This window comes from Falco cherrug, chromosome 1 (assembly GCF_023634085.1).
Source record: "Falco cherrug isolate bFalChe1 chromosome 1, bFalChe1.pri, whole genome shotgun sequence".
NCBI lineage: Eukaryota > Metazoa > Chordata > Aves > Falconiformes > Falconidae > Falco > Falco cherrug.
Genome location: NC_073697.1, coordinates 123,736,489 through 123,843,363, shown reverse-complemented (window position 1 = coordinate 123,843,363; position 106,875 = coordinate 123,736,489). Strand labels below are relative to the sequence as shown.

The following is a 106,875-nucleotide window of genomic DNA, read 5'->3' as shown; positions in this document are numbered from 1 at the left end:
TGAGTACTAAAAAGGCATGCATCAGAGCGTGTATGAGTCGTTCTTTCCTAACCCTGGCCATTTACAAATTTTTACAGAGCTTTGACTACTTATTTTAAATTGTAAAATCTCATTCTTTTAGTTCATAATGTTGGTATAATTGTACAGTCAATGGATAAGGAGTCATGGCTTTCAGGGAAGTTAAAAGGCACATACTAATCTAATCAAACATACTCCTGTACACAGTAATTTTGGTTCAGACAGTGAGTGAAAGAGGGAAAAAAAATTAATGCATACTGCAACTGTTACCTTCCTTTACCTGCATGGGTATGCTGGGAGACAAGGAGGCTGCTTTTGCTGCCAATGTAGACTTCCTGAATGGCTCATAAAAAACTAAATTCTTATTCAAAAGCCCTTAGTAATGCTTGAAGAAACAACTTGACTTTTACCGTCTCTTATTATGAAGCGACATTTTGCTGACACAAGTCCATCTGGAGTTAATGTTCAGCATGATTTAACATATGGGTTTTTCCCCCCCAGGTCAGAAATGGAAGATGAGTGAAAAGTATTTTTACAACTGATGGTAGAGAGCGTGTTGCAGAGGTAAGAGTAATAGTTTCTGACAATTCACAGACAACAAAGAACCAAAATTGTGGCAGACGTGCTTGGCAGAAACTTCCTGGCTAGCTGGAACTGGAAGTTTTCTCTCTCGGTGTGGCCCCTAGAAAGCATTTGCTGAGCATGCTTTGTAGAGAGTTCCGGGAACACTAGTCACAGTGGGGAACTGTAAAGGATGCTGTTAGGGTCACTGTTTTTTTTCCCCACATTTGTGTGCGGACAGCACAAGACTGAGCTGTGCCTCTGGCAAAAGTATGGGGTGACTGAAGAATGTTTTGCTGTAGGTATGGGAAGTAATTTTGGCTTCCATTTTAAGTAGTTTCTGGGTTTGACACACTACTTTCTGCAGATCTGGATGCTTTGTTGTTTTAAATGGATCTTTAAGGTTTGGTTTATGTTGAAAGCATATAATAGGTTATAAACTAGTTTAGGTCTTTCTCCTGGTTTTATTGTAGTCAATGTCTTTGCCTATAAATGGGTAGCATCAAGGCCCTATGCAAAGAAGTTCAAATTTTTTACACTGCTTTTCAGCAGAAATCCAGAGGTATGGTTCCCGATGAATGAAACCACTAGCAAATCACTTAAAACAGAAGTAGATGTTTTAGATCTGAATTTGGATTACCTCTCATCTATAGGTAATACCACAGGCATCTCCTTGTTTTGGCTGTTTTGCATAGAAGTTTCAGGAGCATACTACTACTGACGTTATGGATTACAGCTACAGTTTCGGTAGTTACAAATGGCTGTTGTCAGATTTGAGATAGAAGTATCATTAACCACGTTCTTCATACCTCCGTTGAAAATCCAGACTGCTAACAGAGCTCCCAGATTTTCTATTTCTTTGTGTAGGTGTTTGTACTTGACTGGAAAGGCAGGGTGTGTGAAATATTGTGCCATTATGGCAACGGAATGGAAAAGTGATGTCGTTAGCTCCAGGAGATGGCACTGTGTCCTCTCCGGGCTAAGAATTATATACATAGCTTTGAAATGTACATTCAGAACCAAGAAGTTCTGAGGGTTTTGTGCTCTTTCTTCTTATGAAACACACATTTCATTGTAGACCTGAATCTTTAGGTGTCCCAAATATGGTATTTCATCACTTTTATTTTTGCAAATAATTTATACTTAAATGCAGATGTGTATTTTACCATTATCTGTAGTGCCTTGCAGTTTCATATTACTGTCACAGTGCTTCTGTGTGATGCATGCTTTACAGCCATTTCAAGACAGGAGAAACAGCAATATGAACATTTTACGATTTACCTAGGGTTGTGTAACAGTTCGGGGTTCTCGGCTAGTTTCGGAACTGGGTTCCTGTGCACATCAAGTTGTGACTTAACGGGGTAATTTCTCTGAAAAACACAAACCCCAGGCATATTAAAAACCGATTTAACAAACAAATTGCCAGCTAAGGGGAGGATCCCTCCTGAAACGGTTCTGGCTTTATTGTCCAGCAAGGAAGGAGGGCCCTTTTCCACTGAACTTTCTGCGTGGCATTTGAAAGTAAATAGCCGACACGAAAAAAGAGTTTTATCTGCGTTGCAAAATCTGCTGGCAGATAACGAAGGGCTGACCAGAAGGGAAATGGGTGAGGCCTCCACATCCTGCGCTGCCTGCACCCAGCCGGCTGCCCTGCTCGCGGCGGCGGGGGGACCTGGGCCGGGCAACCTTACGCCGCCTCGTAAACGTGTTTCAAGGTGCGTTGTCACACGTAGGGCAATAAACTTCCCCCCACATCGAGAAGCCTCCGCGGCGGAGTCCGCTGCAATGGCGATGTCTCCCGGCCGGCGGCCCCTTCCCCAGGGGTCGGCGGGCCGCCCACGCCGTTGTTTAAACCCGCCCGAGCGGCGGCCGCCCCCCCCCCCCGCCCCGCTGATGTCAGCCGCGCCCCCGCCGGGGCCGCCGCTGCAGCCGCTCCGCGCCCGCGGCTAGAGCTGCGCCGGGAGCCCGCGGCCGCCGGAGCGCGCTGCCCCCCCGCCCCCCGCCGAGCGGCAGCCCCGCGGCCGCGCTGCCGTGCCGGGAGGCGGGAGCCGCGCTCGGCAGCCGGGGAGGGAAGCGCGGTGCGAAGCCTTTGTCTCGGCAGCCAGCGGCTCGTCCTTGTGCCGCCCGACGGGCTGCCGGCCCCGGCTGCGGCTCGATTGTGCTTTTCGCCGCCCCGGGCATGTCTTGACATAGCTGCGCTGTCGTGCACTTCCGACGGATGTCTCTGGCCGCCGCGACAGCGTTCGGGGTCTGAGCCTCGGCAGCGGCTGGCGGCGGAGCGAGTGTGACATTCCCCCGCTCGCCGTCTGAGGGAGGGAGAAGGGGAAGAAAGGAGCAGTCGCTCCCGCAAGGTTTTCCTTCTTGCTGGGTCAGCCTTCCTGGATGGTTGCATTACTCCCTCGTGGACACGTTGCCAAGCGCCTACAGAGAAAGAGGCTGGAATATTTTTCCCCTGATTGGTTTTCGTCGTGCTCGTCGTGCCGAAATCCCCACTTTTCTCCCAGTTTGCTGGTCCGCACCGAGGCAGCAGGAATATGCTCATGAAGGAGTACCGGATCTGTATGCCTTTGACAGTTGAGGAGGTAAGCTCTGCCGCGGCTCCTGGCTAGGCTGTGCCCTACTCAGGGTTTGCTCTTTCAAGGCGAGTTGAGGCTCTGTTTGTTTTACTGAATATTTGTTCTCCGTGGGATGAACCGAAGTCGGAGATGATGGGCTAGAGAGGAATGTTTTTATTGGAAAATAAGGCAATCCTGCAGGAACGAAGGGAACTTAAGTCTCTCGAAAGCATTGTGTCGACAAAGTGTTGGTTATAAAGATTTATCAACCAGACTTTTTAAGAAGAATCTCAGGGATATTTGCAAGGGAATGCTTTGTGCTGAAATCCTGTCTGATAAAGCGTTTGTCCAAAACCCAGATTCTAAATATATCCTCACCTTTGCTTAAAATACCCTTGCAGCTGAACATGGCCTGAAACTCTAGCACAGGTACGGTAGGTAGGTGATCATCTATTAGTAAAACTTCTTTGTCATTTCAAGAAAGGATTGAAAGTCAGACTGCTCTTTGTCGATGCTCTAAACTCGGTGTTAGGAACATGATGTTTGTATTTATCTGCAAACGGCCTACCTGCTTGTTGGTTTAAGTAAGACAGTAATACCTGCGTGCAATACTCGTGCTATATAGTTACTTGTGCGCGTGAACAGTGCTCGTTTATAGGTGCGATGGGTACCTAAAGGCCTGATGGCAGATGTAAATGAGACGGTGCTTTCTGCTTTATAGTGCCTCATGTATCTATAAAAAAAGCTCGCCGTTGTTTTGTTGAGCCACTTACGCCCTAGAAGCGGGTACTGCAGCGGGGGAACAAGCCTGCTCCTGCACGCACCCACCACGCCAGCCGGCCCCGCCGGGGCGGCCGCACCTGCGCATCCTTGCGCCGAGCTGGGCGCAAAGTTTTCCGTCGTCGGCGGGCGATGCCGCGGCCGCCAGGGGGCGCCGTGCCGGCGGCCAGCAGCGGCGTGCAGCGGCCGTGCCCCCCGCAGCGCGGTTCCCTGCCCTGGCCCCGCGGGGCACAGCAAAGCGCGCTCACCGCGCCGATTAATTTACGCGGTTTTCTTGCTATAAATGTATCCAGGTGAGTGTTTTGCGGCACTGCTTGATTATTTTTTGCAGTATCTGTGGAGCAGTGCTCGCGAGTGTGACAAGAGTTGGCGTTTCAGTGGTCTTTTTTGGCTACATCTTCAGATTTGGCAAATTAACAGTATTCTAAAACGGAGAATTTAAACTGCCAAATATTTCCTTCGGGCTGCTGGGGAAATTCATTCTGGGAGCAGGACCTAAACCCATCACATACATGTAGGTAAATAGATAGAGGTTTAATTCTCGCATTTATCCAACCAACTTACATAATATGCAGTGTTATTGGATAGGATTATTCTTTTGATACATAGTTTTATTTGTTTATTGTATTATCCTAATATAGACAACATTTTATCCAAGCCAGTTCCTGATGTCCTCAGACTACCATGCTTCATTAATAGCAGTTCATTATGTCATCAGAAGGGAGCAGGTCTAATTTATTTTGAAAAATTGTTGTTAAACAAAATTTCCAGGTACAGAAGAGTTCAAAAATCTCCCAAAACAGGAACGATTGATGCATGATGAGGCAGAAGACAATGCTGGAAGTCTGTTGTTCTGAAGAATGTTAACAGTATTACTAAAGATACTCATGCATCTTGTAGTTTCTCTTATGATGAATCATCCATTACTTAATCATTGAGATGCCTTAATGAGGAACCTAGAACATGTCTGATATTTAACTTGAGTTTCATTATTAATTGTAACATGAACTAGGACAAAATTATGAAATTAGCTAGTAGCTTATTTTTGTTACGCTATCTGCATACTGTAAAAGTCCCAGACTGTATTTCTCATAGCGGTTCATCTTCATGGTGTTTCCTACAGTCTATGAAGGTGTTACTGTCTTATTTTTGCCCTTAGTTGCACATTAACTACCAATAACACATGATATTTTTGGCATCTGCCTAGAGTAAGGTGGTGCATTACACAGTCATTAGAACATCATGAGGCAACTCCACCCTTCAAAAAACAAAAGCATTTTGGATCTAAGAGGCCCAGACTGCCTTCTGCAAGATGCTAAGTCACTCTGAAATTTAGTGGGCTTTGATGGAAACACAATTTCCAAAGGATGTGCCAATTTCTTGCAGAACTGGGATGTTTGGCCCTTATCTACAGTGGCACTGACATTACCTGGAGTAAGCACCTAAGTCTTTTTGAGGTTGTAGGTTTCAACAGGTATGTGAAAATGCAGTTCTTTCTTATGCAGCTGCATAGCTTCTCTTTTTTGTGCTGTTTTTCTTAGGCTTTACAGCTCTGTTTTTTCTGCTGTTTGGAAGTTCTGGCTTTCAGCCTGTGCACTTTATACATACATTCAAAAGCATTTCCTTGAGCAGTTTTCTTTTTTAGCACTGACAGTTATCCATACATAGAAGTCTCACAACATGAATGAGAAAGAATTCCATCTTTAGTCTGTGTTGTGTCGTCACCAAAACCAGAGTGGCTTCCCATGTCATTCCTGTGAAAATAATCAGGCACAGGAGGCAAAGCCGAGTGCTATGTCAGCCAGGCACCTGTACCTAATCTTCTGTAGTCAGATTTTGTGTGTAATGTGAAAAAGTTTGCATTAAAATGCTACATAATGTCCAGTCGAGTAACTAGAAGTCATTACTTTGCATGTAAATAAATATGCACTCAGCAGTACAGCAATTAGCACTACACTGGCTGACCTAAATACATCTTTAGAGAAGAGTAAAAAAACTGGTAGATGTCACTAAAACAGCAACACTCTTGCCAGGTTTGAAGACTTTGTGGCATCTTTGTGTGTAGAAGGTTTTGCATAGCGGGTCTTTGTTACCTACTGCGGATCGGGTTCTTGAGGCACTATTATGTGGATTCCCTGATTTGATAAGATACAAAAATATTTATGGGGATTTTGTTTGTATACCTGTCAGCTTGGAAGCCAAATGGTTTCCTGTAAATAAAATGTTTCCAAAGAAATGCAGATTGCTACGGACTTAACTGTTCTTGTGTATGTTGCGCTGAGTTGCATCTTTGTTCCCTTGTCCTTAAGCACCAGGAAAGACAGGTTGCTCCAAGAGTGCTGGCTGAGATGCTGTGGCACCACACTGTAATTCTCGTTCAAGGTTGAGGCTGACTCATTGAACTGCATCGTTATTGACAGTTATTTAGGACTGTTACTTACATATTGGTGCAAGCTGCCTAATCAGCTTTAAAATAATTTGAGAAAGGAAATACCATGCTAATTTCTAAGCAAAATAGTAACTGCTGTAAGAACTTTGCAAATTAGGGCAGAACATAGCTGTTGATTGACTAAGCCAATATGATTGCCAATTATAAATTGTTCTTTACCTCGTTTGTGGTACCTTTGGGTGGCATGAATGCAAACTCAGTCCTTTTGTTAACTTGAGACCTTGTAAGTTAGAAAAAGCCATTTATTTTCATTACTACATAAAGGAAGTAAAATCTGTTGCAGTAATTGCTTAGGATGTGTTACCAGTCTTCATCCCAGCTGCAATTAATAAGCGAGCCTGCCTCTTGGTTATTTTTCCCCTTGCATTTTCATGTGTTAGTTCATTCTTAGAAATAGTTTGTTACATCATATGACAGAATGTTACAATAGGCTGCATTGTGGTTTTTTAAAATATTATCAGTTAAAAAAACCCACATTCCTAAGCAAGTGAAAAGAATGCCAAGCAATTGAAAAGAGCGGAGATGCTAAAAAATTCTCAGACTTGGGTCTTATTGCATTGCAAGTCATAATTCCACAGTTCTTCACAGGAAGGATCACATGGTTTCGTGCTTTTGAGATGCCTTTCTCTGAAATGGTAAACCACATCGGATAGGTTAACTTGTTACTGAACTTCTGTTTTGGAAGGGGCAAAGTACGGTGAAGTTTGATCTGTGTGGAAAGTGATTATTCTTTAAGGGAATAGGTGGAAAGGCATTGTTGCTGAATCCTGTTGAAATTGTTATTGCTGTAAAATGCTAACAAAGATGTGAAGCTAGGTTGTATATATTTAAAAGCTGAACATTAAATAAAATACAGTAGTCATAAGTTTTTTTTCCTTGGAAACAAGAATGACCATTAACATCTCTGTTAGTTTTGAACCATGTCTGTATGGTGAGTACCTAAAGTCCTAACAGATTTTTCTTTATTTATTTCAACCAAGATTATCTCTGCTGAAGTTGGTGGAATTGCCCCCATTCTGTGCTTTAAATAAAAGCTAAGTTGGATCTGTGGGGAGTGCTGCCTGCATGAGGTGTATAGGAACAGCTGTATTGTCATGAATACAAACAAGCAGAGACCTGCAAAATGTCTGTAAATGTAGATAATTTTTCAACAAAAAAATCTTTTCAACGTGAACAAATTCTGGGTTTAGAGGTGTTTTGCTTACTCCTTTATAAAAACAACCATTGTCTAGCTCTTTTTCAAACATTATGAATTCTCCCAGTGTCGATTATTTACATAAAATTATTTCAACAACATATGTGTAAACAGTATTTGTATTCTCTGGATCTTGTGTACATTTCTTCTTTAAAAGATTTCATAGTCTACTGTCTTGTGTACAAAGGGTACTTGTTATAACATGTTTTATTCAGACAGATTTAAAGCTCAATGAAGGCATCTAAGAAAGTGGGTTTATGCCCTGAGAGTTAGCAGGTGTTATGATATTTAGACATAACCATATGTATGTAGAACAGAAAAAGCCTTTCATAGGGTATAAAGTCTGAAATACATATTTTTCTACACTGCGGTTGTCTACTGCAGGATAAACTACATACACTCATCCTGCAGTTAATACAGATAGATTAAATAATGATCAGTGAGGTAAGCTTTTTTTCATTTCCCAGCTATAGCCACAGAACATATTTTCAGGAATATGTAAAAGTATGGAAGATTTGAAAAAGCAGTATTTTGGTTGTAAGCAAGAGGGCTATAAGCAAACATAATGTGAAGTCAGCTTTTCAAATTTAATTCAATTTAATTACTTGTAAATAAAATAATAGTCAGACCATGCCATGACCATGACCTCTGCAAAGAGTTTATCTGGCAGTTTTGAGCTGAATTTGTCCAGCAAAAATGGAGGCTTATTGTGCAACTTTAGTATCTTCTAAAGGAATCAGGGTAAGACTACAGATGCATTATAGCTGTTGACAGTTTAATTTAAAGTGCTGTTTTACTGAAGAATTTTTACTCTAGTTAATCATTCTTTCTGGGTATGTCTTACAAGAACATCACCAGCCTTACCTTATTTTTGCAATTAATACTGTGAAGGCACTGATATATTTGTCTGAGGAGTATTCAGAGTTAATTATTGATCTAGAAAAGCTCTTTACACCACTATGAACATCTTTTTACCCTTCAAAATAAATGATTGTGTAAGACTGTTGTTAGCGAACTGATCTGATCTGGTTTTTCTGTGGCCAGTCATGTCTACTCGCATCACAAGGCCTTTGCCACATACAGTGTGACCTTAAATTGACCTTAAAGCTTATGGACTGGGAAGAATCATTATAATGATGTAACAGAGAAAATAGGTGAGAGAAAGCACCAGGAGTTAACTTTTAGTACCAATTAAAAAGCTATTTAATTTTCTTCTGATGCACGGTCTAGTAAGAATGAACAGATGAAAGGGAGCGCTGTGTTTTACCATGGGAAAAAACGGAATACCTTGCTTTAGCTTGACCTTCCTGTTGGAGTTGTGGTCACCTAGAGAGCTATAAAAGCAAAGGAATGCAGAGCACATGTCAAATCTTTGTTGAACTCTAGTGCAAATAGTAGACCAAATATATCCAATTTTCTTCTTTTACTCTTGTTTGCACATTTCAGTACAGCTCTGAAAGAAACAAGACAATCTTTGTTCCTAAAGTTTCAGTGTAAATCATTAAAAAAATCTTTCAGTGGAAAGGATTAGATATTACCAAAGGAACTCCAGAGTCTGACGTACATCTCTCTAGCTCTGCCTCTCCCTGTCAACACTTGTTTTCTCCAAGGTATATATATAGCAAATAATACTATACATGTGATTTGAGGGCTTCGTTGGCAAAATACAGGGCCCGGTTTTGCATTTCCCATAAAACAAAATTCAGCTTGTCAGTGTTTTAGGACATTTTCTAGCTAAAACACTCTACAGAGCTTTGATGCTATCGAGATCTGTGCAAAGTGTGTTTGTCTTTGAAGTTTAATGTAGGTTTGGAAACAAAAGAGCAGGGAGAGAAAGATGCAGAATGTCAATACTGGCTTTTTAAACTTGGTGCTTTCTGGTTTTGTATTTTTTGGGAAGAACTTTGAGTTGCTGAGAGCATGAAGTTCTTGTAAGAGTTGGTATGAATGGTAAATGATCAGCACTTTTGAAATTGCAGCCACTTTTGTTTATGTACCTAATAATGTAGATGCCTATATTAGCACCTTGAAGTTTGGTAACTGATATGTCAAATACATTTTCTCGTAGTCTAGCCTGTTTAATTTCCTCATCTGTCTATTGTAAGGTTAGAAATAACGTAATTATTCCAATTTTCATGTGCTTTTTGCCTGACCGCACATATTAAGAAAATGGTAGGTGATTTATAGCCCTTGAAGTATATAAAGCTCTTTAGATGATAGGAACAGAAAGATCTCTGTAATAACTAGGAAAGGTTAAAAAAATTGTATTTTCCTTCATGAGTATTCAGTTTAGTGTGATAGACATTTGTATTGTTAAAATCTGTTAGAGATCATGTTCTTTTGTACAAAAGACTGCCTAGCCAGGTAATGGAAAACCCATAGTATGGAACAATGATTCATTCACGATACTCTTCTTTGTGACTAGTGAGCTGACAAATGTGTACCCCAGGCTGTCCTTACAGAACCCAGTCAGTTGTGGATGCTGAAATACATGCAGGCTTTCCATCTTGAACATCTAACCTAACACACAAGCAACCATTAGGTACTGTAAGGATGGAGACAGACAATACACGCATGCAAACCGTTGCAATATACTCAGCAACTGTGGGTGAGGAGTAATTCTTCGTATTCTTGCTCATTGAAAACTTATTTGCAATTTAAAAAAAAAAATTATAGCTTGTTACATTTTATTCTTATCTTTGGTTTATAGAGCATCTATCATGACCAACAGTATATTTTCTAAGTGAATAGTGACATTTCATGCGAATTTGCCATGGTAGTTCTCCAGTGCAGCCTGAGGAACTTTGTGTAGGCATATTGTGCACCTGTTCAAGTGAAATTACTGATGTCTGCATGTGTCTAGAAAGCAAGGAGAGAGGTGCTCCCCAGGATTACTGACTAGGTTTAAAAAGGAGCAAAGAAAAAGTAATTTAGATTTCAAGTTGGGTTAACAGATGGTTTACAGTCTGTAGGTGGAGGAAACTAGACTTGAACTTAACCTGTGTTTATATATAATGCTTTTAGTCTAGCCTTAGTCGTCTTTATCTCCTTCTCAGTTCATCATTTCTTCCCAGTTTTGGTTATAAGTGATTTAAAATCCTTGGATATGTATTAAAATACTGTTTTTGTTTTTATAAAGTATAATGCAGGGTGCTAAATTGTAGGAATGACATTTTGATGGCTTTTCTTGGAAAAAAACATGTATCTTCCATCTTTTTCCTGTTTGTGGTTAGAAAATGCTGAAGCAGTTTTGGATTCTAATAGTTTTGTACTTTTATGATTCTAAAGCTGGTTTTACAGTGCACACTCCTAACTTTTGCATATACTTAACTTGTGCACGTACTTAATTTAAAGCACATGTCATGAGTCACATGCATAAATGTTTATAGGCTGGGTTTAGTAAAAGACTTGTTCATATGCTCTCCAGAAAAATCATGGTCTCTGTTTAAGAGTTTTTAGATGTCTGTTCTAAGATTAATCTTGCCTAAGTGATCTAGGAATACTTGGGCTCTGTGGGAATTGTTTTCTGTGAGCATGCTGAGTGTGCTTTATTTTCTATTTCATCACACTAAATGTCATATTAGGTTTAATGTGTTGCCCAATTAATGACTATGTTTAATGTTTTTCAGTAAAAATATTATTATAATACATGACAAAATAATTATGTGATAATGACACTCCAGTATAACACACTGTTGCTCCATTGCTTGATTAACAATCAGTCACTGATGACAGTCAGAAACACAACTAATTGTTGAATATATTTCCAGCTTTTTGCTCTCAATTTATATAAAAAATAAGAAAAAATATAGAAATAACCTTTTGTGCTAGCATCACCATGTTACTTGAAAGGTTACCGAAATACTGGAGTCCACCATGAACCAAAACATTGTGCCTGTGAGAGAGATAAAGACAAATTATTATTCTATTGATAAGCATGAAGTTCTTAGACGTGCCAAGCTTGTATTTCTCCTGGTCATACATAGATGGTTTTTTAAGTAGTCTCACTTGTTAGGTCCATTGAATGTGCTGGTCCTAGTATGTGTGTAATTCTTACCTTCTAAAAGGTGCTTGACAAATTTATCCAGCTATTTATCTGATTTTTTCAGGGGTTTTGAAAGTGCATATTAGCTGAACGTTAAGTAATATTTCATTTAACAAATTATTTATACAGTGACTTGGAATAAGCCAGATGAGACATATGAAATGTACATCTGATTGCGGTCTTAAGTAAACTGCTTGCTTCTGTTATCACACAAACTTGATATGAAATTTATTTGGACCTTACTTCAGTGGATCAGCTTTTGTTTTGCTTCACTCTGTGTAAAAGGAAAAATCATTCAATGGAATTTAGACCATAGTAATACCAATGAGTTCTGTCACTGATGTCAGAGGCCAAGATTTCACCAAATATGTATGACAAAACACAGCATATCTTTGGAATACAAATGTTGGGAATTTAAATTCCATTTTAGTTGCATGGTGCAAATCTAAAGTAATGCCGTTGACCTCAGTAGATCCATTCCAGGTTTTTATCAGTTTGATCAAAAGTAGGCTTTATCAATGGCTGTAAACCAAAAGAAAATGTAGATTTCGCAAATCTTTTGTTCTTACCGAGAAAGAAACCAGTCTGACGTCTCTAAATCTTTAGCATTCTTGCCTAACCTAAAAGACATTTTCACATGGTTAGATTCAGGCCCCAGATTTGTGTCCAACCTATGATAATGTCTTTGGGCCGACATACAATCAAATAATTGCTGTCCTTGCTCCTCGCACCACCGAACTTGGCAGTAACCTCTTTGCTCTCAGTTTTCAATCCTAACTTTGTAGGAGCTCTGATTCTCTTGTTTTTCTCCCATTTTGGAGGTTTTGGTCCCAGTCCCAAGCAAGGAAGCCCAGCCAAGCACAGCAGGCGGCTGGCCAGCTGGCAGAAACCTGCTGCTCCCAACAAGAGCCTGCTGCCCTGGCCCGCTCAGCCTCGCTGGGGATAAGGAGCTACACAGCCCGCTAGAACAATCCGGAATTCAGCTTCCCTCCGAGGGCTGGGCCGAGGCTTGCGTCTCGGTATTCCCTCAGTTACCATGGATCTTTGCACCGAGACTGAAGCTGAAAAGAGTACTGAGCACAAAATCTTTTAGAGGGTTGCTAAGTTTGTTTGCATTTCCAAACTGTTTGGTGCTTAGTTAAGCCCAGTGTTTTTTGGTTGGTTTTGCTTTTTTCTTTTATTTTTGTTTTTTCCTCAGGGATGGTTCAGTATAAAAACATGTTTCTATATATTAAAGGGATTCTTTTATACATTTGGGATAGGTTGTTTTGGGGGGGTTTCCCATTAACTTCAATGGAAACAGAATAAAGCCTACTATGGGGATTTTTTTTTAATTTGTTTTCCGCTGTTTTGCTATAGCTTATTTTCTCCGCAGTCTCTGCTTTTTTCATGTCTGAACATGAACTCGCTCAGAGTCAAGTGATGCCGAACTTCTAAATCTATTTTGAGTGGGTTTGAGATGAGGCAAACAACATTTTAGTGGAAATGTTATGTCATAGTAACAAATGCCTATGGATTAGTTAGTTTATTTCCAGGACCTCATGGCCTATACATTGCTATTTATAATTTAACTTTCTCAAGCAGCCACGACTGTGTTTATGTTACCATGGTGTTACTTGCCATACTTGAGGGTGGATAGTAAATGCTATAATTGAAAATAGATACTCCCACTGAAATAAGTGTAACAGGTGGTTATGTTTTTATTTAATCATGCTGCCAGCATAATACAAGTTAAATGTGGATATCTCCAACCCTGCCTTTTAGCTAGGACGTTTTCAGACATGCCAATTTGTGTTTAGTGGCCAGAACTGTAGTAAGCAACATGAGTGGCTTGTCTTGTGACAGTCCAAGGAAGGTCAGTGGTAATCAGTGAGTATCCTCCAGGTCAGACTTCAGAAAGAAAATGTTACGCGGGAGAAAGGGAGATGCTTTGGTGCAAGGCGGGGAGGTCTGTATCTCATCCTTCTTCTGTGGACCATCATCTGGACAAAGCTCTAATTCTGTAGGAGTATTTGATGAACAGAGTTTGCTGTTTCCTTGTGATTTCCTCATATTAGCCCTCTTATCTCATCACTTAATTTCCTTCAGGTGTCCACCGTAAGGAAATGCACATCTGTTTTGAGGTCTGCCCCGTATTAATACAGCGTGGCTTGGATTGACGTTAGCTTGTACCCACCTTCTTGGTGCTGGCAACACATCTCCTAGCGGCAAAACTGTCCAAGACACTTCCTTCTCACAAGGATAAGAATAGCTTTTGATTAGATTTCATCAACTTCTATAAAATTAGTTAAAGGTTTTATATATGTGTGTGTATATATAAAATACATAAATGACATAACATATAAATACATATTTTATATGTGAATACCTATATATTTTTCCATTCTTCAAAGTAAAAGGACAGAAAGATACAGATATTGGCATAAATTCTCCTAAATATTTAGGCAGGGAAAAAAGGATTCTAGATTTTTCTCTCAGAAATATTCTAAAATGTGAAAACTGAATAATTTGAAGTAGCAGTATTGTTTCACACTCTACTTACTGCACAAAGTCATATGCTCAAGAGTATTGAGCAACCAAGTACAAACGCTTCAGTCAGGATAGTATGGGTGTTATCAATGGCATTTGTAAAATACATTTGAGTAGATACAGAAGATGCCCAGTTGGTATGACGGTATGAACAGTAAAGTGCAGAGCAGAGATTGTCACATGAGTTCCGCACAGCAGTTGCCTGTTGAGGATTTTTGTACCTTTTTTAGAAGTAGCTGTCAGACTTCTGTCTGTATTAAGCTTTGTAACAACCCAAGGTTAATTGGGTCCTCCAAATTTTCATATAGCTGTGGGATATAAAATGAGTTTGCAGCAGCAGCAGATGTTGTGAGCATACATAGATTTTTCTCTTGAGCTCAGTTCAAGGTTGTGCCTCAGTTTTCCATTTTGCCCAATGAATAAAGCAAAGCCAAAAAACCAACCCCTCACTCATGGTTCAGAAGGTGGTATGATTTGTCATAGTTTGGTTTTAAGCTGGTTTATATTTTATATTATATAAAAAACATTAACATTAATAAACCAGTATCACCTCCTATGTGCACAAGACAGAGTTTGCCTCTTAAACTTTGCAAGGAGGTCCTTAAGGCCTTTTGCAAACTTCTAGCAATTACATTCCTTTCCATAGGTTGTTATACTTAACATCTTTACTTGAAGCCTTTTCCACATGTGGCACTTCTGGAGGTTAGACTTGCAAATTAAGTGAGCTACTTCAGCTTTCTGGGCTTACCTTACAGGTAGCAGTTGATTGACTTCATTGTTACAGAAAAGCTGAGGACTTTCCCTAGGGCCACTAACAAATTTCGGACTAACCGTTATGTATGCAGTAAAGCATTAGTCTTTGAAGCGTTCATGCATATTTAATGGTAAGGAAAGAAGAAGAAACTCAGCATTGTAGCCAATCCAAACCTTTGACAAGTACAATGAGTTAAGAGAAAAACCACTGAGTTTGCAAGAGCTTTTTGATCAAATGAAATAAAAAATGGATGACTGAAGACGATTAATGTGGATTAGTAGATCGTGTCTATTACGAATTGTGTCATAGGTCCGCACATCCATATGGACGTTCACTATCAAGCTTGGGTTTTGCTGAGTTACCCCTGTTCAGCTGGCCCTTTGCCTGGGCTTTTTGTAGATGTAGGACCTCTGCTTTCCTTTGGTGCTGGTACCGCGTCTGGAAGTCACAGAACCCTTGCTTAAACCTGTGGTGCCCTGGAGCTGCCTAAATCTCATCTAGAATAGAATATTCACCTGGGAGATAACTAAACTAGCATTTCTAACCAGTGTAGCCCATGTGGGTACAGGAATAAGAGTCTTGATTCAGGCTGCTGTTTTAGCAAAGTCTTCATCAGTTACAGACCAGAATTTTGTATTTATGTTTATGAAATATTAGCCATTGCACTGTACCAGCCTTTATTTTGAGTTTATATCTGGTTATTCCATGCTTTTCTTAAACATTTACCTATTGGTATTCATTCTTAACAGTTGTAATTCTCTGTGTGAAATTGTAGTGTAAATTTTTATATTGCTGTTGATAGCTGGTTCCTGATATTGCCCCCTTTCCACCCTGAGTGTCTTGCTTCTTAATGCCATGTTAGACAGTGCAATGTAAATGCTCCCTGAGTTTGGGTCTAAACCGAGATTTTAACCCATTTTGTCAGCTAAAAGAAAATAAGTGAAAAGGGAACAAGGATATATACAGAAGGCATTTTTCAGAGAAATGAATTTAATAAATAATAAGGTTGTATAGCAATAAGCAGAATTCACTTGCTTCATCAGCTGCATAGTTAAAAGCATTTTCCTTTTTTTTTTTTTTTTGAGCTGGAAATAAAAGAAAGCTATGTAGGAAAAGGAGTAGGCTTACTGATTAATGAAAGCTTTGCCATCCTTCAAAAATTTTGTCATGTAATCACTGGCAAAAATAATTATAGAGCTGTTTGGGTACATTTTTGTCTGTCTTATTTTGAAAACCCTTATTTTTCTTTTGTACTTCTGACACCTTCTGGTCAAGAGTTTCAAAGAAAAAGGACTTACACTCCATTTTGTCTACGTAACAGTTCATCACTCTGCTGATTTCATGTGTGCAAGTTATTTGCATATGTCAGATTTAAACATATGTGGTTTTGGAGGCACAGTGAGTTTTGCAAGTTGATATACAAAGTTATTGTCAGTAAGTCAGCAGATCTGGTCCCTGTGTCCTTTCTGTAATGAATTGTTGTGCTGTATCGGCTTGTGATACTCTAGAAAACAGAAAGAAAAAACTGATACTATCAATCTGTAAAAGATGTGGAGCAGCTTTAGACTTCTTTTTACCATTTCCCATACCTGTGTATTGATACTAGTTTCTTTTTCTTAGGCTTCAAATATCAAATATTTCTTCATATTTTGCATTTATACTGATGAGATGAAAGGTTCAAACTGATGAAGAGTTACTGGGTTTGTTCCTGTTAAATCTTCAGCATTTTTTTATAAACTCCAAAAATATATAAACTCTTCTGTGAATCATTTCTTGATTGAAAACCAGTGTTTCAGTTTATCTAATGAAGTTGCTGAGGAGGCTCATTTAGGGAGTTGCTGACATGAAAATGCGAAGGCTTGTGGGTGACACAAAGCCATTCTAATATTCCAAGTAGGAGATGCTTTTCAAGCAGGTTCTACACAACTTTACAAATTAGTCATTACCTTAAGTTAGGATGGCACTGTGGCATGTATTGCATTCTCATAAGAATGAGAAATAACTCAAGCCCGAGATTGAAGGCTTGTGTACTATATCCCTAAGCACTGGTAACAGGGGAGGTCTTGTTTCCTCCTGGTCGGCTTTTTGAGATGTTTCTCTGTAGTTTCACACTGTTAGGTCTTGTGTCCCTAGTAGTGTATTTATATGTTTTCATAAGTAGAAGCAGTAACAGCAGCTGCATGATAAGGACTGATTAGTGGTAAATGGGGCAGTTTGGTTCTTCTGCCTGTAAAAGACCATGGTGAGGCCTACATTTCCATCCCTGAATTCTTCCATCTGTCATGCCTTGAGGTGACCCTGTGGTGGATTTGCACTAAAGAATTTTAAGCTGTTGTTCCAGGTGTTTGTTGCCACTGGGGTCAAGGAGATGAAGTTACTCAGCTTTTAATCTAATCAAGAGTTGCATTCTGAGCGTTGCAGGCTGCAAGTGATCACTGTAACTCTGCACCCTCTCTGCTCTGTTCTCCCCTTGTTTCTCTTTGTACTATTTGTAACATGCCTCCTACTCTCTCTTATAAATCTTTTTTGTAGGAGGTTAATTACAAAAATGTAGCTTTCCATCTTTGTTGGGTTCAAGTTATCGTTTTGTTCTTTTTATATATTGTTCATTGGGGATTTTTTTAATAAGTTGTGGATGAGCGTGCTACCATCGTTAATGAGTATGTTGAACACTTCAAGACCTAGCACAAATTCCTCTGTGACTTCACTAGTGTCCTCTCTCCAGTGATAAAAATTACTTGTCTATTTATTTTACCTTAAAGCTGTATCTTTAAAACTGTGTCTTTTAAACAATGATTTATCCATGGAAGGAACTTTCTTCTTGTCTTACAGAACATCTGGCAAGTGACCTTGGCAAAATAGGCTTTTGCTATTGGCTTGGCCTGTATCAGCTTGGTCTCCTGTCTGTGTACCTGTTGACCCCTTCAGAGACAGATTAAGACATGACCTCGCTTCACTAAAACTGTGTTAACTTTTCGCTCTATATTTATGCATTCAAGCTGTGCTAGTCACACCTTTTTTTTTTTTTTTTCTTTTCCCTTGAGTAATAGAAATTGCTCTCATATGCTCTTTTCTCAGCTTTCTGTTCAATATATTGAATTGATGATAGCAAATGAAAAGTATATGAGAAGCAAATACAACTCCTGCCCTGCTTGGTGAAAGTGTAAAATTTTCATTTAATGCTAATACAATATGTTGAATTACTTGTAAGTTCAAAGAGAGAATTCCAATTAGAGTACCACCTGATATGGTTTTTTTAGCATGGTTATCTGCTTTACTGCATTTAAGTACAAAACTTTGGTAGAGGAGTTTTGATTACTTTTTAAAAATACTCATTAAAATCATTGACTGTTTGGGGACTGCTTCTTAAAGAGAATCGGAGAGGTAGCAATAATGCTAACAATTAGGATTTCAGGGGTTTAATAGTATTTTTGGCAAACAATATTTGTTAGTGGTGTGCAACAGTATTTCCATATTATAAGGTGTTTTGCCAAGTGGTTGTTGGCAGTATGTCATGTTCCTTAGGTTCCATTTGGAGCTGAGCACTTTTCTGATAGTTTTATCTCTGAAAGGGAATAACATTTACTTTATTTTAGATACCAGATCTTGTAGGGTGCATATCATTTAAACTAACAGTTACGAGGCATGATTCTTTTGTTTTTCTAGGCTTTGGCATTGCCGGTAGCAAACACTGTTCTGCTGTCATTTCATCGCCACGGTCTTAGTTCATGCCTAATGCACACAGAATTGGCAGACTTGAAAACAAAGATAAATTTCCATGTCCATGTTTAACTTTGATTTGTTCTTACACTTCTATTATAACCTCCTCCACGGGCTGTAAATCAGTAAGGGAAAAGCACACCATGTACACTGTCTGCAGCCAAGCATTTGATATGGTTGTAATTAATTGACAGCACTTCCATAGTATGCTGATAAGTGAGATTAGTGCCCTTCTCAGGTCTGCTTCTGCTCACAGTGAAGTCAGTGGGAGTTGCCCTTCTTTTACACTAAGAATGCAAAAACGTGATCCTAAGAGAATTCATTGAATGAGGAGCTGTGTATGAAACACAAGACAAATTCTGTACTGAACAGCACTCTGTAGAACTCCATTGGCTTTAGGTAAAGTGGAAGAAAATCTAGTAATTAATGTATCCGTGCGAAATAAGGGTCTGCAGGCTTGTGAATTTTGAATTAAAGATTTACCTCAGTTGTGGTGTCTTTGGATTGTAATAATACATTGAATCAGTGTGTAGTAAAATCTATGGACCAAGTTAATACCACCTTTGTTAAAAATTATAATTAAGACAGGTAGTTTTGTAGTAAGAAGGTACTTACTTGAAAATATTTTTTCTAAGGTAGAGATCTAAAAATGCTTAAAAAATGAAGTATTATTTCTGTGGACTACCAGCTACTGTCACATCAAAATCTCATGGCCTTTGAAAACCACATACACCACTGCAAAACTTTCTCTGATATGTTTCTGTCTTTCACACTTATATAGGAGATATATGGGTTAGGTGTAATGGTCAGAAGGAAGCAAGGTCAGGAAAAACGAGTGTGTGATCCAGTGCTAATGGCAACTTAATAGCTGACCAGCGTTTGAACAGAAGGTAAGGTTTGCATTAAGAAGATACACTTTTAGGTTGCCCATACTCACATTTTGTTCCTGGAATGCTGAACAACTTTTTGTTTGTATATATTTGTATAACATGATACCTGAAAAAAATCACACCTGGTTTCATGATTCAAGCAAGTGCTCTTTGTGTTACTCTTCCACAAAGTACTACAAGTCATTTTTGCGTATGACATTCATATCAGTGTGTTCTTTAACTCTGTTCTATCAGACGACCAAATTATGTTAAAAGATTCAAACTGCTTCCTAGGGACTTTTAATAAAACTGTGGAACAGGTTATTTGATAAATGATGTATATTATGGACAAAATGGCACAAGATGAAGCAAATTTTTGTCTGGTCAGTAGATTTCTAGGAGAGATGAGCCTGGCTTTGTAAGTGCTGATACATTTTTCTTTTCTGGCCCTTGTTACTTTACTGCCTCATCTTCTTTAGCAAGTGATTTAATAGTAAAAAAAAAAAAAAAAAAAAATCTTCATGTGGACCTGAGTTCTGGAACTTAGGCAATTTCATTGTCTTCTGTGATATGAAGTCTTAAAGCCTGTCCTCTTCAGGAGAAACCCCATTTTCCTCATTGGAAAATTAAAGCATCCTATGACCACAAATGCAGGAATCCTGGCAGTCTCAGTTACGCTCCATGTTCAAATAGGAATGACATCAATAGACGTTGGGACCTTTTTGTTTTGCTGGTCATGCTCTCTTGTGGCTGTAGGCCTGAAACTGATGGCCCATGGAAGCCTTCACTCTTAGTAATGGAAAATGTGTGAATATAATAACCTTCTGAATCATCTTTTATAAGGCATTACTGTAGTCTGAGACAGAATTACAAGCCACCAAAACATGCAAATCACGTTTGTGTGAGTGACAGAGTGAGGGTGTCCCTGTGTTTAAATAGGGCATTACTCAAAATAGTACTATTCCAGCTTTCCATGGGAAAGTACTTTCTGTTCAGTGAGATGTTTTCTTTCTCTACCTAGTCATCAAAACCACCATCAATCCCATTTCCAGTGAGCCAAGCTTCTGTGGAATGTGGCGTTTGTTATTTCCCTTACCTGATAAGAACTGTATACCTAGATTTGTACAGAATGTAACACATTTTTTTTTCTGTTTGAAATTTTTTACGCTTGAAAAGGGGCTTGTTCAGGAGAACTTGGCCCCAAAAAATTGTTTTTCTGGCTAGATGCAGGAAATGTGAATTCACTCTTTCTATTGTTTTCAAGCACCTTAATGCAAAGAAGGAAATAAGAGTGAGTTTTCTTGGTGGTGTGAACGAGCATATAGCTGGAAATAATTCAAAGGTAATCCCCTGCTAGTATTGCTGCATCTGTTAAAAGAATGGATGTTATTATAGCACACAACTCTCAGATGAAATATCAGAATTTATGTGTTATAGAAATAGAATATACTATGCATATCACAATCATGTTACTGATTTATTTAATGTTTTTTATGAGATTAGCAACATGAAATTGAAATCTATGTAGGCTATAAGCATATTATTCAACTAGCTACCCTCCTGGATCTTCAGGCTTGATCTTCTTTTCTCTGCATGCATGGAATTTGTACAGGCATCAAGAATGTTGTAGTAATATGTAGAACTGACTGTCAAACAAGATAGTGAACAGGGTGATAAAATTCCCCCCCGCCCGCCAAAAAAATAAAAAGTGTAGTTGCATCACAGGTATATCTTTGCATGTTTGGATATAAGAAGAAGCTTTAAAACAAATCACAGGAACTAATGTGTCAGTTTTTATGTGGTTTTACAAGACTTCAGTTGGTCCTGTAAAATAAAATGTTATTATTCTTACTGTTTATTTTTTTGCAGTTTCTATGAGCTCAAACATTTAGGAAGATCCACCACTTCAGTCTGAAGTACTAAAGGGACTGTATTCATTGCAAGTATTAGTACCAGTGTTTGTCCTTCTGAACATCAAATTAATAGTTTGAGTCTTGGAGGTTAAAAGGAATTTTAAGTGCTGCTTTAATGAGGACAGACACATCTTTTGATACCTTGTATCGAATTTAAGTAGTATGCCTATCTGATATACTATTATAGTGGTGCCCGCTAGTGCTTCCATAATTATGGGCCTGTCAGCATTTCCATTACAAACCCCTATATTACAGCTGAAAATACCACTCTAGGATGAAGTTTTGTATAAAGGCTTTCAGCCTTGAACGAAGAAGCTTTCAGAATTAATTTTGCTGCTTCTTCAATTTAAAAACTGAAGTTTTGTTTACTCTATCCTGTATTAACATCTTGTTTTCAGGAAAAAGACCCACGAGGTAAAAATACTGATGTTTGTTTCCTGTAGCATGAATATTACACATCCAAAAGATAAGAATTGAAAGCTGAACGCTTTTATTTAACCTCAAAAAGGAAACAAAACAAAAAATCGTTGCAAGCAGGAAAAAGTACATCTGCAAGCTGCCACTCTTGAGTTCTTACCAACTTCATTTGCAACCTGTCTACAAAGATTTCAGTAGCCTAGATCCTTTTTCATAGACTCCAAAACATCAATGAAATTATGATTTCATTTTTTTTATAACATGGTCTGGTTTAAAAATCATTATTTAAGGGTTCAAGGACAAGTACTTGGAATTAGGAGGTGCCAAAATTAACATTGCCTATACAGTTTTGGTTTGCCTGCTTTTTGAATATATTTTCCATAAAACTGGTTTGTGGAGAGGCTGGGTGATGCTCAACACCAGTTTTTCATTATACAATTTTTTGTCATCTTTTCCAGTAACTTATTGCTCATCTCTGAAGTTGGAACTGCTGTCTACAATGGTTTTGAGTCATGCTTATCATTAAAGTGTCTGAATGTTTTAATAAACATGAATAAGTTTATTTTCATTACACTTTTGTAAAATGAGCAAATTTTGTAATTTTACCAGTGATGAACATCTGTATTGAGGTATGATAGTTCGCTTATGTTGAATATTTAACACTTGGAACCTTATTTTTCAGAGTGGAATTATATACCCCGTTTATAACACAGTTCTGATTGACTTTAGCTATCTGGTAAATATTTAGCATTTCTTTGATTCAGATCTTTTGTGTCAGGTGGGGTACCTAAATGATGGTTAACGAGGAGACAGCAATCGCTAGCGAAGAATTTGAGGGTTTTTTAGTAAATTTAGCAAATTTGATGATTTGCCTTGTGTTATCTAGATTTCTTAATTTCTGTAATTTCTCATCCTTATACATCACAACTGGGTACTGTTGTGATGCCCAGAGGATACGTGCTGATGTGGATTCTTCAATGCGTTTGACCTTGTGCTGGCACAGTTTTCGTTTCCCAGTGTTTTTCAGCTGTTCAGCAAATGGAGCAGAAGCCCTCTGTAAAATCATCTGCATTAGTATGCAGCTACTTTGAATAGGGAGAAAAAGTGGTACATGATTATTTATTTGTGCCATAGTGTTTATGTACACAAGTGCATTAATACCCAATAAGCCATCCATCACTTTTCCGTAACTCTTGAGTTGCCTGGCTTTGCAAGCTGGATAAGATTTCCTTAAGCCTAATTTTTGTTTGTAATTATTTTGGGGACATTTAAAATGTTCTGAGGAAAACCAGCTTGACTGTATGGCCTCATGTGAGCCACTGTCTGTATTACCATCTGTGTTGGAACCTTGAGATGCACTGCACAGGCTCCTGCGCTTGAGATAATGGAGGGTAATAGATAAAATAATAATTTAAAATGTACACGATGACATATGATAGAAGAGAATAAGCAAAAGAAAAAAGTGTGATAACGAGGAAAACATATCCTATATATACTAGGATCAGTGAGAGGCTCGAGAGTATACAGTAAGAACATAATATTTTGGTAATTCTTCTGGAAAGCTCTAAAAAGTTTCTGTTTTGAATGGAACACCATTTGCAAAGGCTTAAATTTAAAGGTTTAGACTTAGCCAAGGGGCTAAACATGAATAGATTTTCATGTGAACGGCATAAGACAAGTATTTATGCAAAGACTACATGTCTGTTGAATTTCAAGTCCCTTTTCTAGCCTACTCTAGGCATAAGAGCTTTCTAAAAGGAAAAAAACCCACATTTATTCCCAATACAATGAATCTTTTATTTAACAATTAGTGTTATTCTTACCAGCAACTGAAACATTCCTGAGCCATTTTGATTGCATCTTTTTGAGTCTAAAGGAGACACAGTAAAACATTCATGCAACTGAAATTCAGCAGAGTTGTTACCAACAGAACAGTCTCTGCTAGTGGGAGTTGTCAGCAAGCTGAATGATAGGTGATCTGTTACTTTCTCTGCTTATAGTTTAGATACATATCTCTTCAATGTACGTGCTTCATTTTCATATTACTGTAACTGATGGGGTAAATTTTAAATACAGTCCTGTTAACAGAAGAATACTACTACTTATTTACACGATATACTGCCTATGTCAATGTTAAAATAAATGGTTAATGGTAATGTAAGTCTGTGTTTTACTTAACTGGCAATGACCTGCTACAATATCAACATCATTGCTGGTAATATAAACAGTACAGCTAGTAAATACGCAAGACATTCACTAAACTGGCTTCATTGGAATTGTTGTCAGAGCAGTATTTTCTTAAGTGAAACTGCGAGCTATGGTGTGTTAGACCAGGTTTGGCATGACAGTGGCCATCTTCAAGTCGAATTCAAATCAGTAGGAGATGAGAATGTTATTTGGCTTCACTCAGAAGCTCCTTTATCATTTGTTCCAAAAAATAACAATAAAACATAAGTCAAAGTTAGCAAAATATAAGTAAGAGCTAGGAGTATAGGTACACTTCTGAGTGCAATATTGCAGTCAGTTATCTACACCTGGATTATCTGCAAATGTTACCCTGGGTGGGTGTTGGAAACAATCTAGCCACGGCAGCCCAGAGCAATACAGCCAAAGGAATTAGTCCATGCTGAGCTTGCACTGTAGTGTCAGTATTTTTTATTATTTTCATGTTGTTTCATGCATGAATTATTTGCTAGCCTTTAAATCTCATCATCTTTTAGCATCCTGTTCATATAACCTCTTAAAAACACATCTAATCTTTCATTTCAAGAAAATTTAAGGTTGTTCCAGTTCTTTGAGCTTCTTGCTTAATAGCTGTTCATACAGATCTTTAAGCTGATGGTGTTCTCTGATAGGCCAAGATGAATTTCTTCTATGTTTTAGTGTATTTCTGAAAGGATAAAATACCACATTTTTGTTCATGGTTTCGTATTGTTGCAGGGGCAATTGCAGTTTCAGGAATTTCCACGAGGTTGTTGTGACATCTAGAAAATTTTTTGAAGCCAATATCTGCTGGTAACCTGAGAATTCATTTAATGTCACTTTTTCTTTCTGATGTCGTTGGAAGGAGAAATGTCAGTTGCATGGCTTTAATGAAACATTTGATCTACAGATGAGTGGAGAGGCAAGTGTGTTTGTGCAAGTTTCCCTTTGGGATTGCTTGCCTTTCTAGATTGGAGAGAGCACATACTGTGCTCTGTTGTTGCCCTGAATGTATGTCTTCACAAAGATGAAATAGTTATACTGCAGTGACATCTTCCAGTTAATCACGTGGCAAACGTACTATACGGTAGAAAACTGTTTCACATCATCCTGACTTCACAAACACCTTAGCTGCAAAGATAAAAGCATCCATTTTGTAAAGGTTGATAGTTTTGTGATATAAATATCACCAATAGATGGAAAGAAAATAATCTAAAAATGGAATGGCAAAGAATGGCATAGTATTTCAGCCCTGCACGATTACCTTTAATAGTAAGTGGAAAACCAATGCTAGTTTTATCTTCCTGATGTAATGAAATTACTGAATTATCCTTTCATTTCCACAGGCAAAAAAAAAAAAAAAAAAAAAAAAGGAATTTGATCCTTCATAGGCATTTATTCATATGAATGAATCTTTAATTACTCTGGCTGCCTTTGTGGCAGGGAAGTCATTTGTTGAATAGTTGGAGTTGTCAGGGCTTTGTGGCAGAGTAAAGGACTAGAATAACATAAATAGCAAGCCTCAAATTCAAACCTTCTGGCTACAGAAGAGTATGTTGTGTCCCTGTAGCATACGTTACGGCTTATAGGAAAAACATACAGTCTTCTTTAAGAAAACACCCTTACTAAATGAAGGCAGTGTACAGAAAGCTTGGTTCTCTGATTTGTGCGAGCTGTGGCACAGAAAATGAGGTGACCTTCAAGGGAGTCAGCTGCAGCTGGCGGGTTCTGAGCCCTGTCCTGTTCATGTGGCTCAAGAAGTTTCCTATATTTTGTTTAGGAGGCCACCAAGAGGCCATCAGATCTATAGTGCTGTGTGTAGTCGTCCTTTTTCTCTCTACCATGTTTTGTACGTAAAAAAGAAGCTGAGAAAGGTGGAAGACTGACATGAGAGCTGGTTATGCTGGATTTGTACCAGTTGGAGAGAACTGTGACATATTTGCTATGTGTGGGATTGTCTGGTGTTTAAGAGAGTTCAGCTGGGAATACAGGAAAAGCCAGCAAAGATGAATCCAAGGCTGCAACTCTGACTTCATTTCCTCTCCTCCTCACATTATAATATGTGCTATAATAAAAATCTTCTATTTGTTCTCAGTAACTCAGAAAGAACTAGGCAATGGGAATCCTCAGAGTTGTAAAAAAGAGCTCTGACCCTTCACTAAATTCAATTGAATTAAACACACTGTTTGCCCTTTTGGAAGGCTTATTTGGTTGTCAGGTCTGAGCTTTTGTATTCCATGTTGATGGTCATTATGTGTTTTTGTGTTAGAAATTATTGGAAGAATAAGAACATAAAGCAGCAATCAGTCATGCTTCCCAGACTCTGTAGTTTTAACATCACTAAGTGCCATGGGAAAATGACATGAAAACAGCGTGTTATCATCCAGCAGCCCTGAATGCAGTCTTGCATCTTCTCTTTCCCTAAATGAACTTTGTTTTGCAAACACTAAGTCCTCTCTTATGTTTAGGCCTCACTTCAAACATCTTAAATATTTTTTAATAGTATTTACTTATTTTGCAATCTAAATTTAAAGTAGTAAGTTGCAATCAAAAAGTTTGGTTTGATTTTTAAAAAAAATATAATTCCCTTGTTGGCATTAAATATTATTTTTGTGACCACTGCACTTTCTGTTCTATTTCATTGTCATACCTGGGGTGCTTTTTCTTTAGAAAGTGACTGAATGTATGTATCTTAGTTGTTTATTTATAAAGTAACTTCATTTATCTATCTTAGTTGTTTATTTGGTGTAATTGTTTGGACATCCAGGTTATATCAGGTAGCTATTGAGCTATTCAGAATCATGATAAGAGAATCTGGCACATGACAGGTTTAGTCAACTAGAGTATGCACTCTCAGTGTATGAACCCATAGCTGCTGATACACATGCAAGCATCCCACTGGAAATGCCAGATTTCTTCCCATACACTGCACTGCTTGTCAGCATTTGTGTTCACAGCAAGACGACCATTTGGCTCCCACTGAAGTAACACTGCAAGCTTCCCACAGAGCCAACCTGATAGCTGGCTCTCAATGACAGTTGTGACCACTTAAGACAGCAAATTTGTCATTGCCATCCTTTCAATCAAAGAGTAGAATTTTATACATTAATTTAGTTGGTTTTAATTGTATGCAGCGTAGCTAGAAGAAAAGATTCAAGAAGTAGTTTAGTCTGGTTGTGTGCGATGGCAGGGACTGGCTTTGATAATCCAAGATTGAGAAGCAGGTATATCAGATGCTGGTGATCAAGGAAGATGCAGCTGAAGAACATGCTTACTCTGCTGTGACACTGTGTAGCTTTAATTTGTCAGTCTGAGGTGCTGGATAGCAGTTCAGCCATGGCAGTGAGGAATTCGGAGTGCACTGCCTGCCCAGATGGTTATCTGCTTCTCAGGAGAATTGTGCAGTCCACACTGGGCGCAAGGCAAAACAACAACAACAAAAAAGACAAACAGAGAATTTAGGTTTTGAACTTGGATAATTAACCATTAACATTCCTATTGTATTCATGCTGTGCAGTGAATGTGCGAGAGGGAAGAATGGGATGTTATAAAGTTTAACAAGTGGCTGGGAAGTGACCTCGTGGATCCTGCACTAACAGTGTGCCATGAGCTCCCATTGAACCTGCACCTAGCTAAAATATTCCTAGACAAGCTCCAGCCCCCAGGCGCTGCTTAAAGTACCACATTCTGGAGTTTTCCCTGTTTTGGGAACACCTAGTAGGTAGTGTGACATCCCCTCCCTCCCTTCCCACCCCAAAAGTTTTCAAACGGGAGGAGGATTTACGTTAAAATAAATCTGAGAAACGATGCGCTAGAGCACTCCGAGTTTGTTGGATGGAAAAATTAAGTGTGTATTTGCCTGGCCTTTGAGCTGTAGAATAAAGCGCTGAGTATTCATACTCAAATTTAGCGTTATCTGGTTAACAAAACTGATAGTTCATAGTTTTTAGAATAAAAAATCCTTTCATAAAAATGTTTGTCACCTATAGAAATAGTAGAAACCATCTAAAACGTTTTAAAAGCTATGTTTGAGCTCAAAAGTAATACTGTTACGTACTGTTATGAATGTTTGACTGAATCACATGTATTTTACAAGTATGTTAGACTAAAATTTGATTACTGACCAACCTGTGAGGCCAGTTTGGGCACGGATATTTTTAGTGAGATTCATTCATGTTTTAATCTTTTGTCTTCTTTCTTGGTTACACCTTTTTATGTTTTCTGAGGAATAATTTACAGCCACAAAGCATATGCGAAAGAAATCTATAAGCTTGTCTGAATTCCTTATTTTTATGAAAAGTAGTAAGTTTATCAAATAAGCAGGTTATGAACTAGAGGAGAGTCAAGCTATGTCGGCATGCAACAAGTTTGTGTCCTTGCTGTCTGCTCATTCTGCATGCTATAAAAAATAAAAACTGTATTGCACAGAGCTTTCCTTGGGTTGCCACTGCTACAGCAACCACTTCCTCGCTGAGTCCGATCCAATGACTCATTGAGAGTTTTGTTGTTTGGGTAGTGGAAGGTCTTGGGGTAGTGAGAAAGGAAGCAATGCTATCTCTAACTGTATTTCTAGACAACGTGTGTGTGTGTATTTAGCTTTTGTGTGTGTAGTTTTGGGGGCTTTTTTAAATTACTGAGGTCTACAGCAGAACGCTCCAGATGAATTCTCAGACTTTTGTACAAAAACCAGCTTTTTCTAAGGTGCATGCATTTAAAGTTTTTGAGCTATATGTTTTCTTTTTAAGATGTGTATCTTTGATAGCAGATTACAGCCCAGAGTACTTGCATAAACTGTAATCTCGTGATTATCTCAGAGCACTATGCTGTGGTCTGAAGGACTAGAGGAAGAAAACCAGGTTCTCAATAAAGATGTCTATTTATACACTTTGTTGTTACGTCTTTCATCTTTATTCCCTGGTGCTACTGTACACCATGAACTCTTATACCCAGAGGATCCGTTCCAGATGACGCAGCTGGCTCTAACTAATGAGGAAGTGGTTAACTTTGGACTAGAAAGTACAGAAAAGCTGTTTGTTCACTTACAAAGCTCTCCGGAGTCAACAGGAGAGTCTTTCCATTGAACTTGACGGGATCAATTCCAGCTGAAGTGGCCTCTTGGAAACCTCTCTGTAGCAGAAATTTTGAACACCAAAGAGAATTCTTTGTGGTGGAAAGGAAGATACTCCCACTTTAGGAGTATTGAGAAATTGTTTTATCTGTCACTTGTGGTATAGAGTATGCACAGTCCGGCACAGAAGCAGGAGCTACTCACTCTTCTGCTGGCACTGGTGATCAGTACTGCTGTTGCTGGTGTCCAGCAGAGCCAGGGCAGCAGTATCTGTCCTAGAAGAGTTGTTTGGTTCTCTGGTGTATTGTCACGGCTCCGTTTGTAACATTGGATTCTCTTACATGCTATATATCTTCATTGATAAATTGCCAGCTATGACTTACAGCTCCCGTATAACAAGACTGTAGGTATCTCTGCAGAATATAGAGATAATTATTTGCTGTATAAGCTTGAGAAATGATATCCCATTTAACCCAAGCATTATCACTTTAACTCTGTTAGTATGGATAAGGTCCTTAGAGAAAGGTAATTACCTTTCTGTGTGTACGCTTAAAATGATATATTGTGACCATGTGAAGTTTTGAGGGATTATGTTTGGCCCCTTACAAATGTTTGAGTTTTTAATGAAACTGTTGTAAGTTGGTTTGCAGTCCTTCAATTTACTGGATTCATCAGAATAATTACATTGTATCATTTCTAATACATTATGTCAGACTTTTTTTTTATTTTGGTATGGCAGATGTTATTTTGATATCAGCTTTAAAATTTATTCTGGCATTTTTAAAATATGATAATTAAAAGTGCATGTGGAAGAATATTGCATTGAGATTTCTGTAGCAAGATTTTTAAAATCCATGCACTCTAAAGTTACAGCATATTTTAAAAGGTTTGATTTCTTTAATCTTCCTAAGTATGATGAGCTTGTGTAATTCTTCTGTATTGGTTAAAATCTACAGTTTTGTTGTAGTTTTCCCTCTGTACTGTTTCCAAGTTCTGTTCCAGAGGAGGTGCTGGTTGTGTTTGTTGTGATGTTCTGGACTTTCCTTACAGGATTTGTGTGGGATCTGACACTGGTCAGTCAAAACAGATAAGCACTGGTAGAATGCCTAATGCTGTGACACCATCTGTCAAAAACATCTGGAGACCTTATAGCTTCACATATCTGGATTATGATAAAATTGAATTAAGCCTATAGAGTCCCTTGGTGGTAATTCTTTGCCTTCATCCTCCTTTTATTCTGCATATGGTATTGAAAGAATGTCTGATCTGGAAGCTTTGGAGTCTGTCAGTTAGTCAGGAATGCGGTCCTTCCTGGAAATTTTACTTCTACTTACGTAAGAGCTTTCGTTCTCTGTTGTGCTGGAAAGCAGCAATTCTGTTCATCTGTATATTGTCAAAGTACTGGCACTTTTAAGGTGGAAAAGTTAGAAGTGAAAGGTTCTGTATTCTGTGATTAATGTAGACAAAGGTATTAGATGACAGACACACGTTGTCCCAAGCATCATCACTTCGCCAGCATGTGCACTCCACGGACGTCACAGCTGCACTGCATTCTGCAGCAAACTTCAGGTTTCTTGCCCGAGAGTTTTATTTGGCAGCAGTTGTGATTTTCCATAAGTCAATAGCAAACAGATTTCTACCCTAAATCTACTTACTACTTTTATTAGAGACTTCATGCATGTAAAAAAGGCATCAGTGCAAAAGTATTACGTTGCTACAGTAGTGACTTATTTTAACATGGGGTGTGTGTGTGTGTGTGTGTGTGTCACTTGCAGATTTGTGCTAATGAACCACAATGGGAAAACTATCTTCTTTTGGTATTAGCTTTCAGATTTCAGTGTATCTTAAAATCTGGGAATGAGGAGGAAAGTGTGTCTTCATTTCCTTATATAATTCAAGTCTTGCTGTCATGTACTTCCTTTCATCAGAGGACTTTAGATAACCTTAATATCTTCATCACCCTAATCTCTAGGTTAGATGCAGAGATGCAGGAGTGACCTCAACTATTTGCAGACACAGAATTGTATCTAACATTATTTTATATTCAGGTTGTAGGCATAAAACAAGAGCATTTTAAAAATCCAATTGAAGTCAGTTTCATTTTAGAAGATCAGAATGTAGGATGAAGTATTTGTGATAATCAAAATATTCTGGACTGTGAATATATTTTTGTTTCATTGGAAGTAGCAAATAAAATTTTACTTTCTTCTGAATAAGATATCAGAATGCAGGTTGGATTTGTCTTGTTCAGCTTGCAAATAGTAGATACTAAATCCTGATGATCAGGATTTTGTCATTTTAGGTTGTGTATCCTAAGGAAGTTCTCCTTTTTTCACATTTATAAGCAGAATTCTATGATGCAGAATTATTCCCCTCTGTGATTCTGGCAAAGGTCATGGAGTCCTTTGTAGTCTCTTTGGTGCTTCTAAACCCAGAGTTTACAGGCAAAATTTTTTCCTGAAAGCATCAAAATCTTTGTACTTGAAAGTTGATGGGTTTGGTGTAAGAGATTTTTGTAAGTCACAAAAATGAGTAATTACTGAAGAAGAGTAATTAGAGAAAAGAAGCCTGAGGGGAAGTTCTACTTAAACATTGAGCAAATACCGTTAGCTCTGCAAAAAGAGAAAAATAATTTCTAGAAGTGTGAATAGATGTACCAAACGCGTGTGTTTGTAGTTAAACCTAACTCCCGAGTCCATTTCTGTGCTCCAGTGAATTTTGAAAGCGTCAAAGGATGTAAGCAACTCAGAATACTCCCAGCTTAAACTAAGCTGAATTAATATAAGTAAAATTTTAAAAATCCTGTGCTTCAGAGAAGTTAACCTTTATGTTCAAACTCAGCTTTTTTGCTCATGCCCTTTGATGTATTGCATTGTCTGGCTGCCCTCATCACTCTTTTTCTAGCCAACAAAAATTATATGCACAGTACGCAAGCTCAGTTTCTCTTTTTTTCCTGCTCAATCTTATTTTTTAGTGGAAAACCATGTAAGAAATTTTGCTGTCTGGTTTGATAAAGCAAGCTTCTTGATCGCCATCACTAATCCATGGGAAATGTTACTTTTCACTGTGAGCAAAATAGACTTAGGTGTCACCCCATGTGCAGGGCTGGTGCACGCTGCTGAAAAAGAGATCAGTGACGGTGATCAAGACAGAAGCCTACACATTTCCATTTTGAGTTTTCTTGGAATATCTGAACTGGAAATAGTATTTTCCTGGAATATCAGGAAAAGAGTTTGGATTGCTAAAAAAAACTTAAGTAACCTCTGCAAAAACTATGTTGAAATTTTACTTCATTTTCCTGCATTCTTGGTTAAAATTCTAAGAGATTAACTGAACAGCTTCTTGAGCTTCAGCCTTCAAATTAACTACCATCTCATGAATGAGTTGTGGTTATAAAAATATGCTTTTGTATTGACTTAGAAAAAGCATCAATAATATTTGATGGTTATCAGACAGTTTTGCACTGTAAGACAAGAATTGTGCCTGGAAAGCACATTTGTAATTAAGGTGTGGCATATTTGTGGCTTATTCCGAGGCAGGTACTCATAAATAGGGAACAGCAGATGTGAAGGGTGTTTCAGTGTGCCTTCCTGACAGTCTGGTTACAAGTCGTCAAGTGACACAGTAAGTCCCTTTTAGCTGTTCTTTCTGGTTTTGTGAACAGAGGACATTTTAGACAGCCTCCTGGAAATGCATGTGTATCCTTTGTAGAAAATACATGTGTCTTCATAAATCTAAATAATAGAATATTGTTAGTATTTATGTAAAAAGCACATAGTTTAAACGGTTGAAAAATGTAACCAGCTGACTCACTGTAAAATACCGTTCATAAAACCTTAACTCATGAAACCTTAATTGTTAATAAATTCTTAAAAATTGCATGAGCTTGTACACTCAGGATAAACAGCTGGCTTTTTTCAATAGCACAGCTGGTGTAGAAGCATAAAATTGCTACCATTTGAACAGGACGTGAGCTATATTTGGCAAAACATTTGCATGAAAGCTGAAAATTTGCAACCTAATTTTCACGTATTTTGATTTTCTTTGTACACCTATTAACCACAGATCTGAACCTGTTCCTATTGATTTCACTATCACTTGTTTAGGTTGTAAGCCATTATGTGCCAGGATACTGTATATTTAGAGTAAGCCATTTTTCTTTAGCTGTGTAAATACTAGCGGAGGATACGGTCTCTCTGAACATCCAAAATGTTGTTGCTGAACTGTCATTCACAGGAATTTAAACAGATAAAGTAACTTAAGGATGTAATTTCTTCCTTGAAAAGGCAAAGCAAACATGAAAGCAGTAAGAATTATGCTTCACAGCATGCAAAAGTCAACTGTTCCTGCTGCAACTGTTCATTTGTGAGGCTACAAAAGCATGTTCCCATGAATTTGGGCAATACTAAAGAAGACTGCTGATGCAAGTCTGCAGATGTGTAGTGCACTGTGAATCACGGATGCATGCAGGGATTAACTGAAAGAAAAATTTCAAGCTCAACTCTAAACTTTAACCAATCAGATTCTTTATATATTACTAGGGAAAGTGACATTTATACCACTAGATTACTTGTACGGGTTTTTTGGGCTCTCAGATCACACCAGTGCATCATACTTACGTTCAAATTTGAGGACCCAGATGTTTACAGTTGTTGTTATAGCCTTCCTGCTAAAGCTTTCTATAGACCTTGTTCATCTGGCTGTTGTTTTAAATGAAATTACATGAAACCATTCATTGTATGCTAGTTTAGAAAGTACTGTCACCTCCGTGACAGCTCATTCTGTCTTTTCCTCGTTTAGCTTTAATTTAGTCTAAGGACTACTAGACAGGGAAATGACTGCACAGGCAAGGTCTGTTCCCTCATTTGCACTGTGATGAAGCAGAAGACATCGCTCTGCCAGAAAATTTATCTTTACTATTCAATTGGTGTAGGAAGTCTTACACAGATTAATGTCCTGAGCACTAATGGCATTAATCACATAAAATCATCTGTAAACAAAATAAGCCTCTGAAATATTTAACATTAATTCCCTTGCATCTTATTTCTGCCACTGTTAGTGAATACTGTCTTGATTTCTCCTATGGCTTCTCTTTCTCCTGTGCACATTTTTCTCATTGCTGGTGTTTTTCTGTGTTGCTCTGTTATTCAATTCATTTGCTTCCTACAACTGATTTTTGAGGCAATTTACACCTCTAATATGTTTAAACCCAAAGGTAAAATGACACTTGGAACTATGGCACTCACTTAACTGTGGCATCTCGCTAGTAATCTATAACTGGATAAGGTCTGTTGTGTAGATTTTTGGTGTTAGTCCTTCTTGTAACAAGTCCATCCTGCTGTTGTTTCAGAAGGTTGATTGATCTTTTGTTTAGGTAAAACCAGATTTGCTTTTGAAGGCAATAATTTTAGAAAGCTACCTTTGATTCTGGAGTTTCTTCCTTGTATTTGTGCCTCAGGAACAGCTGTTTTAAAATTACAGTTCATAAAGCCTCTTTGCACTTAGGGTATTTCTACATGGCAAATAGAATGCAGTACAAAGGTGCCCGGTTTGCTCTGAACAGCTTTGATACTAGAAGTCAAATAATTTGTTGGTGCAGATTCCACACTGCTGTTCAGCCAGGCCAAAGGAGACTTAATACCAGTTCCGTGGTGGTCTGGGTATCTCTGCAAGGCACCACACCAGGCAATCGGAACACACCCCTTCAGCGTTCTCTGTTCACTATTTGTGCTTTCCTTGCAGATTTTCCCAGCAGTCTTTCCCAGCAGTCCTCTTTTTGCATGGCTCTAGCCCACAATGTAGTTACTTTACCAGGAAAAAATCACTATTTTAGAAATATAAACTGCTGCCTTCACACTGGTAAGTTATGCTACGTAAGAGACACCTCCAAGTTCCAATTTACAGCGAGTTTATTTTCTTCCCGAACATGGCTATCTAGGCAAAGGGAATTATTAATCCAGTGGCAAAAAGTTTTCTAGCTATGCAATGATTACAAGTCTGACTAATTTCCCTCCATAGCATTGTCCTGCAGTAAAACCTTGAGGTCGTGGCTAATGAGAAATACTCACTTCTATTGCTTGCAGGGTAGTAGCCCTGAGATCCAGAAGTCCAACTGAAACAAAATCAAAACAAACAAAAACCTAATTCAAAAAGCAGGCCAAGTAGAGGCCAATAGAAATCCACCAGTACATGAAACATCAAATACCAGTACATCATACGTTCCTCTATGCTAGTTAAAACCAATGTAGGAATGTTAATAACAAGGAAGACAAATCACCTTGTCAGAACCTGGAGCTTGTCTCATGGAAAAGATTTTCTTAAATTATTCTTAATAGGTATGAGTCATCATCTACACGAGGATGGGGATCAGAAAGCACAATCTTGGTGCTCCATCAGCCAGTGTTGGAATTGCCCACAGGTGAGGGCTCTGCTTTAACCTCCAGATGAGCATGAAGATGCATTAGGCTTCGCCCATTTTAGAAGGCAGACGGAATGATGCCTAATAACAATAATAACATGAGGGATTTATAGTCAGCGAGTAAGATACGAGAAACCACTTCTGTTTAAGTAATTACTGTTTAGAATTTTTTTAAATTATATCTACGTCTTGTGGTAAAAGCTCTGAGCTGGAAATCACTAGATTGAGGCTAAATTCCCTGTTCTATCACAGACAACTTTTTTAAAGTTGAGGTATTAATTTCTGTTTCAATTAATCAAATATAAAATAAGGATAATACTTTCTTTGCCTGTCTTCAATATCCAGCTGTAAGCTTTTCATATTTATGGCAGTGTGGGGCTTAGGTTTTAATCAGGACCTGGAAGCAATGCTTTCTAACATCAAAACAAAACACACAATAGGAAACTATCCTCCTAAACAAAGATACTTACTCAAGCAAGTACATTTTCATGGAAGTTATTCTAGAGATAAAATATCTCTGTAAAAATGCTGTTAAGAGATTGCTTAGAGTGACAGGCAGTGCATGTTTAAACAAGTAACTTAGCTGGGGATCACCATGCTTGTCACATGGTGGTACGTAGAGGAAAAATTAGAATTTGTTTTAAATCATTCTAAACATGGAAATTATTACACAAGTGCTGAAAAATATTCCTATTATTCTTTTTAGTTAAAAAATGGCCTGAAATGAAGTCTTGGAAGACATTCACCAAAGAGCACACCAACAGTCTTCCAAAGACTGTGACTTGAAAATAAATCAGAGACTTATCAGTCCATTTTAAAATAGTTTTCTATTAATGAGACAGCATTCTGTTAATCAGAATTCCTTAATCAAATTGCTGCTGTTTTGCCATAATCAATGTCCTTGGATTCAGTGTAGCCAGATACAACTGGTGATGAAGTTGATCCATTATATTTTCTTGCTAGAAGTAAATCTTTACTAAATTGAGGTCAATGACAACACACCTACTGCCATCAGTGGAGGCAAAATTGTGCCCTTTATAGCTGCCTCTGCAAAGCAGCACGTTTGCACATAAGTTCAGATTTGTTTCAGTTTAGCTGTAGCAGGTTCTCTTCTTTTTTTTTCTTTTTTTTTTTTTTTTTTTTCTGTTTTACCTTTGCGGTTTTCTGAGGACAGGATTAGAAGCCACCGGCATGTTTTAGCATGAATCACTGGGTGAGAAATACTTCCCATTGTCAAAATGCAGTGTGCGGAACAATTGTTACCTTTAACAGGTATAAAAGACATGCAGCATCTTCTGGACTCTGGCTTCTAACTGCAGGGAGGGATCTCACTACTGACTGAAAATAATAAATTGCAGAAATTGAAATGGCAGCAGCATCCCTGATGTTTTAGTTTAGTTATAGAAGAGTAAACAGGTGAAAGGGTTCAACAATTCTTTTGAATATGAGAATTGCTATATAAGATGAAACCAATGATAAATCTGTTACGTTTTCTGTGAGAATTTAGGTAAGAACTTCAAGGAATGGTAAAGAAAATTAATATTATGGATACCTTTGGCACAATTTCTCCTTTGAGGGTATGTTACTTTTTACATTCCATGTGAAGTTTGGAAAATTGTACTCTAAGACTAGTATTAAGTCCAAAAGTGAGCAACAGTCAGGCTGAAAAAATGCAGGTGTGTTTGTACAATGATTTCTTTTGCAGCTCCTGCTGAAGACAATGGGAGTTCTCCAATTGAAAGATGTGTAGGGTGGACACCCTTCTGTGTTTTTTTTGTGGGTTTTTTTTCCCCCTCCTGTCTCAAGAATGCAAAAAAAATTATTCTGATCTCACTTGTAATTTTAAGCAAATTGAGATTGACCATCGTTATGCTGTTGCTAACATAAACCTTGTTTTTTGTATGACTGAACTCCCAATACGCAAACACCATCTGCCTGTTGAAGGAAAAGGGAATTCACCACTGAGACAATGTGGAACTCATTAGGAGTTGAGAAACATCAAGCCTACTGCAAAAGCTATGTAGCAGTATCCTTAGAAATCTCTAACTCTGCATTCAGTGCCTGCGTTTGTTGAAGTTCTTCCTGTGATACTGAAGAAATTTTCCACTGTTAAACTGAAGAGTTTCCAAACAAAAGCTTTCCTCCAGAGCCAATTTCAGATCAGGTGCCACTGTGTGAAATTTTATTGACTTCCTTGAAACATTATATAGCCTTGGAAAATTATGTTACAGCTAAGAACACGGAAATTCAGATTGTGATGGAGCAACGTAAATAATAGTGGCACGTCACTTTACCCTTGCAGGAATAATGAGTATTTCTTACTCCTGTAAAATGTTTCTTGAGTGATAATTCTCCGCGATATCAACAGGAACTTAGAAAAAGCTGTGCCTTTATTTTCAGGCATTTAAATTTAGCAAGTTCTAAAAGATACACCTTTGCTTTGGATTTCGTTCATGTAAATATAAACATACACTTTTTTAAAAGTTGATTTATCTGAAATAAGTTGTGTGCTCTCTGGTTTAGCAAAGTACTCTATTTTTGGAAGTTAACTTTCTTATCATCAAGCTCTAAAATGATATTAAAATTGTATAAGCCAGATAAAAAGAAATTAATAGGACGCAAAAGAGCTAAGTTAACTACCTTGAAGTACATGTAAGAGTATGTTCCTTTTGCAGAATACAGCTGCTTTCTAGCAGGACTGCAGAGTCATTTGAGTAGTTAGGAAAGGTGGGTACTTCCACCTGCCCGGGGTCAGGTCTGTAGGTATGGAAGGTCATCGCCTGGGGAGAGGTGAGTAGCAGTCTGGTTCCTACAGCAGAGCTGTCCAGTACCAGTTATGGTGCCTTCTGGTTTCTTCAGCATCTTCCAAGTGAAAAGTGCCGTGCTGAGCTGCCTTGGATACCCTCTGTGAGATGTTGAGTATAATTGGGAGTGTGTGTGATTTTGAGTCTCTTCAGAGAAGTAGAACCTTTCGCTAAGTACTGACTATGCAACATCTGTAAAGCAATTTCTGCTTGACAGCACTGATCATCAGCTGCAGAGTGCAGCCTAGTCACTCTTAGCCGTGCGCTGGGATTGATTTACTGTCTCTGTGATTTGAACTTCTGCTAGTGTTTTATGGGAGTGTGGGTCCACGAAGGAGTAACAGTCTGTTAGGAAAGCACGTGATGTTATAGGTAGATAGCTGATTCATGATGCTGGAGCAAGCGAGTGCTTTAGTACAACCCCATTGTTAGTTGTCGGTGTGAACCTACATTCATCCTGAGGTTTCTGAGCTAATATTTCCAGCAGAAATGGAGATGTCTGGATTTGACCATGAAAACTAAGAGCAAAATGGCAAAAGACTACATGCAAGTAGGAAATCAAAGCATGCAGGGATATGTGCAATTATGAAACGATTTCCAGAGATGACCATGGCAACTAAAAGTCATAATTTTATGGCATGGCAAAAACCTCAATAGAGATCTCAGTAGAAATATTGGCTTTGTGGCAAATCGTAATTCCTCTCGCCTCACCTAACCTTTTCATATTCCACGGGCTATAAATTACTGATCTCTTTCTTTCCATTAGAAGATAAGCACCTTATCACCTCTCCTCTTTTCTAACATCCTTATCGCTCCACAGGCAGTAAGTATCTTTACTCTCAGGTGGTCTGATTGATATGTATCTAATTAAAGGCAAAACATTTTTTCTCAAATTGCCTTCAGCTTTGAAGTATGTTGCTTTGATTTCAGACCTGAAGAACAGCTTCATGTGCCTGGAAGTTATCTTTTTTCAAAGTGTACTAGTTGATCAAATACAATATACTACCTCTGTCCACAAACTTTGCCTTACCTGTATACCAATGCATTCATTTATTTTTAATGAAAAAGAGAAAAGACAGCTTTTCATGGAACTACTTGAAGGGTAGGTGTGAGGACTGCGGCTCTTCAGAGCCTTGAAGATTAGGACAAAATGTTCAAATATGATGAGAAAGAGAAGAAAAGGATTCAGTAGAGACTAAGGTAGATAACTGGATTAGCAAGAAAAATAATTTTAGGACTTATCTCTTAAATGGGGACATTTTGTGTGAAAGAAGTACCAGAGATGAGAAAGCTGAATATATAGGCAGGAGGTAGTACCAGCATCAAATTGTTTTAAATAGCATTATTCTACTTATCATTTTAATGAATGTCTTAGGAACATTTGTAGGTGGTGAGAGGGTAGATTCTCCAAAGTTATATAGGATATTTTTAAAAAGCCATTAATTCTCTCTAATTATGAGTAGAAAGGAGAGGAAGAAACATCATGTGCGTAACACTGAAATTTCCAGGCAGTTCCAATTTGCATAGCCAGCACTTACACAGAGATTTACTGATTTTTTTTATTTTTTTTTTTTCAGATGTTACAAGGGTCACACAATTAATTGACCTGACCCATAGGGCATTTGCTAGTTTTATGACAACAGTATCTTTTGGGGTTTTTTTCCTCCCAGTCCTCTTCTTTACTAGTTCCAACAAGTTTTAAGAGTGGGTTATATTCTTCACTGCGAGGAGGTGTTTCAAAATAAGTAATGGAAAAAAAATCCACTGAAACTACCTAATTAGATTAGAGGAAAAGAGAATAGATCCAAGTTACTTTATCCTTCCCCTAGAGCACCTTTTTGCCCTTAAAGAACCTTTTTGTAAACTTGAGGCATTTTTAGTACTTTGGAACGATCTTCTGAAAGGCGCATTTTGATGCAAATCATTCACTTGCTGTTGCAGTGTGTGGCTGGCCAGGAAGGAGTTGGTGTCCATTCAGTGCTAGAACAGAAATCCCTGTTCCCTGAACAAATGATCCCGCAAGGTGCAAGTTCCAAATTGCTTACCTTCTTGTGGCCTGCCTGTTGCAGGGGAATGAAATAGCGTTATGTGGAATTTAAGAATTTCTGTAGGGAGCCCTCCATGGTCCTATTCCTTACGTTTTGTTTAGTAAGGCTGCCTTGCTGTTGTTAATAAGGTCTGTCTTGGTTTGGTTTTCCCCCTCTGCTAATTGCTTTTTTGATTTGGGCTTTTTAAAGTATGTGATAGGATTGCCGTTCATAATACGTAATAACCACAAGAATCTCTGAGGTCAGACTGTCACTGTGCTTTTGTTTGTTTATGCTTAGCTGGTACTTGGCAGCTTGTGCCATTCTCTAAATTAACAGGTTGTTCTTTGTATTTGAAGTGATTGATGTGATTGAAGTGATTAGCATGTATATGCCTAAATGAATAATTCTGGGGGAGGGAGGGATCCAAATGGAGAAAACTTGATAGGTCCAAAGAGAGTTTGTTGTAAGAACCATGTTATGTTCAGGAATACGGAACGGACGTAAGTGAGGATAAAATCTCAGACCAAAAAATGTATGGGAAAGTACAGTTTTACTCTAAAATCTTTGCTAATGAAGGTTAAGGGATGTACTTTTTGTTTCATTTCTCTAGAGGCAAAAGCCCTGGTGTAGGTGCAGACATACTGAGAAAAAATTCAATTGCTGGTACAACGATTTGTTTTTCCGTGATAGCAACATCGGGTCAAACCTCCTGGGTTTTGGCTTCCAAAGTAACTCAAGAGCCTATAGAAAAAGGACCATTTAAGTGCTTAAATTAATTTTAATAATATTGCCAAATCACTTGTCTCAAACTTCTTTTTTGAAGAACTTGGAGTCTACATGTTTCTTTTTCTTAAGAGCTGGTGCTCTTGTTTCTGTGAATGAGCAATAGTTGTCCTGAATTTTTTGCAGGGCTTCAGTATTTGGCATTGTGTTGGTGTGAGGGGGGATTCCTGTGTCCCACAGAACTTCAAGAGTTCACCTGCTGGTTAAAAAGCCCTTGCATGTCAGCATGTGGAAGCAGTAGATCATTTATTTATTCCTAACATACATAGTTAGAGTCTAAAATTAAAGGGCAGATCTGATTCTCTACATCTGTATACACATGAGTTTTGTTATTTTTTCCACAAGTGATGCCCTAGACTCAATAAGGTAATGGGATAATGGGAGGTCCCCAACTGATAGGTCTAAATGAAGCTGCGAAATCCTGGGTTTTGCCCTTGAACTACCTTTTATTTGCGCATACTGCCGTATCATTGTGTGCCATTGGCTTTTGAATACATGTGTATTACATAAAGTTAATATGTTGTTCTTGATTTTGCTTTGCAGTACAGAATTGGACAGCTGTACATGATAAGCAAGCATAGCCATGAGCAGAGTGACAGAGGTGAAGGTGTGGAAGTGGTGCAGAATGAACCCTATGAAGATCCAAACCACGGCAATGGTCAGCTAACAGAGAAACGGGTTTATCTCAACAGGCAAGTGCAGTAGAACTGTTTCCCTCAGTGTGGGCTGTAATAAAAATTTGCAAGACAATAGCCTTTCTGTTTCAAGTAGAACATGTTCCTGTGAACACGTGCTGCTTCCTGGCAGCCGCAGGAAGAAGGAAGGTGAAATAGTTCAGAGGCTTGAAAGAAGACAGCGATTAGTTGTCATTTCTTCTAGAGCATCTTTTCCAAGAGAAAGAACTCTAACTTGATGTTAAGGATGTACTGAAAATCAGAGCTTTTGTTTTCTTTTATACTTCACTGTCATTTTGCTTTCCAAAATTGAAGGGGGAAGCTGAAAAAATGAAAAACAAACCAAACAAACAGTCCACCCCAAACAAAAATGAAAACCAAACCATTAAAATGGTTTAAGGGTTTCTTACTTCATGATAATGACACAAAGCCAGTATCCCGTGTCTGGTGAGAAGAGATTTGCCTCAGCAAAGTTAATTGACATTGTGAATGGGCTTGTACAATGATGACCTTCTGTACCAAAATAATAGGATTGGAACATGATGGGAAAATTGTTTTTGTTTCCCTGAAGTTCCATCATTTCTTAAAGTGAAATATGTGTCTCTTTTTTATGGTGAAATAATACTGCTGAGGATCAATGCCTCCACACTCACAGGCCAGAGATGTGTTTATATTTTTAATTTTTTTCTTTTTTTTTTTTATGGGGTCCTGTGAAATATACTGCTCAGTCTGTTCCCATTTTTACTGTGGCTGATCTAATTGAATATCACTGCTTTTCTGAAGTGCTTCTGTTCCCCTGGGCCTGTTTCATTTTATTAAACTTACGCTCTGCAGCATTTCATACTGGGCATAGAAACACTATAGCTATTGCTTCTACATTGCTCCTCCACTGCAAACCTGACATATCTAACCTTAACTTAGGCTAAATTCAATCACCAGTAATGTTGCGCGCGCGCGCACACACACAAGTCCAATAATATGTATTTTGACACCATCTAATATTATTGTGATTGTAACTCTGCTCTCTCACAGGCTAGACACAGGACTTGAGAAAAATCAATAAATGTGTTCCTGTTGTAGAGCTCTCAGAAGTTGTGGGGTTTTTTTTTAATGTTTCTGGATATTTCTTTCCTTCATGTTAAAAAGAAGTAAGGCTTTAAGCGCTAACGAGTGTATTCAGAATGACCATTTCAGGGTAATTCAGAATTACCCAAAGGACTGTGTGCTACAAGGCGCATATGGGACATCCGTAGTATTAGGAAGCACGTAGTTTCTGGTAGTGCAGGCAATAGAACAAAGGATCTCTTGCCCAAAGCTGCGTACAAACACTGACAAAGAAAATCTCTGTGCCTACAACAACTTGGGAAGTTTACCTAAAGCTATGGTGGATGGTTAAGTCAGTTCACTGAGTTTAATGATAATTGTAAATATTCCTTGATAATCATGACCCGACTAGCTATTTAAATCTGGTTTTGGTGTCACCATACCACCAGATAATGCAGTACTGTCAAAGCTTTGTGGAAAGGCTTAGCAGGTTTTCAGGCCACTATGGATTTGGCTGGGAGGCCAGGATCTCTCTGGAAGACTTCTCTTAAGGAGACATGCTGCCATACAAGATGTGCTGAAAACTTCTTCTCTGCCTGCCTCCCTTGAGGAACAGGACTCCTTACACAGGTTTTGCTCTCATCTTGTCTTCTTCCAGGGTCCACCACCCTAATAAACTTGCTAGCTTCACTTTATTTTGCTCTGGGCTGATCTCCTGAAGAACTTTGAGCTTATATATTTCAGTGGTGGTTTCTTGGAAAGATTTTTGCATTATTTTCATTTATTTTTTCTTGCCTGCTAATACTTCAAGTCTTGCAGAGAGGGTCTTCTTGCTGACCAATGGTTTCAGGTTTTTTATTTCTTCCTCCCCATGTGCTGAAAGACTGAAATTCATCCAGGGAAGGAAGAAATAAAAAATAGAATTAAAAAAAAACCATAAAATTGATCCACAGATTCCTGTGATCTGCTAAAACAGAAATACTATATTTTCTTTCTCTGAGTGGACCCTTGGAACAATTCATGTTTGTCTATGACTGTCATTTGATGGCAGCTCTGAGAATAACGTGTGTTTTGCTCATAAAATTATTTGGTTTGGAGATGCGTCATAACAGTGAAGACAGGTAGACAGGCAAATATGCTAAAAACAACAATAACCAAAAAAAGTGCAAAACAAGCAGCTGTATGTGAACAAAGATATTACTAGTAAAAATTTCTAGTGTCACTGTAAGCCAGTTATACTGAGAATTGATTGCTATGTCTTCTCTCCTGCTGGAGCATTGTTTTCAGAAGCTGAAAGTCTGCATCCTCTGGTATTTATTATTTAGGTATCAGAGTAAAGTTTAGTGGGGATAAGAGAGGGAGCAGACATGCAGTCATAAAAAGACACTGACAGAGGCTGAGAAAATAAACAAAAGGTCCAATACAGTGAAGTCTATTATACAGTATGTAAAATGCTGCTTAAAAGATTACACAAGAAAGGTTTATGTAAAGAAAAGAATCTCGTGAGCAATGTCATCGCAGAGCAAAAGTCAATGCACTTGATGTTAATCATCAGTGAACTCGATGTCTGTTGCCTCTGGACAAATGAAATATTTATGTGTAGCTAGGTCTTGGTTAAATAAGCCTCAATGATCCAAACTCTGTATTTGCTTCAGAAATTTGCTAATATGGAAAGTTAATTTACATTCTGCACACAGTTATCTAAACAGAACTGTTTCAGACATTTACACTTGGAAAACTGAGGTTTGACAGCATCTACTTTAGTTCAGTAAAGGTTCAGTTTAAGGCTTGGTCATCAGCTTGACACAGCACCAGACTCACAGCAGTTTTAACTGAGTCCCACGTGCAGTGCTGTTTCTGGTCTCCAAAGGTCTGCCTGCCTTGGGGTGACTGGTGCTGCATCTTTGTTCCTGGCAGCTTCTGTCATTATAATTGATGTCATTAAGAAAAGGTTGAAAGATGAATTATCATGAACTTCCCTTTTTAAAATGTATGTTTGTTCATCACTTCTTTGGTACCTCATGTGACCAGAGTTCTGGAAATGAGAGAGCCAGGATCTATGATCCAAGATCCATGGTAAAGAAAATGTTCCCACTCTTCCATAGTATTATACAATTAACCTCTAATGAACTTTCCATGTGCTGTGTCCATGTATTTCATTTCTTACTTTACTGCTGTTGTACTGCTGCATTGGTAAGTTCTCTTGGCAGATTGAGCTCTGAGCTGTGCCATCAATTCCATTATTTCTCCTCACTTCTGTGATTTACTTTTCCCATCAGCAAAATGGGACTAATACGGAGGTGGTTTGAGTGATTTGTTAATTTTAATATGAAAGCTTCCTACTCGGGAGCTGGTGTTGGTAGCGTGGGAAAACCTGCGTGCCAGGTGAGTCAAACATAAGGGTTTGTGTGCTGGCAAAGAATATGGAGGAAGAAGAAATAGTCTCTAAGAAGAAATAATGGAAGGGTTTGAAGTGGACTGGAATCACGTCCTTCAGAGCTCTTGTTAGAGAGTGCCTCCCTGTGGCTACGGGCGCTGTCAGACAGTTATGCCTTGTATGGTCCAACCTGCTCCCTGCATCCAAGACCAAACGTTTGAGGCCATAAATTCTTGAAATCTGCAACTTCAGTTTAATAATATATACAAGGCTCGGAGGTTGTTGCGCTGGCAGCACATCGCTGGCTTTGAGGGGGGGCAGGCAGGCTTGGTTTCAGACGTGCTTGCGGAGAAAGCTGAGACAATGCGTAGTCATGAGATGAAAACCCTGCTGTGAAGTCTAGGAGTCCAGGTACTGCTGTCTCCTGAGAGACACCTGTCAAAGTAGGAGCACGTTTGGAAGTATCTTCTCTTCTAAAATACTCCTAAGCCGTAACATATTCTAATCTTCTATTTTCTTTTTATTTTCAGCAAACTGCCTAGCTGGGCTAGGGCAGTTGTTCCCAAAATCTTTTATGTTACAGAGAAGGCTTGGAATTACTATCCTTATACCATCACAGGTAAGGAATAAAGCAGAAACAATGACTGATTTGTACTTTTGGGATAGTTTAGCTTATCTTCAGAAGCTCCAAGTTAAATACTGAGCCATAGATACGAAGTTCCTTTAACCACTCCTGTTGAACTGCACATACTATTGCATCTTATATTGACCAGTAACAGGAAGTAAAGATTATAAGCCACGGACAAGTAAAAACTATAGAATGTTGTATCTATGCAATTTCTTTCTTGCAAAGAAAACATCAGGTGCTTAGATTTTTGTGCTGACTTGTACCCCTTTATTGTCCCATAGGCTTCAGTGAAATATAAATCAGCAGACTATCTGACACAAGTTTTTTGATTATTAATGTATGTTTAGTGTAAGGATCTTGCATCATTGTTTTATTTCACATTTCTTTTTTTTTTTTCTTTTCCCTCATCATTCTGTTTTTTTACAAATGGACAATTGGAAATCAGAATACACAGTAAGTTTTTCTTCCTCTTTTTATTCTAAAAATAATTGTGAAATATAGTGGTCAAATCCAAACTGATTCATTCTTTATATAACTAACGCATAATGCATTCAATAGTGGAACTTTATTTTAGCAATTTTTTTAAGAAATTTAAGGTTAAATTTGAAGTGTTTCTGTGGGGATCCTATAAATTATTTACCTTATTTTTTTATCACTTCAAAATAATTTGATGTATTTTTAGTCACTGACTGTAACAGAGATGCTTCTATAAAACAGGGCAAGGCTTTTAAGATTCCAGTTATTACGTGGAGACATGAGAACAGATTTTATTTTATTTATTGTTTTATTAACTTATAAAATGCTCATCTCTGGTATAGTATCTGGGAAACTGTACAATCTGTAGACAAAATTAAACATAATCTGGGCACAGTGCCCAGAAAAATCAGCCATTCCCTCTAGCAGAGCTAAGGCAAAATATAGCACATAAATCATGAGAAAAATTGTTGTAAATGTGCTGGCCTCAATAATATACAGTAAGTTTTCAGCAACCTTTGGAAGATGAGGAGGAGATGGTGAGAAAGTTCCAGGTGAAGGGACCTTTCAGAAACTCCTGCCTTGATTTAGTTGGAACTTCTGACTGCAGATAAAACATAATCCACTTGTTTTTCTTCCCGAAGTACTCTAAGTGTTTGTGCAGATTTTTTTTTAAAACCAGTAAAGCATATGGAGAAGAAAAAGATTTTAATGTGATAAATGGGAAAGAAAAAAATTCAAGGGATTTAAAGGTTTAGATCTGAAAGCTGGAGACTTAGGAATTGAAACTGTGATCACCTGTGTTGAAAATCTAAAGTACCAAACTGTGCTTTTCAGTATGTACTGTAATACTTACAACATACTCTGTTTTGTTTCATATTTAAAATTCATTTGATTGTCATAATCAAATAATATCCCATAATGGACAGTAGCAATGAGGGGACAGATTCTCAGCTACTTTTGTTAGAAGATATCTTTAGTGGAGCCTATCACAGTTTATATTACTTAAGGGTTTACCCTTTGATAGCAGGTTTAAACTTGGTCTGGGAAGATGACACGTGCTATGTTGTATTGACGTCTCTTACTTACACTCTGTGGTATATTTTTTCTTTAGTGAAAGTAAATTTGAAAATTTTAATGTGATTTTTTTTTTCTTTAACTGAAAGAGACAAGTAGAAAATTATTAAAGGGGTGATAGCAGACAGAAATATAGGTCTGAATTTGAAATACAGTACACTATCAAAACCAAACAGCAATGCTGTACTCGTAGAACTTGAATCAGCAGGTGATCTTTATCTGATCTGATGGGACAACACCTGGAACACATTTTGGTGAAGGTATACAGCTATGGAGATGTTCAAGAGCATCAGCAAAAATGATTGCAGGGTTGAATAGACTTGTAAAGAAAAATTAAATCGGTCTACAAATGTTGAAGGTAGGCAAAACAGTCACTAAGTGACAGTATAACTGCCTATGGGAGTTGGGGACTAATTACTCACCATGGTGCAAAGAAACAGAACTAGAAATATTGGGATGAGATTAAGGAAACTGTACTTCAGACAAACATCTAACATCTATTTTAATGGAGCTGATAGACTATGAAATTATCTTGAAGGGAAATAAAGAAAGCGTCTTTGCCTCAAACTGCTGAATCTGGAACAGAAATGTTAAATATACCACTGGGAATAATTCCTATCCTTGTCTGAAATATTCCTCTAAATTTTGATCTTCTATATTCATTAGAGAATTCTGAAAGAAAGAATAAACCCACAGACACTGCCCAAAATATGTAAGATAGCTTGGAAACCCTTTTCTAAATGATAGCAAATTCCCTCCCAAGGTCGGTGGGGCATCCTAAGAATTAAATTGGGCCTCACTTCAAGGCAAATTGATTCTAAAGGCAGGCCCATAATTGGGTAAATAAAACATAGTCTTACCAAGTCAAGTACATACTGCTATGTAGTATGTTCACACCTCAACCTTCTAAGTTCCATGCTAAATAAAGAGCAAGGACCTTAAAGGCTCAGTAGTGTTACTTATTTCGGTGTCTGTTAGTGATATGGAAGAGGATGTGAACAACAGATTGAATCTTGCTGATAGTCCTAAGATTTTTCAGTTGTAAAATATGAAGGCTGTTGGGAAATTGCATTCAGGAACATACACTAGCATTCAGAGATTCAATGCAGAATAATTTCAGCAATCTGATTTTCCTGTGGAAGTAATATGGATTTCATAAATATGTCCTAATTTCAGGTGCTTAAGAAGGTCATCTTCAAAGAAAAAAAAGCTCAGCAGGCATGATAGTATTCTCTGCAGTGGTAGTATAAAAAGCCAAGAGTGAGTGGATGCATGAAAACAGGAATGGAAATTAGATCGTCATGGTGTTAGTACATCTGGGTCCAGTTATGATGGCACCTGCTTTAAGGGATGGTATTCTCTACACAGCAAGCCCCTGAATTTGACAGCAAACAACAGGGCTACTACCAAGCCTCTCCAACCATATAAATAATATGTAAAGCAAATGACACACTTCAAAAAAGGAGTTTAGCAGAATGATTGCACAATTGATGCTTTTGTGTTGTGTGATATGCGAAGTATTGTCATGTCAGGAGAGCGTTTTAGAACCTACCCTGTGCTGTTTGTGGAGCCTCATTAAAGCTGCAATACAAAAGATTTCCGATCAGGAAGATGAGACGTGGGTGATGTCCCGAGAAATGCTGTATCAAAGCTTGTGCTAATCCTCGCAAGCTTCCTGCTGATGTTGAGAGGGAGGAGGAAGTAGAAAAAATACTTTCGAAGCTGAAGCCAAAGGACGTCATCCAGATCTGGGGGCACTATTTAGAGAGCCAGACACGAGATCCTCCTATAAAGGTCAAACCCTTGTTTCAGTGTCCAGGGCATTACTGAAGAACTGTACGTGAGAAAGTGTCTGAAACTCAGGAGTTGCTTTGGTTTTGATCTAGTGATCAGAAACCTGACAAGATATCTTGCTAAAATAAATGTTTGATTTGTAAGTTCACTTAATATTGTGATTAGGTTGATGTTAAGCTCGTACATTTGGGATGAAGCTGAAAGGGAGCCCTGTAGAAGTCACTCCTAGGGGCTCTGCTCTGTGAGCAGGTATAGGACCTGGGTGCTGGTGCCTCCTGTCAGGCTACACATGCTGGTGGGGAATGGTTGTTGCTAGCTGCTAGCTTTTGGAAAGAATTCCTTTGCTAGTCACAGCCTGGAGTCTTTTTCACTTGGAGGATGGAGGAAAGACCTTGCAGCTCTTGACAAACCCATATGTGCCAGCTTATCACAGCATTTGCAAATACGTATCTTCAGTGTAAAATATTTATGCTATTCTTAGATAATGTGGACAAGAATGACTGAACTTCCAGGGAGCTTTCTTATTTTTCTTTCTGAGGTTGTCCAGCTAGATTAGAAATTATTAACTAGATAGCAAACCTGTCTCTGTAGCAAACCAAACAAAAAAGGATTGCATAGAACTAAGTTTCTTTACCTGCATCAGGATACTGGTAGACAATAAGCAGCACAAAGCAAATATCCATTTGACCTGTTCCAGTGACAGTTGAGATTGTGGACAAAAAGAGAGGAGCCTCAAGCAAACAAATAATCACATCACGAACGTATGGTGACATGGTAGAAAACTATGGCACAAAAAATTCATGGGATCAAAGTACACTGAAAAAATGAGCCTAACAAAGTTTAGCTGTCAAGTTGGAGTGCAGGGACGTTAGGAAAAATACAATTTAAGCAAACTCTTCTGAGTTTGGAGGTGTAGTTCAAGTGTTTACCAGGGATAATTTCAAATAGTTTTTGCTGATAATCTGAACACTTCAGTGTTGTTAGCACTATTTCAATTCCAGGGCTGAAATTTAAAAACAGCTGGACAATTTTTTTTGTGCATAATTTATGGCTAGCTGTTAGTTTCACAATTATAAGTATATAAAGCAAAATAAACACTAAAAATGGCATTTACTACTCTGCAAGGAGGAAGAACATTCTTTCAACCTGCCAGTGTCTCAAATCAACTTAGGAACAGCATATAAATTCAGAATATTTATGAAAAACAGTTACGGGAAGGAAAGCAGGAGACAACGATTCCTTTGATGTATCACAATGACACTAATTCTTCTACAGTAAATGACTGAGGCAAATAAAATTATTTAGTCTGGTATGTGTCAAGGCCCCAGAGTGATAGTAGCTAAATGTTCCATTATTGACCTGCTGGCTTCTGATTACTTTTCAAAACAGGCATGTTTTGTGCTTCACTTAGCAGCTGCCAGTTTATCTATGAAGTAAATTATCTGGAAGGAATGTTTTTGTTACTTCCATAATGAGATGACTTGAGAAGGAAAAAAAAAAAAAGTTGTTTAAGACAAACATTGCAAGGAAGCTGTAGAGTGGGTTTTTTCCCTGTGTTCTTTTTACCTGATTACCAGTACTTGAAATTTGGATGTAACCCATCCGTATTCAGTGCACAAATGTTTCTCCAGCTTGAGTATACGAGGGCTGCATCAAAAGAGCAACACAATCTGTATTGCAGGATGAGAGCCCAATACAAAGTCACTACCAAAATTCCTCCCCTCTCACCCCCCAACTAAGAAGACAGGCTAACTGGTGACAGCGCTCTAGTAAAACACGTATTTCATTCCTTTAGAGATTCTAGCAAAAGGAAGGACCTCTGTAGTATATAAAAGAAACAAATAATATATTTTTAGAAAGCTGCAAACCTGTATTCTCATTTAATAGCTTAATCCCATTGAATCAGAGTAAATCAAACTGCTTGGGAGAATTCCCTTTTTTCCACCACTGGCTTGTTATAAAGGAGTCCAAACCCCTCTCTGATTCATAGGACTGTCATTTTCTGGCTTCCGTTTTTCCTCAATAAACAGGTTACTGTTTTTGTGTGTTGAAGAAGGAAATCCTAAGGGAAGGCAAACCCAGAGATAAGTGCTGAGTTTCATAGTGATCAGAGGCAACTTGTTAGTCGACTGCTTCATCTTCATGTTATTATATGTAATACAAACAAATGGTAGCTTTCTTTCTGAGCTTGTTTACGAGAGTTTAACTCCTTTGCTTATTTTCAAGCCCCCATTTTTTTTGCATTGTTCTTACTCTTTCCACTCAACACCACTTTTTCTACTCTTTGCTGCCTTCCTGTACTTATCTCGCTTTCAAATTCTCCTCCCTCTCATTGAGTCACATTTTCCCAATTCTGCCATCATCCTGCCCAGCCCTTTCCGTCTATTCTCTTCTGACTTTGTCATCCTGATTGATGCTACTAGCCTGTGTAGCAAGTAACCTGTATCACATAGCAGCTCTGCGTGCTCAGGTGCAGTGCTGCCCAGAGTATTCTGAAGGTAGTCAGTAACGTGGTGGCCATCTTCCATAAAACTCTGAATATTCAATTAAAGAAACTATCTTTATTCTTTCTGTAGAAAGCTGAAGGAAATACTGTTATTTGAAATCTGCTGGAGAGACATCACTATATTATCTTCACGTACCTTCTTGCATTTAAACTGTGGAGACAACATCTTGTTTATCCATATCAGTGTGTGATTTTGATTTTTCTCCCGTATCGAGGTCTCTTTGTTCTTCCTCTCTATTGCCCAGAGGCACTGGCAGTCTCCCGTGTTACCTTGCTCCTCTCATTCCACCCATCCTTCTGGTTTATAAATGCCCCCCCGTTGCTCCAGGGCTGGTGGGGTGGGGGTGCCTGCCCCTTTCCCCCCTGCCCCTTGCTGTGCTGGGCATTCCCTCCTGCCCCATTGAGTCCAAGGACCTTCCACTACCCCACAGGCCCCATTTCCCTGTGCCTGTTACAGAGAAGTAGGGACTGCGTTTGTCTTTTCAAGGTTTTTGATCTTCAGTAAAGAAATGATTTTGCTACCCACTGATTCCCAAAACAGTGCCCAAAATTTTTGAATTCCAAGGATGTGGTATCTAGAAGTTATCTTATTAAAAAAAAAACTAATTTTGCTTGGGCAGTCTCACCTCACTGTAGCAGTTACTGTGTTCCTTACCTCGAGGCTCAGTGGAGATTGCTCTGTAAAGGATCCAGTTCCACCTGTATTGCCAAAATAATGTATATGTGGCTGTAGTAAAAAAAAAAAAAAAAAAAAAAAAAAAAAAACAAAACAAAACATCAGTCTGAAAAGTGGTGGGAGATCAGAGAAAAAATTTACATGAAATGACTGCTTCTCCAGGCTTTTGTGTTAAGATTTAGGGGGATATGCTTCTGATGCTGAAAAAAACCAAACCCAGGTGGGATTAATGTTTACTGTACAAAAATAACTCCCAAGGACTGTGGATTAACATCACAAGGAGCAGGAGAAGTGAAGTACCATAATGGGGTCCCTAGCGGTTCTTTGAACATTCTGCAGAAAGAAACCAAATGGAAAATGAAACTCCCTAAAACTATTGATGGAATAGCACTCACTTGTACAAAGCAGGTAACCCAGGGGAGAGAAACCCTTCTGTTACCCTCCGTCCACCGTATTTACTGACAACTCCAGTGATGCCTGCAGCCACCTCGGGTGTAGTTACTACGCAAAGGTTATTTTTACAGTCATTTCCATAAAACGATTGTAAAACACCATATGTGTTTGACTCTCTCTTTAAGGCTTTGGCAAGTGTTTTGGCATACTTTGGTTCTACCCTGTTCTTGTAAGTGTTGCTTATTGCTATGGCAACACTAATCAATCATCGTGCTAAAAATAGGCCTTTCATTTTTCAAGAGGTTATCTGGAGTGAATTGAAAATGCAACTGCGGTCTGTGTTTTCTGTGTGCTGCTTTCATTTCACTTTGTTTTAATCTGGAAATACCCATGCTTATGTGCGGTAATTACTGTTACAGACTCTGGTTATACCTGGTTGTTTCCTTGAGCCTTAAACCTCTCCTAGTTCTTCCAAAAGGGGTGCCAAGTGTATGAATTTTAAGAAAACAAACAAAAAGCCCAGAATATTCTCCTTATTTGTCACAGGTGTACTGGATTATAACAAATTTTTAAGGGGGTTTATAACATCTAAAAAATCTGGAAGTGACAATAAAAGACACCTCCTTTGAGAGCTTTACACAAAGAAACCTTATCATTGAAGACACTGGGACTCTGAAGATTTTGTCCTATTATGTAGAATTTAAGCCTAATTTCAAGTTAAAGAATCAATTTACCTTTTTTTTTTTTTTTTTTCCCCAAAGAGAAACCTTGTAAGCTGTAGAGATAGTGAAATGGAAAACTGGAAAGGCTGCCCAGCGCATTCCTGTGCTCAGTGTGTGGATTGGCAGCCAGGTTTGTGCTGGAAGAACACACGCCCCGGGGGAGGCAGAGCAGAAAGGGAGTGGTGCTTTGAGCGGAAAAAAAAAAAAAATCTAGTAAAAGGTTCATTACTTACCATTCACTCCCAAGTTTGATTCCTACTGTTGCATAACACTTTTAATCCCTGGCTAAGTAAATACACAGCCCCTTAAGGAGGGGTGGGGGGGGAAAAGCAACTTTGTGCATGATGAATAATAAAGTCTTTTGAATGATGCATAAACAGTTTTCTGGTTCTGCCAGAGCCCTCTGCCAATTAGTCAGAGTGCAGCTGATGAATCATGAGACACATTCTGTGAAATGTTCAAAAATTTGGACCCTGCTAAGTGTTCCTGAAAGCCAGTGAGACCCCCCACAGCTGCTTAAAACAGTGGTTGCCAGTCAGTTGAGTTTCTGAGAAATATATTTGAATCGGAGTACTTTTTGGTGGATTTTTGTTTTTATTTTGGGTAAATTCATGTTACCATTTGTAATCTCAAATTAGATTGTTAGAGCCCTTGCCCTTACACTAAATACCCAGGGAGGCTGACTTTTAATGCCTTTATGCAGAAAATGACTTTGTGCTGTCCAATGAGGTGGCTTGAGGTATATGGAATTTACAATTCCTATTCTGTAATACTCTGAAGATCCTTACTTTTTTTTACTTTTTTTTTTTTTTAAACGCAGGGTTAGATCTCTTCTGTTTTTGTTACAGTTTAGATTCTGGGTCACAGGAAACAACAACTAGAATCAAGCAGTGGCTTGCTGAACTGCTACAGGCAGCCTAATGAATCCTTGAGTTCAATAAATTAAATGGCTCCATTTCAAAGTTTTGTGATCTGACTCATTGCTGGTAAACTCTAGACAGTGGCTGAAAATAATAGATAGTTTTGAATAGCAAGGTAAAAGGGGAAATCTGGCATTTTGCTTTATTCAGTTTCCTCTGAAACTGTAGCCATGCATCAAATCAACAGCACAAAGGTTTTTCGTATTTTGCATTTTGATCCTCCACTGTGCCTGAAAGTGTGACATAAACCCAACTGTTTTGATAAAGAAAAATGGTTTTAGTATTGAAAAATACGCTCCATCCAAGTCCTATATTTCTATAGTTAGATCATAGGTAAAGATACTTCAATCACAACAGGACCTGCTTTGGTGAGGATGTCGGTTTGTATTCGCTGTCTATGTGGAAGATGCTATATTGAAGTTCCTTCTGTCAGTGAGTTTTCAAACGTGACAAAGGGACCATGAGAGCAGCACCAAGCCCTGTGGTGGACTCTGTGGATACTTAAAAGAGCTGAGAGAGCTGCACTGCCCAGAGCTGCTAAGGTCAGCAGTCGGTTTCCATAGCCACTGAGGCTTCTGACAAACCTCTAGACTCGGGATGCGTAACTGAAAAGTGTGCACAAACTCACAAAGCTCTGACCTACATACTCAGGCTGCTCAAACATTATGTTCCTGATGACCCTTCCACTAGTGACAGATCACTGATGTCATTCTGCTTCCTGTTTTTATCAATTACCAGATTTTATTTAGGGGGTGTTGATTGTATTTAATTACATAGCAAAGAAAATTAAATTTTGGTCCTCAGCTCAAGAGCACAGTTGCTAAACACAAGCTAACATGTAAGTAAAACATAGCCTAGAGCAGTAACCTGGAAATATGCAGATGTGATGCTAGTAAAATGTTCTAAACAACTGGTGTATCATAAATAGTACGGCATGCATCTCTACTATTTCCAGTGAAAATGTTTCTAAAAGCTGTTATTCAGACCTAAACATTGACTCCTCGGTAGCGCAGTACGGGTTACTGCATTCAGTAAGCAGCACTAGTAAGTGCTAATAAAACGAAGTCCTCGCTGACAATCTCCTGTTTCCTCGCAGATGTTCCCACAGGATGCCCATACGCAGAGGTCTAGGTTGCTGTCAGCAGGAGCTCTGTACACCTGGACTGTCATCCCTGTAGATAAACAACTTCGTAAAATACAAGGCTGCCATATACTAAAGTTTTGAGATCAATAACCCATGGTTTTACCACCCTAGCGCCAATGGAGTTGTTTTCCAAATGTGTTAAAAACTGTGCAGTAGATGATGTCTGTTGTTAGGTTATGCATTTTCTTAAAATCTGCTTTTCATAATCCACCTCCAGTAGTAATTTACTTTTCAATCCTCCATCTTCTTCTGTGAATATGGAAAACAACTAGAATGTTGGTTTATGCTGTTTGAATACGAATCCTCTCAATGGCATCAGTTTTAGGACATGCTGGCATCCCTGTGTCTCCTCGGTCATTCCCTGCTTTTTGGTAACACCACATTTACAACTTTTCTTACTCTAGAAACATTTGCTTACAGAATTCTTTTAATCAACCCCTTTTATTCATCTTTTCTTCCAGCTAACCATATAGTTCAAGGACGTTCTTTCCACCTTTTGGTTAATTTTGGAGGTACAAACAGAACCTTATGACAAACATTGGCTCGCCTTTGGGGTTTTTTTCCCCCAACTTCTTTCCCTGTAGTGCCTGCTGTTTGCCAAGGCTTTTGCTTGCAGATGCCTTTGGATGTCTGCCAGAATAGGAGCAACATACTGAGATACATGGTGAAACCTCAATTGGGAGAATATTTGGATTTTTGTGTGTGTTAATTCCTGTTACAAGATCCCCAGTTCTGACAGACTGCTTATAAATATTGTATATTTTCAGCTGGCACTTCTTGAGATGTATACATAGGAAATGTTTAATTGCCCACAAAATATGGGTAATAGGAGCTAGCAGATCTGTCACTGAACTTGCCCCATCCTGCACTCCACATACTGCTGATTTCATAGTTTTGTGGGGGTGGTTTTCCCCCCTCCCACGTATTCACTCAATGAACAAGTTGCAGAGCTGAGAGCCTGTCACAGCTCAGGTTGAACTGAAATTCAGAAATGTGCTCCTCCACAGAAACCTTGAATAAAAGGCAAAACACGTAAGACGTGAAGAGCAGCCTGTGCGGTGTGGGCAGCTGCAGCACCAGCAAGATCCATGGGAGTGTTTCATTATGATACTGGGAAGACAGTTTGACCAGAAGCCTTCCATGGCATCAGAACCTTATTCTGGCAAAACTTCACTGAGGATTGATTCGAGATCTGCTTGTGAATACCGGATGCCCTGTGATCAGAAGAAGTTTGAACAATGACTTGTTGGCTGCTGTCTGTGGCATCAGGAATATATTCTCTGCAGTCTCAAAGGAGCTGGCTTGTCATTTCAGTTTTGCTGCACTACAGCTGCTCTTCTAAATCACCTCTTTTCTTAGTCATCAGCCCCTCCCTTAAAAGAACTCTCCAAATTTTATCAAGTCCAAACTTGGACCAACAGCAATGCGAGCACTGAGGCATCATAATGTCCTCATTGTATAATCTGTGTGTACAGCACATTAAATAGTCATGGTCTTTACAAAGCCACTTTGCCACAGGGTATTAGCGATGCATCATGCAGGGAACTGGCACTTCGGTTTCACTGGCAGTTAGTGCAAGAAAAGACTTGATGACTTAACATTAAAGATGCTGAACCGGTATCCTTCAGAGCTCGTTAGACAGTTACTCTATCTGCCTATCTGAAACGTTGTTTTGAAAGAATAACTGTGAAAGGCTAAAGAAAAGATACTTGAAATATTTTTTCCAGTGGAACTGTGTTGCCTAGTATTATAAATTCTAGCTGTGATAAGCCAACTAAATTAAGTAATGCATAGAAAAATAAATTTATTTGGGCGTAAAATACAGAAATTGTCTTTAATAGAAAATAAAATATTGTCTTTAATAGAAGAAACATTTGCGTATTCTTAATTTTTTGCATTATTATGTAAAGATTGATTTGGGCTTAGTATAAAGGAATTTCCACAGCGGCTCATAATCCATCTTAATATCATTAATAGGAAATTATGCTGAAGTTAATTTCTCACTGGAAAACTAGAAGCCCTCACATATCAAAGCATTGTTGTCTGTTTGGTTAGCGCCTGCAGCTAGTGAAGTGTCCTTGGATTGTTTTGTATGGAGAATAGACTAACCTTTGATAACAAATACCTAGTTGCTGCCGAGATCCTAGTGAACTGAACTTTTAACAAGATTTTCAGGATATTTGTACTCTTGCGCATCGTGGGCATTAAAACTACTGTCTCTAGTTATTCCAGAGTACTTACACTAATTTATTTATACCTTTGTTATAGATAGAATCTCTACATCCTTCCAGAATCATAAAAACCTTCACTCTTATCTTCTATGTACGTTTACTCTTCCTTGAAGTAATCTGAAAAAATTAAGAAAGCTGATACCAGACAGGATGTGCTGCATATGTCAGCTGATGAAGCAAGGCATATTTTTGTCAAACATATTTTTCTTTTGTTGCAGTGTTCATTTTTGCCTAAATTCTCCATTCACATAGAGACAAAATACGAGGACAACAAAGGAAGCAATGACAGCGTAAGTACGATGGCTTTTACAAAATTTCATTTAATCCTTTTAGTTAATCGTGGTCCATAACTGGAGGTTTGTAGGTCTTTCAGTCAGGGAAAAAGGTGTAATCAAGCTTGTATCTTTGCACCTACCTGGGTGTCCTGTTCATTAGCAGCTTGCCAGCTTGCAGAGTAGCTAGCTCTAAAGCACCCTAAAATGAAAGGTTTCTGTACAGAACTTCCTTTCTGAATCTCATTTTCTACTTGTTGCTTTTCTAAACACAACATAACTTAATATGTTAATTTAGTCCTGATGAATATTCATGGAGAGTAAAGAAAAGATTATTCTTTCTATTTATTTTTTGTGTGTGTGTGTGTTAATTGTATTCCACTTTATCTGCTTCATGTTATTTTCCTCTGAGTTAAGGGGGTTGAATTCCAAGGAGCTGTTAGGAAGAGCAAACAGGAAACTAAACAATGGTCAGAGATGAGACATCCCAGTAAACGACTTCAAGGGAACAATGGCTGGGCTGTTGAGGTGATGCTTTTGGCAACCACCTCCCAAAAGTTAAAAAGTTATCAACAGTTAGAGCTGAAAAGGATAATTAACTATGCAAAATCCTCTCCAGAGGAAGGGTGGCAGTGAGTAGCCAGCAGCTGCTGATCGGGAGATGCTCGGGATAGAAGGCAGGAGGTCCGTCGGATTTTGTTGCCCTGACAGGGAGAACAGCAGTCTGTACAGCACAGCTTGCAAGAAAACAATAACAATAAAGCCAGGCATGTAAAGATTCAGCCCTTGGATTAATACACAAATATGTTTCTCTCTGTTTCATGTTGGTACACTTTAAACAGTCATTTGTTGCAGACTTACGGGAGGAAGTTTCCTATAGGTGTGATACACAGGTTAAAATGTCTGGAAAATGGATCTGTAACACAGAGACCTAATGAAGGAGCGTTTAAACTCATCCTTGAGGAGGAAGGTGGCGGTAAAGCAGATTTTAAGGGGTGTGAGACAGAGCCCTTCAGCTTCCCGGGGCGTCCCTCTAGCAGCCCAGTTAAGGTTAAAGCGTTCTGCTCTCCAGATGGGAGGTACATTTCCCTAACTGCCTTGGGCCTGCGTGTTAATAAGCCCGACAGCTGTTGCACTGCTTATGGCAGAATAATCACATGTAAAAGAACAAGGTTTAATTCTGAATAATGCTTTTGGCATGCAGACGCTTTCCCAATGGGAACATGACAGCGATCATGCATTAGCCACCAGATACCAACAACTTTCTGTCACTGCGAGTCTAAGCCAGATCAGTGAGAGAGGACAACAGCGTATTACATGACCAACAATATGAGCATTATGTCATTTACACACTCTTTAATGGTCACTTCTGATTTTTGGCAGCACTTTAATTCTGAGCAAGCCCACACCTTTGCTTTCCGGAGGGTACAGGCTCGTTTTCTGGTAATGATAATGTCAGCAATGAGAAGACACATTCCGTACTGATGCCTAACAGAGAAAGAACCAAAGCTATTTAATCAGTAAATTTTCAACTTTTTTCTGTCTGTCAGCTTTGTGGCTAAAATACTATGAATCAAGTCCCAAGTAGTACCCCGCCAGTGAATTTAAGATGAAAGGAACACGGAGGTAGGGTACACAAATGATGTAAATCAAAGAAGAATGGAGGTGGGGTAATACATTTCCTTTATATTGTGGTACCTGAGTCACAGACTAGGCAAGTATTTACCAAGATTAACAAATGTAATTGACTCTTAAGATGAATTAGAGGCCTGCACTCCAGCCCTAATTTACATGATTTTGTAATTCTGAGAGCTATGCTACTCACTTGTGTGAACACGATAAACCAATGGAAGATGTACGTTTTTGCTGTTGACCCAGTGACATTGGTCTGGTGGCACAGATGCAGCTGGTACAGCACTGAAATGCTGGAAGGTTAGTAAAGATGGAGTGACATGATTGAGCCTCTGGAGAGACTTCTGTTAAACCAAACACGTTGGAGCTAGGACTAGGAGTTGATCTTGTTTGTATTACTCAATGAGTAGGCTTAAACCCCACTTAAGAAAATGTGAAGTGTATTTCTCCTTCGTGTTAGACAAGTTTAGTTTAAATTTCACTCTGTTTGCCTGGTCAGAAAACAAAGGAAACATAGAATCCATTTCTGTAGATTTCCATAGATACACTGTATTTTTCTTCATTGTAACTATCAACCTCAGCTGATGAAGAATTAATCCAAAATATACTTACTTAAATTTTGCAGTTGTAATGCAGAATATACTGAATGAGTATTAATAGGACAGTAATGAGGATAACTCAACTCAACTATTTCTAGCTATATTTTTCGAGATCATACAGGTTTTTTGAAGTCTTTGAACTCTGATCTATTCTTCATTTCCATGCTAACAAAGTAGATATTGATTGTGAAAAACAATGATTAGATATAAGGATACTAAAACTAATTCCATTGATTAGTGGAAGAAATCTAAATATAGAAGAAATATAAATGCTCTCGGGTTCCTGTTGTCATTTAGCAGGCTAGTATGCTATTCAAATTATTTTATTTAACATGCTGTATTGTCTGGTAAAATTCTACCTAATCACTGCAATGTATCTTGATGCAGAAGTCTTCCTGATTTTTCTTCTAAATTGTGATGATAGAAGAAACTAGTGAAGGATAATAGTATCTGCTTTGGAACTTGATTTTTCTATCAAGTCATCACTTCAACCTGTTTTAAATATACTTAAAGCATCGTTGTCCCAGCCTCTTAAAAAGTTTGCACTTGATTTGCACAAATATAAATGTTGTCAGAAAGAACAATGGACAATAAACCCTTTATTTCAATAAAACGTTGGCGAGGTGATAGTAGCGCAGTACCATAAATCCATCCAGTTGCGATTTCTAGTGCTACAGTGCAGCTGATTTGGCTGTGTCCTGTCTCGATGTTCGCATGGCAACTCCCTCCTTAGCAAAACAGAATCAGTGTAGGATTAAAATGTGAGTACATCAAATATTGTTGTTGCTACCTTGCAGCTTTACAGCTTCATTAATAGTGTTAGAAACTAGACCAGTGAGTCAAGCCATTCAGTGTTTCCTCTTACAAGTCTTTTGAAAAGTAAACTTAAAGAGAAATTTTATTTTTATTTTACTTTTCTTTTTAAGTTACAAAATGGAATTTCTAAAAATTAGAATATTTTCTGAAATGTAAATGACACTGTAGGTGGTATCTGTGAAAATACGGCTTCCTTATTGCGTCTTTAGCTGCTTACGCAAGTCAAGGTTGCAGCAGATACCGCTGGGAAGAGGGAAGTGCAGGTGCCCGCAACAGACGGCATCACTGAGCACAGACAAGCTATAAAAGTGCATATTAATCACCCAGTGCACTTTTTTCCCATAAGAACAATTGGCAATTAGGGAAATTGAATATGGATACGCAAAGTCAATATTTGGATATTAAAACCGTTAATACAAGAGTTTATATTAATACAAGTTAAATACAAGAGAATTCTTAAGGTTATCTAATTAATGAAGCAGTCAGAAATCACAGGCAGGAGTGGTATGAGTTACTGCTTGTTTGCGAATAAATGATTAGTCTGGTTTTCATCAGCAGACTTCGTTAAACCTCTTTTTTTACCTGGGCAGATGTTACTTTCTTTTAAAAATCCATTGATTGCTCAGTATTTATGTCACATAAGTCTGATTTCATTCTATATGGTGTATTGCTCTCCCCTTTCTCCCATCTCTATTCTTCCTGTCTGACTGTACACTACAAACAGTTAGGGTTTTTTTAATTTTAGTGGGGAATACACCAACTCAGGCTTTCTGTCGATGAGAAAGGACCTACCACATGGCTCCGGTAGATACCGTAATTAGTGCACAGTAATCTCACGCACTGCAGCTCCGTGTCTGCTTCCATGCCACGGTCTAGTCGTGGTGAAAATTTCTGACAAGCAGTTTGTAGCTGAAGGTAGAGGAAAGCTGAAGTGAAGGTGGACACTGTGCAAGCAAACCACTGAATCACAGAGACTTTTCAGTTTTCCTATTTGTTGCAGGAGGATCATTACGTTTGACTGGGTTTTGTTGTTTTGTTTTGTTTTTTAGTCACAGAATTAATTTCTGGTGATATTTGGGCAGTGAATTTTTGCCATCTGATAGCATCTGGGGAGAGTAAAAAAGTACAGCTTGTAAAAATAATCCAATAGTTTTCAATAATGAAAATTCACTATATGTAAAACTTCCAGTGCCTTGCTCTTTGTAGCACAACACTTTGCTCTGGAAAACTCAACGGCTGGATCTTGATTATTAAAGAATAACACGCAAGATCTTAAAACAGTGCGATCTTTGTTAAAGGGCTGTGATATTGATTAATAAGAATAACGTTCTTAAGGGTAATGAAGGTGTGGAGTAAAGATTTTGAGGCAGAGTTACAGTTCAAAATGACAAAGTATGGGCATCACTGGACAAGTTTTTCTAAGTGTATGTCTCAGTAATGCCAATAAAGTCATCAGAGCTACAGCATTAATTCTTCGTCAGTCAAGAGAAAAATATATTATCAGCGTGTTTCTTGCCTTTCAAAGATAATATAGTGTTGAAAGTGCATCTCAGAATGATGACAAAAGCTAGTTCTGTATTCCATATAGTTATAAATTAACACCAGCATCATTTGACACATTAATATCTTGAGCACGCTAAACCCAGCCAGTTAATAGCAGATATTATTTGATAGGCAACCTAAGTAAATTGCAGTGCCATCATGTAAAGTCAGAAAATCCTTTCCTGACAGCGAGATCTAATTCTGCAGCCCTACAAGTGACCAGGTGTACAGTATTGGATCACTTATCATGCTTCATCCTTAGTGTGTATTTCTGAAGTGTTGGTTGTGGAACAGTTGACTAAAGTAAAATATATTTTAGGTATGGCCAGCTAAGAAGAAAAGCAGTTTCTAGTTTTGCTAGTTTTAGGGTGTTGTTTTCCTCTATTTTTGTCTCCTATCTTAGTAACTTGGAACTAGGTTGTAACAAACTTCAATATAGCACATGTAAATTAAATGTAAATTCACTATTTAAGGAAACTGCATGAAACACTGATTTCAGCTGAAACGGATTCAGCTGTGCCCTGGCTTAGCCTTGCTGCACTACAGCATATCGTTCTGTAAATTGTATAAAGGATTGCTAAGCATCACTGCAAAATATGTCAAAAGGGTCACTTTGAGGGACGATTTCATTTGCACCGGGACTTTTTCTGTAGGGTGGTATGGAGTGTCTGTTTATCTCCTGTATAATTTGCAATGAAAAATCTTGATTTTGTGAAGCTTTCCCCCTCTAACAAGTCTCAAAAAACCCAGGCAAACGAATGGAGAGGTTAGCCTAAAATGTCTTCTGTGTGGAGAGCTTTCTTTGTGTTGAACGTAACTGCAAACAGTATGTCCCAAGCACAGATGGCTATCACTGAGCATAACATAAGGCCCATACTGACAGAGAGTGTGAACAAGTAACATGGTTGTGGCTCAACTTCTTGATTTTTCTTAACTACTGAAATTAATTAGTAAATCTGGCACTTGCAATAGATGTGCCTTGAAAAAAAACCTAATCCCAGTAAATATTATTGGTAGTCTATTATGGTCTTGGAAGCATAGCTACTGTGGCATCATTACATAAGAATACATTTCTTTGTTCAGAAAGTACAAATCTCAATGAGATATTTTCTAAGAGATGGAATAGTAGAAGAGTCGTGACATGGAGATAAAAAGGAGCAGGGAGGGAGGCTGCTGATAAATATGTAACTGCCTCTTCCACTCTGTGGCAGACAGCAATATTCCCATGCTGTTCAGTGAGCCAAATTTACTTCTCACCAGGAGAGCTTCAATCTTTTTCCATAGAAGAATTGCTCCCAATTATGTGTGTCCACATAAATAGTTGTAGCCAGTGAACAGGTTTGAAATTGGTCAATTCTTGAAATCTTTGCCCAAGTAAATCTCAAAAGCAAATTAATGGACTTTGGGGGTACCGGAGGTTGGAACGTGACTTACTGAAAAGCTATACACTGAATAAAGCTCCATAGATCAAGTTCTGAGTAGGTGTTCTTTTCTTTTAGACCAAATTTTCCTTGAGAAAAATGGGAATTAAAGTGGACACAACCTGCTGAAGGATGCTGTAGTAATGAATTGGAGACTAGCCAGTAGTTCTGACAATGGCAATCTAAGGAGATTAGAATTTCAAGGTGGAGAGTAGGTTTTATGCCAGGTTTTAACCTTCTTTTGATAGGAAGAAAAAAAAAATTACTGCAGTTCTAACTGCAATTAAACCTCTAACTTTCACGTACTATGAAATCAGATTTAAACCATCCTACAAATGGTAGATACATAGGTATTCTGCTCATAGAAAGTGCTCGTCATCATGCAGGTTGCTCAATACCTGCAGCTGCAATACTGGACTGCATTTCAGGGATAGGAGAAAATACAGAGAAACGCCAAAAGCTTCAGTGAAGTATCAATATTTGAATTAAAAAAAGAAGAATTTATGTTGCATATATGCATTCAAGCTTGGGGGCTCTTCTAGATGTGTACTGTGTTTTTTCCTGTTTTGTTGAAGCTTGATGACAATGAATGAATCGATATAATGGTGAGAAAGGCAGATATAAATTTAATTTGATTTCAAATTCTAATGTTTAAAGATATACTTGTCGTGCCATTCATGTCATAGCCTGCCTATCCCATTAAGATGCCATCTTGTGATGTCCAGCTCTGCAAAGTCAAGATTGAAGTTTGTCGGGATGCCTGTTGGCTTTGTTGGCAGGGCAGGGAAAATGGGGAGGCAGAAAGAGAAAAGCTGCATTTTCAGGTGTAGATATTAACTCAAGGATTCAATAGAAGAGGAAATTTGATTTAAAGTAGAATTTTTCATCTCAAGAAATTGAATTTACACATTGCACATTGAACAATGTAGTCATTTTGGCTTAAGTTTGTAGATAGGCACAGGTGTCTGATTACTTAGCACATGGGATAATACCCATTACCTGCCTGTAATTAATTTAGGGGTGCTCTGCTTTTTTGGAAAAAAAGCCTTTAGCTCTTACCTGTTTCATTTCTCTGCCTTAGCTGCATTTCTCAGCAATGGCTGACTGTCTGGATCGAACAGAACAAGTAAGAAAAACATAGAGATCTTTTCTTGCCCAAAGCGTCACAAGGGATGAAAAAAATAGCTTCCAGAAAAAAACATATCCATTTTCAAACTTGTTTGTTTATAGTACTGATTTTTTTTGTATAGGCTGCCTTATCACTTTCTAACAACTTGTCTTTATTGCTAAGTTGACCTGTTATTTAACTGTTTCCACAGGGAGTTTTGTGTCCTGTATGTACTGTTCAAAATGTGAATTAGCTGCCTTATTACAGTCTTCTGACCACAAACTCCTGGTATCTAGGCTGGCGGAAAAACCATTTTGTAGTAAAGACCAAGATGAACAGCTTTCCAGCTGGTAATCCCTTGAATACCTTCTTTACTCTCACTGAGGGGGAAAAAAAAAAAAAAAAGAATCACGAGAGGGAAGCCTATGTTATGAAACAAAAGCCTAGCCAAACAAGCGCAGGTTTGACCATCAGTCCTGGTGGTGTAGACGAGTGAGGAGTTTGCCAGTGTGAATATGATCCATGGATTCAGCTCAGCCTGGCTTTAGACTGTTTATATCCAGACCAGCTTAGCTGTAGTGATTGGCCATAAAAGTTAAATTTTGCATTAGCTACATCTGAGTGAGGTTGAAGCCAGCAACTGAGCCTGAAGGTAGAAGAAAAAGAAGAAAAATGGGAAGGGAGCTTGTAGGAAAAAAGATATTAAATTTGTTGTTGACTTACTGTTGTCTCATAACCTGACTTTCTGTTCTGGCTTTGGCTACAAGGAAGAAAGAAGTTACTAGCAAAGTATGCGCTAGGACATGTCATTGTAGGTCCTGAGGAAAATGAAGAAAAGTAAGTTAAATACACCAGCACTTGTATTTCTGCAGTATCCTGTGTCATCTTTCTTTCCTGAAAGAATCCTCAATCATCTGCCAGGAGATTTTTTATTTTATTTTATTTTCTTCAAAAATAACTATTGACAATTGTAAAGATGACCCAGTTGAAACTTTTCTTGCACTTTTTGTCACGATGTGGGTGAATCGGTCTCAATAATGAGTTCTCATTCCTCTTCGAAAGTGGAAGTGGACAAATGCTAGTCTGTTGTAAAAAAGCTGTCGCAGCCCCCCCAGAAAGACCCCAAAACCTACAGCAAAAAGGACATTTCAGTCTGAATGTTATTCTTTGTTTTGCATTTGATTGTGTATTTCAATCTCAATTAATTACTTGGCTTCCAAATGTAAAGCCTGTCCAGTTCTTTCCAATGTAATATTTAATATTCTGCTTTTCTACATCATCTTCTTAAGGGTACAGATTGTTCTCACCATTCATTTTCTGCACATTTGCAAATACAGTTGCACAGATTGGGAGCCTTATGCTTCTTTTCGTGGCCTTTAATCTCTTCCTTTAAAACTTTTAAATTTCTTTAGTCGCTTTGATCACAAACGCAATAAACCCATTCCTCCCTACAGGTTTTAAGACAATCCCAGATTATGTGGCTAGGAGAGGCAATAAGAGAATTAGAGCTAAGAAAGAAAATCAGTCTTGTTCTCTAACGACCTGTTATTTTCTACTGCTGATAGAATGAGAAAATTAAATCTCTATCTGCAAATCTTGTGAGAACAATCTAAGAAGGGGAGAAGCATAAATGATTAGACAAGAGCTTCTGCCAGCAAAGGGAGGCGAGAATGACATTCAGCAAACTTTTGGAATGGAAGAAATGGTCAGAGATAGCCTGAGCAGCAAATAAGGCATAGTTGAAATGGTTGAAAAATTCCTCTTGGTTTTGACAGACTGGCAAAGGCATCTGTCATCCCTGCTTCTATCAAAGCATTTTAAAGAGAGAAAAATAATTTTAAACTGTATTACTTCGATGTGCATTATGTGGATCAAGCCTGTGACAGAGCAGGGCACAGTTCTTCAGATGAGATACTGGGTAATGGTCCACATTTAGATCTCTGCAGATGTGCAGAAATCTGCATGTGCTTGAATTTATTAGGCTTGTACTTCAGCCATAGACTGATGCAGAGCCTCGGCTGACCTGGTAACGTCCATTTGAGAGAAATCTCCATTATTTTATTTAAAGCTCAGAGATTACGGTGAAATGTATCTTGTTCCAGAAATAGTTCAACTGATTTCATCAAGGAACATCTGAATTTGTTTAGGAAAAAAACAAGTGAGGAAGCTTATAAAAAGTGACCTACATTATATATATAAAAAACATAACAGTTATTTTAAAAAATGTACCCTGATTCTAAGAAAGAGCACTACAGAGGAAGGACCTCTCAGCTCAAATTTGTTCAAATAATCAATGTAATCTTTTGCAAAACAAGGTTTGGAGAAGGAAAATAAGTACACAAATAAAACCAGACTGGAGTTTCCCTTTGTTCAGTTGTGCAGTTTCAGAGACGTCCACATTTTATATGCAGCTCAGTAAGCACTCAGTGTTGCCTGTTTTATTCCAGTACTGTTAACTACCAAGACAAGTTAAAATTGTAGGGTCAAACTTTGGCTTTTCGAATATTTGAATTATGATTTCCTGAGCAACGTTCTTCTTACCAGCTGCGGTACTTGTTCACTGTAGCCTATTGCTCACTTTGAATGCTTTAAATGGGCAGCCGCATTTCTTTCAGAAATAATGAAGTAGCATTCTTGTTACTGAATAATTGCTGGCATTTTATATTTTTAACTGTTCCTCTAGGATGAAATGTAATGAAATGAACAGAGCGTACGGTACATTTATTTTTCTTAAAAAAAGGAAAACAAAAATATTTATGCTTCCTGGAAATGTTAGCTATAGAACATTGTGCCTCAAAGGAAAAAAACACATCGTTAGCTTGTTACCCATCTTGACACTGTATGCACGGCTTCCCTGAATTTTATGATAGCCTTTTAACTAGTCACTATTTCCAAGTCCCAGAATCATGAGTAGAAATTTATTGCAGACAAAGCGTAAGTTGCATGGGTCACTGAGATGCCTAAATAATTAAATTACGGAAACAGGCACAGAAGCCTACTACGGTGCAGATGCAAATGGCCTGCATTTGCAAAATATACCCGTCATTTGCCTTGCATAAAACAAGAGACTTGGTGTTCAAAACCAGTTCCTAAAGGATTAAAATTAAAATAAGCTGTATGTGTGCACAAATGAATAGTGGAAGTTTCCAGCTTCCACTGAGGTCTGTTCAACCAAAATTTTGATTCTCAGTATAACAGCAACTTCGCCTGACCCGTTCACGCAAAACAGCTGCAACTCATTAGTGTCCCTAGAGTGAAAACGTTAGAAACACCCAGAGTCCAGAAAGTCAGGTTTTTACACAGTGATGGAATCTAGTTCAGAGGTTAGTTAGAGGATTCGAGTTCTAGTTAAAGGATGCAATGAAACCAAGCCTAGTTGTTGACTTTACTATTTGTGACGGAAGTCTCCATGTACAAAAGGCAAGAGCAGCGGTGTGAGCAGTAGGTGCTGAACGCAGTGTGTTCTAATGTACAGTCCACTGTCCCCTGACCTGACATAGTGAATTGTTCCCAAAACAGCCTGTGGCCTCATTCAGACTGTTGTTAACCTTGCTCAGGAACACCTTGCTCGTATATGATCTTTTCTTCCCTTTGACATTTGCAGTGGGCTACAGAATGTGACCGTGACCCTGCAAAAGCTTTCGATTCTTGCATCAGAGGCAGTTCAGGTGCAAGCCCAACATACGTCATGTTGCACAAATCATTGAAATCACTCATAACCATTATTCCAGGTGGATTTTGCATGGGTGGTGTTTTGTTACAGTGTTGAATTTCTTTACATCTCGCAGATTTTTGACAAAGAAGCTAAAGATCTGGAGCGAGAAGTCTGCTTTATTGATATTGCGAGCGATGAAATCCCCGAGCGCTATTACAAGGAATCGGAGGTAAGAGACAACTTGGTTGTGAAATGGTGAAGAAGGGGATGTAAAAGCAGGAAAGCTTTGATAGGAATCAAAACAATTTTATTTTTGTATGAAACCTTGCTGGTCAGCAGTATTTGAAAAGCTTTCAGTCAGAGGGGAAGCAGATAGCAACCCTCTGTCTGGGTTGCCTGACACTTTCTTTTGCAGATTCCTCCGACCTTTTGAAATGCTTTCATACCCTTATCAGAACATACCCTGTACTACACCTTTGATTTTCAGCTGACTTCGTTTGAAGCTGAAAGGGCCTTTTCTTTGAATTGTGGAGCTCAGTGAAGTGTCTGCAGGTCCGAGAAGTTTTAAACGTGCCTGTTGTCCTTATTTGCATCCTGCCCCAACTACTAAGTCATGCGAAGTGTCGCAGCCTGGGCAAAGAAAAGGTGCTGCAGTGAGAACAGGGCTGATGCTTGGGGGCCACCATGCCACAAAAGCAAGGAGGACTGAAGCATACTGCATACCCTGGTAAATCTGCCAAAAGGCATCGATGGCAGCAGACACATTCAGTCTCTTAAAATTCCCTGGAAAACTGCTCCCATGCATATTTGATAGCGCGTGGCTCTGAAGAACGTGTTTCTTTTAGGTCAGTGCAGTTTGCTGGTTTGAAATCAGCAGCCACCATGCGAATGAAGGTGAGGTCTCAATGTTATAACCTCAGACTTGAAAAATCACGGTTCAGGAAGCAGCAGGAGAGGAATGATCAGATCTATGCTTGCATTTAATTTTGGAGATAGGATTTGCCTCTGGAGCCAAGTATATATTCATAGCTGGCAATGAGTATGGCAGCTGTTGGACTATACAAAACGAGACTACATAATCATTTTTAGGATAGAAAATGAAGACCTGCCAATGAATGTATTTCTATACCATAGGAGACATGATTTTCAGACTAAAAAAAAGTCAGGGACTTGTTATCTTCCATTTATAGACCCTATTTCAAGTTTTATGTATGGGTCATAAACCAAAAATGGGTCTACGGTAGAATGAAAAGTAATTTCATTAGTTTCCTTCGATAATGAAACCCATCTGTTTAGTACCAAGAATTATATAACACCTCATGAAACAGCTGATCGATCCCATCATCTTATCTGAACTCCACGGTCTTCTGGTTCCATTTAGGAATGACTGCTGCTATTGAACGGGTCAGCATTTGACTGTGTTTTAAAGAAATCATGTAAGATTTTTAATCTCAGTGTCTGCACTTTCGGAAATTGTAAACACGAAGGTAACAACTAGCTTTTCAGCTTTCCCTCCTATTTTTAATAGCCAACTATTAAGGAAAATTTCAATGGGATTACTCCTATGATATATAAAACCAGCCTCATGACAAGTAAGAAAAGGATTTCAGAGTCTTTGTGTTGTTATTTCAAAGACAAATCTAGATCCCAAGCAAAATGGAATTTTATATGGGTTTAAACAACAAAAATAGCCCAGCATCTGCTGTTTTTTCTGTACTGATGGATGATTTGTATGTTGGTTACCAAATTCTGTTTCAGAATTCATACAAAATATTATGAACACCTTAGCACTTAACTGTGTACACATCCTGTAATTGATACTGAATTAATAATAGTTGAATTCAGTATCTTCCAAAGTTTACAAACTATGCAGTTTTAATGCTAGTATATGATGAAGATGAAGCCAAATTCCCATTTCTGATGAGGCCTCTCGCATAATTTAGGGACTATAAAAAGAATTTTATTGTTTGTGAATGTAATTTCCATCTGTTTTCAATCAGAACAGCATAAAAAAGTAACTCTTATGTAAATGAGAAATGATCTGTTTTCCAAATAACAGTTTCAGAGATAACTAAAAACCATTTACTGTAAGCTTTTGAAAGGTATTTTAGTTATACAGATAACAACAGTTTGGCTGCTTTTAGACCATCTAATCTGAATCGATGCTAAGTTTAAAGATTAAAAGTGAAGTACGATCCTCAGGATTTAAGAATTAGATCCCACAGGGTAAGTTCTGACTCCTGTCCGGAAAGATCAGTGAGAATGATTTTAACTTCAGGCATGTTAGTAATCTTAGTAATGGATCTTTCACATGCTTAAAATTAAGCCAGTTCCAGGATCAGCATACTTCGTGGCTTCTAGAAATGAGCTTTTAAAATTCTTTTATATCCTAACAAAAGTGCACCCCTCTTCAATGAAAAATATCCTTCAGTTTTTAGTAGCAAATTGCATTATTGGGTTGTATTACTGTATATTAGAGAGGTAGCTTAAATAATTGAAACCTTTCACTCCTGATTTCAACTGCTTGCACCTATGATCTAAAAAATTATCTTTTCAGTTGTCCTGATTTGAATGTTATAAACAGATCTATATTCTTTCTTCGAGTGTAACTTCCATAATAATGATTCACACATAAAAATACAAAATGTATAAAACAGCTTCATATGTATACTATTCCATTTGAATTGCACAGCTCATTTTGACTTGTGCTGGTACTGCTGAGAGAGGAGAAGTGTTCCATGAAAATGCTGTGATGGCTGAAGGGAAGATGATTGAATTCAACTTTGTGCACATCTGCTTTGTCTCTCCTTCTAAATATTAACTAAAATTGAAGAAAAAAAAATACAGTTAGCTGGAGGCTTAAGGAGAGCTGCTTTTTTATTGAGGGATGCTTTAAAGGAACCTCTGCCCACATAATACCGAGTGATCTCTTGACCAGAATCATCCAAGTGATGTGAATTCCCTTAAGAATGGAGGGCTTATCTGTCGGTATATGCATGAGAGGACTTAAATCACCAAGTAAACAGTGAATAAGAAGACAGTTTTGTTAGCTGTTACAAACACACACAGTCCAATTGTGTCTCCCGTGGAGGTACACTGATTTCTGCTGGCAGAAGAGTTGCCCTTGTGGAAGGCTGGAGGAGCTATGACTGACTGCAGCCCTTCTGGCTGTCTCAGAACAGGTGACTTAATTTGAGCTTAATGACCATCTACAAACTTCATTGTGAAGTACCCACCAGAATACTTAGCAGTGCTGCCATATATTAAAGAAAGCTTTTTTTTACAGGCATGGACCTAAAACCCCTTAAACTTGTAAGAAGTTTATATGCCAGGTTCCAAATTGAGAAAGTTTGAATCTAGATCCAAGCTAACAAGTTTGCCTGTCTTTCCTAAGGAGTCACATACGTTTCCAGATCTGAACGTACCTATTACATTGAATACTGAATTTTATATTTGTGTATGAAGAATGTACAAGCCTACAGGTAAGGGTAGTTGTGCATTTTGTGAAGTCATTTCCTTGCAACTTTACCATCAATGAATATGTATCACCAGCCATTGTGTATTCCCTAAATAGACATACGTATTTATCTGAATTATAGAAAAGAATAAAACGGAGCTATGCTGAAGAGCGAGGGCCTCAAGTGAATCATTCGCTGAAATGAAACATTTACTATGGATGTGAGCTACTGAGCAAAATGTTCTTTGTAAACATACTCAAGTTCTCAAAATTAACAGTGTCTCATTTCCTGTTTGTAACAAAGCAGTTGAGAGTCGGACAAATGGAATAAACTTTTTAAGTTACCTCCGAACAGAAAGACTTTGTGCAGCTGCTGCAGTTTTCTTCTTCAGTTGCCGGCTTTTTTTACTTTAACACAGCTGCACTGTAATAGGTCCAGCTTAGTACTGTCCAGGTGCTTTCAGAATAACAAAACCTCTATCCCATTACAGAGCCAGAAAATTATGGTAGTTGAAATAATACAGCTGCCTCAGCCCCCACACTGAACGTGTGCGACACTGCAGCACAGCAGTCCGGGACAGCGCACAGCAAAACCAGATGAAAATTGTCCTTTTCCCTACTAACTTGGGTTGTGAGCTCACGTAAAGGCTGGCAGGATTATCATATTTTAACATCTCAGTTATTAACACCCCAATATTTACACTCCTTAAAGTATTTAGCTCTTCCAGAAAATACATTTTAATGGAAATTCAAAAAGAAGTAAAAAAAAAATCCTTTAAAAAAATTCCTCCACATAAATGTCTATAGTAACATCTTTACATCAGCAAATCTTTCCAGAGCCCTAGCTATATAAGCTTAAATCCAAAACCTAGTAACTGCAGCTGATGGGGAAATGCCAGATCACATGTATTAAACCCGTGAAGGATTAATTCTGAAATTCAAGATCAAACAAAATGGTCTTCACCTTAAAGGAGGAAAAAAGCCTGACTGCACTTCAAAAGCATGGTGGTGGAATCTATTGCAATAGGACTCTGAAAAAAATGAATCCGTGCACCAAAAGGAAGGAAGGAGGAATCCATTTCTGGAAGATCTGAGCACCTTCCAGTAGGAGAATAGGATGCATGGCATAAGCACAAAGCTCTTTCACCTCTGGAGAGCGCATTCAGCTTGGGGATCTTTTTCCATGTGAAAATGGCTGAACAAGCAAGTAATTTTCAAGACAGACCGGTGACAAGGCTAACAAGATATTCCACGCAGGCTTCCAGTGTACAAACAAAGGGGGTGCTGCCAGCTGCGGAATAGTACGGCATCTTCAAAGCACGCCTGATACCATGGCAAAGCTAAGGGAAAGTGTGCCCGTTCGGATTCGGAAGTTTTCTCCAAGCAATGAACTTTTTTCAGTAAAATATTTCAGTAAAATTATTTCAGTAAAAATAACGTTTCGGAATGAAATCTGAAAAGGCATTGTGACAACCCAGCGCTATATCGTCAGCGTGTTGGTGTTTGCCTCCTGGTGGGGGGTGCAGTCCCGCATCTGATGCCCATGACATCTGCAGTCCAGGAGGAAGGTTAAGTAAATAAATGCTAAATGCCAAATAATGGAATCTCCCATAATAAGCATGTTGAGACAGGAACCACCAGCCACAGCCGAAGTAAGAAACATGGGGAGAGTGCTGTGTTTGAAACCATACCCATCACACTGTGGCTTTTATTTTACTTTCTTGTAATTTTACATTTTATTCTCAAATAAGCCCAGCTTATGGGTCATGATGTTTCTGCTACGTTAGCAGAAGTGCTATTTTTAAATCACTCTGCACCTGGCAATAATGTATTGCAAACACAGAGTAGGTTTTGCTCCTCTGTAGCAAAAGGATTTGCCAGATGGGCTTTCCTAATAAATTGTGCCTGATAAAAGGACGAGAAGGTTATTTAAACAAAAAGATTTTAGCTATGCCATTACATTTAAAACAGATTGAGGATTTTGCCGGTAGATAAATTAAGGGGAAAATAGTGAATAGAGTCAGTATCCTTTGGATGACGGCTTCTCTAGAGAGGAAGGCGTGGTGTGGCTAAAAGCAAAAAATAAGGCACATGCACAAAATTAATGATCTAAATAATAACATAAAACCAGGGTCAGACCAAAGATCAGCTCACCCAGTTTCTGGTCACTGACAGAAGCGTTTCAGAGGCGTGTGCCACAATTCCTGCCCGCAGAGCACGCTGCCTCGCCCCAGCCTGCTGTGCTTTGCAAATCGCCATGCCTTTCACAGGGGAGCAGCACGAGGACGGCCGTGCTCCGGCAGAGGCAGGTGCTCCACGCTTCCTCCTGGGAGCTGCAGGGATGGCAGCGTGGCCCTGAGTCTAGTCTGTTCTGACGAACTTAATCAGTGAGCTACGGCATGAAAGTCAGGAGGAGAAGCAGTGTTGTGTCCCAGCGTAATTTCTGCTTGCATTTAATAGAAAATTATCATCCCTAGTTCCTGGGGTTTGGGGTGGGTTTTTTTTTTGAGAAGGACCTTGTATGTCTGGATTGCAGAAAGGATTCCAGGCTGTGACTCAATCTGGCCATGTGAAGCATGAGTTAGGCACATAAAATCGTTCTGGGTTGTGGCTTTCACGTCAAAGTTCTCATTGGTTTCAGTGGGCTTTGGGGCAGATATTGAAAAGTGAAAAGCAAAAAATGAGCAGTTCTGGTCACACCAAAGGTGCCTCTGGCGTGGTGTGCTCCCCATGGCTGTGGCCAACAGCAGAGGCCTAGGAAAAGCATAAATATATGCAAAATATAGAGTTAATATAGAGATTCTTCCCCTAAATACTTCCTTGTGTGAACCATAGCACAAGCAATTGCTGAGCCAGAATGTGTGTCTGTCTAAACCAACGACTTTTTTAAAAACACTGGGGTTTTAGATCCAGGTAAAAAGCCCAGTGATGTTCGTTTTACTTAGGGTAAGGACTCCCCCTGTAAAACATCGATGCCCTTTGAAGTGATGGGCCAGAGATTAACCTCTCAAGTTCACTTTGCTTCACGTTGCCTCGTGTCTTGCAGCCCACGACGCAGCTCGTGCGCAGGCTGAGTTTGAGCTCGCCTGAGCAAGCACTCAGTAAAATCTGTAATGCCTTCATCTTGCATACGGCCAGCTGGAAATCTATTCCTCTGAATTCTTGCTGTTCCCTGGCTTCCCTTCATCGCTCAACAGTTTTAGAGTATCAGTATGTGAGTGTTTTCAGAAAAGCAGGAATTTCCATGACAGCTACGAGACGTGTTGCCCAGCATTGCAAATCGTCGTGTCCTTCAAGGAAAATGGACACGATTAAGGGAAGCGAATGTGCCGTCTCTGGGTGCTGTTAAAGGAATTTGCAGCCAGGAGTGATGCCGTGGATTCACTGTATTGCAGTAGGTGGATTAATTGTGGGGCACCAGTTTCAGAACGATTTCCAGTATGAAACCCCTTGTCTGCTGGGTTAACTTCACAAAAATAAAACAGGCGAACACGGCTTTCACAGCATCCCGTGGGCTCGCGCCGTCTGAACGAGGCGCAAGTTTTTATGCATAACTGAGCAGGCAGGCAGGGTGGCTGTTCTTTATTTAATTTTCATTTATAAATTCTGAATACTTGATGCCGACTCAAATTCATTACGTTAAATCCCTTTGGACTAACGTGAAGTTAGTCCATTACAGAGCTGGTTATCGCTGAAGGGATGTGAAATGTAACACTCAGGATTATTAAAGTGCGTATCTGCAATGCTTAATCAAGACAACGGCTCCATCACACTAGCACCATAGGTGTATGTAAGAAACAGCAGACCCTTCCTTACAGGAAACTACTTTTCTTTGATTTTCCTTTTTAGAAATAATAACTTTACAGGGGAATATTTTTGCAGGAATGTTTGAAATCCTATTTTCTGTAATTATTTCTTCATTCATGGAACCATCTATTAGAATTTTACGTCTTTCTGAATATTGTATCTTAGTCCTTCCCTTTTTACTTTTTTTTATATATATATATATACCATTATTATGCTAATTGCTTCAGGCAGTGATCAGTTATAAAACAGCTCTTCCAGCCAGAAAATATCTAGATACATCTGAGGTCAAGCTTTATTGAGTGAGAAGATTGGCAGCATCATGTGGCTGTGCGTTGTGATATACAGTGGTACATAGCTCTGAGTGATGATGACGCTGAATTGTTTTTATGGTGATTTAACATTGAAACCTTATTATACTGAGAGCTTAAAGTTTCTATTTAGGAAAGAATGTGTCAGCAATAAAAGCAATGACTTTCACCGAGAAAGAAGACTGTCACCTCACTAGAGCTTTGTAGAGATGCTTTAATGACAGAGCTTCCGTTTATGGATAAAATCAGATGCCAAGTCAGGAGATACCTAAACAGTAGAAAAAAGGGATGCAGAATGGTATATAAGCTCTCACTTATGAAAGAAAATTAAGGTCAGATCAATTTTTTGGGTTTTTTTTTCTCCTGATTTGTCTTCCATTTAGTGCATAATTTAAGTACGTACTTAATACATATTTAACTGCTTTCGTAACAAAAAGATGGATTTAAAAGATCTTCCCAGATCTCAGCTGTGGGGAAGGCAACACAGATGAACACTGGTGGTTATTCTTGAAGACAGATTTTACAAGCTCCGCTGTGAATTTACTGAAACATTATTTTCAAGTTTAGAAAATCAGTTCTTAACTGCAAATTATTTCTATTTACAAGATGTAATTAGCAGTATTGGACATAAGGAGAAATGGAATTATACCAGTATGGAAAATAACACTTTGATAGATAAAACTGTATTTTGTACAGATAAAAGTAAATTTTAAAGATGAACTAACGTCCTTATTGTTTATTTGGTCTTGCTGTTGTAATTTCAAAACCAATTTATTTTATTTTCCTGTTCGTAAAACAGAGACAGGGATGAAATTAGTGTTTTGACAATAACTCAGTTGTAACCAGAGCTGGCTACGTTGGAGGAGTTTCAGACTTAGCTGGTCACCTGCATATACAAGTTCACTTAAAATTGAAAATGGCATTATCAGGGTCACGTCAGTGTCCGTGTGTCAAAGCTCAAGCTGGACATGAGTTCAGGAAGACAGGCATGGGTAGAAAGTACGAGTAAGTCACGCTGAGGGAGTAGTGGAAAAGCAAGCTCTGAAGAAGTAATGTTGTTTTTTCCAAAGGCCATAAATAACACTTGGAGTGCGCTGTATTGTAATGACTTGCAATAACATATTTTCCTATAGCTGAAAATGCCCTCGATGCTCTGATTGTCAAAGCATATCCAAGAATATGCTGCTGTCGACTCACTGGCCATTGGATAAAAGACAGGATTGGATTTTGGTATATCCTCGTCCTTATTTAAGTCAATTTCGTATTACTTTTTCATGATCTTTATTAGCATGTTTTCATGTTTTATGTCTTATCAAAGCATTTACTTTAGCAAACTGGCAAACGGGACTTTCTCTCCTGCACTTCCCAGTATGTTTTCTTTGTTTTGCAGGATCCTAAATATTTCAAGTCACAGAAGACTGGGAGGGGCCAGTTAAAAGAAGGCTGGAGAGAGACCCATCAGCCGATTATGTGTTCCTACAAACTTGTGACTGTGAAATTTGAAGTCTGGGGACTTCAAACCAGAGTAGAGCAATTTGTACACAAGGTCAGTGAAACAGGAGCCATTTCTTATCCTTCACATAAACAGAACTTGAGCACTACCCTGCGGAGGAATGTAACCGTGGCTGTGCAGAAGCTAGGATGCTCAGCTGAATCAGCTCTCAGACCTCTCTCAAGGTCTGAAGGATCTGGAGCAGAGCCAAAGAGTTCATCTCTGGGTACAGACTTGACAAAGCCTGGAGCTGCTCATGTCTAAGGTTGAGAAACACTATCAATAACTTTATGGTAGAATCACAGAATGGTTTTGGGTTGGAGGGGACCATACAGATGACCTGGTTCCACCCCCTGCCCTGGGCAGGGACCCCTCCCACCAGCCCAGGTTGCCCCCAGCCCCGTCCAGCCTGGCCTGGGACACTGCCAGGGATGGGGCACCCACAGCTGTTCTGGGCACCCTGTGCCGGTGTCCTGCCACCCTCACAGGGGAGGATTTCTTCCTAATATCTCGCCTAAATCTCCCCTCAATACTCTGATAAATATAGGAGCTAAAGTATGAGTACACGAGTACCGTACGTGTAGCAATGATGTGCAGAACTTCTTACAAACAGGTAGTGTGGAAGTTTTCCAGTCCATCTACCAAAATTAATTAATGAACAGTGTAACAGCCAAATCGTAGTATTTTTCAGAGTATTGACTTTCCACACGTGTGAAAAACGTAACAAGGAAAAAGAAGAGTTCCAGAACAGGTAATTGCCCAAAGATTAATGGGTTCTGTACACATTCCCAAATGGCTTCCCGTGCTTATCAAAGCCACGCTAATGTGATCCAGTGTTGGCGACAGATCCTCTTCAGGTGGGAGGCTGGACTGCAAGACCTCCGGAGACAGCGTGTCTGGCTCTCTAGGGCGTGTCTTTTTAGACACAAAACTGTCAGAATATTTTTCACTTTAAATCATGTAGAAAGACAGCTGTGACTTTTCGAAAATGTTTTGTTGCTGCAGATGTATTTAACCTTTTCCTTGTTTTGCAGGTGGTCAGAGATATACTATTGATTGGTCACCGGCAGGCTTTTGCCTGGGTTGATGAGTGGTATGGTGAGTATTCTCCAAATCCAGCCCATTTAAAAGGGCTGGTGCAAAGCTTATGGCAGTTAACAACAGGTTTGCATTGATTTCATGGATCGTCAGGCCCTAGTGTAAGTTGTTCATGAAAGGGATGGAACAATGTTCAGTTTCTCTGGAACGCACGGAGCCCATTTACAGCAGGTTCTTCGTAACAAGAGTGGGCTGTGCTTTAGGCAGCCAGCAGGCAGCATACAGGGACACCTTTACATCCTGCACATCTTGGTGTATATGCATCAGTCCCGTCACCCTGCATTGTAGGCAGATAAAAGCTGCCCCTGCCGAGAGCCATCTATATGGAGAACTGCATGCAGGTCTGAATAAAGCTTCTTATTAAGACTGCATTGACGTGCAGTCACTTCCATACCACAAACTCTGATCCAGCACAGTTTCAGCTTTTTAGGAAAGTTTTAAGCTCTTAATATGGATTGCAGTAAAGAAAAGATGAAGCTCTTAATGTCCTTTCTGAAAAACAGATATAAATGTAAAGCCTACTGGGTCTGATTCAACAGCAGCTGCGTGCAAAAACTGTTCTGAATCCACGAACCAGCTGTAGGAATGGGCACTTTCAATAGTACAGAGTAATCTGAATATCAAAACAGCCGATTACAGTTTGTAAAATAAGCTCATGGGGTTTGTGCTTTTTACGTGTATTTTCAGAAAGATGTATCCATAATCATAGATACTTGTAGAGCAGATTCTAAGACGTTCCTGTAACATATAATAGGAATTTGGGAATATATTTAGAATGTTTATTTAGACCCTCCTTAAGCTTCAGGAAACACTGTTTTGGGCATTTCGTGGATAAGAATGACACCTTCTTTCATCAAAACTCAGAAACATGCTGCATTGCTTAGAAATAGTCAGTTAGCCCAGCTGGTGCGCACACATCTCCAGTGACTTCATAAACATGCATAATTTTACACTAGAATCTACACCAAAGTCATTGTGCTGTTTTTTTGAAAATACAGAAAAATTTGCTGTTGAAAACATAAAGTTCTAATACATGTAATACTGCATGAAAACCTTGTGCTGTAATGATCATCAAAATACTGAAATCTCCTAAAAATATCTTCTATTTCGGGATAGCCATGAACTAGTAAGCAAGTTTTGTATCCAGGTAGAAAGATTTCTTAAGCAATACTGGTGGGGGGAGTATTTTAGATATTTTTTTTTTCTACCTGAAATATAACCACCTGTCATTTTTCCTGTACAAAGTCAGGGAAACTGATAACTTTACACAAAGCAGCCTGACTTCATGTAATAAATAAGCCCATGAATTTGCCCCAAATCTACGCAAAATATTTGTAAAAGTGAGGCATAAAGACATGTTCCTGGGAAGCAAAGAGTCATCTGCACTTCAGCAGAGTTATTGAAGTCATTAACAAGTGAGGAGTCGTAAAGTTAAACATATGGAATAGGTTTAGCCCAAAAACATTTAACTACAGATTTTCTCAACTTAACTCTGAATCCACAGTCTAAAATATTCTTTCCACAAATACTGTGATACACAATTATCTTGTGAATTTTTACTGTCACAGTGAGTCTTTTTAGTAAATAATGTAGTGTACTTTTAGAACTTAATTGTCAGGCGAAGCACAAAACCTAAAAAATCTGGGCTTACTAAAATTGATATGAGTAAAGGCTAAATATATATCAAGATTTATAAAAAAAGAAAGTACGGAAAGGTAGTTTGGGTGACTCTGTGCTGTCTGCAGCCCTTATGCCGCTGCGTTGTTCTGAAGTACAACAGTTGGTAAGACTTGCTGGCTAGAAACCAAGTATGTCATTATCCAAAACGAGTGAGATCTAATTTGTATTTATCCATTTCAGTTTAATACCTATGATCCGTAAAACTCTCGTGGTACTGCTCTTGACATGCTTATTATGTGTGTAGGGAGGGTTTTTCAAAAGTATAATTTTTAAAGCATCTGTGTGCCTTCACTGTGTCTCTTACCATCTTTTAAAATAAAATTTTAACAAAGACTTGGAGATGATGTTAGTCAGCTAAACTGGATCAAATAATCAGTGTGATAAAACTGAGTATCAATCAGTTACGTTATGGATCTTACTGACTGATTACTGTTACTGATACTGTAAGTATGAATGTGTCTTGTCATTAAATTTACTAAACTGTATTTAGCTTTATTATAAGAAAATCTATTTTCACCGTGTTATTTACTAATAAAGAGCATGTTCTCTGCTTGGCACAGTGCATCCTTAGCATGTGATTGACATGGCTTATGAGCTTATTTTTCATTTCAGATAACACTAAAAGCAAAAGACTAAGAGAGTATGAGTTAGTGGTGTTCCATGTTTCCTTTTGATCAGAATTTTAGACTGCATTTCATTTTCACTGATGTAGTGCTACATTGTACTACGAATCATGGAATCATTGAGGTTGGAAAAGACCTGTAAGATCATCAAGTCCAACCATTAACCCAGCACTGCCAAGGCCACCGCTGACCCATGTCCCTAAGTGCCACATCTACAGGGCTTTTAAATCCCTCCAGGGGTCGTGAGTCCACCACCTCCCTGGGCAGCCTTTTCCAGTGCTGGACAACCCTTTTGGCAAAGGAATTTTTCCCAATATATCTTTTTCTTAAAAGCTGTCTCGTAAAATGCAGCAATAGCCTCGTATCAAATAACGAGGAGTGGTGTGATACAAGAATTTGCAAATCCAAGTGGCACATAATAAACTGGAGAAAAACGGTAGCCTCAAGAACAAAAGCACAGTGTACGTTACCAAAAGGGGTAATACATCTGCAAGTATACTGTGCTAATAAAACGCTACTTAAGTTTTACGAGTAAAAAGTTGATGGCTGCTGTCATGAAGCTCTGAAGTTACCAAACCATTGTAAAGAACAGACCAAAATTCTGACAGATTTATGTTCCCTTACACCTTGCTCTCCGGTAGATTTATTGAAAGCATGGGAATACTCAGAAGAGTAAGATCACAAGTCAGTTAATTGGATGCTTTATGTTTTTACTGGAAGTGTGGTTTATGACAAATCTTTCTAAAATCTGTAATAAACGCTTGGAGTTAACTAGCAGGCACCTACCGGATTACGCAGTTGTTTGACAACGTCAGGCATGTCTAGACAGTGACAAATGATCCCGCTGGTAGAATCAGCCTGATTTATAGACTATTTCTAATTCTTATAATTCATTAATTTGCTTGAGGCTACAAAACTGTTAACATAGTCACGATTAATTCACTTACCAGTATAATTAAGTGTTAGTTTCTGGAATCTAAGCTGATGTGTGCTCTAACAGTAAAAATGTTTGCTGGTTATGAGATGTACTATGCAAAGATAACGTAAAATCTTTTTGAAAGTGCCTGGAAAGGTAAGTAAATATTTATATTTCTATATCTATCTTTTATTCCAAGGGATCTTCTAAAATCTTTTTAGAAGATCGTGGCCTTTGCCAAGTCCTGCACTTCAGTACTTTTTGCCTACCTTATGTCACACAGATACTCCTAAACAATTTCCACTCCTTCCTGTTCTCTGACTCCCTTTGACTTAACCTTCTTACACCTTCCTTGGCTGACACAACTACCTTTATGAGTCAGTTTTCATAAAGCTAGTTGCTCTGTGCTTTTTTTTAAATCCTTTTTTGGCTTCTGCTGAAAGACTATGTGTTCCTAGAATCTTCTCCTTAAAAAGAAAAAAAAAAAAATGAAGTTTGCACTGAATCAATGGAAAATGCCAACAATTTTGAACTTTTTACAGATATGACTATGGATGATGTTCGAGAATACGAGAAAAATATGCATGAAAAAACCAACATTAAAGTTTGCAACCAACATTCATCTACTGTGGATGAAATAGAGAGCCATGCCAAAGCAAGAGTATGTCAATTTTTAACACATATTGCCATCCTCAGCTAATAGACCTGCACAGATCAGCGAAGAGCAACTGACTGATCTTGCTGGCCAGTCAGTGGAAGTTTTTGGAGGTTTTGGTTCCGTAGGAACAGAATCTTTCTCCGTGAAGTGTGATCCTGCCTTTCATTTGCACTGTAAACTGCCACTGATGTAAGAAAGGGTGGGGATGAGCTCACGTACAACTCCTCGTCTTCCAGGAAAACACAATTCTCAAATTTCAGTTGGATGCATAAAGAGGAAGTTAAAGAGGAGTTTTACTTTCTATTATTTCAGTAGTTTAAAAATGCAGGAGTTCAGAGTGCTTCAGTCAAAAAGCCAGGAACGTGGGGAGTGGAAAATTTCTATGGGACTGGTAAAATTGTTTGCTTCACCAGGAAAAAAAAAAAAAGCTCACTAATGAGTCTCTCTTTTCAAACTAATTCTAATGTTGTCATTGATTAGTTACCAGCAAGGTGAGAAACTTTCGGAAGTATGTGACAGCAGCTTGTGGAGAAGGGTGGTCTTCTGCGTAGGTTCTTTGATTCAGATTCTGGAAATTTCATAATGTATTTAAGTTCCTAATTTGGGCACCTCAAGTAGAGGGTTTTTCTAATATATTTCTATTAGAAATAATCATTTTCTAATAAATCTATTAGAAATAATTTCTAAAATCAGAAATTATTACTCCCTGCAAATAGAAAAGAAGCAGTGATATTTGCTTTTGAAATGGTTTTATTCCTTTATTTCTACTAGTTGCACCGTAGAACTGGGTGATGGTTTCACTGACGTCGTGAGTGTGGGGCAAAGCCTGCAGGGCTCCAAGTCTTTCCTTCGTTCTTACTCCACAGAAATTGCCACCAGCAATTTGTTGGTGAAGTAATAACCAGGGGAGGTAATTCTTGTGTTTGTGATGCTGTAGCTCCACTGGCATCAAGGTTACTCCTGAGCTGAGCAGTAAATCGCGAATCAGTTCTGAACGTGGCTCTGAGATTGAGGATTTTGCTTTGAATGAAGCCTGCCATCCTTAGTTCCCATGTGGAAAAATCACCTTTGAGGTCAGAACAGAATTTGTCATTAATGAAAAAAAAAAATTTAAAAAATGAAAAAATGTCTGAGCTTTCTTAGCTCAGGGCAAAGACTTGTTTTACTTGACCGTATTGCAGACCACAAGGGAATTTAAAGCAAATATGAGCTAAAAAACAGAAGGCAACTGAAGGGACAGTAAGTATTTTGTGTCTGAATTTAAAATGAACAGTCACTTAGCAAGACTTTATCAACCTTCATTTCAATGGCCAGGAAGCTGAGAAATCTTTCCGTCCTCTTTCACTTTCATTTATCCGAGACAGCTTTTGTTTGGGGCAGTACAGGAGCCCTGGGTCGAAATCAGCTGGAATAAATGCAGGGGTGCCCTTCGGAGTCCGGGGGCTTCTCAGCCCTTCGGGTTTGGGAACACCGCACACACGGGTGCAGGGGGTGAAACGAGATGTAAATCAGCAGGACAGGCTCGGATCTATCTCCAGCACGAGTAGGTACAGTTCTTCAGGGACCATCTGTTTATTTCTGCCACTTACCTCAGATTTGAAAGCAGCGTAGTCCTCGCTCCTAATAACCTGCAATGTGGGCTGGAAAGGTCCCGGGAATGTCGTCTGCAGGGAAGGGAGAAGGCAGCTGGCAACATGCGGGCTCTTGTTTATTTAAAATGGTTTGTAATGCAACATAAAGCTTCTACATCACGTTTGCAGCCAAGGCTACAGCTGCATACAGCTGGGTAATCTTAAAAAGTATGGATGTATGGAAAGCGTAGGATTTTGTCACGCACACGGTATGCACCATTGCCAGTCCCGTGTCTCAGGCGCCCAAATATGCAAGAATTTTAAATCGATTAAAATGCTAGTGTCTTTATTTCTGTGGGGTTTTTTGAGCTTTCAGAGCTGAAAGAATCTATAAAACAGCGTAATGAAATACTTCACGTTTGCAGATTTAACGTGATGTTTAGTGAAAGCCATAAAATTTGTTCCAGTTGGCTCAGTGGGCATCTTCCAGGCAGCGCAGACGTGAAGTAGCAGGTTTCAGCAGAGTCTCGCTGATTTTTCGCTCGGTTCGCCGTGTGTAGCAGATGTCAGTCATTTGGGATTTATCCGGAAAAGTTTTGCAGGGCTGAGCTCGGACCACGGGAGGCTGGGCTTGCTCTGCCCTCTCGTGGGTTCCCGCAGCACTGTGACACGCACACGGGCCGCTGCTGTGGACCAGTTTCCCATTGCAAAGTGGCTTCTACCTCTCGGCCTCTGTTTTGCAGGGAATTAAGCTGTGGATTTGTCAGTTGGCCAGAAATGTTTTCAGTACGGATTCTGGATGGGAAAGCTGAAAAGCATGTTGTGGCTTTCTCCAGCAAGAGGGGGGGCTGGGGGATTTGGCAGTGAAAAGCAAAACGGCCTCAGTCCGTGCGTGCAGGCGCATCGTGCGATGGGAGCTGTGCAGGGGGGAGAGAGAATTTATCATCCCTTGGTAATTACAGTAGATGAACAAAGCGATGACAGCCAGCCCTTTACCCGGTCATGCTTATCATCTCAATGAAAGAAACAAACCCCCTATCAGTTTTATTTGGTTTCAAGTCCTGAAAAAGTCGACTTGCTGACTGTGTATCTAAATGTATTCTTTAATTGCCTGTGAAATAGCTTGATTTTTCCAGCAATTACAGAGGTAGCAATCTTTATTCCGTTCAGACACAGGTAGAAGAACCATTAGTACGTGATTAATGTACTTAACTTCATTTCCTTTATGTTGGCCACATTGTACTCCCATCAATGCATTACAATAGGAAGGCATTCACGTGGAGAATCACTTAATGATATGCATGATAAGCAATCATTCCTTGATTTATAATTTGGATGGAAGTAGTTTAACTGAGTTAATGAAATGATAATTTGAAATTATTCTAACATGCCTTTTATCTTTCTTTCCTTCTTGCCGAAGACATGACAATGGATCAAGTTCGAGAGTTTGAAAGAGCCACTCAGGAAGCTACCAACAAGAAGATCGGCGTCTTCCCACCTGCAATATCTATCGCTAACATTTCCATGCCTTCTTCAACCCGCAGTGCTCCATCTAGTGCTCCGTCAACTCCTCTCTCCACAGATGCTCCTGAATTCCTAACGGTTCCCAAAGACCGGCCTCGGAAAACATCTGCTCCAGAAACTCTCACTCTTCCAGATCCAGCGAAAAAAACCCTTTGAATTAACCCAGCATGTTTCCTCCTGATAAGCCATGTCTACCACAGCAAGACTGATGTAACTTAATTTCTACAAAGGTCATGGTGGTTTGTTAGTTGGTTGTTTATTTTTTTTTTCCTCTTAAAATAATCTTACTGGTGTGGAAAGATTACTTCTTTCCTCAGAATTGATCCTTAAAACCTTCAGAGAAGTGCATGCAAGAGAATGTAGTTTATATACTCCTAAAGTAGTGTTTCAAGCCATCTTACTGACATACGGTGAAATAGCCTGAGGGGAACCCTAAAAAACCATAAATCATCCTGTAGCAGTACCCTACCTACAAATCCTCATCTAGGTCATAGCATTTATAATTAGGAGTAAGTATTTAGTAAAGCTGCCAAGGACTTCTGAGGCAAATCAGTGCCAACTAAAATGCAGGGTTAACAGGAAAAAACCCTCCCGTTTTCTTCTTTTATAGCGGATTTTAAAAGCCTTCCTACTCTCAGGCTTCTCCTGTGTATTCATAAACCTTTGACCTGTAACTCATTGCACTCGAACACCAACAGCAATCGCTCAGACTTGCAGTTCGCTTAATATGACTCAGGATTTGGGGCCTTAGCTAACAAACGCAAAACTTTTCAAACCTAAAATACCGCTGTATCGAAGCCCCGATTGTAATTAATTATACTGACTTTGAGGCCATTGAACTATTTCTACCTTGCACAGAATTTGTAAAAGAAACCACCTGTTTGTTGTAAATAATGTATTTTAATAGCTCTCCCCTGTCCTTTTTGTGGTCTCTGAAGTCCGTATTGGTGTTCATCGGTGGTGTTCCTTGTGTAAGATTGAAAAAAAAGCAGCTAAATTGAGCCAGTTGAGAAGCAAAACCAATGAATTCTGTCTTTTCCTTGCTGGAAGAAGAGTGGTAGTTACGCTGTAGGATCTTGAATGTAAAGGAAAGAGAATATCAGGCTCTTTTTTCTTTCCCGCCTCCCGTCTTTCCCAAACAGCACGTTCCCAAAAGCTGGTCCCAGGCTTTGCCATCGTCCCAGGAAGGGGTGAGCAAACCTGGTGACTTTAGGAAGCAAGGGAATGGTGGGGCTGCGCGGTCCGTGGAGGGCGACGCTAAGGGAACAGAAGCTCTTCGATCTCAGGAATTAAAATGCAGAAAAGGATGTTTCCCGGTAGGGAAGTGTAGACTGGAAGGAGGAGAAAAAGAAATGGCAGAAGCGGTTTCTTCCTTCCTTCTCAAAACGGGAGCTCGGTGAGAAACGTCCCCCACTGCCCCCACCTGGGGTGCGCTGCCTGTCACACAGGTGGGCGCTGCCGGGACCTGCGGGTGCTGCAGGAGGTGTTCAACAATCCACTGCTCAGTTCCCAGGGAGCGACAGCCATTACCTGAAGCAAGAGCAAAGCGGGTGAAATTTTGCGCCACCGGTGGGGTGTTAGGTGGATGGTAAAAAAGAGGGTCCCCCAGAGCTGAACGGGGGTCGGATGTTGAACACTCCGTTTGGGGTGGCCTTTTACCTGGGCGGGACGTTCGTGCCGTCTTCTCAGCACCACGCTGGGATCTGCTGGCTGAAATGCACTGAACTTCTCGATGGCTGTAGATCCAGTAGGAGTTACCTTGAATGTGTGGTATTTGTAGAGTAGTTTTAGTAGCAGGAGAAGTAATTCCACTGCCAGCCTGCACTGAAAACAAGTGTATATTTGTTTGATAGTTAAAATCCTGTAGCTAGCAAAATCCTGCGGCTCTTTGTAGGGTAGCTGTGGTCTGACTTCATGCGTTCCCCCCCTTACTGTCCATGTTTTGCTTTGCTTTTCTTCTCAGAGCTAGTAATTCTGTGTGGTTAGTAAACCAATGGGTAACGATTTATTTGTTTGAAAAGAATCCGCTGTAACGATGCAAACAAAACTTGCCTACGCTAGTTTATGATTTCAGCTTAAAAAGTGTGCAGATTGTATATTCATGATTATAACTGGTCTGCTCTTTTAATTATTATTATTTGTTTAGTTGCACGATTGGAACATCGGAAGAGAAGGGAAACCTTTGAAAACATGAAGCATTGTCTGGTGGGGTTTTAATTTCCTGAATTTGACCTATATAGGAATAGTCGAGGTCTGCTCCCCCTGACGTCTGGTTTTCAGTGACTGCCGTCTTTGTCAAGGCAGAATTTGCTCAGCTCCATCACAGTGTCCTTGTGCTTACACGTTACTGTTTCTAGATAAGTTCTGGCATCTGCATCTGACAGGGATTATTAGATCAAAGCAGTCCTGCCTTTACTTACATTTAACCGATTGATTTCCAATCCCACGTGGATACAGTGATTATCATATTAGGTGGCTTTGGGGATAAGGCATGTGTGACAGTTACTAACAGACCTGAATAGGACACATCTTAATAGCTGCGTGACAGAGATGTCGGAGAAAGACACTGATCACATCATGATAAAAATGACAGACTGTTCCGTGTCCCGTCTGCCGGTGCTGCTGCTGTCACCCTGCCACCCAGCAGGGCTGCTCTCCAGGAGCACCGGGTTTGCTGACGGAACAGCCGGAGTTCCCCGTTGGCCACAACAAGGATCAGTCACGTTGCCCCCGCGTTGCTTGCTGATGAAGGCAGATAAAAAGATGGGTGATGTTTCATTGCTTTGGGTCAGAAATGCCCCAGGCTTGTCATTGCCTTTGTCAGTAACCCTCTGCTGTGTCCAGCTTGGCTTTCCCCTCTGCTCAGTACCATGTAGTCAATGTCATCTGTAAATACCTTTTTCTGTTTGGTTGGGGTTTGTTTGTTTTCTAAGTAGGATAACTTTCTAGAATATTCCCAGCAAATGCTCAGAAGCACACGAAATTAAATGAAAAGCAAGGTCTGAACACTTCAGCATAACATCTCGAGGCAAAGGGGTCGGTTTCATTGCCGATTTTTTTCACAGTGCTTTCTGTTGTATTTTCAAACATGTTTATGAGGAGAAAAATAGAGAGCAATTTGCAGGTGTTCATCACTTCTTTTGCAAAAATAAATGCTGTGATCGTTCAGTGGGTGCATCTTTAGAGCCTGGTGCTGTGCAGCAAAGCTGAACAGGCACAGTAGCTGTGTTCCTGTTCTCTGCCACAGCGGCTGAAGGATTGCACGATCCAGCTCTGCTGGGGCTTGGCAGGGAGCTTTTCATCAAGGAGAATACAGTTCAGAGCAAAGAACACAATTAGTTTCTTTGGGTTTCTATTGAAACTTCTTCCCAGCTTTGCTTGTACATTTATGTATTTCGTATAGAACAATCATTACAAAATAACTGGCAATTCATTGCAGTCTTTAGGAGGGGACGTCTCCCAGTAAATTAAAAAAGGGAGGTATCCATAAAGACTATGAGGAGCAGCACATTCCTGAAACACATACTGAATAGGATTTCTTATGAATGTAATGGTTAATTTTGTAAATGACTGGATAAATCCTGTGAAAATAAACTATTTGACCTTATTCTTTGGCTTTTTTGATTATTCTGGAAGGTGATTTTGTGACATCTAGTAGCCAATTTGCATTAATTGCTGCTGTAGAGATTTTGAAATGGAAATACTTGTTCCTTGAATTTTAGTTTGTAACAAGACCGCTGTATTTTGTTCAAACTGCTTTGAAGCTTGCTGCACTATAACTTCAAAACAATGTGCTCTCATTTGAAATAAGCCAAATGTATATGCTTTACATGAGTTAGTGAGTGCGGTGAGAGAGAATTCATCATCTTGTCAATAGGAGCTTTTCTGTTCTCATTGTTTGGACTTGGGTTTTTATGTGCAAGTTAAAATTGCTATAGAAGTCTAAACGTTTTGCTTTAAATGAAGAGCATGGTCATTGAATTACAATCTCCTGTAGTTTCGTGGCATCACTAAAACAGGTTTCATTGGTTTATTTCATTTCTGTGATAATTCCATGTGACCCTGAATGTCCAGTAACTCATTTCTTTAGAGCAATGGTGGCTGCTTTAGGCAACGCATGACCACCACCAAAGGAGGACCAAGTCTGGAAATGCTCTGCACCTTAAACGATGCAAGGCTCAGCAGGAGAATTTGATTGTCATATTCCTCATTCATATCACTTAGTTTCTGATTTTTTCCGAATTATTTATTATTTTTAATATTGTATTTTCCCTCTCATTTTGTTGTAAATAAACTACCAACAATTATTCTTTACAACTGTGGCTATTTTCTTTGACTAGGTCTCCATTAACATATCTATGGATGTATATAACTACAACATATCTAGATAACATATCAATGGAACATATCCACGAACATTTCTACCCCCAGCTCTGCAAGTCACTTCCTTAAAAGTAAATACCACAAAGAATTGCCCTTGTAAGGAAAATTTAAACCCTTTACAACAATTACCGGAGTTTTGTTGTGCCTCAGCTTTTAAACGAGTTTCTTAAGGCCAGTGCTCCTTGGTCTGGGGCCGGCCTATTGATTTGTAAATGGCCATTTGGTTGACAAGGAAGTTTTTCAGTAGGAAGTGTAATTTTCTATGCAGGATTTGGTGGCCCAGTGTTGTAAAGACTGGAAAAGACTGGAAAAGAGAGCGCTTAAAACCTCTCAGACTTGTCTACGAGTCAGTTAATTGTGGTCAGCAGAAATTGCCCATGTACAAGGATTCTTTTAGGCGGTTCAGCAGCGGCTGACTCCCCCGGACAGCTTTCTCTGCATGGGGAGCAGCTGGTCTCCGTTCAGCTCAGAAACAACAGCACGGGCCAGACACCAGGAACTGGGATGGGCCTGGAGACGGTGGTGGCTCCTGGGTGGCTTCGCCGCTGGGGTGGCCATGGGCTCTGCGGGCTGCGGGACCCCGGCCCGGGGCTCTGCCACCGGCGTGAGGCCATGGCTGCTCTCTGCCAGGGGGACACGGCTGGAGCCTGGTGTGACAGTGCTGCCACGGCCTGTCCCCAGCTCCTGCGTGTCCCTAGCCCTTGTGTGTCCCTGGCCCCTGCGTGTCCCCAGCCCTTGTGTGTCCCCGGCCCCCGCGTGTCCCCAGCCCTTGCCACGGTGTGTCCCCAGCCCTTGTGTGTCCCCAGCCCCTGCGTATCCCCAGCCCCTGCTCGTCCCCAGCCCCTGCGTGTCCCCAGCTGCTGGCTGGGCTGGCTGGTGACTCGCATCGCCTCGGTGCTGTTTACAGCTCGGGCCCGTGTTACAATCCCACACCACCGACATGTGAATATACGTGACACCCGTGAAACCCCCGCACCAGACCCCGCCGCTGGGAAAACCGCAGGAGCGGGCCCTGGCTGAGGGCAGGCATCCACCCTTCCTCCCTTGGAAAAACGGCACGTCTCAGCAGGCGGGAATACATTTCATTACAGCAGTCTTAAGACCAACGGTGCTTTGCGGCGCAGAGGCCGAACGGCAGCAGCCCTGCTCCGAGGCCCCGCCGCTGCCCCGCACCCAACGGCGGCTCCTGGCGGCCCTGGGCACGACCCGACTAACACCGCGCGCGAAACACACGGCAAACAGCGCAATAAAGGGAATCCCACATGCCGCTGGTTGTCTGGCCGCGCAGCGGCGTTCGGCGACACGGGCGGCTCCTCTTTATTCCGCCATAGTTAAAATACTCGGAAGGCGTCGCGCTTTTGTGCGCTTTGCAAACGCCGGCTGGCGAAGCCTCCCCCCACCCTGAGGCACCACGGGGCCCGATTCGGCAGGGCGCTACCGTACGACAGCAGCGCACCAAGCCGCCACACACAGCGCCCCTCCCGTGGGCACGCCCGCACCCACCGCCCGCGGAGCCCGGAAACTGCCGAGCGGCCTCGGCCATTTCCGCCGCTCCTCGGGGGGCGGCGCATGCGCGCTGTGCCCCGCCGGGAGCGCCGCGGCGGGTCTCGCGAGAGGTGGCGGCGGGCGGCATGGCGGCGCTGTGCGAGAGCTTCACGCTGTGCGGTTTGGGGCCCAGCGGCGGCGTCGGGCTGGGCGGCGGCCTCCTGGCCCTGCAGCCGGGCCCCGACCGCGACCACGTCCTGCTCACCGACCGCGGCAGGACGGCCACGCTCTTCAAGGTAACGGCCCGGCCCCGGCCTGCGGGAGGGGCCCCGGGCAGCGCCTCGGCGGCGGCGGCGCCTCGGGGCCGCGCTGCCCCCGGCGGGCCTGGCCGGAGCGCGGCCGCGGGCCCGGCTGTCAGCGGCTCGGCCCGCCCGCGGGCTGCCGGCCCCGGCGGGAGGCGGGCGGGGGTCCCCGCTCCGGGGAGGAAGCCCGGCCTGGCCGCGCTCCGCTGCGCTGCCCCGCGCTGCCGGGTCTCTCCCCCCAGCCCCCGCCCGTGCAGTGCTCCCCGGGAGGCTGCGGGGCCTGTGGCGGCCCAGCCGGGGGGACCAGCCGCGGTGGCGGCGCTCAGCCCGGCTGTCAGCCGCTGTGGGCCGCCTGCCCGGTGCCTGCGGGATGGAGCAGTTCGGTTAGCGGCGCTTGAACCTGGAAGCATGCTCTGGTGTCTTTGAACGTACGCGTATCTTTCAGTAGACCGGAATAAGAAACTGTAGGAATATTTGGGTTTATATCTTTAAATGGCGTTCACGTTCATGGGGCTAGGGACTGTAGCTTAGCAGATTCATGATACAGCTTCCTTTAGGTTGTTTAGTCCTCCCTGACAAGACCATAAGCGAGGGCATAAATGTGTTGGTAAATATGCCCAGTGTAGCTCTAGACTGAGGAGAGGGGATTGGGTACCCTCAGAGCAGCCAGATGTAACTCATAGAATCATTGAGGTTGGAAAGGACCTTTAAAATCATCGAGTCCAACCATTAACCTAGCACTGCCAAGGCCACCACGGTCCCTAAGCACCACATCTACACCCTTTTTAAACACCTCCAGGGGTGGTGACCCCACCACCTCCCTGGGCAGCCTGCGCCACTGCTTGGCCACTCTTCCAGGGAAGGAATGTGCCCAACATCCAACCTGAACCTCCCTGGCGCAGCTTGGGGCCGTTTCCTCTTGTCCTGTCGCTTGTTACCTGGGAGCAGAGACCAACCCCCCTGCCTACGGCCCCTGTCAGGCAGCTGTGGGGAGTGACAGTGTCCCCCTGAGTCTCCTCCAGGCTAAACCCCGCCAGTTCCCCCAGCTGCTCCCCATCAGCCTTGTGCCCCAGCACCAGCCCGCTGCCCATCTCTGGACATGTTCTAGCCCCTCGGGGTTCCTCTGGCAGTGAGGGGCCCAACACTGAACCCAGGATTTGAGGTGTAGCCTCACCATGGCCAAGTACAGGGGGACAGTCACTGCCCTTGTCCTGCTGGCCACACTGTTTCAGCTACAAGCCAGGATGCTGTTGGCCTTCTTGCCCACCTGGGCACACTGCTGGCCCATGTTCAGCGGACTGTCAACCAGCACCCCAGGTCCTTTCCCACTGGGCAGCTTCCCAGCCGCTCTGCCCCAGCCTGCAGCGCTGCGTGGGGCTGCAGTGACCCATGGGCAGGACCCAGCACTTCTCCTTGTTCAGCCTCATACAACTGGCCTCGGCCCATCAGTCCAGCCTGCCCAGACCCCCCTGCGGAGCCTTCCTGCCCTCCAGCAGATCAACAGTCCTGCCCAACTCGGTGTCATCTGCAAACTGACTGAGGGTGCACTCGATCCCCTCCTCCAGATCGTTGATAAAGGTATTGCACAGAGCTGGCCCCAGCACTGAGCCCCGGGGAACACCACGTGTGACCGGCCACCAGCTGGATGTCACTCCATTTACTACCACTCTTTGGGCTCAGCCATCCAGCCAGCTTTTAACCCAGCTTAGAGTATGCCTGTCCAAGCCACGAGCAGCCAGTTTCTCCAGGAGAATGCTGTGGGAGACTGTGTCAAAGGCTTTACTAAAGTCCAGGTAGACAATCATCTGTAAAGTGAGTTTAGACAGTAAAGTTTATTGCTCTTGGTTTCAATAGTTACACTCAAATAGGAAGAGAAAAAGCGTGGTTCTGTGCCTGGTTGCATTAGTGAGTAAAAGAACTTGCACTAGTCATTAAAAGTAGTATCTTCACTTTGGATAAGCCACGCCTTGTACCTGTGCCTCATGGCATAAGCTCATTGGTTACAGGTCAAAGTTACTTCTTATGTGAAAAGAAAGAATTCGAGTTGATGTGGAGCTCTTTCGTGTTACTCTGGAACTTTTGGTATTAAAGTCACAAACAGGAATGCTCAAGTGGAAGTTCTGAGTATAGAAGTTTCCATATTTTAATGTTCTTCAGATCAGATGTGGCTACTTTGCAATTCCTTTCTGTCATGAGAAGAATCTCCAAAGTGTACCATGTTAGATTTTAATTATATTTACTTTGTTCTTACTCTTTCTAGGTTTCAGATCAGAAGCCACTAGGTTGTTGGTCCGTTAAACATGGGCAGATTATCACGTGTCCCGTTGTGTGCAACTTTGAAACTCATGAATACATAGCTGTTCATGATGACAAGGTGAGATCCTTTTATCTGTTCTTAAAGGAAAAAAAGGATATACCAAGTCTTTTAAGTGAGTGTAGATAGGGGAGAAATTAGCAGTGCTGCATTTTTGGTTAAATGTAAATGCATGGAGCTCCAGCACTCTTGCAGGTCAGGTCACCTCTGTTCTTCAAGGGGACAGGGATGAGCCGTTCTGCAGCTGCACCATGTGTTCTTTGGTCAGTGATACGGAGATCGTCTGTTCAGTTATGCAGTGGCCTTTGAAAAACTAAAGCATTCCAGTGAAGAGTGCTTCACGCACACATTCTCTAAGAATAAGTTATTTCTCTCGTTGTAGCCTGGTTAACATTTACAACTATGTGATTACTGTACCAAAATGGTTAAAACAGTTCATACTTCCATCCTTGTTTTTCTGCTCATATTTTACAGTTAAACATTCCCTGTCTGTGCACATGCAGTGTTTGCTCAGCACACGATGAACCTTTGGCTTTTTAGTATTGTTGTTGATGAAATATCTTTCCTGACCTTTCATTGTTCTCCTCGATCAGGTCATCTTTATCTTAGTCTGTCTCCATCACTTTGATCTACTTTAATTTAGGATTCTGCTGGATCATTTTCTTTAACCTTACTCTTTCCTATCCTTTCTTTCCAATTCAAGATTTCTGAGCTTGGTTTGTATTCCTGTTGTCTCTGCTTCAGCTTCTTCCCATGCAAACTTCCCCTGGGTCAGTTTCCACTCAGGTTACTGTGAATAAATGCTTTCTGTATATTTTCCTCCTGTGTTTCAGTGACATGCAATTGCTGGTATTTTGCATGCTGAGAAGTCTATATATTACTGTTTTACTGTGCTTAAAAAATGTTTCTCTTTAAAGGTTTTAAGAATATGGAAGGACAAAGATATTAACTTGGACAAAGTATTTAAAGCAACAGTAAGTCTCTTACATGTGTTTGCTTTTATGTTAACATTTTGAAACCTGGTGGAGAGAAGAGATACTGATTTTCATAGTACTGGTAATATCACGTTTAGCTGACTGTTGTCTTAACTTGTGTTTCATGATGTTCTGGAGTATTGCAAGGAATCCACTCGGACTGAGAGACTCGATCATCAGAGTATTTCTCTTAAAATGATTGGTATCGCAAGCCCAGTTTCAGAGGACTTTCTTTAAAGCTGGTGAATGATGTTAAAATACAGATTATTTTTGTCTGTTCTGCTGGTGGATGTGTTAAACAACACTTCGTGTTTTGCTGTATAGCAGTTGTTTGAACTCCTTGCCCTCAGTCTTGTTTTTTCTGATGTGTTTCAGAAATGTGATGTTCATTGGGACACTTTTTGTTGGGTAGAGATTTGCATTATTTATAGCATTTCAGCAAATCGGGAACTCCTAGATCTGCTAGATTCTAGATTAGGAATCTTACAGGGTCATCATTCTGTTAGTCATTTATTTAAAGAACTTAAAAAAAAATCGTGGGTAAAAACTTGGCTTTCAAGGTTATGTGCTGAACAACATAGAATATTTTTTTATATATATATATAGCTTTCAGCTGATGTATACAGAATACATTCGCTACCCAATGGAGGACCACTGGTGCTATTCAAAGGAGGTGGTGTTCGAACTTTAGATGTCCTTTTGGAAGCCCCACAACAAGAAATTGAAAACGTTATCTCAGATGAAGTCATCAAGTAAGTGATACAATTTTATCAAGTTTGCTTCTTGCTCAGAGGAATTGATGATGGTGAAATTTGTTCCCTTTTTTGAGGCGATAGGGGACAAATCTGAAGACCAAGGTCTTGGGGTTGGGTGTTTTTTTCCAACACATTGGTTTTAAAGTCTTAGAACTAGTTATACAGGTATCCTAAATTTAAGAGGCTGCTGAAGGCATAGTGATATGATTTTAGGTATAGTCCTCGAATTTAGAAGATGTTCATACAGCTTTCTGGTTTTAGGTGGAGTGAAGCTTTTAATGAAGGTCAACAACCTATCTTAATTTTCGCTACTGAGAAAGTGAGTTGAATACCTCTTTTTTTAAAACTTTCATAGCACCAAATCTAAGTGCTTTTTCTAAAATTCATAACCTGTTTCATTGGATTTTAAGAGCTTTTAGTGAAATCACTATCCTGATTTAATCAATATCCTGATAGAAGAGTTATATTGAAGTTGTGTTGATTTCAGGGCTGAGTAGTCTAGCTCTTGGAACTTCAAAGAACAATTAAGATTAAATACAGTAGACATTGTGTGACTCTTCGTTGTTGTAGAATACTTGCTTATTGTCAGTGACTTATTAATTATTAAAAAATAATTATAATTTTAAAAATTTATTTAAAATTAATATTAAATTGAAATATTTAATTTATTAAATTAAAAAATAATTATACAGAAATGTCTTTATTCTTGTGCTTCTTTGTGTTAATCCATTTGCATCAAATTAGAATTTTCTTTACGTGCTTGAGTGCACAAACATTTCTGAATTGGATTGTATGTCCTATAGAAAATGTAAATTCCTAATTTTGCATAACATTCAAAGTTAAGCAGTACTAATATCTGAATTTCTGTTATCTCTTCTTCATGTAAATTAAAGGAAAAATTTATTTTCTCTTGTTTTAGGATGGGGATTTTTTTGTCTACGTAAAGAAACTTAAGATGAATAGTCTACACAAATATAAGCTTGAACAACAGGAATTATCTAAGCCACTGAGTTTCACAGCGTATATAAAAAATAAAATCATCACACTTCTGTGTTTGTGTAAGTTATATTTTCTAATGACTTGTAATAATAAAGCAAATAATTGTATGGAAAGAGATAAAATGTTGATATTTATGGATTACTGTTTAATATTTTGAGCTCTTTAATCTTTCTGCAACAGCTAGTGGTAGAAGTAGTAAATAAACCTTCCTACATTTAAATGGCTGCAAAGGCTCACTGTTCCTACATATTATGATTGTACCTTGCAGATCTCGTGCTAGCTATGCATTGTTTTGCTGCTTTGCATCATACTGTGTCATTCAAATATCCTACATTGTTTCTTCTTTCAGCATTCACTGGACTTTGTTCTCTTTGGATGTCCTTTTGCCATATTATATCAGATAGTTTTCCCACAACAACAGATCATAAAAGAGTAATCACCTGGTTTTTTTGGCAGATTCCAATTACTCTGTGTACAAGTTTCTGATACCTCTGCAGCAAAATTCTGAAGAGGAAGAACAGATTTTGTCCAAGTCACTACTGCTGAACCTTTTGGTATCTGGAAGTGTTCTAAAAGGAACTTCTTTCGTTGTTCTTGATAAAGACCACATTGCAGTGTTAGGAAGTCTAGGTGCATCTGGTGACGAATGCAAAGGTAACTTGAAAAATGAGATTAAGATGCCATAAGGTCTAAAATTTCCTTAGGCAAAGTGCTAAGCAGGAAATAGTGCAAATAAAATGTTAGTTGGCTCTTGAAACTAGTACGTAGTTAAGCTGTGCCGTTCAGAGCAGTAGCTGAAAGATAACTTTCACCAGTAAATTGTGTAGTGGGTTGCAGGACCATATGCACTGTCGTGTTTCGGTGTTTGCCTCCATATGGTTTGTGAAAGAGTTGAGTATATGCAGTGAGAGAACTTATGGATGGAGGGGAGTTAAAAGGACTTGGAAACTTGTAAAAGGACCTACGTGGGGAAGCAGCCCTAATGTCCTGTAAGAAATCAGTGTCTAAAGTGAAACAAGCGCTTCAGTCCCAAGCCTAAACTTCTGAAACGTGGGATGAATTCAAATTTAAGCCACTGAACATAGCATTGTATAACAAAATGTTCTTCCTAACTGGAAGCTGCACTGGCTGCTGTCCCTTTTGCTACAAGTACTTGTTTAAAGCTCTTCACTAGAAAACTAAATCACATTGAAATATTTTTCTTAAGATCTAACCAGAATTACTTCATTCCTAATGTTGAGTACATTACTGACAGATATTTTGAAACAGTTATTTCTGTTTCCTTAAGTGTTTGTAACTGAAAGTAGCAAAGGCAAATGTAGCACTGACATTGCTTTTTGGGGTTGTAACTTTTGTATCTTATCTTCCCTAGAGTGCCTAACAATATGGAATACAAAATTTCAGACATTGCAGACTTCAAAGGAGCTGCCCCTAGGCACCAGCGGACAAGTAAGCTCAATCTTTAATTTGTGGTCCTTAAGTTTTGTGCATTTGGCACAATAGCAGTGAAGAGGCTGCTGGGCTGCGGAGTTCTGCTTCTGTCTGGAAGAGCAGTGAATGTCAGTTTCAGAAACAATATTGGCTAGTTTGTAAGCTATTTTTGTTAGAATATTTGGTGGGAGAATGGTGGCTTATGGCAGTTTCTTTGATAATTCAGTACCTTCTCATTTCTGATCGCATTGATTATTCGGGGAGAATGCGATAGCTAATTAAACAGAAAACCCACTCAGTATCTATTCTATTCAAACAGTTTGCAATTGATGGCCTAAATGATCCCTGCATGCCCCTAAATAGCATTTCAAGTTTTTCAGGTATCAATTATGATAAGTAAAGTGACACCGAAGTAATAAATGTACTAGTGAAATAGAATAGGTGACTGGTTTTGTCTTAAAATTGTACAAGAGGGAATTTAAAATTATCAGGTGAGCTTAATGTTTTGGAGCAGCCACTGTACTTTAAGACATTCCTGGAAAATTCTCAACAGAATGCTTCTTATTTCTGTATTTAAAATCAACAGTTAATGAAGGTCTGCTAATAAGTGGTAAACCTACCAAAAATAATTTAAAATAATCTGATCGCTGACTTTTATTTGAATTTTTTACTTAAGGAGTTAAACATCAGCTTGTGCAAGAACACGCTTCTCTGCTCATCTCCTTATTAACAATATGTTTTAATATTTTCTAGTTGTGGTGTTATGAGGAAAAATTTTTTTTTACTCATGGGAAAGTACTAACAGTAATTATGTACAAGTGTGAAACGTCATCCTTGGCAGCTGCTGTGGGAAAGCTCAAGGACAGTCAAACCCCTGGTAAGAATTTTTATAATTACAGTGAAAAGATCTCGTAAAGGGAAAACTTCTGAAATTGTACGAAAATTATTTTTATACAGTCCTATAAAATCAATTTAATCTGAACAGCTTGAAGTAACCTAACACATACTCTGTTCCTAGCTGTTAAAGGTACTGTTGCTCAGAGAACACCGAAGTGCACAGATGTCTGAATTTGTTGTGGCTTCACTCAGTCTGGGTTGTCATTCAAATACCAGAATTACTGAAAATATTACAATGCCAGCTATGAGTACTGAAAACATAATGAAGTGCTGTCTCCCATAAATTATTTTATTTCAAAGAGTTTGTGATTAGATAGGGCAATGTCAAACCTTAGTTAGTTTAAAATTATACTGGCATAGTGTCTTTAATCTAGCGTTGCACTAGGAAAATGTTGTTGCAAGTAATGTTCACAATAAATTGTGTAATAACTTCTCTTCCTCCCAGAGGCTAAATGGAAAAAAAGTATGCAAAAGGGGTGATAAAATTACCTGCTGCTGAGGTAGAACTGGAAACTGTCTTCGTATAAAATGAATCGGATTATACTTCAGTAAATACCTATTCTTATGATTCTTCTGCTAAGAAGTTGGTGTAATAGTCATACTTTAGTAAATGAACTTTAAGTGTGACCTTCATATAGTTTCTTTCTTGTGTCCACAGATGTCTCTTCGTTTGTAAACTGGAATACCCTTGGAGATGAAGAGCTGGCGGTTTCTGTTCACTCACAGCAGTCTGTAGCCCTAAAATCAGAGTCCAGAATGACTGTAAGTTAGCCTTAGGAGCATGAGGGTTTTGTTTTGTCTCTTTCCCATGCTGCTACTTCTACTTTCTTAGGTATTGCAGCAGAAGGAAATTTCACTTTGTGTTTGTTACTCATTGTTTCTAACACTGCTTCTGGAGTTGGACTACCCAGTTACTAATTGTAATTTGTGCAGCAAGTTGACACATGAAGTTCCTAGTTATCTTGATTAACATCCTTAAATACGTACCATCTTTTTGGAGCTGAATAATAACTTTTTGTTTTTCTTTGTAATAGTTAAGATCAAAAAGGAATACTGTTGCTAAAGTACAGCCAGATACCTTATCAGTTGGGCAGCTCTTACTAAATCTAAAAGTAAGTAAACCAAATATCCTTAAGTAGTGTTTTAGATGCTCTCAGAATATTTTAGTTGTCTCTTAAGCTATTATCTTTTTCCATGTCCTCTTGCACATATCAGGTTGACAAAGCTGCCTTGAACAGGTGAGTTGGAGGGTATTATTACTACTATTGTTACTATGCAAGAATAGTGTTTGGGCATGACGAAATCAAAGTTTTTTCATAGGAATGGGTTTGGGAATGGTACAATACAGGGCTAATAACAGCTGAGTTCTGAAAACTTGCACAAATTTGGTCATTTTTAATGACAATCTTTCTTACAATAAGTAAAGTTGGAGGATATTTCACTGAACTCTGCTTTTTTAAGCTTTTTTTAGATTCTTAGGTATGGCTTTAATTTTGTTGAAGACATTTTTGGATCTAGAAAAGTCAGAATGCTAGGAATTCCACTGCAAATATAGCAATAAGCTCTTTAGTTCCTTTCTAAAACTTGCTGCCAGTGTTGTGGTACTTTAAGTAGCATCCCTTCCTGTGTGAACATTCCTATAGTTTTACCGTGGCTAGACACCTTGGTAATGTTACTGCAGTAACAGGCGGATAATCTATGAGCCGTTATTGAAAGATACTGTTTACGTGAGTTCTGAGTGAGTAATTACCCTCATTTGGCGCGCTCATCCTTCAGAGAGATTACCAAAGCACAGAGGGGTGAGGGTATTTTTGTAAATTTTTTTAGCTGAAATTAAAAAAATCAGTCTGTTTTTCTCCTTGGTCCAATTAGTAAGAATTCTTAGTAAGAATCAGATTTATGCTTTGTACTTCTGAGTTGCACAGTATTTGTCATTTTCAGGATGCTTCCACGACCGTATTGGAAGATGAGTTGAGACAATTGATGTCAAAAGCACAGATGCCAGATTTCCAAGCCGCCATCGGATGTGTAATAACTGCCCTTATAAACAGATGTAAAACAGATCCAAAGTACTATCCTCAAAATTTCCTGCTACAGATAGTCCAAACCCGAGACTTGTCTTACAGGTGATAATTCTGCATTTTTTTTAATTGTAGGGAATAGTCTTTAAAAATAAAAAGTAGAAAATTAGTTCTTTTTATAAGGCAGTCTTGAATTATCGGAATTTACTATCAAAGGTGCTTATGCTTATTTTCTGAGGAAGGTGACACTTCCCAGATGGATTTTTGTGTAAACAAGATCAGTACTGATGCATTAGTTGTCCATGTTGTTTGCAGTGGGTGTGATCTATGCAGCTTATTCTTTCCATATTCTTACAGTTTGTGTCCAGATTTAATGGCTGTTGCTTTGGAGAAAAAAGATGTTTATCTCTTACAAAACTGCTTACAACGATTTCCAGATATTCCTGAAGAAATTACTTATGCTTGCTTGAAAGTATTTTTAAGGTAAACTGGCATTACTTCTCTCTTTTTTTTTTTTTTTTCTTCACTAAACCAAGCCCCTTAATAAAAAGCTGTTTTGCAAAGAACGGCTTTATTTATGTAGATGAGCAATTAATACTGTGCATTGAATTGTTAATTTTGAGTACAGTGTATGTTGCAGTCTTGCAAACTGACAAAGTGTTTACGAGATGTCTGTTGCATATGTTAATTCTAAGAACTATATAAATGGTAATTAAATGAACATGCCTTTAGTAGCACTGCTGGCTTGAGTGGCATTCGCATCCATATGTTGTTAACCTGTCTATTTACTGAGCAACAGACTTAATTTGGACCTTACCTGGGTTAAGAAGCCCACAAAAAAAGATTGATTCTTTTAAGTTCATGACAAAAATGGCTTCCATATCCCCAAAAGAATGAAGTTTTAGGTAGGCACTGTAACCAAAAGAAAAGACTGTTGTAACTGTTCCTCTAGGCTTCCAGAGCAAAAAGGATTATTATTTTTTTTTAAGAAAACATCAGATCTTGTAATTTCACACCTTAAAACTGCCAAATACTTTATTAATAAGTATTAGGAAAATCGTAACTGTCTTAGGAGTTGAAGCAGTCCCACTACAGGTAGAATAACAGTTTTGAAGGGGGCATAACCTGTAAGTCAGCCCATGACAGTTAACTAACATTGTTGGAATAAAAAAGGAGTACATGTAGTGTTCAAGGTTAATAATTACAAAACATTAACGGTTCTTTCATCACCTTTATTCATTCTGCAAGACTGTATTTTAGTACATATTTTTCCTTCTATAGTAAGCTTCAAAGAGTTCGTAGTATGTACTACTGTTGATGTTGAAGCTAATAATTGAAAGTATTAAATGTGATGTTTTCTCCTACAGCCTTAGTGAAGCCTATCTTCAAAGAATAGATGTGAATCTAGAATCTGTAATCTGTTACATTGATACTGAATTCAACAGTAAAGATGTTAAGACTGAAATTGTAGAAAATGGTTTCAATGCAGAACTGGAACAAGATATCTGGGATACTAAAATCACAAAGAAGAGGCATCTGACAACTGATGGTGAACTCTGCCCAGTTGGACCACAGAAGGCAGCATTATTGTATCCTCTGTATGTTTTAATGAAGGAAGTCTGTGCGTTATATGTGATGTGAATGTTTGTATTTAATATTACTAAAAGACATATTTTCCATTATTGTGGAAATTTCTGAGAAGTTCTGGTAAAAGAAGTTCCTATTCAGTAGAAAAATTGTTTAGAATATATATATTCTAATAGAATTCTATTCTAATAGAATAGAAACAATCAACTTTTAGAAAGCATCTACACAAATTTAAACATTTATGTATTTTTAAAATATTTTATTATTATTTTTTGCAAAAGTGTAAAAAAACTTTATTCAATAGAAAATAGCATCAATTATTTTGATGTTTGCCTCTTGAAACAAATTAACCTATTACATACTTGCAGTAAACAGAACTGTTCAAGCTAACTGTATTGTGATGTTTCAGTTGCTGTATGTATTTCACAACAGAAATAAGGAGATTCAAAAGCTGAAATAGACCTCTCTCAAAGAACTTAGAGAAATATTTTAATTAGAATTCACTTCGGTTTGTAGAATATGGTATTTTTTCCTGTAATTTTATTTCCTTAATAGTACTGCACAGAAATGCTGTTCTCCTTTCAGCTTACAGTGAAACATTTCTTTTGCCTCATCTGAAAAACCTTCCAGCTCAGCAAGCTGTTGTAAGTAGGTTAAAATCAAAAAGCTCTAAAACCCCTATTACTTTGAGAGGAGGGAGAGGGAAGAGTGTTTCAATTGTATATCAGAAACTTGTCATTCATACTGCAGTCTGAATCACAAACTAATAGATGAAAATGAAATTAAGATGCCTAGTAAGATGTAATGCTAGTGACTATTTTTCTACACTAATATTTTACTAATTTTTGTAGTCCTTTGTTATTTTAGAAAATGTAAAAAAGAAATGCTCTTTATGGCACGGTCTGCTTGGAAATGTTTGTATTTTGTTAGCAAGTTAAGGTTTGTTACCTTCTTGATTTGGATGCTTTTTGAGGAAGGTGCAAGACATGCTAATGTAGTCAGTTCCATCAGAAATAGAAGTTTAGAAAGTATGAGAAACAAATTGTACACTATGTAAAATGCCAGATGCAATGCAAAGCAAGCTCAAGTATTCAATCTCAGATCCTCTTAGTTCAAAAAACAAAAACAAACACTCCCCTGACCCTCAGAACCTGAAACATAACTTCAAGAACTGCATGTACCACAGTACCTGAGAACATATGTGGTTTTCCAGTTAATCAGAAAGCCCACACATGAGAACAAAGCTCATTTTAGCACCCATCTCCTTGAATTCTTTTTTTGGAGCAAGAAATCTTTGACTTGTGTTTAGCACAAAATGATGTTGACCTGATTCCGACAGTTAGCAATCTATTGTTGGCTGATGAAAGTGAAACTGGGACTAAAATCGTTAATGCTAGTACACTTTTTAGCAAAGTTCCTAGAAAAGTCTGTGTCTGAATTAAATTTCACTGACACGGTGACTGGAACAAAGATTACCCTGAATGTAACTTTACATTGAATATTGCTGAGAATTTTCAAATGTCTAGCTGTGGATGGTGTAAGAGAACCATAAAACCTATTTTTAATGCATAGTATACCATCATCTATGTTGCTTTAAAAAACAAATAAAATAGTGTGAGTATTATTACTGTGTGCAGGATAAAACTCCTCAGTCTGTTAAATGCTTGTGCTTTAAAAATGTTCTGACTCTTCTACTTTTAGCTCTTCCTCAGGTATTTATACTACCTGTATGTGAAATGTAGTGAAAAAATTAATACCACTCTTCCCGGAGTACGCTCTCCAAATATAAATCAGGTGAGAAACTAGTTGTAAGAGTTTGAGAGTTGTCCTTCCTTTGGTTCCTGTGGTGTGTAATTGAGTGAGTAGTTGTGAATATCTAAAATCAAATGAGATCTACATTCATTCTGCAGAGTATTGTCTATTAATATAACCTGTATGGTCAGGTGTAACATAGTGCTTTTTACCATCAGAAAATAAATATGTTGCCTTAAAATATGAAACCATGCATTTTGCATTAGAAGTTCATGTTTCAGAGTTCAGCTTTTAAAGCAAAATCTGCATCGATTGTATGTCATGAAGTGTAAGTGTTTTTTTCTTGTTTGTCCTCAGATCATGGATTGGATGTGCCTATTACTCGATGCTCACTTCACAGTTATGGTGATGCTACCAGAAGCAAAAGAGTTGCTTTCAAACCTGCATAAGTTTGTAAGAGCCCAAGTAAGTTGCGTCTTCTGAAATAATTATTTCATTTAGTATGGATTTAGAATATGGTGTTAAGAAGTGGGGGCAGGGGCAGGCAACAGCAAATTATATGGTGAATCAAATAATGTCTGTTCTCCGCATGCTCCTTCCTGAACATGAAATGGCAGTTGCCTCTCTTTTCTCATTTTGATTTCAAAAGCTGTTATGTTTGTTTGGTTTAAGTATCAGAAACTGTGCAGAACCACAGTATATTGATGTAAAATAAATTTTAATTCTTTTCATACTTATGTAAGTATCTGTGTTTTCTTTTTAGGTACGGTTCTATTCTGAACTCAACAAGATTGAAGGAAGTTTGCGAGAATTACAAAGACTTAACCACCAGAAAGACTCACAGACATATTCTATTGAAGTGCTGGAACTTATTTGAATTTGAAATGAATTATTAACAAATTTATTTTTTATTGATTCCTTTTATGATGAGGATGTTTTAGCACTCCATATTGGGGATGTGAAAAGTTGTTTTCTACAGAAGGAGCACGGTTACTCTGTAGCTACACAGGAGTTGTAAGTTTGAAACTTGTGTATTAAAAGCTCTCTTTTTGACTGGATGAGAAGCTGGATACTTGCTTATATTTTCATGTGTAATTTTGATATGTAATCATAAGAACACCCTAAAATACCACATGATTCTTGGCAAAGAATTAGTAGGCTATTTGCAGGGCTTCAACGGGTGTTTCATCAAATGAGTGGACATTTTTATTCTACTTAATAGTTGAAGTCTCTGATAAGATTATTCAAAGTTCTCTTATTTCCACTCAGGTTGTAAACTATAGATGAACTCGTTTGAGTTTGCTGCTTTTATTTTTCTATTTTTAAGTTGTTTTTACTTTGTTCAAAGAGATCTTTGACATTTACAGATTTAAATGGGGAAGGGAGCTTAAGTGTAGGTATCACAGTGCTTTCTCTGTTTCCTCTGTGTCATGGTATCACAACTTGTGTACCCTACCCTTTCATGCTTTTCTTTCCAGTCCAACCAGGTCCTCTTATGCCACTTTTTAAAAAAAATAGAAGGGAAGGGGTTTTGTGGTAGTGTCAGCCTTTAAAGTCTTGAGTTACAATAATCCAAAGCTGGTTTGATGTATCTTATATATCTGTTAAAACACCTGCATCCAGAGGCTGCCTACAGCTAAGGAGAAGAGTTACAGGGAGCAGGAACTAGATAGACTCCTCCTTCAAATGAAGCAGCAAAGTACAGTTATTTAGTAATAACTGCATTATTAAATTACAATTTTTACAGTCTATCTCAGAGGTTGCCATCAGCTGAAGATGACTGTGTTCTCAAGCAGAGAGGCTGCTCCTCTAGAGCATGCGTTCCTGCACAGACTTGCAGAATGGAGTTAGTGGATTTCAGCTTAAGTAGCTGTACTTCGGGACTTCTGCTTTAGAAATTTCTGAAGCTTTCTGATGTTGAAAGATTACATCCAAGGCAGTTTCTGCTTTTTAAATACTCATCTGTTGAAATCTTGCCTATGTACATTTGAAGCTTTGAGGGAAGGGGAGAGGAGCATAAAAACAT

General features: G+C 39.2%; 2 protein-coding genes across 3 annotated transcripts; both read left to right on the top strand.

Annotated features, from left to right (window-relative positions):
- Nucleotides 1–2,506: 2,506 nt before the first annotated feature.
- PITPNC1 (phosphatidylinositol transfer protein cytoplasmic 1) lies at nt 2,507–89,556 on the top strand. The gene is made up of 10 exons (XM_055727380.1): nt 2,507–3,161; nt 41,654–41,802; nt 45,736–45,824; nt 46,279–46,286; nt 57,989–58,060; nt 68,949–69,044; nt 77,778–77,933; nt 78,914–78,977; nt 82,739–82,857; nt 85,846–89,556. The coding sequence occupies exons 1-10, from the start codon at nt 3,114–3,116 to the stop codon at nt 85,849–85,851; spliced, it is 807 nt and encodes a 268-aa protein (XP_055583355.1). The 5' UTR covers nt 2,507–3,113; the 3' UTR covers nt 85,852–89,556.
- A 2,380-nt stretch (nt 89,557–91,936) lies between these two features.
- NOL11 (nucleolar protein 11) lies at nt 91,937–105,907 on the top strand. 2 transcript variants are annotated; one of them, XM_055727367.1, is made up of 18 exons: nt 91,937–92,113; nt 94,380–94,493; nt 95,351–95,407; nt 96,014–96,159; nt 96,424–96,481; nt 97,082–97,220; nt 97,618–97,815; nt 98,534–98,610; nt 99,346–99,469; nt 100,148–100,251; nt 100,524–100,601; nt 101,431–101,615; nt 101,868–101,993; nt 102,878–103,099; nt 103,663–103,741; nt 104,799–104,891; nt 105,207–105,314; nt 105,613–105,907. In XM_055727367.1, the coding sequence occupies exons 1-18, from the start codon at nt 91,964–91,966 to the stop codon at nt 105,724–105,726; spliced, it is 2,172 nt and encodes a 723-aa protein (XP_055583342.1). In that variant the 5' UTR covers nt 91,937–91,963; the 3' UTR covers nt 105,727–105,907. The 2 variants fall into 2 exon arrangements, with proteins under 2 accessions (XP_055583342.1, XP_055583352.1); XM_055727377.1 differs by lacking the exon at nt 100,524–100,601.
- Nucleotides 105,908–106,875: the final 968 nt, after the last annotated feature.

What these genes read in the sequence shown, in the direction of transcription:
- PITPNC1 (XM_055727380.1), top strand. Translation starts at nt 3,114, where the DNA reads ATGCTCATGAAGGAGTACCGGATCTGTATGCCTTTGACAGTTGAGGAG. An exon ending in AAACGGGTTTATCTCAACAG is followed by an intron (nt 41,803 to 45,735) that starts GCAAGTGCAGTA and finishes TTTTATTTTCAG; the next exon opens with CAAACTGCCTAGCTGGGCTA. An exon ending in TAGAGCAATTTGTACACAAG is followed by an intron (nt 77,934 to 78,913) that starts GTCAGTGAAACA and finishes CTTGTTTTGCAG; the next exon opens with GTGGTCAGAGATATACTATT.
- NOL11 (XM_055727367.1), top strand. Translation starts at nt 91,964, where the DNA reads ATGGCGGCGCTGTGCGAGAGCTTCACGCTGTGCGGTTTGGGGCCCAGC. An exon ending in ACAAAGTATTTAAAGCAACA is followed by an intron (nt 95,408 to 96,013) that starts GTAAGTCTCTTA and finishes ATATATATATAG; the next exon opens with CTTTCAGCTGATGTATACAG. An exon ending in TTCCAGCTCAGCAAGCTGTT is followed by an intron (nt 103,742 to 104,798) that starts GTAAGTAGGTTA and finishes TTCTACTTTTAG; the next exon opens with CTCTTCCTCAGGTATTTATA.